This window comes from Diospyros lotus, chromosome 8 (genome assembly GCF_014633365.1).
Source record: "Diospyros lotus cultivar Yz01 chromosome 8, ASM1463336v1, whole genome shotgun sequence".
Classification (NCBI taxonomy): Eukaryota; Viridiplantae; Streptophyta; class Magnoliopsida; order Ericales; family Ebenaceae; genus Diospyros; species Diospyros lotus.
Window position 1 is genome coordinate 21341083 of NC_068345.1, and position 144179 is coordinate 21485261.

The 144179-nt window shown below is 38.9% G+C and overlaps 1 protein-coding gene across 1 annotated transcript; it reads right to left on the minus strand.

The window, feature by feature from the left end:
* Positions 1–16007: 16007 nt before the first annotated feature.
* Positions 16008–18901, minus strand: LOC127807198 (abscisic acid 8'-hydroxylase CYP707A1-like). The gene is made up of 9 exons (XM_052344869.1): positions 18537–18901; positions 18120–18441; positions 17885–18034; positions 17515–17763; positions 17266–17355; positions 17064–17142; positions 16861–16967; positions 16631–16749; positions 16008–16369 (listed from the first exon to the last, which is right to left on the minus strand). The coding sequence occupies exons 1-9, from the start codon at positions 18773–18775 to the stop codon at positions 16270–16272; spliced, it is 1455 nt and encodes a 484-aa protein (XP_052200829.1). The 5' UTR covers positions 18776–18901; the 3' UTR covers positions 16008–16269.
* Between the last annotated feature and the right edge of the window lie 125278 nt (positions 18902–144179).

Below are 144179 nucleotides of genomic sequence, written 5' to 3' on the forward strand. Positions count from 1 at the left end.
AATGCCTCGACCCATTCCCTAGGGTTTTTGAACCATATGTCCTTATCTTTGAAGCAATCGAATCAATCTCACATTGCAACCTCGAAATCAAAAACCAACTGTTCCCAACCCCAACTCAACAGTTATGACATTCCAACTTACATCCAAATCATGCAAGACATCCTCGACTCCAAACTCTGGAAATCGCTCACATCAAACACTTAACCGACCATACCTAACACCACTAACACGCTAGCTTGCCCCACTCATATTGCTAGCCATGCTTTGATACCAACTGTAACGACTCGCTCCCACTTTCGGGCGCCACTGGTGAATAATCAATCGGCATACTCACACGATAAATCAACAACTGAAAGGTTGGACTATGTTTCATCATGAAACGCCCTAGGTGGGCACTAGACTTCATCCTTCCCTTCGCTCCACTTGAGGAATCTGTCCCCAAACAAAGAAGAAAACATAGCGGACCAGGATCTGAAACCCAATTGAGTTTCACCTTTCTTCAACTTGCCCCCAGTAAGACAAAGGTGACCCAGGCACAAAACTAGTGCATCAAACATTCACTGAGTATTGAGAATTTATGGGAACATACCTTCCCTATCCTTACCTAATCTGAATCCAGCTCCACCAACTAAAGCCATAAATAGCAAGTAATCTCACAATCACCTATCACTTTATGATAATTATAACAACTAGATACATCTAGCGCTCAACAACATATTCATTCGCACACAAGGGTATATATACATACCACCACATGAATACATACAACAGATAATAAAATATACAACTCGAGCAACATTGCTAGTTGCCACAACAACCTCTCAGCACCATCCCTGCTTGCATCTAGACTTGCACATCTACAACACGAGGTAAAACCTCATGAGTCATAAAGACTCAGTAAGGGTGCAATGCATAAGTAAATGAAGTATGAGAGAGCATGTAATGAAAAAATGCAACGCAAATAGGTAGTTTTCCCTGCCCTCATAACCTCCTTAGGTTAAGGCATCAACCAACCCTTCCCATAACACTAGTCCTCCATTTGGCCATAGGAACACTAGAACTCATATCATGCAAGTGTTAACCACTATATGCAACTCATAAGAAAAATATTTACAAATGCATGCAAGACCACCGTCCTTGGGGTCATCCCTTACCTAGCTCGAAGCCTCTCTTAACCATGAGTGAGAATGCCTGCCTGGTCGAACCTAGATGCAATCATACCAAAAATCCCACTGCATCAAAGTTTAAACTAAGGCCTTTGATTTTGCCATACACCGTAAAGATCACCCATCAACCAATTCCAACCAACCCCAAGTAAGGGTTTAATCAAACCAACAATTATTTTACATTAACTCGCTTAATGCAAATAACTTAAAAAGAAAATATAAATTTACCTTAAACAATTTGGTAAAGAAAATTGACTAATCGCCCACACCGGCGCCGCCTCTTAGGATGCTGCCTTGTGCTCAAAACCCCATTTTCGAGCCTTCGACACACTGCTCGAGTCTCAAATTAGTTTTCAGAACTTTTCCCCATTTTTCTGAGACTTTCTGGCATTTTCTCCGAATTTTTCCAGATTTTCCTTTACATGTTTTATTTTATTTTATTTTATTTTATTTTTCTTTTTTTCTTTTTTCCTTCTTCCTGCCTCTCCCGCGCACGCACAGTGCCTACGCGCACCGCCTGCCTCCGACAGCCGCCGTTTATGGCCATGCCGCAGTCACTGACCGCTACTGGTCGCACCTCGACCACCGTCGATGCCAGCCTCCACCGCGAATAGCTTTCCTCGCGCACGCCTCCAGCCTGCGCATTACCATCCACCGCTGAAGCTTCCAGTGCCACCGCTAGAGCTTCTATAAGCTGTCGGAATTACCACTCCATGTTGCTATTGCATCGCCAGCCTCCATTGCGGCGCCTCGTCGAGAGCCATTGCAGCCGCTGTTGCCTCCTTAATGCGTCGGCCATAGCTGATCAGTCATCTTCCTCGATCTCTTTTCTCTCGACCTCACGCCCAACTCTAAGCTTGCTCTCATTCTCTCTGCTTCCCTTCATCTCGGCCAGCTCTCTCATTTCAAATATCAGAGGCAAACACTTAGGAAGCTTCAAGGGAAGCTTCCTCACGCGTACACACACATATATATACATATATAATTTACATATTAACCCCACTAACTTCTCATTAATCCCACTTAAGCATCACCTTAATTCCACTTAGGAATTTTAATAAATACACTTGGACCCTCCAAGCCAATAATTAAATCCCTCATACTACACAAAAATCTTAATTCTCCTAAATTAATAACTGACTTGTACTTGAAAAGGTCAATTTCGTCCTTGTGCCTGCATGGGACTTTTATTCCACAGAAAACACCTAAGGGTTGCCTTACTCCCAAAACCAAACCATCCCTAGGGTCCCCTCAACTTCCCGGAGGACCCTACGACCATTTGGTATTGGCACCCATTCAGGCTTATACAAAATTTATTCTGAAAATTATTCCCGATCTGACTGCTTCCAGCGTCCCAGGATATTCCCTATCGTCGATTAGATAATTTTTTTTTAATTTACTTCTCGAAATCGATTTTTGGGCTTCTTGGACCACTCGAGGTCCTTTCAAAATCACTAGAAATTATTTATTTTCCAATTCCATGTAATATGGGTATTACACCATATGTCACAACAATACCATGATATGCACAAAAACAAGGCACCAATGGCAGTACCAGCTTCCTTGGCCCATCTATAGTTTATCGTAATAGCTGATAATTGGCACTCATACATCCAGCCAACAACTACAACGATCTAGTGGTTGACAATCATTAGCTTTATACCCCACACCCTGAAACACACATAGATAATGTTAGACTTATATACTTTAGACTTAGCATTTCATAAGCTTTCTCCATGACTCTTCATGCACTTGGTACTATAGACCTCAGTATACCATTCTTGTTCTCATCTCTTCTTATACATAGGAAACTGTCTCTATAAACATACAGCGTCATCATCCCTTTCAACAACCATCCATCCCGCCTTAAAAAAACATGTGTTGTTCATTAAATCTTATAACAAAACTGGACCCCCTTTGGCCAACATATTTATCTCATCCTGGTGGTCCTTTACCAATGAATCAATATCCGACTAGTCGCATCTCGCACTACTTATTAGCTCGGTGTGCCAATATTGCAATGATCTCCAACATCTTGTGGCGGAGTGACTACTAACCACCTAGTCTCAAAATCATCTATTTTTTTGAGGTTCAGCCTTGGATAACTTAAACTTAATCGATGTCCTTGGAAGGGATACAAACTCTTTCTCCCCTTTTATAATGCGAGAACAATAAAAGCAACGCAATAAGGAAATGGTGGGTTCTACCTCCTGTTCCTTTCACAAAAGAAAAAATCTAACTAGGATGACCTGATCATTCAGATGCAACTAGGCCAGTACTAATATTTCCTCCCTTAAAAACTGCATCCCAAAAGGGTGTAATGGAATCCTAAGTCTTACTTGTAAACAATCTAAATGGATTACTATCGATCCTCCCCTAATACTTGCCTTGAGTTCCCTTTCTGTAAGGCCCCTTGGATTCTAGGACTCAGGAATACATTAGGATCACGTGAAATCTTTAGCATATTTACCTTTTAAAATCGAATGACTCATCCATGGTGAGATAGTAATATCAAAAAGAGGTTGTTCAGAATCCATTTTTACCTCAAGAGAGTTAAGATTTTTTAGTGAGCAGAGTCTTTTGCAGGATCAGAAACTCCAGGGGCTAAGAGCAGCAAAAGGTTATCCGAGACGATTAGGAGACTTCGTGTAATACCCCGAGAGCCCAAGGTTAGGTCCAAGAAGAGACTCTAGAGAAGCTAGTATATATCGAGGATAATAAGGAAGGAAAACAATACCAGTTGGATAACTTTTGGGATGAATGCGGATAAAGAGCTCCCGGGTTAAGCATGCTTGAGCTAAGGTTGTAACGCCCCGCTTTTCCAAGCGTTAAATAACCTAGAAATTTTGAGAATATTTTTTTTTCAATATAAATCATTTCCCGACAACCCCGTTTTACCTTCTCAGCATACTAAAATAAGAATCAATAAACTAAGATAGGTAATCGTCACATATGCGGAAGCTTAAAATTGAAACCTGATATGGTACATAACTGAATTCACTTAATCATAATATAAGAATCTATACCATCATATCATCAAATACTTAATTACATGGAGACTTAACATCAAGAGATAACAACTAAGTACCTCAAATGATACAATCTAATGATACCTCAAAAATACATTAAACCATAACAATTATACATGATCATCAATATAAAAATATATCCTGAATCCTCATGAGGAAGCAAATACCAGGACAACTCGCCAAATCCATCAGCCATGTCATCCCGTGCCATCATATCTCAACCTGCTCCTTACCTAAACTGCAAGTCTCGAATGGAACGTTGAATGTTCCAGGGGCATAACCCATTAGAAGATGAAACTTCTAGTGAGGGTTCAAAAACATATATATGGATGCATGATGCAATAACATAAACAACTATTTACCCTAGTGTAACTTCCCTGGCCCACAAGCCTAGCACGGAATCTTAGGCAGAATCTTGGCACCTCTGGTCAAGATAATCCTAACGTTATTCCATCAATTGCCCTTGGAGAATTACGGCTACATTATTGGGGTGACATCCTATTTCATGTATAAATATCAAATGTCAATAATATCGTGCCATGCAACATCACGACCTTCCACGCAATATGACAAAATAATCATAGCATTCATAAATATCATGCATATATAAGCAATCATATCATAAATATAAGTTCTTGGGATAAAACCACTCACCTTAGCATGAACTTTGGACTACCTCAAAAAACGTGCATAGCCTCGATTTGCATGTTAACCTTGAAAATAACGAAAATCATCAAGATCCTTGGTCAAATCACTTCCTGACCAATTATTTCCAAGGAAAATCGATAATATAATTTTTCTAGACTTTTTCTTATTTTTTCTCTATTTGTTTCTATTTTTCTTCTATTTTCCATAGTCATTAATTCTTCAAAAACTCAAAATAAATATCCAATCAAGAAATTTCTTCCATGTTTACTCATAAAAATTCCTAAAATAACATTTATAACCTCCATAAATTTTCTGGGAATTTTTTGAAATCTCTTCCTATTTTTTTCTAATTAACTTTCCTTTAACAAATTCTCAATAATTATTTTATCATGCAATTTTCAAAATAAAAATTCATAAACATAAACTATTCATTTTTCCTGTATTTTTAGATATTTTTTCATAATTTTATCCTTCTTATTTCTATTTTTACTATATTTTATTTTATTTTCAGTATTTAAAAATAATAAAAATTATCTCCGGTCATCTTCTCAGGCGCCGCTACACCGGAAAATTAAACCAACTATACCAAAAGATAGCTTACCTTGAGTGGATCACTCTGGCCAAATTTGAGTTTGAAACAACACCTGGAAGACCTCACTTCAAGCAAATATCAGTCCGTTTCCGACAAGATTCGATTTTTCCGGCGAAGCTCCGATCACCCCTCAAATGAACTCCAAAATTCCTCAAATTTTTCAGAAATGATCCTCATCTCATGGGAAAAAAAAGTCCTATGGTTTGGTGCGTCAATTTGTTCAAAAACAAGGTCGATTTGAAGCTCAAATCTTGTAAAACTTTCGGCCACTATATCCTCTATTTATAGCCAAATTCGAACCCCAAAACGACAGATCTCGAGCAACCCAAGGCCTCTGATGTCTCCTCTTGCATTTAATGAGTCCAAATCCCATTGAAAGTTGCCTCAAAAATTGATTTTCAGTAGGTAAAAATCTAGTTTCTTTCTGCCGAAAGTTTGGCCAATTTTAACTAAGCCAAGGCCAATTGTTGGCCTAGACTGGACCCAAGAGCATCCTAGATTACTTTTATTGAGTCTTTTCCACCAAATTTGGTGATGGGAAGTGGTGGAGGAAGCTTGGTCGGCCATGGCAGAATTACTCTTTGTGCAATTTTGCAAAATTGCACTTTGACCCCAACTTCTTCCCATTTTGAACTTTTGGTCCTTTCCTTGAATCCTCTAAGCTTCCCAATAATGCTATTGCAACCTAAAAGTTCTATAATTTCCATTGCATCCTTGAAGATTTTGAAAAAATGTCATTTCGACCTCTCTCCGGCAATTTTAAAAAACTGCACTTAGGCCCGAATCTTCGTTTTGGCCCTAAACCTCTTTGTTTCTTCCTAAAACCACTGAAGGGTTGTTACTTATGAAAAAATGAAGCCCTCTCAAGCTTCTATTGACTTCCTGGAAGTCGTCTATAACAATTCGGTATTGCAACCTAATTGGCAGTTACATTTTAGCTGTATCGAAAACTGTTCCCAATCTCATTTCTTTCGATGTCATAAATCATGCCTCGAAATACACATCACGGTCATATCATTTTTCTTAGGCATCTCGGCTCCAAGGCACTCCCTGTAGTCGATTTGGTCAATTTTTCAGGCTATTTAGATAACAATCTTCCCCAAAATTTTATTTTTCTAATAAAATGCTTACTTTCAAATAATCCTAATTTCTTGGGTATTAAAAGGTTAGGTCAAGGATGGGTGACCTCTGAGAAGTTCGCGTAGGCCCATCAGGGTAAGTTGATCTGGTCCTTCCTATCGCTTGATGTGGGATGTTACACTTCGGGAGCTCTAGATAACTCTAACTCTTGTGGGGAAAATGTGGCCCATAGGGGACCACTTCATATTTATAGTCAAAGTCATGCAGACCAAGTGTCGCTAGTCTCCTGGAGACTCTCCCCGAATGAGTCATCCGGCACCCACCTTTTTATTATATTCTTCTCTTTGCCTTTCAGCCCAAGGCAAAAGTAGGGAGCTATTATTGTGGGGTGCCCTAAAAATTTTCTAACTCTTAAGTATCTCCTCAATGAATCATGATTCCCCGGACAATCTCCAGAGCCCCCCAATAGGGTCCCCCGGGAATGGTCTAACCTATTTATTTTGCATGAGTCTAAAGACACCCTTTGGGTCTCTTGGACCAAAGCCTCCCAATGACTCGAAACCCTCTTCGAGGCCACTTGAAGATAGCCATTGGGGCTCTACTTCGAAGACATCTCTAGATCCTCAAGCCACATCGCATGAACTCACTAGAAAAGTCTGAAGACTTGATAGTGGGTCCTACTTATTTGTTTATAAATATTTACTACCTCCAAGGAAAATGGATCTCTCTGGAGACTTCTTGGAACCATTTACACCCGACCATTTCCCTCTCTAAAAATCATCCAGAATATCCTCTTTGGGACATACAGAAGACACCACATACATACATACATACATTAGACACTTACATATTTGTACATTCCTCATACTTCTCAGACTATTTTTTGACTAAGGCATCAAAGGGCCTGTATGGGGAAGTCTCTCGTGTGCCTTTCTGATGTCCTTTATGCTCGTAGGCTAAGGAAAAGCCTTATTCCCTAAAGACCCTGAAGGTTCCCTGGAGACCCATCAGGGCCCTTCATCCGTCATTTGCCCGAAGACCCTTTTGAGCGTATAGTCTTAAAGGCCCCCATCCCAGTCCCCAAAGATTTGACCTTCTAGGACTTCGACTCTAATTTGGTCCTGACTCGATTAACCTTGCTAGTGACATCTTAGGCCTTCAACTGTAATGAAGGACTCTACTTTGGTTGATCCCAAGAAAAATAAATGTAATTATTATATTTTTGGCAACAATGATCACAACATTTATAAATCTAATAAACCCAATATTCCAACCATTCTTCAACAAGTTTGTGATCATTTTCATTGATAATATTCCTATTCACTTCTCTAGAGAGGCAAAGCATTGAGAAAACTTGCGAGTTGTGGTTAGGACACTTAGGGAGCACTTGTTATATGCTAAGTTCTCCGAGTGTGAATTATGGTTAAAGCAACTGGTTTTTTTAAGTCATGTTTGTTAATGTTAATGCCCTAATGCTATATTTAGATGGCATCTAGCAATTATAGTTATGGGACTAATGATGTAATTCTTGTAAATATAATAAAATATATTTTCATATTTTAAGGTCATATCTTCATTCATACTTCTCAAATCAATCATATGAATGAGCCCTTAGATTTCCTGTCGAAGTCTTATTCTTAAATGTTAAGCATATGTGATTAAGACTTTTAGATTAAGGATTTCTTAATATAATTCTTGGTCCTTAGATTTCTCAAAAAAAGGCTATGAGTAATCAATTTATGGATTGGCACATAGGTTACTACCTTTGATTAGTATGAGATAATAATGATAAAAGATGTTGAGTTACATACCATAATCCATGAGATGGATATAATAGACATGTGGGTAAAAGTTAGTTGAACATCTATCGAATGTGACGCACGTGATAAATCACATGACTGAAAGGATCTTTGCCACTAGCTTCGATTGTGTTACTGGTCCTTATACCAGAGGCAACACAATTGTCTTGTATGTTGATGCCAAGAATTTTTCGTTGCTAAGAACCATCTGGTTACCGGGTGGGAGATGCATTATGTGGTCTTTATGTAGTGGTGTATGGAGGTAGATGATTGCTAATGGGATCCATTGACCTCCAGTGTGAGGTGAATATTCTATGTGATCAATGATGGTTTTGATTAAAGAAACCCCTGGCAAGGCACACTTGATTGGAAAGTGTTTCCAATGTCGAAAGGAGTTCCGATGTGTCATCTATATCACACCACACTGATCTTGGCATAGCTATCGAGTTAGTGAGTTTGATCACTCCATGACTCTCACTCAATTAGGATGTTATTCGATAAAAGGATTATAATACATGGGAATCAAAAACCCAAATAGGTTTTCTTTATAGTATGACTTCATTACTGGTAAGATCGCCTTGACATAATACTAGTTGTAACTTAGGGTCTTTTGAGGTATATCGAGGAGATGAAGAGATTCTCGTTGTAGACTAAAATGTTTGGTCTACGTCAAAGAGTTTAACGTGTCCTGATTGCTACTTAGTAGTGAACCTAGAAGGTTGCACACATATCTAGGTGTAGTGGTTGACTAAGCGATTAAAATTATAATCATTATCAAGAGTTACTAATGTCATCGTTAAAGAGTTAACGAATTAGGTTCAAAGGTTTAAATTAATTAGAGCAACTATCAAGAGTTGATAGGTATGTTGTTAAGAGTTAACAGGGGACTCCATTTCATCATGAGATGATGAAAGGGTCATTAAGAGTTAATTGTGAGCCTAGATGCAATTTTTGAAAAATATGAACAAAAGGGATAAAAACGGTCGATAGGCTTTGGAGGCCGTTGACAAGATAAAAGGCCAGAACCAGTCGACATGTTCAAAAATGGTCGACAGTTCCTTATAACAATTGATCATTTTTGTTGTAGATGATTGCAATTCGGCGTTATCTTTTGTCATTTCTACATGGAACACCGAACAACACTTGGCTGGGAAGGACGAATGGAGGAATTGGCGTGTGTCCAGCACGGCTCTGCCTTTTCTCTCTTTGTCTCTTTTCTCTCTCCTAGCTGGTTTGTGTTAGTACCCTAGATGCTTGATTTACATTACATGGGATGTATATGAATGACATTATTTGTAACGCCCCACTTTTTAAATATATAATAAGGCTGTGTGATATTCATTATACACTAATAACAACCTCAGGTGTTATTGAAAATCCTTTATCAATGAAAGCAATGATCGAATCTGAGTATGCTAAATAGCTAGGATTTCCATAAGTTTAATAAAAATCTATCACGCACTAACTTGTCATGCACCAACATATCAGAAACTATAACAGTCTCATGAATACATGAATTTGGGGTACAACCATAGAATCGAACACACATACCATGCATCCTTAAGTAACTTAGCTGTTATTTACAATACAATATTGGGAATACAAGTACTATGTTTGGGTTACAAGTATAAACAACAATTCTGTAAACAAAAGATCCAAATACTTTAAAGCTAGCCAAGCACCACCTCCTTACCTTTACACGAACTGGAACCTAGGATACCCGTCGCATCTAACATACTTGGAACGTTGAATGTTCCAGGGGCATGAAACACCCAAGTTAGATTGTTACATCCAAGTGAGATGGGTCATAAAAAGGAAAGTTTGTGTATGCTAAAAGCAATATACAATATGCAGTATAAGTATGCAATCTCCTTTGTAAAAACCATAACCAGGGCATTATCATGTTCAACTCCTAGGCCCCATGCGGGCATATGGTCTCCATCACACATGATAATCCACCAATCAGTCACAACACGTTGATGCATGATAAATCAAGGTAAAGCAGAAGGAACATGTTCAATCAAGGAAAAATAGGGAAATCACGAGATGTAAAGCATAAATACCCACAAAATGAACAAATAATCAAGATGAAGGAAAGCACATGCAAGAACAAGTACAAAATTGTTCCTCGTGGTAATGATGTTAAGATGTTGCAATCATCCCTGCAAACCATCATATTCAAACTCCCTACCCCTCTCCCCCTTGCTGGCCAATGGGATCTACTGCCATCACACATGGTAACCTCCCTACCCCTCTCCCCCTTGCTGGCCAACGGGAGCCTCACACATGATGACCACTAGCCACAAATACCATAACATGTGCAAAATGGAAAGGATATGCTCATTTTATGGAAAACATGATATGTAAAGCCAAAAATCCCACAAGATGATATAAAGAATGTTCAAGAGGTAGAAAAACATATGCAAGAACAGTTTTCATGCATAAGAACCACTCACCTTGATTGTTTACCTTTCGGAACCACTGTTTAAGCTTGTCAGGTTAGGTTTTCTACAGAAATCACATATTTCAATTAACTAAACATTAAATATTTTTATATAGGATTGAAAAGCATTAAAAGATAGTCCAATTTGTGAAATTTAAGGTAAAAAGGAGGTTCCAAGCACCCCCAAGAAGCTGGCACACGCGCCACTCTTATATTTTGTGACAACTTTGCGCAATTTTTGTATTCCAATCATAACTCTCTCATTTTAACTTCGATTCGATCTGTGTTTGAACCTACAGGTCCCTCTCTTCCCCCTATACAGGAATATTAAATTAGATAAAAGTTATCTCATGTTTTTTTTTTTAACTTTTTAGCATAAATTTTGAGGAAGGCCCGAAAACTCCGACGAGGCTCTATCTCCCTCGATTCTCCACCGATTTTCTTCCTTATTTTTGTAGAATTCTGCCCTATTTCTCAAGAACAAGACCCTTCCCTTTTCTTTCCTCAATTTGGCAGAGTTCTCTTTAGAAATGTTTGGAATGATTTGTGAACAAACCCATGGCTTTATTTATAGACTTCCCGGGCCAATCACACGTTGCCACCTTGTGAGGTCATCATGAGACTTCAAATCCTATCTCCAATTGACCAATGAATGCTTTCCAAATGTCCTTAAGGATAAGGTTTGGAGACTTTAGCAAACTTGGAGGCTAAGTAAGCTTTTCTAGCCAATCACGAGATGCCACCATAGGGGGTCATTATGAACCATCATGTGACATTATCTTATCTTCCAAGTGGCCAATGGTTGCTTGCCATATGTCCTTGAGGATAAGGGTTTGAGACTTTGGAGGCTAAGTCTTGGATTTCAAAATGATCCAAAGGTGGATTTAAATGTTGTTTGAATTGAAATGTAAACTCACGTACGCACCTTCTCAGCTATTTACAGCTTTGCCCCTGCCACCTCATGCTTTGATTTGTGTGCCTCATCATGACTTATAATGGTTAGTTGGCCCAATTCATTACTCCAATGATCTAACTACAGGTTTCAAGAACTACACATTGGCCTGAACTTTTTGGGTAATTTTCATTTAGGCCCTTGCAACTTGGTCCTTGTGCCATTTTTAATTGCACTTTTTTGGCCCCTAAAAAATGGATAAATTATGCTAATACCCTATGGTTTTAGGTAAATTACACTTTTACTCGAACTTTAATATTTACGATTTTACCACTGGCTCATAAACTGAACCTTTGTTTCAAGGGTTATGTAATCCCTTGAAATGACCTATTTCCTAAAGTATTAGAACATAATAATCTCAAGTATTATATCATATTTGAGTTTGAAAATCTGGGGTATTACACTATTGATTATCTTGATATTAATATAAGGTCATATCTTCATTCATATCTCTCTCTTTTATCTTATGAATGAGTCCCCATACTTCTTGATAGACTCCCTACTCTCAAGTTGTTGAGATTATATGACTTGGATTTCTAGTCCAGGATTTCTTAAAAGTATTCCCAGTCTTTAGACTTATCAGAAGTGGACTATGACCTATCAATTAGTGGACTAGCACATAGGTTACTACCATTGTTTAGCATGTAGATGCTAATGAGATTGGGAGGTGAGTCATATGCCATATTACATGAATTACATATAGTAGACATATGGGCGGGTGTTAAAAGAACATCCACTGAATGTGATGTCTATGACAAATCACATGGTTTGTGGATTAATGATCTGTCACTGTATCTCGATTGTGTATTTGGTCCTTTGACTAGAGACAACATAGTGTCTTGTGTACTAGTGTCAGTGATTTGTTGTTGAGCAGAACCATCCAATGTAAGAGATGGGGATGCTTTCTGTGCAATCTCTGTGCAGTAGTGTATAAAGGCAGATATTCGTTGATGGGATGCATTGACCTCCATTCATTGGGGGCGAACATCCTATGTAATCCATGTAGGTGATTGTGATTGGAAATCCCCTAGCCAAGGTGAGCATGAGATTGGAAAGAGTTCCAATGTCAAATTGGTTCTAACATGCTACCTTAATCACCCCATACTGGATTTGTTATAGCTACCAAGTCCTGTGAGTTTAATTAGTCAACGACTCTCACTTGGTTGAGATGTTAGTTAGTGAAAAGAAAAGACTATAGTGCACGGTAATCAAGGAGCCTTAATATGTTCATATGAAGTTGGACTCCGCTACCATTAGGATCATCCTGAGTCCTAACTAGAGGATATTCAAGATCTTTCAAGGTGCTCTGGGGATTTGGAGAGATCATCTTAGTAGACCGATGGGATTGGTTGACGTCAAGGAGTTGACGTGACTTGATTGCTACATGTATATGAACCTAAAAAGTCACACGCATATCGAGTAATATAGCAGATTAGTGATCCATTATTATTAGTGTGTTCCTTGTTGCTATTGGATAGTGATGTCGGTTACTATATTTTCTGTATGGGAGATTACTATTGGATAGCAGGGCCTTAGAGGTTATTGGATGAAGCTAGTGCTGATAGATGGAATCGGTTGATAGGTTCATGGAGAGACTGTTTGGAAATGGTCAACCAGTGCTTGCATGCTGTTGACTATTTGTGCTCTGTTGACTAGTGCTCGGGATAATGTCGATCGTCTTGAAATGGTCAATCGATTTCCTTAAGTTATCAATTGTTTCTGCCATTACATGCAACGTAGCTTTGTCACATCAAAGCATTTAATGCTCTAGTGAAAATCATGAGAGTAGGAATGAGAGGGGAAAGGCTTGAGTGGCTGGTTAATAGAATGGAAGGGGATTTGAAGGGGTTTGGTGGATTGGAGAAGTGGAACCTGATCGCGTGAGCTACTCTCCATCTTCTTTCTTCTATTTTCTTATTCCTTTGTTATGTTTCTGCTTCCTACTTGTTGTCTGTCTCTTTCTTCTTCCTCTAGAGCTACGAATTCTTCTTATTCTTGCTCCAAGACAAGCTAGTGCAGCTCCTTTCATCATCTTCTCCCTATAGAGTGGTTGTTAGACACCCAAGAGGTAACCAAGAAAGGACCGCGCATAGCTCCAGATCATCTTCATCGAGAGGGTCCTAGCACAATTCCATTTGAGGGTTCTATGGCAACTTGGGCATGGACTGACAAGGTCCTCTATGTTTGTGGAGGAGGGTTGGTCACCTAAGTGCTTGCAGGGATGGTGGAGCTAGCTAGACAAAAACAAAGGAGAGAAATGCGTAGGCAACCAACACCAATCTTCATTTGAAAGGTATACCGAAAAATCCCCTATGGCATGGGCTATTTCTGTTTTGCATGTGGATGATAGAAATCGAGTCTTGCAAGCTTGATTTTGATTTTCACTGTGTATGTTTTATGCTTTCACTATCCTATTTCTTGCGAAAAATGCTTTGAAAATATAACCCTTGCATAGATCCACACCAGATTGGTGTTTTTGGCGCACCTTTGGCTGTTGCCTTTCAATTTGTCCAATTAGAGGCGTCTAGGGTTTTATTGGGTTCAATATATAAGCTTTGATGAAGAAGAACGAAATATGGCTTTTGTGTGCGCAATTCTCTCTCGGCCTAGCTTGTTTTTCTTCTTCTTCCAAAGCCTAAAAACCCCTCTCCATTGCTCTATTTTTGCTTCATTGTTCCTCCCATTGCTAGAGTAGCAACTTTATATAATAGTGAGACTATTAAGATTAAGAGCCCCTTTGTTTTGAACCCAATTTTTGTTTAATCACTAACAAGAAGCCTGATTAACACATAGGCATTCTTGTTGGTCTCACCCACTACTTGGAGCATGGATCGATTAGTCCCCTAGTGTTTTTAAGGGTCAAGTTAGTCACCCGAAGTGCTGTTCGAAAGCTATTAACGTGCAACCATTGCTGCCTCGGATGAGATTTCAGCATTTTCATCAAACTTCAAACCATTTTGAGATATAAATGCTATAGCATGGCTTGAATTTGTTTTGCATATGGTCATTGGAGATTAAGTCTTACAAAGTGATTCTTGAATTTTTCTACTGTGCCTGTATGATTTTTAAAAAAAAAAAAAATTTAAAAACCAATTAGACCCTTGCATTTGATATACCACGTTGCTCTTCAATATTATCTCTATGGAAGGCCTAATAATGGACCCAATTGACACGTATCACAATTTTATGGTCACCTTACTTCTGGCAAAGTTAGCATTAGCAATTTTAGTGGACTCGACATGTTCAAATTATATTCCCTTGGGATACCACAACCCTAAAACTTTTGTGAATTGTTGGATAGTGTGAATCTTTAGGTTTTAGTTGAAATCTTGTTCCTGCACTCGCACACAAATGTTTAGTTAGAGAAAATATTTTAAAATTTCAACTCTAATTCTTTCTCAATTTTTAATTTTTTTTAATTTTATACTATGAATTAGAAAATATATAAAAAAAAAAAAACATGTTTTCTAAATTTTCAAAAGTGAATGTTATTGCCTCTTGAAATATAAAATATTAAAGCATATTTAATTATAAAATTAGAGTTAAAAATTAAAAAAAATGAACAAAAAATATTTACAAAAGGCCCTTTTACCCATTTTTATTCCATCGATCTTCCCCACCCCTCAGGCTCCTCCAACAGACCCTAATGAACATTTAAGTTGGCGTGAACAAGGTCTTTCTGCTGGTGTACCCAATCTTAAAGTGGGTTTATATTTATTTTTCAAACTATTTGAAGTGAGCTCATACCTTGTTTAAGTGTGCATTATAATGATTAACATTACCTACATATGGGTTTGGTGAATAAAGTGACATTCCTGTGAAGGTGCTCTCCAGCTGAGGAGCAGCACCCGCTTTCAGTTGGCCAATCGCAGCGCCAAACGTGGCGCCGTACCAACAACAAATTGACTGGATTGGGCATGCAGTGCTGCATGGACAAAGACACGCCGATTCCTGCGATTGGATGTGAACGCGACCCCATCCAACTAAACGTGGGGCTGCGCCGGATGCCGTTTTTACTTTTTCCAGCCAAATCTAGCAATGATTTTTCCAGCCAACGAAGCCTAACACATCATCATTGAAGAATAAATAATAATAATTCAACCCCAAAGTGAAAATGAGCATTGATATCACAATAATTATGTTTCTTCCCTTAAACCTCGTATATGTAATTCTTTTTTAAAACAAAAAAGTAAATAATATATTACTTAAATTCATGAATTGTGCAGGTATTATTCGTTTTATGTTCGAATTCTCTTAAATTCTAATTTAAAGATAAAATAATAGAGAATACGAGAAGAAAAGACATATTTGTGAAGAGAGACATCGAGAATTCTTAATTCAAGTTGATGCATATAATAATATCTTAGAGGAGAAAAAAGAGGAGAGGAAAAAAAAACAAAAATCAAAAGAAGGCATCTTCTATCCCCACATGTATGAGCTTGAAGGGGATGGTTAAAAATAAAAGGAAAGAAAAAAGGAAAAGGAAAATAAAAGGTAAGTTTGGGTGAGTGGCATTACATGCACTACTCATATGATATGAATCTGCCTTTAATTTATTGTTCAGGCTGCAGATTCTCTCCAAAATCTGGCTGGGAGCCCATTCAAAGGCATTGCGAATGGCCCATACTGAATCCCACTTTGAGATCCTACCAATTCCCACCTGCATCCACACCCAAACAAACACGCCCTTATTAAAATTCAAAGCACTAATTCTTCTCATTTCCAGAGAAACATGAATTCGTGGAAACACACAGGTTTTTATTGCATCAAAATGAAGATATTTTGAAAACTGTCATGAATGTTGATAAGGAAAGGGGAGGTCTCCTTAGGGAGTGTGTGGCAGACATTATATATATATATCGCTGTGATTTTTGACACATGAGGATGAGCAATTAATTTAATAGCAACAAACAGTTGTTACCTGAACTTGGTGACTAGATGGTGGGTCATTATGAGCATCTCCAGCTTGGCAAGCTCATTCCCGGGACAGGCATGGACCCCACTGCCAAATGGCATAAATGTATAGGGTTTTGGAGCAACCTAAATGACACCCACAAACAAAATCAAATAAAAAAAAAAAAAACCCAGAAAATTTAAGATTAAAAAAAAAAAAGAAAATAAAGCAACAAAATTCATCTGCACTGGTCATACCTCAAATCTTGAGGGATCAAAGGTCTGAGGGTTGCTAAAGAATTTTGGGTCGTGATGAATGTTTCTGAACAAAGGCATCACTTTCCAACCTTTGGGAATTAGGTACCCTGTTCAATTAAGAATAACAGTATAAAGATAAATTGTATATAAATTAATGTTTTTATGTAAAATATAAGCTAGAAATTGCACAGTTTGTATGTTACCCTTGTATTCTACATCAGCTACTGCTTCTCTGAAAGTGAAAGATATGATGGTTGCCATTCTCAGACTCTCCAATATAGTCTGTGGAAATTGGATATCATGGAATTAATTAAAAATATATATATATATATATATATAGAACCAATGAAAGCTGAGTTTTTTAAAGAGTCAATGTGTGTATATATATGTTATATATAAATATACCTTGTGAGTAGTTGGCATCTTTCTTGTTTGAGTCCATGTCAATGAATGATTACCTTGTTCATTTGATTGGTATATTGCCTGGTGTTCAGCCTGCAATGCCAACATCATCATTAATTCCTGAGTCCGTATAAAAGTATTAAATTTGGATGTCAAGACACCAGATGTGGACGATTCTTGATTCCATTTTCTGGGAAAATAGAAAAAGAAAAATGGATTGTGTTGAACTTGGTGGCTTCTTCTGGATCTTACCTTGACAGCCTCTAGAAGCTTGGGGTTCTCATGGAGGTACTTGAGAATCCATGTCATGGCGGTGGCGGTGGTGTCCTGGGCGGCGAAAAGCACTCCAATAATGTTATCGGCGATTTGTTCGTCTCTTAGAACCTCTCCCTTTTGGTCTTTAGAATTCAAGAGGCAGCCCAACAGATCCTTCTCTATTGACTTCTTTTCCTTCCTCTCGCCAATTATTCTACTCAGAATCTCGCTCAGCCTCTTCCTTGCCTTGAAATGGACACATTTTTTGTTTTTGTTTTAGTCAGTTGTGAGGCCATTTATTTATTTATTTATTTTTTGGTTCTTTTTACAAGGGAAAAGTGATCTAATGACCAAATGTTTAGCGTACCGATAATGCCTTTTTATATGGCGTTCCGGCGATGTTCGTGGGGAAAGAATTGTACCCTTTTTCTACTATTCCGTAATTCTGCTTCAGCTCTTCTCTATAGTGAGCCTCCAAATGGCCAAATATGGCAAGTATACCCACTTCAAACGAGAACTGCAACACATGTAAAGCTAAGAAACAGAGCCAAATTAACGACTCAATAGAACTAGTTTCCAACTGAATTAATCAACAAGCCAACCTTCTTCATCTCTTGGAAAGTGTTAATGACATGGCCGCCAGACCAGGAATTCAAGGCGGATACAGCAATGGCTTCGATATCAGAAACCAAGTTTCGAATGGCTTCCGGGGACAAGGAGCCTTGTATCAGCTTCCTCAGCCGAATATGGTAGTCGCCTTGGTGGAAAAACAGTCCAGAGGGCCCAACTAACCTCTCCTTGCTTTTCGGGAAAGTTGGCTTGAACAAGTGAGCTTGGGTCACTAGCACAAACCTGGCCGCCTCGGGGCTCGCCAGCATCACGCAAGAGCAGCCTAGAATATGGGTCTTGAAGATCTCGCCGTACCTGAAAACAGATCAAAATTCGGAGCCGGAGAATCAGACGATGGATGAAAGGGAAGACAAATTTGAGAGAGAGACCGAAAGACCTAGCTAGTTTACCTTCTTTGTTTGGCAGCGAAGAAAAGATTGGGGTCTTGGGAGTAGAGTTGGAGAGTTTCTCCAATGTAAGGCCAGCCCATTGAGCCAGGGGGAAGCTTGAGAACTCTTCTGTGAGGAGCTGGGTCTGCCTTGTTTCTTCTGAAGAAGATGAACAAGAGTAGACCAAGGAAGAAACTAACAAAACTACAAGCAATTAGAACAAGCTTCTCCGATACCGACATCGATATCGATCTCTCCATCTTCTTCTACAAGTTTGTTCTCTGTAACAGATAAGAGGATTATATATGTGAGCAGATGCTGATGAGTTAAAAAGTCCAATCCAGGATATATATATATATAGATATATATATATATATGTCAGTAAGCTGCGGAGGTTTAGACACTGAGAGAGAAGGATGGAGGGGGTGGTTTATATAGAGGTGGAGGTCCGGATACAGACAAATGACCAAACAGAACTATATATATATATATATATATATATTATATATAAGAAAAGACGAATAGGAATCCAACCATTTTGTCCCAAGTTTAGATGCCTAGTTAAGATTCATAACAAATGCTCCCAACTTTAATTTATCATAGATAAGTTTCCCTTTTCCTACTGATCCAATCCATCCATCCCTTTTGCCTTTACCAATTTTTTTTTTTCTTTTTTAATGGGGTTTTCAGAAACAGTAAGTTTTCTACTTGATTTTACATTTCCAGCACTGCAGATTGAAGAACAATGTAGAGGGGACATAATATAATATATATATATATATATGCGCGACGGATACATGTTGACCATAAGTTTTCTACTTGATTTTACATTTCCAGCACTGAAGATTGAAGAACAATGTAGAGGGAACATAATATAATATATATATATATATATGCGCGACGGATGCATGTTGACCATAATTTGAATGCTAAATCTGTACAAATCACATCAATATGGAAATTAGAAGAGGAAGGATTTTTCTAGGATTTGCAATTAAGTTAAGAGTGATGTAATATCTAAGGTCAAACTTCATTAGGTAGTTAGGACTGATTGGCATGCATATATGTAGAAAGGCGTCACCGCCCCAATGGAATGGATATGGATTCGCTGCAAAGAAACAACTAGTTGTTTCCATTGACTCTGACCCCTGATCAAATTTCACAGAGAACATTTCTGCAACAAATTCAAGGGATAAGATTAGATTTGTATCTTCTTGAGTAGAGAACATCACTCTCTCTGCTGCTACAAATTCAAAGAATGGGATTGAAAAGAAACGCCCGAGCTGCAAGGCATGTGAACATTAAGACTGTGACAATCTTACACATTATTTTTCTTTTCTTTTCTTTTAAACTACTTCCATACATGTACAAGTATTAGGGGTGGGCAACTGCTATACACTGCAACTGATAAATGATTGTGTAATGCAAATAAATGTTTCTTTTGTTTTTGTTTCGTTTGTTTTAATATTCTTGTGATACAAACAATTTTGTATAGATGGCTTTGCATAGTTATTAATGGAAATTTAGGGTTGTGTTACTAGACAACCCTTCGAATGATCAACCTTTGGGTTTGGAAAATTTCACCTAACATTCCATGCGAGCTTGACGTGCCACCAACATCTAGAGTCCATGCAGGGGAGAGTTTTCTCCTTCTTATCCTTCGGGCTTGTCATTCGAGGATTGTCGTGGCCCAGTCAATTTAGATACATAAAGTCATTGACTACATGTGCTTTTAAAGTTGGTGTGGGCTTATATCGAATATCAAACTTGCACACTCTATCATCCAAGATAACACCCTCCTTACCAAATCTAATTTTTCCAAGACTTTCTTCGGGGGTTCATTCATGGGGATCACAATGGTGTGGGCTTGGATATAGTGCCAAAGTTTCCAAACCATAATTAGTAGCACCAACATGAACTTTATAATATGGAATACCTAGACTCAACTCCTTGGAAGACTTTATATATTGATATAATAAACAAGCTTCTAGCTTTAACATTCTTCTTTAGTAAGTACTACTTTGAGGGCATGCTGACTAGTGGATAGGTACATGAAGAGTTTGACATCTTCTAGTTTCATTAGTGAAGGTGGGGATGTAGGTAGTGGTTCAACTCATCAATTGCTTATTGGCACTCCTCACTCCACTAGAAACTTCTTGCTTGCTTAGGAACTTGAGAAAACGACAAGCACTTGTTAGCGAACCTTGATATAAATCTATCGAGGGTGTTTATGTGGTTATTAAAACTATGTTGGATGTTTCTCAATTGAGGCATGTTCAACATTGCTCTTATCTTCATCAAGTTAGCTTTAAGGCCTCTATGGGTGATCATGTGGCCTAAGAATTTTCCTAAATTTACATTGAAGGCACACATCTTCAAGTTTAACTTGATCTCATATCATTAGAGGCTGCTAAAGGTCTCTTTGGTATCTCGAATCCAACCTTCATCTTTGATGCTTCAGGTGAAAAGGCCATTCACATACACCTCTTTATTCTTACCAATTTACAATTCGAAGATAGTGCTCACTAGACACTGGTATGTAACCCTATCATCCTTAGCCCCGAATGACTTGACCTTGTAGGAATATAGGCCTTAATTTGTGATGGTCATATTCTCTTCATGTAGGGCCGGCATCTTTACCTAGTTATACCCTAATTATGAATCCATAAACCTCATCAACTTTTTGCTCGTAGTTATATCGCCTAGTTGGTTAACCTTGGGAAAAAGAAAAGGATCCTTTAGAGAAGCCTTGTTCAAATTTGTGAAATCAATACACAATCTTTAGTCTCCATTATCCTTCTTGACCATCACGATATTCGATACCCATCATAGAGAATGCACCTCTAGGATGAATTTGTTAATGTTAACTTGATGACTTCCTCTGCGATTGCTTTATGTTTGTCAAAGAGAATGTGTCTCTTCTAAACCACGAGCTTTACGTGGGGATCAAGATTCAACTAATGGACAATAATGTCAAGGGATGTTATTGGCATGTCGAATGCTTGTCACTCAAAAGCATTTGTATGTCTCCAAATAAGGCTAATGAGATCCTTATTTAGGTCTTCAAGCAAGGTCACCCCACTCCTAGTTGCCTTCTCTACTTATTCGTTGAATAATGGGACTAAGACAGGTTACACAATTAGCTCGTGAAGACAAGTAATATTCATTCGATACATTGATCCCCTTTTTGCTTACTCTTTCCTAGACTACAATCATGTGTCATGTTTTAATCTTTGGCTTGACTCTAACTTTGCCCTTTGTTGGAAACTTAACCTTCAGGTGAAAGGTTGAAATGTTGGAAATGTATGCCCTAAAGACACGTTTTGTTTAATTTATGGTAATGATGTTTCTTTTATTCAGTTTATGGCACATATATTAATTGCATTTAATTGTTGGAAAGGTGTCCATGCTATTAAGTAAGTGATTCATGTGATGGGTCGTTCTTCACAGTTAGGCATGAATCATGGATACTTAATAAGCAAGAAAATATAACTCTTGATCTTTTGATAGAACTGGGCATTCTATCATGATAAGATCATTGTGCAATAGATCCTAATGGAGGATGGCTTGCCTTAGCCAGTAAACAGTCCGTTTACTCTAATTGTACAAGCGCATTTGGAATGCGTAGAGTGAACCTGTGATAGAAGCTAATGACAAAGTACTAATTATCATGGAGCTAGTCTATCACTGCTACTACGTGGACGAGTACTCTAATACTTGAGTATTAGTTGGTGGTCTAGTGAACCTAGAGTTATATTCTTAGATTCATTGTAGGTGAGGTCTATCAAAGATCAATATCCTTTTGAGTTGGGAGTATGGTTTCTAATTAGCTAAGACAGACTAATACAAGATAGTTTCTGTGATTCACCCCCTTGTGATTGTCCAAGAATAATCGAATAATCCAGGGCCCTGGGAACGTGACTTAAGAGTGTGTGCTTCTGGGTAGCTCCCAGTGATAAGCAAGTACATTCGAGTAGTCACGAATTATTGGACTAGTGATCTAAGGATGGTAGAAGTCATTTAGAAAGGTGTTAGTACATTATTCCTTTCTAAATGATGGGTGTTACGCAGAGGGGTATTTTCGTCATTACACTAGTAGGTCAAAGACATGGCATATGCAAAATTATTCGTGGGGTCAGTGTTACCATATGGTGATAGTTGGAACACTTAGAATGACAAAATATAGCTACTAGGTAGCAGGGATATTTTGGTCATTTTAGTAGCCGTGAATAATTTGTCTTTCGGTCCCCGGGGCAGCTCGATGTAACTCATGTATTTTTTAATACATTTGGCTTGTTGGATGAATCACATTGAGAGAGAATTATTTTATTCAGAATGGTCCATAATTAATTGGACTAGAATAAAATAATAGTATATTAGGGTTTTTAATTAATTAATTGGGCTAACCCAATTAGAAAATTAATTAAATGATCTAGGCCCATTAGGGTTTGGCCCACTAGGGTTTTAACCCTAGGGTTCTCCCTATATATATCTCTCTTTAGTTGTTTTTTCATCCAAGTCGTTTTTCATTCTTCTTCACCGAAGAGAGGCCACGAGTTCGAGTCATACTCCGGAAGATCGAAAGGGTGCGTTTGAGTTTCTGATGCGACGAAGCCGAAGGCTAGCAGGACAGCCGTCGTCTCCACAACGCGAAGAAGCTCCCATCGCTCCATTCCGTCCGGTAATCCGCCGCAAAAGTAAGTCTCCTAGATTCTTAACAATACGAGGAACGTTTTTTGATTTTAAAACGCTTCCGCTGCATGCTTTGTTTCCTCGTTCATGATCCTTCAAGTGGTATCAGAGCCACGGTTTTGTTGGTTTGAATCTAGGAGCATGCCTAGGATTAAAATCGGAAAAAGGGTGGTTCCTTTTACTGTTTAAATGCTGTTTTTCTGCGTTTATGGATCCCTCCAAGAATGGTTTTAGATGCCTTGTAAACCTCATGAGTGGAGGTATAGGATGTTGTAATCTGTTTTGTGTTTATTCAAATAGATTCGATGTAAACCTCGCGGTTGGGGTATAGGTGGATGTACAACCAGTTTTGATGGTTGATTTTTCCAGCTTTATTTTTCTGTAATGCTGATCATCCGAACAGAACAAGAGGCCCGTTTTTCCCTATTCGGTTGGTGCTGTTCGTGATGCAAAACAGGATGTGTTTTCGGCCAGATTGGGCAGCGCTGTTTTGGAACAGATTGCGGTTTCAAAAGCCAGCATTCAGCCATCGGTTGGATGGGCTGAACGTGATGGAAGAATCGGCCAGATCTGGCTTCGCCCGCCCCAACCTCAAAGTTAGCATCTAAGTGTTTTATTTGAAAACCATTCTTGGAGGTTAAATTATTTGCAATTAGATTATCTTTGTGATATGTTGCATGAAAATAATTAGTAAAAGGATGGAACCACCTTAGGATTAAACAAGACCACATTTAATGTTTATTTCATGTGATGTTTAATCAATTATATGGTCACTTAGGAATAATGAATAGAAAAGCATGTAACTTGTTTATTGTGCTTTTTCAATTGTGATCATATGTGGAGTTAATTCACAAAAACGTTTTATTAAACCAAATGATGAAATTAGTTTACAAGTTTACTTTTTCAAAGGATTCATCCCTTGGTATAGAAAGTAAATGTAGACTTAGATATTTCATAATAAGGTTTAAATTTGGGTTAATTAATCAAGAGAAAAAATTAACTTATGGTTTACTCTCTCAAAGTTTTTATCCTTGGATTAGAGAGTGTTTTCAAGTTTAGATATTTTTCTAAGTATTAATGGAATCCAAAAGGAAAAACGTTTTTAATCAAAACCCTTATTTTAAAAGATTAAGTGGGAGAGGGGTTCCAACGACCCCATGGCTTCCTCCACACCTTTAATTAGAGATCGTGGATGCCCTCGTGTCATTCTGAGCATGACCCCCTATAGGATGGGTATTCCATAAGGATCTAGATCTAATGGTAAAGGTATAACTAAAACCTAGGATATGTGTTGTTATCGGCCGGCCTATCGTTGGAGGTAATAATGCAAGATTATCCGTAGGGAATGTGAGATAGTGGCCGCCCTATCGACGGAACTATTCTCTAGATCATCTCCTATTCAGGAAGTTTAGTTTGTGGTGGTTATACACTTAACTTAGAGAATTATCAACCTCCCTATCGGAGCTCTGTTAGTTCTTCTAAGAGCCAAATGACATATTATTGATAATAGTTTAAGGGAAATCTATTTTCAAGACATAATATGAGCTTATGTGCAAAAATATTTGTTTTATATGTGCCTTGTCTAAACGTCTTATTTTTCCATAAATTGTACAGGAATGTCTGGTGGAGGTTCTTTCAGTCCCCTTGCTATGATCCTCAAGGATTCTAAGCTGGATGGGGGTAATTATGTTGACTGGAAGAGGAAGTTGAACATAGTACTCACAGCTGAGGGGTACAAGTATGTTCTGACTGACCCCTGTCCTGTAATTGGGAGAAACTCCACTGACGAGGAGCGCCAGGCAGAGGCGGAATGGAAGAATGCCGACGAGATGGCACGATGCTACATGTTGGCTTCCATGTCCGATGTGCTTCAATCGAAGCATGAGCATACGCCCACTGCTTATGATATTGATCTGTCATTGCGCACCATGTTCGCTGATAAGAGCCGGCCCGCAAGGCAGGAAGCTCTTAAGGCGATCATGACTACCAGGATGGCTGAGGGGGCATCAGTTCGAGAGCACATGCTCAAGATGATTGCTCACTTCGAGGAAGCTGAGGTCTTGGGAGCGACGATAGATGCTGAGAGTCAGGTAGACATGGTCTTGGAGACTTTGCCAGATTCATACTCGCAGTTCAAATTGAACTATAACATGAATAAATTAGAGATGAATCTAGTGGAGCTTATGAAAGAGCTCCAGGCGGCAGGGAAGATCATGAAGCCTACCTCAAAGGCTCTAGCTATTCATTCTGCATCTTCTCCTAGAGTTGGCCCTAAAGCCAAGAACTTCAAGAAGAAGAAGGGTCAGAACAAAGCAGGGGGCAAGCCCAAACCGCCCGGAGCTAGTCAGGCCGATGCCAAGCCTAAAGGCAAGTGCTTCAAATGTGGGCAGAAAGGACACTGGAAAAAGGATTGTCCTGCCCTCAAGGTGAAAGCACCAGGTATTGCTCTTTACTTAGAATCCATCAGTTTGGTAGGATCTTCATCCTCTTGGATAGTTGATTCAGGATCCACTGATCATGTCTGTAACTCTTTGCAGGGGTTCAGAAAGACAAGGACTCTACTTGAAGGAGAGCATGGAATGCTGGTAGCTAGTGGAGCTCGAGTATGGGCTGAAGTAGTGGGAGTTTTACATTTGTTTTTTGATTCTAATAGGATTTTAATTTTGAAAGATGTTTTATACGTTCCTGCCTTGAGACAGAATTTAATTTCAGTTTCTAAATTGATTTCTTATGGTTATTCTGTTTCGTTCCATTCTGGTGTCACTATCAATAGAAATGGACAGGTTATTTGTTCAGGCAACGTATTTGGGAATCTTTATTATATTAATCCTATTAAAAGTCAAATAAACAACTCTGAGACTGAACCAGTTAATAAGAAGAGAACATTATCATCTAATGACTCTTATCTATGGCACTTGAGATTAGGGCACATCAATCCTAATCGGATTCAGAGGCTAATCCATGATGGGCCCTTGGGCTCATTGAGATTGGAAGAATGGCCTCAGTGTGAATCATGCCTAATGGGAAAAATGACCAAAAGGCCATTTACTCAGAAGGCAGGTAGAGCCAAAGACATATTAGAGTTAGTTCATAGTGATGTTTGTGGTCCAATGACTACACCTGCTAGAGGAGGTTATGAGTACTTCATCACATTTACGGATGACCACACTCGTTTTGGTTATATTTATCTGATGAGGCGCAAGTCTGATTCTTTTGATAAATTCAAAGAGTTTAAGGCTGAAGTGGAGCGCCAAACAGGTAAATTGATCAAAATTTTGAGGTCAGACCGTGGTGGAGAGTACCTTCTTGGAGAGTTTAAGGACTACTTAGTACATCACGGTATAGTTTCTCAATTGACTGCGCCTGGGACCCCCCAGCAGAACGGAGTCAGTGAGAGAAGGAACAGGACTCTAATGGAGATGGTCAGAAGCATGATGAGCCATGCATCTCTTCCTATTTCCTTTTGGGGATATGCCTTAGAAACGGCAGCATACATTCTGAACTTGGTACCTTCCAAGTCTGTACCTAGGACACCCTATGAGATGTGGACGGGACGAAAGCCCAGTCTAAACCATCTCAAGATATGGGGTTGTCCAGCTTATGTATTGACTAAGGGGAGTAAGTTGGAACCAAGGTCAGAATTATGCTACTTCATAGGATATCCAAAAGGCACTCGTGGTGGATATTTCTAATATCCTAAGGAGCAGAAAGTACTAATCAGTACTCATGCTAGATACTTGGAGGATGATCAGAGTATGTCCACTAAGGGTTCAAGCAGAGTAGAACTAGATGAGAAGTTATCTTTTGAACAGACTTCAGGTACATCTAGTGTCCCAATTGAGGAACCAAAAGAGACACAACCGAGTGTTTCTATACGCACGGAGCCTCGTCGTAGTGGGAGGGAAACTAAAGTTCCTGATAGATGGACAGGAGAAGCTTTCGAGCTAGTCTCTGACAATCAGGAACAAGATCCCATTAGATACGAGGAGGCTGTCCTTGATGTCGATGTAGACAAGTGGCGCCTTGCAATGGATGCCGAGATTGAGTCTATGCATCTCAATCAGGTTTGGGATCTTGTAGCTACACCTGAAGGGGTAAAACCCATAGGGTGTAAGTGGGTATACAAGAGGAAAAGGGGAGCGGATGGAAAGGTGCAAACCTTTAAAGCAAGGTTGGTTGCAAAAGGATTTACTCAGAAAGAAGGGATCGATTATGAGGAAACCTTTTCACCGGTAGCCATGCTTAAGTCCATTCGCATACTCCTTGCCATAGCATGTCATTATGACTATGAGATATGGCAAATGGATGTTAAGACGGCCTTTCTTAATGGCCATCTTAGTGAAGACATCTATATGTCCCAACCAGAAGGCTATGTTGTGAAAGGCCAAGATCACATGGTCTGCAAGCTTAAGAAGTCCATTTATGGACTTAAGCAGGCATCAAGGGCATGGAACAAACGTTTTGATGAGTCTATAAAGTCCTATGGATTTATTCCAAACGTAGATGAACCATGCGTGTATAAGAAAACAAATGGTGAAAAGGTGTCTTTTCTGGTGCTATATGTTGATGACATTCTCATCATAGGAAATGATGTAGGGATGTTGTCATCAATAAAGATTTGGCTATCAAGTCAATTTAGCATGAAAGATATGGGAGAAGCTAGTTACATTCTCGGTATAAAGCTTCTTAGAGATAGGAAGCAGAGAATGTTAGGTTTATCCCAATCTTCTTATATTGACAAGATATTGGTCAGGTTCAGTATGGATCAGTGTAAAGGGGCATTAATTCCTTTTAGACACGGATTGGGCTTATCTTCCAGGGACTGTCCCAAGACAGAGGAAGAAAAGGCGCGCATGAGTAGGATTCCTTATGCTTCTGCTGTAGGAAGTCTCATGTATGCCATGCTGTGTACCAGGCCAGATATCTGCTTTGCTGTAGGCATGATAAGCAGATTTCAGTCAAATCCAGGGGAAGCACATTGGCAGGCTGTAAAGCATATACTCAAGTACCTTAAGGCTACTAAGGATTATATGCTAGTCTACAGAGCTGATGACTTAGTTCCAGTAGGCTACACAGACTCAGATTTCCAGACTAGGGTTTTAACCCTAGGGTTCTCCCTATATATATCTCTCTTTAGTTGTTTTTTCATCCAAGTCGTTTTTCATTCTTCTTCACCGAAGAGAGGCCACGAGTTCGAGTCATACTCCGGAAGATTGAAAGGGTGCGTTTGAGTTTCTGATGCGACGAAGCCGAAGGCTAGCAGGACAGCCGTCGTCTCCACAACGCGAAGAAGCTCCCATCGCTCCATTCCGTCCGGTAATCCGCCGCAAAAGTAAGTCTCCTAGATTCTTAACAATACGAGGAACGTTTTTTGATTTTAAAACGCTTCCGCTGCATGCTTTGTTTCCTCGTTCATGATCCTTCATGAAACAACTTTGTTTTGGGCATTAACTACTACAAAATCTACCATAATAACCTTGCGATAAGGCTACTAACCCTCAAGAGTAAAGAAATCATTTATCATGGCATAAATTGAATGTCCATTAAATCAATTGGCTTGTAAGTTCAAGGAGATGGGTCCCCAAATTTAGATGCTCAAAATCTTTAGAAAATATTATATTAATTTACAAAACTATCGCAATATCTACAAGGATACAAAGTACCTCATGGTTTGCAATCATTGTCTTGTGAAAGATGATATCATCACGGGGAAGTACATAATTCTTTTGAGATCTTTTTCTAAGAAGGTGATGACTAAACCCCACTTTGTTCAAGGCCTTTTGCTACTAGAAAAACTTCCTTGGCAAGGGAGTTGATGTAACACCCCGCCTCTCCAAGGTGTTAAAATTTATGATAGGATTTTTTTTTTATACATACACGAATTACACTAAAATCCTCAACATACCTAAATAAGATTAACCTTCCCAAACATGACTGAGAAATGTTTGTTCATCATAACATTACAAATACCAAAAATAAAGCAAGCCAATCTAACTGGATAACTTGTCCTAGCCTTGGTTTAGGACCTATGACAACCTCCATCATGTTCATGCCTCGATCATTCCCTTACCTTTTAGGCCTCTCGTTTCACCTGAAACGTGGAATATTCTATGGACAGATGGCCAACAATAGAAGATGAATCTTCTAAGAGAGAGTTAAAATAACGTGAATGTATGATGCATGGACTTACATAAACAGATAATCTAGTGTAACTTCCCTGTCAAACAACCCAGAATGAAACCCTAGAGAGTAATCCCGTCTTGCACACAAGATAACAGATTACTCCTATACGTTGTTCCGGCAATACCCTTGGAGAATTATAGCTACACTATTAGGGCAACATCCTATCCCATGCACAAATATCAACATGCCAACAATATCATGTTATGTGAAGAAATCACGTCTATCGATGCAACAATATATGTACATATATGAAAACATGCTCACAAATTACATAGTACTTAGCAATTCTCAGGAATAGCATGCAAAGTAAAGAAAATTTCATTACGTATAAGCCTTTGGGGTAAAAACCACTCACCTCAAACAAATATAGATTTTTCTTGAAAAGCGTATATTGCCTCGATTTTTGTGATGACCTCCAAAATTGCACAATCACTCAACCTCGAGTCTCAAGGCATCCTGTCCATCATATTTATTCAAATAAACATCAACACCTATTTTTTCATAATTTCTTCACATTTTTTCTTTATTTTCTTCTTATTTTTCTCTCTAATATTCCAAAAAAAAAATACCTTTTTAAATATTTTCTCAAATATTTTTTCACAATAATTCATAAAATAATTTTCTATTAATTTAAAAAAAATAAAAAATTACCTATTGGCCACGCATCCTGCGCGAGTACTACTCGTGAAGACTGGTGTGTGCACCTCACGCGCTAGTTGTCTTCTTTGACTACACTGACAATGTTGGTTTTTGCTTCAACCTTGTTTTACGAACATGACCACACATTATGAAATAGGGATTTTCAAAGGGAAGCGGGATTTTGTCTATCTTTTGAAACAAAAGATGAAAATGATACAACCTTGAGTGAGGTGGAGTCATTCAATCGATCACCCTAAGTGGGAGGATGTGGTAGATCCTAACCTAAGTGGTAGGATGAGAGAAATCCTAAGCTAAGTGGTTGGATGAGGTAGATCCTAACCTAAGTGGGAGGATGAGAGAAATCCTAACCTAAGTGGTAGGATGAGGTAGATCCTAACCTAAGTGGTAGGATGAATGAGATCCTAGCTTAAGTGGTAGGATGAGTGAGAAATCATAGCCTAAGTGGGAGGATTAGGGAGATCCTAGCCTAAGTGGGAGGATTAGAAAAATCCTTAACCTAAGTGGGAGGATTAGAGAGACACTTAGCCTAAGTGAGAGGATGAGTCAATGGATAAGGATTGTATGTCCGTCATTTCGTTTTAGAGAAGGGTTGAGTATCCTTATTTCCACCATTTTGAGCAAGGTGGAGAGTCAATCCTAACCTAAATGGGAGGATGATGTAGATCCTACCCTAAGTGGGAGAATGAATCCTAACCTAAGTGGGAGGATGAGAGAAATCCTACCCTAAGTGGGAGGATTAGTGAGATCCGAACCTAAGGGGGATGGAGAGGGAGCTAGCTCATGTTTATGCATTCTTTGCAAGTTTGTGCATTTGTTGCATGTTTATGAATCTATTTCCTATGTGGATGAATGCATTTGTTGCATGTTTTTGCATTTGTTACAAGATTTTGCATTTTTTGCATTTGTTGCAAGATTTTGCATTTGTTGCATGTGCTTGTTTGCCTGTGTGTGTTGGCTTCATTAAGAATCAATGTGGAGATTGTTGGGTTTGTGTTTCCTAATGAAGCCTAAGGCAATGACAATGTTTCGGGTTAGCTTTATAGTTCGGCCCCAGATTGAAGCGACGATTCAATGCCCTTATTGGTAGCCCATTTAGAAGTCAAGCCATAAGCCCTTAGTTAGGCCTTTAGAGGAGAAATGGGCTAAGCCCATTTACTCAAGGCTTAAGGAAGCCTAATAAGCCCAAGTCCATTCCCTTGTTGCCTTGCCCTAGGGTTGTCATATAAAAAGGCCTCTTTTCCTTCTCTGTTGCCCTGATTGATGACCAATCCTTTTATTCCCTTAGTTCGGCCATTTGTTTCCTTTGATGGAAAATTTTTGTGAGTCTCTCATTCCTTTCTCGGTCTGATCCCTCTTTCCATGGCGATGGTCTTGCTCTCTTTTGTGAATCCCTTGGTCGATCCGTTGGTGATCCTTATTTATATTATTCGTGGGCATTCTCTAAGGTAAGCTCTCGATCTACGATTGGTTATTCCATCTTCTTTGTGAGGGGTTCTCTCTGTTCCTTGGTGGATCATTAGGAAGAGAGTTCTCGGTCATTGCTGAACCCATATCTTTATGATTACTCTCCATTCCTTGGTGGATACTACTGTGTGTGGAAACTTGTGTGGCTTGAGCAAAGGGTGTCGATCAACCGAGAGGCTTGGGGGTTTGAGGGTTTCGGTTCTTAAGGGTTTGGGCTCATTTGTGGCTTGGTGTCCCTATTCATAGTATTGCCTAAGTGGTGGTTCTATAGCCCATATCTGAGCCTTGATCCATTGTCTTCGTGACTATCATTCGTTGGTTGAAATAGAGAGTTTACTTCGTATTCTTCTTGTTGTTATTATCGGTTTACTCTTTTGGTTTTGGTTATTGTGCACTAACCGTGTTTTTTAGGTGCTTTCGCCCCAACAAGCTCCAATTTGAAAATATTTTTTGGTTCAAATCTCATAGCCCACCACAAGCACTTTTTTATTCCTTACCCAAAAAAAAAAAAAAAAAAAGAGAAAAAAGAGATGGCTTCTCTATTTTCTTAATTATTGAACTTCTTATAATAAATATAAACTATTACAAATGGGTAAATTATTGCCTAGACACTTATATAAAAGAAGGTATATTTATACTATTAAAAATAAAGTTATTTTATAATGGTTCTAAAATATGAGATTGAATATTATAGATATGTATTATTTTATAGTTTTATTTTTAATTATTTATTTCTTTAAAAACTTTTATTAGTATATTTTGCCTTCACTAATTTTCTGGATTCATCATTGTTAATATATATATATATATATATATAAATTCTATTCAATTTACTCAATCTAATGATATGTTTTGAAACTAAAATAAAAAAAATAAAGGTAAATTGCCCAAATGACATCTAAGGTTTTACATAATCGTAAGGAATATCCATCTTGTTTTGAAAATAATATAAAGTACCCTTCTATTAGTCCATTGTTATGAAAGATGATGAAATGATAATTTTACTCTCATAATAAAAAAATATTTTTTTTATTTTAGCAAAGAATTAAAAAAAGAAAAAAGAAAACTAGCTGTGACTGATTGTTAGTCGTCAACCACTACTGGTGTCAATCTTGCATCTCTAAAAACAGAGAGATGACAATTTTACCCCTCATAATAAAAATTGATTTCTAATTTAACAAAGAATTAAAAGAAAAAGAAAAACAGCGGTGACTAGTTGCTGCCCACTAGTTGTAGGTCATTGACCATCACTAATGCCAACAAGACATATCTAAAAACAAAGGGTTATATATATATATATATAGAGAAAGAGAGAGAGAGAGAGAGAGATAAAAAAGAAAAAAAAGAAATCAGTGAAGATCTAAAACGCTGATTTGGAACCCTAATCTGGCTTTCGACTAGAACCTTGATTGAAACTTAGATCTAAGTTTCGATCTAGAACTTAGATGACCTAAAACACACAAAATGAAGAGAGAGAGAGAAAGATGAGGGGAACTAAAACCCTTCGTAGCAAACCTATCATTGATGAGGTTTTGGCATTTGAGTTTTATCAAATCCAAAAAAGGTTTGCAAACACTAAAAATCCATTACTAATGAGGTTTTAATGCTTTAAAACCTCTATGGTTCCAACAAACCCAAGTGCATTTGGGTTTTCTCCAACCCAAAACACACACACAGATGATTTGAGAAAAAATTTACGTACTAAAATGGTGATGAGCGATAGTAATGAAAGGAGGAATATAACAATCAGTGGTGTAGGAAGATTGGCGATGAAATAAGGAATAGTGAAAACAAAAAAAAAGAGGGGAAAAAGAAAGGGAAATGAATATGCAGAGAGAAAAAAGAGGGTAGAGAAAAAGATTTTTACATATAAGAGTAATTTAATCATTTTTATAATATTTAACAAGGTTAACTAATGACATGAAAAAACTTATAACATAACATTAAATTTTAAGGGTACTTATTACATTTTCTCAAACATTAAGAGTAACTTTCGTAATTATTTCAAATATTAGTAGTACTGTGTATTTTTTAAAAAAATAAATAAATAATCTATCATAGAAAATCAAAAGTAAATGAGTAATTATAATGTAAATAATATTATTTTTTTGTTTGTTTAAAGGACGAGAATCGACCTTAAGAGATAAAAATAATATAGTTAAGTGTGTACAAACGTTTAATTTTAGAAGTAAATGTATCGTCGAACGAAAAACATTTCATAATTATTTAAATTATTGTCTAATCACTTATATAAAAGAAGAATCGAAACATTTATATAAAGAGAGAGAGAGAGAGAAGAAGAAAAAGAAGAAGAAGAATAAGAAGAAGAAATAAGTGAAGATCTACAACCCCAATTTGGAACCTTGATTGAAACCTAGAATCTAGAACTTAGATGACTTGAAACACACCAAAGAGAGAGAGAAAGATGAGGCGAGCTAAAGCCCTTCTTAGCAAACTAGTCCTTGAGGAGGTTTTGGCTTGGGTTTTGTCAAATCCAAAAAAGGGTTTAAAAACACTAAAAATCCATCACTAATGGGGTTTTTATGCTTTAAAACCTCTATGGTTTCGACAAACCCAAGTGTATTTGGATTTTGTTGAACACAAAACACACACACATACACAAATGATGGGAGAAGAAACTTACGTGCTAAAATGGTGATGAACGATGATGAAAGAAGGATCATAACACTTCGTGGTGAAAGAAGGAATAATGAGAAAGAGATAGATGGAAAAGATAAAGAGAAATGAGGGTGAAGAGAGGAAAAAGAAGATAGAGAAAAAGTTTTTACATATAAGGGTAATTTAGTTATTTTATAATATTTAATAGGTTAACTAATGATAGAAAAAAACTTGTAATATAAGATTAAATTTTAAAGGTACTTATTACATTTTTGAAACGTTAGCAGTAACTTTCACAATTATTTTAAATCTTAATTAGTAGTACTATGTATAATTTTTTTTAAAAATAAATAAATAAACTATCATAAAAAATCAAAAGTAAATGAGTAATTATAATACAAATTAATAATATTGCTTTTTTGTTTGTTTAAAGGACGTGAATTGGCCCTAAGAGATAAAATAATATAGTTAAGTGTGTACAAATGTTTAATTTTCGAAGTAAGTGTATCATCACATTGAAACATTTCATAATTATTTAAATTATTTGTCTCTATTAGATTTTCAGATCAAATATAATGATTAAAAGAACTACAAAATCAAATGTTTTGAAATTTTTTGATGTGACGTCTTAAGGTTAAGTTTAAATTTATTAATATTTTTTAAAAATAAACATTTTTTTCAAGTGTTACTAAAAATCTAAATAATAAGTTGATTAAAAAAAGATAATTATGAGAAATTAAAAGGGGGTAAAAGAAGGTGGAATCTTTTAATTGGGTTGCGGCGGTGCAATACAGCTCACCACGTTGGCAATCTTAGGATCTTTGACAATTCCAGATCGGATTTGACCGTTCCCCGCCTACGTGGTCCCTACAATTGTGTGCACCGATTCGAGTGGGCCTCCCACGTAAGATCGTGTACGGATATTAGGGCACACGTGTAACCTGTTGGACCACCCATCATCGCTTCTTTTTCTCCTTTTCCCTCCTAACCCTATTTCTACATAAACTTTTCACTGTATTGTTATTTTTAATCTCTCTATATATATAATAATAAATATTCTTGTACATTTAGGTGTGATTTAAAAATATTGTCAAAAATTTCTATTTACTGTGAGGTAAAAGTAAAAATTGAAAACAATAATTAATTTCTTATATCTGTATTCATCATTAAATTCATACCATAAAGTATAGGTATTTAAACTCTTCTCGACATAAATATATATAAACTCAATGTCAAAGGAAACCTTGATTAACTTAGTAAAATACACAATAAGTGAAACTAAGTTGATAATAGAATGTACAAACTCTGAATTTTTATTTTTCTTTCATAAATTAATTTATAAATAGAGCTAGGCATGCATGATGCCCCCCCCTGATCAAAGATCAGATAGTAACTACCCCAAATGTATGCGTATCTACCAATTCAAACCTTTAATGGGTGAATTGGACACTGAAGATCGAGAAACTCTCGTACTAGGAGGTAGCATCTTTTTGCTCATTCAATACTAGTTTTAATTATTTGATCGAATTTTTATTGGTCCCTACGTAATATTGTGTTGTAGCCTCACAGAGAGTGCAACAACCACTCATTTATTTACTGATCCATTGTGGGTCTTTAACACTATCACGAATAGCCCCCTCTCATGGATTTTGATCCATATTATTTGGTCCAGTTGTTCCATAGTCATAGGATTAATGTTGAATGGAAGAGTTGGATTGTTCTTGTTGGGATAGCTCCACCTATATATATATATATATATATATATTTCTAGGATATATGCATTTTATTAGTGAATCATGACTACTTTCTTTTTATTAGCCTTTTCAAGGTATATATAGTTAGTTGGTTTTGTTGCATCTGCACGTTGTTACTATTATAAATTTTTTATTAGTCTTATTTTGTATTTTTAACTTTAACTTTTTATTAAATAATTGAATCTTAGTTTCCTAATTCTTTAACTTTATACTATAAATTAGAAAATATCTCTTTTGTATCGTCTCTAAATTTTTTGAAAATAAATGTTACAACTTTTCAACATTTAGAAAACAAAAGAGGGGGCGGGGGTGGGTGTCGCAATCAAAGCAAGCTGGATGACACCAGATGTGGTGATCAGCTGCTGGTCCAATTCCAGACCCTTCACTTATCTCTCTCTCTCTCTCTCTCTCTCTTCTCATTATACCAGAAGGCCGGCCCCCGATTACTTCCCCGCATCATTTATTAATACTATTATACTTCCCTTCATCATTGTGGATTGTGGAATGTGGATTATTATTATATGAATTGAGAGACTTTGTCGAGTAAGAAATTTGAGCCAGTGAAATTAAATTAAAGCTGGTAATTGTGTTTTACATATAGAACTAAATTTAGCTATTTAATTATTTAATCTCTGATGATCAGCTGCAAAAGGAATGGGAAACAAAGAAAAGAAAACGAAGAAAGAAAGAAAGAAAGAAAGAAGCTTTGGCAATCCATCTGATTCATGCAAATTTATGGTACAGGTTCCACTCCCAGTACCCAGCTGAAGTTGCGTGTCTGGTAAATTGAATTAAAAGTTGAAATGATTTCATCTACCAAAGTTGATATGTCACACAGAGAGAGAGAGAGAGAGAGAGAGTGAAAAAAAAAAAGTGGAAAAGCAAAAACGATCCAATTAGGGTGATCGGGTGATCTCATCTCATCTCATCTCTCTCTCATCATGTAAATATCTAAACTTTGACGCAGCTGCATTACTGTATGGATCGAGCATTCATCAACTTTATGGATTAGTTTATGTGGATTATATTGATTCCACATTAAGTGGCTCAGTAGAAGCAGAACAGATGACGATGATCAGACCAAGAAATGATGAGGAGAAGAACAAGCTGCAGCAGTCGCAATGCTGTCTTTTTTTTTTCTTTGAAAAAATTAAAAGAGGAAAGACCGAATCATTATTGAACATCGTTTCAGCATATATACATACATACGTACAAACATATGAGTGGATTCCAGAGACGCAGAGACACGATACAAATGTGGGTTCGATTTTGTTCAAAGAAAATTCCCAGAGGAACATAATTAACTATTTATGAAAATTCCATCCCCCAAGAAAAGATATTCCAAACTGCATGATCCATCGATCGATCTTTGAATCCATTAATTGTTTCCTCTTCCAAAGGTTTCCTATGCCCTAATCATGAAACATTGGAAAACACTCGTTCGTTCGTTCGTTCGTTGTTCTTCTTCCCGCGCGCATGCCACATTAATGATCAGATTCTCTGACTATTCCCTAGATTTTGCCCTAGCTGATAACAGAAAAAGGGCCAGTGCAACGAACCACATATCTTAGGAAAAATTAATTTTCAACATTCTGTCACACCCATCTGATTGTTGTCTAGATTTTGCCCTTGAAAGAAAGAAACAGTGCTTTATAATATATTGCAAAGCATCGATATATGTTACGTACATAGGAGACCCATCTCTGTGTGTGTGTTTATATACAGGTTTATGAAAATGACATCAAAGATGGATAAATAAAACTACATACTGAAACGGACGAAAAAAATAATAATATTCTTGTTCCCTTGTAAGAACGACAGCTTAAGAACAAAAGTTAATATGGTCTATCTCTTTCTAGCTCTCGTAGTAAATCATTGCCTTGCGATTGTTGGTATTGGTCCTCGTCATTCTTTCACATGAGAAGATCGAATTGGGTGTGGAGAAAAGCCGCAGAAACATTACGAATTCCCCCGGTTTAGTGTGCCCATTTTAGGAAAAACTTTAATCATGCATGGCGAGAACTAAAAGTCTGTGCCAAATGCTTCACATACGTGTCGTTCTCTGGGGATTCAGCCCTTGCTGGGCTTCGGACGCGTGGACTGGCAGTGATTTGATTTCTTCATCACCATGTGGGAAGAAGATCTGGAGAAGATACTCCTAGCTTTTGTCAATTATTGTTGGAGCTGAAGCTGGGCAGGTGTCCAGTGTTGGTGAGAAGCTTCCCAGATTGATACTATGTTAATGTATGATTAATCAACCGCTGCACTTGCTGTTGTCGTTCGGGTTGGTGGGTGCAATTGGATATTAGGGTTATGTGCTTGTGTCGTGGGTGAATATAATTTGTTGGATTTGTTAATGCAAGTACAAGGAGGATGTGCAATGGGATGCTTTTGCTCATTCTCATATCCACATGTTTATTCTTGATCTTACCTGACTACCTATATTTTCTTATTTTCTTTAACCCCCCGCCCTACTTTAAGAATTTTATTTTTTAGCGGCAAGTAATTAGAGTTAAATAAAGATAAATATTAATAAATGACTCTAAATCTTTTATTATGTATCTAAATTATTTAATATGTGCCTCTAATAATAATAATAACTGTCACTAAAGATATAATTAGAGACACAAGTAAACAGGAAATATATATATATATATATATATGCTGTAAAGAGGACACACACACACACATGTATATATATATCTGTCTTGTTTGTTTGTTTGTTTTACTAATTATACCTTTGGCAATAATTTATTATTATGAAAGACACATAATATTACATACAGAGGCATTTATCAAATTTTGCCTTCAATAATTGAATTTGACTCTAATTATCTACCTTTGAATGACAAATTTATGGCAATGCCCATACCCCTAGGGTAATGGTTAATTACTTATATAGCTAATATATTTTACTCTAATAAATTTATATTTACAGTTTAAATAGCTTTACTTTTTGTGATAAAAGATAAAAAAATTTATTAACCAAAATCAGCTAAAGCTAAAGAAATAGCCTCGTAAGGAAAATGATCCTTCTGCATAACAAAGTTAGCTAATTGAGAACCCAAGTTGGCAAACAATATGCGACCTTATTCCTGGCACAAGCCATGAGATAGATCACTACTTTACATGACCATAAAGAAAAGCCAGAATAGTTTGGATAAAATGGTCATAGGACACAGAAATTATTCCTCCATTGTAATGACAAAATCATTGAGATCGATTCCCCTTCAACACGTAGTTGCTGAGCACCAAGTTTACCTACCAATTGAATCCCATTAGATAGAGCTTGCGCCTTAACACAAGCCACGTCATGGATATAATCTATTAGGCTAGAGAATGGCACTACTAGCTCGCAATGTGATTTGCAAATGACTTCACCCACCCTTGCCACTCGATGATTGTTGTGAACTGTCACATCCACATTCAACTTCAGCTAGTGCAGTGGTGGAGGTTTTCATCCAGACTAGAGAGAAGACGAAGCTGGACTTTGTGTGTCGGTCATCCAATGTACGTAGTCTCATAAGCTACAACACACTGTCAAGAAAAATTAGCCACTAGTTCAAAAACTAAACTTGGAGTCGATTGAATTTGGAGATTTAGAATGTATCAAACCTACCAATGCATGAATATGTACAATGTGACGTGCTAAAATGGAAGAGGAGAGAACAATCCCTCTATCAAATCCAAAAAAGAAGAGCGAACCTAACAATCAACACGTAAGATTATATTACTTTCTTTACAGGTGTCCTAAACCACATAACAATCATGAAAAATATGAAACAAGAAGTTGGAACAATCACAACCCAATCCACAACTTATGTTTGGCACCTATAATAATTTAACTAAATTAGTTTGCATGGGAAGAGCATTATTAGAGGCTAATTTCCAAGCAAACATTTTAATCTTCCATGGAAGCTTAAGCAATCATACAATTTTCAAAACAATTCATAATGGTAGAGCTTCCTTATGACAATACTAGCCACGGCATTGCTATTGTAAATGATACTTTTGACTGTGTAGCCATCACTAGTTTAGGTATAATGCCACACCACTTGGTCACAAGACAAAGGGGGATTGTAAGGATCTAATCAACAACGATAACATGGAAATGAGCATATATAAATTCCCTTCACCACTGACAAAGCTAAAGGTTAATTAAGTCCCTAACTTGGGAATTCTCTAGCAAATTAGAAGATGGTAAAAGCACCTTAAAAGATTGTGGGCGAAGCAACCAACAAGCTTGAACAATGGACATATATCAATCGTCACCAATACGCCACCACCACATTCCAAGCTCCAAGATATCATGGGCATGCCAAATAATGCGACACGTAAAAAGAGAGGAAGAGTCAACAAAGGCCTCCATATAAAAGAATATTTCCTTTCCAAAATTTGAGCCAACAGAGAATCTGGGTAATGAATTATCTGCCAACCTTTTTTAGCAAGCAAGGCCCTGTTCTAAATTCATAGAGAATCCTAAACCACCTAAAGGCTTCCCATTAGTAAGAATCACCCAACTTTTCTAATAAATGTGCTTTGATCACCCCAAAAAACAAGGTAGACCCAAATATTTACTAGAAGGGTCTCTGTCCTGCTCTTGAATCAACAGAGATCTATTAATACTAAAAAAAGATTGCGGACTAAAGTATCACAATAATCCTTGAGAATAATTTTCAAATTATGATTAATCTGTTATTTGCATAAAAAAAAGAAAGTTGTCATCTGCAAAGAATAAACGGGAAATAACCAGAGATTACTTGGTTAGCCAAAGACCAAATAACCTGTCCACAACTTGAAATTTACTCAACCTGGAAAACAAAGCTTCTACGCACAAAATAAAAAGATAAAGGGACAAAGGACATATTTGTCAAAGCCTCTCTCGAAAGTAAAGTAGGTTGAGGAATGACCATTGATCTAAACACAATAATAAAATTAATGAACCACTCTCCATAATTCGATTAATAAATCCCCTATCAAAACGCAAATTTGTCATCACCCCATAAGGAAGCCCCTACTCAATTTGATCATAATTCTTACTCATATCAATATGAAATGCCAAAGTAGAAAGGGTTCCTCAAAACACCACCAAATAGTGTTTTCATAATCTAAACATTTAAGAGAAAAATCACTATAGAAAGGAGAGAGAATATTTGGAAGCACCACTTAAAGGCGATTAGCTAATACCTTTGCCATCAATTTATAAATAACATTACAAACATTGATTGAACAGAAATCAAATGTATCATGAACAGGATTAGGCTTCTTTGGTATTCGAACAATAAAATTCTCATTGAAACAACTAAAAGATCGATGGTTGTTCAAAATATCCAAAAGAATACGAGAGACATCATTATCGATAATTATCGATAATTGGCCAAAACTTCTAATAAAATAACATAGAAAAGCCATTAGGGCTCAGTGTCATGGACTTTCGATAACAAAGAAATCTAGCATTAACTTCAAAAATAATTTGATAACAAATAAATCTAACTATTATTACCAAGAAATAACAATAAATTTTTTGTGCGAGAAAGTGTATCAGGTGTAGTCTATGGGAGACCTGTAAGAAAGAAATCGGTTAGTGGCACAGGTGAGGTCACTCGTAGACCTCTGATGCTTAAGTGAGTCTAGTGCTCAAAGTGTAATTATAGTCTTAATAGGGTTGTGAGCATACCTTAGCTTGGAAGAGAGTTCTCATAGAAATGGAGGTGACTGATAGGTGGAGAGAGACCCGCAATCAATACTCGGCGGGCATTTAGGGCTATTTTTTAAATTTGTAAGCAAGGATATCAGAATAGCTAGCCCACGAGAGTCTTCCAAAATAACAATTGCCAAGTGACTCATAAATTCTTGTAAGGGTCTCTCGAAGGCATCGAGAGAGGCTTTCGGGTGAGGACATATTAATGTTGGTTCCTTAATGCTAGATTTAGATAACATCTGTATTAGGACTAAATGATAATATTGCATATATTATTAATATGGTCATATCTTCATTCATAAATCTCTAATTGTATATGAATGAGTCCTTAGATATTTTGATGACCTTATTTTTAAGTTGTTAAGAATATGTGACAGATCTATAACACAGGATTGGTTAAAGTGATTCCTAGTCCTAAGATTTCTCAGAAGAGGACTATGATTAATTGATTATAGACTATCACATGGGTTATTACCTTTGATTAGTATATGAGATACTGACAATAAAGGATAGTGAATCATATGCCATATTGCATGAGATGTAAATAGTAGACATGTAGGGAGGTGTTGGTTGAACATTTACTCAATGTGACACGCATGTAACATATCACATGGTTGAGAGGAGTAATGATTTGTTACCAGCTTTCAATTGTGTATTTGGTTCTCAAATTGGAGGCAACATAGTTGTCTTATATGTTGGTGTAAGAGATTTGTCGTTGTATGAAACCATCTGGTGTGAGAGGTGGGAATACACTTTGTGTGGTCTCTGTTCAGTGGTGTATAGAGATGGGTGATTGCTAATAGGATCCATTGACCTCTGGCATGAGGTGAAAACCCTACATGATCTCAGTTATGCGATGATTATAGAAATCCTTAGCCAAGGCATGCACGATCAGAAAGGAGTTTTCGATGTCAAAATGTAATACCCTGTTTTAGCATAAGGTTGTCACGTAATTTAGATGAGTTTAAAATATTGAAAATTGGCTTGATAGTAAACATAAGTCGCCGAATCAACCGCAAAGAGTGCCCTGAAACATTGATGTCTAAGGAAAATGATATGATATTGACGAGCATTCCAAGATAGGATTTATGGTATTAAAAGAAATCATAATCGAGACTGTTTTCGGTATAGCTGTGATTCAGGCTGAAAAACTGAATCGTCGTAAAGAACTTCCAGAAAGTTAACGGAACCCTAAGGAGGCTCCGATTTTGAGTAAGGAATAACTCTGAAGTGGTTTCAGAATGAAGTAAAAGTCTTGTGAGGGAGCAAAGATAAAATCGTCCTTATCAAGTAATCTTGAAATTATTAATTGTGAATTTTTAGTATTTGAATTTGAATGTAATTTACGTCCGAGGGTGTAATTATAATTGTGAAATGCTCAAAGTGAGATTTAGAATTAATTGAGGGATTTATATTTAATTTCCATAATTTTAATAAATTATATGTATATATGTGTGTTGAGTGTGTGCGTGGTGGGCAAGAATTCTACAAGAAATATAATATAATATATATATATATATATATATATGGGAGCATTGAAGCAATATGTGGGTGTGCACATTGGAACCTTCCAAGGAAACAAAATTTAAATTGGATTTGAAGAAGCTATGTGGTGCACAAGTTGAGTTGAAGTGGAAGGCAAGCATCTAATAAATATAATGTAGTACATATAATACTTAGAGTCCAAGATTCAGATAGTATAAATAGACTTGGGCGCAAGGGGAAGAAGGTAGGGAAGAGAAGAGAAAAGGAGGAGGAGAGAGAAGAAAGGAAAAAAAAGAAAAGAAAAGAAAAAAAAGGAATGGAAAAATAGAAAAAATAAGTAAAATAATTCTGAGAAATTATAGAATATTATAGGAATTAATTTGGGGCTAGAGGAGCATGCTTGGAGTCAAGAAAATTGATCAGACACGTGTTTCGAGATAAGAGCACGCATACCAAGGAAGCCTAAAAGGCTAAGTTAAGGTGAGTAAAATTTCTTAGAAAATTTTTAAAAATTAGAAAAATTATTTTATGAATTGTTATAAATAAATATTTTAAAAAATATTTGAGAAATATTTAGTTTGGATTTATTGAGAAAAAATAAAAAGAAAAAGAGAAAAATTATGAAAAATTTAGGAAAAATAAAATATTGATATTTTTGAATGAATATGATGTCTAGGGACCGTTGAGGCTTGAGGTTGAGTATTAGTACGATTACTTGAGAATTGGTGCGAAAATTGAGGCCGGACACATTATTCGAGGTATTCTAAATTACGTTTGAGGTAAGTAGTTTATTACCAAAACTTGGTTTGTTTATACAAATAGTTTGATTTGTGAGTGGTTCTTAACCCAAACTTGATTTATTGTGAGTGTTTTTACTTAAAAACTTGGTTTATTTTGGGTGATTCGACCCTATACTTGATTTGTTTTATACAAATAATTTGACCTAGCGATGGGTTGGTTTCATGTGAGAGGTTTGTTCCAAATTATTTTATGCATGTGCATCGAATTTCGTGTGTTACAAATTCATGCTTTGAAATATTGAGTTTATATGATGCATGTTTTGTGTTGCGGCATTGGCATGTTTATGTGTGGTCCATGTGGGTTGTCAACTTGTGTGGCATTTGAGTGATAACACTAGGGATGCTGTAATATCCCAAATTTTCAAACTCAAATATGATGTAATATCTGAGGTTATTAAGTTCTAATACTGAAGGAAATAGGTCATTTCAAGGGATTATAGAAGCCTTGAGACAAAGGTTCAGTTTTTAAGCCAGTGGCAAAATTGTAAATACTGAAGTTCGGGTAAAAGTGTAATTTATCTAAAAATTTTGGGGTATTAGTGTAATTTATCCATTTTCTGGGGATCAAAAAGTGCAATTAAAAATGGCTCGGGGACCAAGTTGCAAGGGCCTAAGTGCAAATTACCCGAAAAGTTTGGGTCAAGGTGTAGTTCTTGAAACCTGTAGCTTGATCATTGGAATAATGAACTAGGCCAACTAAACCATTTGGGAGTAATGATTGCAGATTTCAAACTTATTCCAATATAGTTAAGTCATGATTGCGGATCTCAAATGACATTTAATCCATTGTTGAATCATTTTGAAATCTAAGACTTAGCCTCCAAAAGTCTCCAAACCTTATCGTTAAGAACACATGGCAATCAACCATTGGCTACTTGGAAGATAAGATAAGGTCACATGATGGCTCATAATGACCCCCTGAGATGGCATCGCATGATTGGCCAAGAAAAGCTTACTTAGCCTCCAAGTTTGCTAAAGTTTCAAAATCTTATCCTTAAGGACATGTGGCAAGCATTCATTGGCCACTTGGAGATAGGATTTGAAGTCTTATGATGAGAAATGTGAAAAATGCAATTAACCATGTGGGATATAGTTGTTAATTAAAGGTGTAATGATGGGAAATGTAGAAAATGTAATTTACCATGTGGGATGTAATGATAGGGAATCTTGAAAATCTAATTAAACATGTGATGACACATATCTCAATGGACACTTGTCTTATGAAATGGCACAAATCTCTAGGGACACGTGGCGCGATCCTACGAAAGCAATGATTTCCTAACTTATCTAAGCGACACATGGCACACCCGGATTAGTCAAGGATGCCTATAAATATTAAGCCTTTAGAAGGGACATTCTCACCATTAAACAAGAGGAAAAAAAGGTGAGTTTGAGAGGAGAAACTTTACCAAAAAAGGAGGTGGAAAAACACTTCGCCGAAAAATTTGGACCACCACCGTAAAAGGAGTGAAATAGCATCAAAACAGCAAGGTAAGTCCAATTTCTTTCCATGGTTCGATAGAGAATTGAATAAGGGTCGTGTGGGATCAAACGAGGGTCAAATCAAAGTCCGGACGAGGGAAAACAGGTCGAAAGACATCAAGTAGTCAAAACAGGAAGGGCGACGCATACAGCTCAAGCGCCACCTGCCTACTGCAAGTGCAGTGTGTGTGGGCATGTGTGGGGCCCCCCTGGCCCACAATTTTACAGATTTGGTCTCTATTTTATCCCTAGGACCCTATATAAAAATATTCTAAGTTTGAATTACAAAAATATGTAATTTTTACAGAAAACCATTCCTGAACCCTATGAATAGTAGTACCCTAACGCATCCAAACTAGCAAGGTGAGTGCTTCTTGCATCCTTATGTTACATACCGAACATTTTGTCTTCACATAGGTAAGGATGATTACTTGCATAAGCATAACTTTCTTTTATACCGAACATTTTCTCTTTCTTTGTCATGCATCACTTGGTGTGTGTGACTAGCTGAAGTCAGGATCTCATGTTAGACTGGTGAAAAGTCATGGAGATGTGAGAACATGATAGATCAACGGGAGTGATTGCAACACCTTGGCATCACTACCACACGGGCGGTTTCATATCATTTGCATAACTCATTTACATGCACGCTTTCCTTCTTTGATGCACTTACTTAGATGTCAATATCTAACTTGGGTTGATGCCCCTGGGACATTCAATGTCCCAGGTATATTAGCATGCCAGGTACCCCGGAGACAAGCAGGAGAAAAGGCTACGAGGAGGCTGATGTTTAGTTTAACTTCATGTTATTCATGTGCTATGGATCTTATGTAACCTTTGGATTTATTTAAGACTTGTGTATCACAATTGTATAAATAGGGGTTATGTAAGGCTTGTATTCACCTTTTATGCTGTTGAGGGTGTGAGTCGGGGTTACTATGTACTATGAACATGGTAAGAGTTGTTTGTTGGATTTAGGAAGTTTTCAAATGATGCATTGTGAATAGCAGCTAGGATTACTCAAGGTTGTAAGAAGTGTGTGTGAGTGTCCAATTGTACCTACAGCGATGTGTTGTCATTTGGAGAATTGGAGGTCGTGAGCATTTATTGTACAAACCCCCTTTATTTAGCTTTGGTTAAGCTTTCAATTTCGATCCAACGCTTCTGTTGGTAAGGGTTTCCAAAATGCCCATAGGTGACGTCTGCTTATATTTCATATGGTTGTGTATTTGGAAAAGTGGGGCATTATAGATGTGTGCCAAGGATTAATGCTATGTGACCCATTTTGGGACGAGGCTGAGATGAACTTCACCCTACGATACTCAAGTGGCGGGGCTGAGAGTGGACACCACCCCGGTTGTTGGGTCTAGTGGCAGGGGTTGAGAGTGAACACCACCCCAAGTGTCTTTGAGAAATAACATTATTGCCTAGGTGGACGTTGATTCCAGGGATAGTGTTGATCATCTTGTGGCCAGGGTTGTGTTGAGATCCTGAATGCTTTTTGTGTGGGAGCATAATGCCTAACATGATATAGGGGTGATACCCGGGTTCATGCATTGAGGTTGTCCCTCTTAAGCAGGATTGTGTTATGCCAATGTGTCGATGAGGTTATGTTGCCTTTAGAGAGATTGCATTTTTCCCAATTAGGGTTAAGTGCTATGTGAGATTTTCTTGGTGTGACACCCTGCTCCCATTTACGGGTGCCACATGTGAACAATTATCTGAACTGCTCACATGCCCAACCATTTGTGAAGGGCGTATTATGTTTTAACACAAAACGCACTAGGTGGGAACTAGGTTTCGTCATTCCCTTCCCTTAATCCTAAGTTCAACTAGCAGATTTGGGTTTTAATCATACCACACTTGGTTAATTAATTTCCATTAAGTTTGCCCAATCATTATTTTTAATTCTTCTTCTTCCAAGAATCCCACCGGGCTCCATAAAATTCAAAATTCCAATCAACCATTGGGTTTTTTACCAATTTCAAGGAAAAACTCATATAATTTAAATTTTCAAAAATTTTGGCATTTCCTCTAAAAATACCCAAAATCCCTTTACTTTTGAAAATTCCTCCGGGGCCCATAATCAATTAAGAAATGCCCCAAAATTTCAAAATTTCCCAATTTTTAAAATAAATTGGTCGGCAAGGCTTGCTAGCGCACTCGGGGCTAGCACGGGCCCCTGCGGTGCTCTGGCTGCATAGGCCGTTTGCGCCTGCCTCGCGCTGGCCTCGCATGCTGCTTGTGCCTGTGCGCATGCTGCCCACTGTGGCCTCTTGAGGGCCACCTAATGGCCCTAACTGCTGCCACTGCTATTCTTTTTCTTTTTCTTTTTTCTTCCCTTGGGCTTTCTAACCCAAATTTTTCAAAATTACTCACCAATAAAATGCATCAAAAATCTACATTTTCACTCCACTTTGACTCTTTGGCCTTCAAGCCTTAAAAATCAATTTTTAGACAAATCTTTCATTTGAGCCCCACTATGAATCATGAAGGTCCAACCCAATACACAGGCAACAACACCATATATTTACAACATTCATAATTTTTTTTTTTCAATATATGCTTTAGGCTTCCACAAGCCATGAACCAACAAAATAAATATACATCACAAAGCTTCCAATCTCCAGCTTGCAACTTTCCCAACCTCTTGCCATAAGAACAACCTACAAGGGGAGGATAAAAATCTCATGAGCTATTAAGCTTAGTAAGGGTGCAACGACAATAACCATGAACATGAATATAAAATGTGATGCCAATGCATGCAATGCAACAAAGTTAGGGCTTCCACATCATCACAACCACCTTGGTTTGAGGCTTCAACCTACCCTACCCCACACAACCTCATGGCCATAGGTCATTGAACACAAACAACATGCCAATGCACACATAAAAATTCATGAACCATACTTACAACCTTGCTAGCCACCATCCCATGGGACTATCCCTTACCTCTTTGCATTCTTCGAATCTTGAAGAACTTCTCAGCTTCATTTCCATCTTTTCTCCTTAAGAGATCCTTGAATAATCAAGATCCTATATTCAACAAAAAGGTTATGCGAATGAAAAACTAGCCTTAAAATGGCTAATAGGCACACTTTCTTACCTTTCTTTCTTTCTCTCTCTCCATTGGAAGACTTCTCCTTCCAAGCTCTTCAAATGGGAAAAATTTGAGCATAAAGCTTTCTTTCTTTTTTTATACTTCTCTTGTCTTGATATCTCAATTTCAAGACTTCATCTTAGCCCTTGATTTCCCTTTACTTTTAGAGAGAAAATCCCAACCACACGAGAAAACACAATCCATGTGCTTTTGCCTTCTTTAATCTCATCCATTAGATTTCATTTACTTTCCAAGAGAAGATCTCAACCATTGGAACAAGCACAATCCAAGTGCTTTGCTAGGATTTAATCCTAGCCTTCCATCTTCTTAACCCATGATCTCCACCATCCAAAATCAATTTAAAATAAAACTTCTTAAATGAGTTGGCAATCCATGCCAACTTGAAGGATTTTATCTCATCCCTTAGATCACTTCCCATTTTCAAGAATAATCCTCCACCCTTGGATCATCTTGAATATCCATTTCCTTTCTCATTTAATTTATTGGAACCATTTTCCATAATTAATGCTTGACCATTTTCCATTTCTTTTTGGATTTTCTTTTCATCCAACACAATTATGGCTCTCATTAAATGCAAGAATGATCATTTATCATTTCTTTTGCATTTATTTAATTATCTCTTTTATCTTGGACCACATATTGCCATGTGTTATTCTAAGACACCATACTTGGCTTCCAAGATTTAATCTAAGCCATCCATGTGGCATCACTATATTAATTCACCAATTTAGGGAAAAATTAATTATTTCTCTCATAATTGAATATTCACTATTTTTCCTATTTTCTATAATTTAATTCCTTTATGGAATTCCACTCCAAATTACTAAAATTCCCTTCATGAATTATTAATCCCATATATCTCCACATAAATTCAAAAATGTGAAATTAATTCACTTCCATACTTAATTTCACCCAGGAATTATTTTTAATTTACCAAATTACCCTTTATTGGACTTCACTATCCAAATTACCAAAATGCCTCTCTCATAGGGCACCATTATTCTCAAATATCCATCACCTTCTCAAATGCATTTTTGAAAGTTTCTCACTTACTTTTTCATTCTCTTAACACTAGCAACACCGGCTATTACATTCCACCCCTTTAAAAGAATTTCGTCCTTGAATTTCACTTTACCTTACGCTTTTACCCAAGACAATCACATTCTTGAGCTGCTCACCAAATTCCCATGCTCAAGAATCTCAAAACCTAACCATTTCTCACCTTTACCTCAGGCTATTCCCATCTCAAGGCTTCGCTTAGGCTTTTTGTAACAACCGAGATTTTTAGACTAAAATATGATATAATACTCGAGATTTTTAGATTTAGATACCTGAAGAAATAGGACATTTCAAGGGATTGCGGAAATCTTGAGAAAAAAAATTCAGTTTCTGAGCCAGGGGAAAAATCATAAATATTGAAGTTTGGGTAAAAGTGTAATTTACCTAAAATCTTGGAGTATTAGTGTAATTTATCCTTTCTTCGGGGCCTAAAATGCAATTAAAAAAATATCTCGGGGACCAAGTTGCAAGGGCCTAAGTGAAAATTATTCGAAAAGTTCGGGCCAAGGTGCAGTTCTTGAAACCTTAAAATATCTCATCAAAATATCTCAAACTAAGTGGTTAAGGTAACCAAATATAGCTAACTAGTTAAAGGTGTAATGATGGGAAATGTAGAAAATCAATTGACCATGTGGGAGTAATGATGAGAAATGTAGAAAATCAATTAACCATATGGGAGTAATGATGGAAATGTAGAAAAATGAATTAAACAATGTGAGATGTAATGATGGAAGTGTTGAACATCTAATTAAGCATGTGAGGCTCAAAATATCAAGGACACATGACAGGCTTCCATTGGTCATTTGGAAGATAAGATAAGATCGCTTGATAGCTCATAATGACCCCCTTGAGATGGCATCGCATGATTAGCCAGGGAAAAGCTTACTTAGCCTCCAAGTTTGTAAAAGTCTTCAAATCTTATCATTAAAGACATGTGGCAAGCATTTATTGGCCACACATGGAAGGTAATAATGAGGCCTCATGATGATATGGCATGTGGCAAAACATGATTGGTCGAAAATGTCTATAAATAGGCCTTAAGGTAGTTCACAAGTTTTAGGTAGAATTTGGGCAAGGTTGAGAGAATCAGAAGAGAGGATTTTGAGATAAAGAGTAAGGGAAAAATTCTACAAAAGCAAGGAGCAAAATAGTCTCGCCAGAAAATTTGGGTCATTTCCAACCAATTTGAGGTAAGTACACTATGAACTATCTCCGATGTTTAGGCACGCTCATGAATCATGTTTATGTGGTCCCTCATGTTATGTTTCAAGCAAGTTTCATGTTCTCAAGCAAGTTACGGGACCGGGGTTTAGTAGCGCTATGCACAGAGGTTCTTACCCTTGTAAGTTGGTAGAACCTATCGTGTCCCCTTATGTTATATGTTCATGTTGCAAGTTCATGTCATGTTTAAATACGTTTGATAGTTCTCTTGTACTTACTAAGATTTACGTAATCTCACCCCTTATGTTCCCCCCCCCCCAGGTGATCATGAATGAGGAGATCGGGATGTGGACGTGGAGCGTGATGGCTCATTGAAAAAGAATTTTCAAGAATTTAAGTTTTAGTTTCCTTTTGAAACAAAGTTCTTGGGGTTGAACTTTGATATTTTCCTATATGTATGCCATAAAGCATGTCTTGCATTTTTATCTAATTTAAAGGAAGTATGAGTTTGGCTTTAAGCTTTGGATGTTTTTATATATGCTATTGCTATAAAGCATTTTCTTTAAGTCTTCCTTTCTTCTGTTGAAACCATGTTTCCATGTCAAACTTTATATTTACACAAAACATGCTTTGAATTTTATTATGTTCGAAACTTTACTTGAATTTATAAAAGTTTGGTTTCTCCAATTTTTCTATGCTAAACCTTAAAGTTCATTCGAATATTATTATTATTGTTAAGCATGTAAGTAAGTTACGGGTGTCACATGGTGGTATCAGAGCAGAGTTTTACTTTCCTATAGACTCAATTTTTTTTTTTTTTTTTAAAGAGAGATTTGTAAGGAAATTCTTTTAAGGAAAATTAAAGTCCACCACATCTTGTACAAGCTTCCAATCTCTGGGTAAGTTATAAGAATTGCTATGCTTGTTTCTTATGGATACCATGCTTATACCTCATAGTTATTCTCATGCAAGCCACATCCCCCTTAACTATGCAGTTATTCTCTCAAGCTATATTGATGAGCATATGTTGTTATATGTATGTACATGTATGAAGCTCACGTTGGAATAAGTATGTGAGAGATATGATTCTTATTTGCCATTAATTAGTATGCGTTTTTCGCGAGTGATATTGCTTCAAACACAAGAGTTCATGATTATAGCGAAAATACTTGTTTAGGAAGGGCTTTTTAGAACGAAAGCAATTAGGAATCAAGTCCAACAAGAAGAGCTTGCATAATGAATCAAAATTAAATACGAATCTGTTGTTGAGTTTATCGATATGTGTGATCGCGCTAAGGGCTTTGTCACAAAGACCTAAACTGTCTAAGGCGAGCTTGGGACTTAAGTGGTCCACGTGACCTCCCTCCTTACTTGGAAGCTCTTTAGTTGCGTGTTATACATATTGGTAGATGAAACGATGGACTAACAAATCATAGTTAACACGTAGTTCCACAATAGTACTCTTTATCCTTCAGGACCCTACATTCATGAATTAATTATTATTTTTCACATAAGGTTATGGAAACCCATGCAAGAAGTGCCAATAGTAGGGGCAGGCAGCCACAAAATGAGGCTAACAAAACCAATAATCTCAACGAGCAATTCATGCAATTCATTGACGCCATTCGCAACATAACACCACCTGTCCCACCACCAGTTGCACCTCCCTAAGGAAACTCAGGAAACAATGCTACCCTGGTTGAGCAGTTTTGGAAGCTTCAACCTCCAACTTTTGAGGGTGACTTGGACCCTCTGGTAGCTAAAGATTGGATAGCAACAAATGAACGGATCTTTAACCTCATAGATTGTCCAAACTCTAGGAAGGTAACTTGCGCTACATAAATGTTACAACATGGAGCAAGGCATTGGTGGGATTCTATTGCCAGATCCCGACCCTAGGGACATGTGTGGACCTGGGATCAATTCAAGGAACTTTTTCTTAAGAAGTATTACCCCGCTAACATTCATAACCAGAAGGAAGCATAGTTCCTCATGTTAAAACAAGGTAGCATGACCTTGATTGAATACGAAAGGAAGTTTGATGAGCTATCACGTTTTGCCCTAGCCTTAGTGGATACAGAACAAAAACGGGTGAGGTACTTTGAACAAGGGTTGAGAGATGAATTACGGCAGGCAGTCGTAACTTTTGAGCTAGGCACGTATCATGAGGTGGTAGCTAAGGCCTGACTGGTGAACTATAGAGAAATCTCCAGTAGCAATAGCAAGCTATTGCAGTCTGGATCACCAGAAAAGCGTAAGTGGGAGGATAAAGGTAAAGGGAAGCAGGATTATTTGAAGAAGAATAAAGGAGGAGGTCCAACATCGAGAAATTATCAACTGAACCCAGTGTGTGGCAAGTGTCAAAAACGTCATACTGGACTTTGTCTCATGGGACCGGTGCATGTTACAATTGTGGTGAAATAGGTCATGTGGCCAGATTTTGTCCCAAGGGTCAACTAAAGAAACAACAGCAACAACCATATCAAAAGAAGCTAGGACATCCCCTTAAGGGTCAAGCTAGGGTGTATGCACTCACAGGACAAGAGGAGGATAAGGACTGCAATGTGTTGGCAGGTAACATCCTCATCTCTAGAATACCTGCTTATACTTTGTTTGATTCTGGTTCCACCCATTCTTTTATATCCCCTAAGTTTGCAAGCAAACTAAATGCATATGTGGAACATGTATGTACTCCCTTAGGAGTAGCGATACCCTCAGGAGGTATAATAAGCACGAATCATGTAGTAAGAACAACTAAGATGGAGGTCGAGGGAAAGTTTTTAGAAACAACCTTATATGTCTTAGATATGCAAGAATTCGACGTGATTTTGGGAATGGATTGGCTTTCCAAGAACCATGCGACCATTCTATGCTTCAAAAAGAAAATAGTTTGTAAGTATCCTGAAGGGATAGAACTTTGCCTTTCAGTGGCTGAGACAAAACACCTCCCCGTGTCATTTAAGCATTAAAAGCTAAGAAACTATTGTAGTCAGAAGGATGTATTGGATTCTTAATGTCAATGGTGGCTAAGGGAGGAAAAGAATTAATAGTGAATGTAGTAAAGGACTTTTTAGAGGTTTTCCCTGATGACCTGACTAAAATGCCACCAGAACGAGAAGTAGAGTTCACTATTAATCTAGTGCCTAGTTCCACACCTATTTCTAAAGCTCCTTCTATGATGGCGCCAGAGGAATTACATGAGTTGAAAATTCAGTAAGAGGAACTGTTAGGGAAAGGATTTATTCGACATAGTGTATCCCCCTGGGGAGCATAGATATTGTTTGTTAAGAAGAAAGATGGATCAATGAGGATGTTCATTGATTACTGAGAATTAAATAAAATCACTATCAAGAACAAGTATCCTCTTCCCAAAATTGAGGACTTGTTTGATCAGTTACGGGGTGCACGAGTATTCTCAAAGATTGATCTAAGGTCAGGATATCCTCAGTTGAGGATCAAATCTAGTGACATCTCGAAGACAACTTTTAGAACTCGGTATGGTCATTATGAGTTTTTAGTCATGCCTTTTCGTTTAACTAATGCACCTGAAGTTTTTATGGATCTAATGAATCGAGTTTTCTATGAGTACTTGGATAAATTTGTCATTGTTTTTATCGATGATATCTTGGTGTACTCTTAAAATGAAGAAGAACATGAAAAGCATTTGAGGATTGTTTTAGGGATCTTGAAGGAAAATAAGCTATTTACGAAGTTCAAGAAGTGCGAGTTTTGGTTGGAGTGGGTGGTATTCCTTGGGCATGTCATCACAACTCAAGGAATAGAAGTGGACTAATTATTTGAGTACATCAAGGATGAGGTTAATACTGAGAAGCGGAAAGACTTCACAATAGCTGATAATGACACGCTCTACTACCAATGGCAACTGTGTGTGCCAAATTTTGAGGAACTAAGGCAAGAAATTCTAGAAGAAGCATACTCCACTCCTTATTCTGTACATCCTGGAAGTACAAAGATGTATCGTGACCTAAAGGAAGTGTTTTGGTGGAGAAATATGAAGGAAGACATAGCTAAATTTGTTGAAAAATGTTTGATATGTTAGCAGGTGAAAGCTGAGCACCAACGACCAACAGGGTTATTGCAATCGTTGGAGGTTCCAGAGTGGAAATGGGAACATGTGATGATGCACTTTGTTGTAGGATTTCCAAAATCAATAGCAAAACATGAGGCTATTTGGGTGATCGTGGATTGACTTACCAAATCAGCTCACTTCTTACCTGTTCGGATGACATTTACAATGGATCAGCTTGCACGACTGTATGTTAAGGAAATAGTAAGACTACATGGTGTTCTAGTTTCCATTGTATCGGATAGGGACCCGAGGTTCACATCCAACTTTTGGAATAGCTTACACAGAGCCATGGGAACCAAATTGAGTTTTAGTACAGCTTTTCATCCTCAGACAGATGGACAATCTAAAAGAACAATACAAACTTTAGAGGATATGCTTCATATTTGTACCCTGGAATTTGGTGAACATTGGGAGAAACATGTACCATTAATTGAATTCGCATACAACAATAGTCACCATGTATCTATTGGCATGGCACCCTATGAGGCGCTATATGGAAGGAAATGCAGATCACTTATTCATTAGACTGAAGTTGGAGAGCGGAAGATTTTGGGTTTAGAGATTGTGGAACAAACTATGCAAGCCATTAAAAAGATCAAAGACAGTATGAAGAAGGCTCAAGGCAGACAGAAAAACTATGTAGATAAAAGAAGAAGGGATTTGGAGTTCTCCATTGGTGATAAAGTATTCTTAAAAGTTACACCCATAAAAGGAGTTTTACGGTTTGGGAAGAAAGGAAAGCTTAGATCTCGATTTATAGGCCCGTTTGAGATCTTAAAGCGGGTTGGGAACGTTGCTTATCAGCTAGCCTTACCACCGGATCTCTCAGTAGTACATGATGTTTTCCACGTATCGAGGCTCAGAAAGTATGTCCTCGACCCAACCCATGTAATAAAGCATCAACCATTAGAAATCCAGCAAGACTTGAAATATGAGGTGGCACCAATAAGCATTGTTACTCGGGAGGTACGAAGGCTTCGCAATAAAGATATACCATTGGTTAAGGTGTTATGGCAACATCATTCAGTCAAAGAAGCAACTTGGGAGCGTGAGGATGAGATGCTATCCAAATATCCCAAACTATTTCATGACGAGAAGTAAGGTAAATTTTCGAGGACGAAAATTGTTTTTAGGAGGGTAGATTGTAACACCCGAGATTTTTAGATTTGGATACCTGAAGAAATAAGACATTTCAAGGGATTGTGGAAGTCTTGAGACAAAAATTCAATTTCTGAGCCAGGGTGTAACACCCAATAATCCTAGTGTTATGAGAATGAGAAAGGAAGTAAGAAAACTTTCAAAAATGCCCTTGAGGCGGTATTAGATCCTTGAGAATATGGGTACCCTATGAGAGGGGCATTTTGATAATTTGGATAGTGAAATCCAATAAAAAGGGTATTTTGGTAAATTGAAAATAATTCCTATGTGGAATTAGATGAGTAAGTGAATTAAATCCCAATTTTGTAGTTATGTGGAGATATATGGGATTAATAAATTCACAAATGGTATTTTGGGAATTTTGAAATTAATTCCATAGAGGAATTTAATTATGAAAAATAGGGAAAATGGAGAATATGCAATTATTTGAGAAAATAATTATTTTCCCCTAAATTGGTGAATAAATGTGGTAATGCCACATGGATGGTGGAGATGGAAACTTGGAGCCAAGTATGGGTTTAAAAGGTGACACTTGGCAAAGTCTTGTTCAAGTATAAATGGGGTGATTTAATTAAATGCAAAAGAATTGAAATTAGTCTTTCAAGCATTTAAAGAGAGGCATGATGGTTTGGATTAAAAGAAAATCCAAAAAGAAATTAAATTAGTCATGCATTAATACTTTGGAAATTATGGGATTTATTTAAATACATAAGAAAGTATTTATGTCTCTCAAATGTGATGGATATGAAAATAGTCCCATTAATTTAAATGAGAAAGAAATAAAAATTCAAGGGATGAGATTAATTCTTGGATTTGGAAAGTGATCAAAGGGCCACCATTAAATCTTAGAAGTTGGCATGGATTGCCAAATGGGTGGAGAGATTTTAAAGAGAGATGATTGGAAGGTGGAGATTTAATCTCCAAATTAAATCAAAGGCTAGGATTAAAACCTAGCAAAGCACATGGATTGTGCTTCCTTTGGATGGCTAAGATTTTGTCTTGTAAAGTGAGAAAAGATCCAATGGTGGATTTTAAGCAAGACTTAATGCCATGGATTGTGTTAGTTTGGAGGGTGAGGATTTATTCTCACCAAATAAATCCAAGGGCTAGGATTTATTCTTGAAATATGGAAAACTAGTATATAATGGCAAGTGAGGAAGTCTTGGTTTCCTTTGGCCATTTGGAGAAAGAAATGAAGAAGGAAAGAAAGAAAGAAAAAGAGATAAGGAAGTCTCCCATGGAAGAAAAGTGAAGAAGAGGAAGTAAGGGATTCAAGGTAAGATTTGTTCCTTCTTCTCTTTATTTTAGTATGCTTGAATGTAAAGTGAGTTCTAGTTTGAATGCGATCTTAGATGGGAGAAGATGAAGATGGAAGCTCTCTTGAAAAGAGGATTTAAAGATTCAAAGAGAAGAATGAGGTAAGAGATGGCCCCATGGGAGGGTGGCCTTGCAATGTGTTGTAAGTATGTTTCATAAATGTATATGTTGCATTTGGCATGTCTTTTAGTTTGGGAACATGGTTGAAATGGTGGGTTGATGTCTCTAACCTTGGAGGGTTGTGAGGGCAAAGAAACCTAGCCACACTTGCATGCATATGGCATCATATAATCTTGTTATGTTCATATTTATTTTGCATTGCATCCTTATTGAACTTAATAGCTCATGAGGTTTTTACCCTCACATTTAGGTTGTGAAAGCATGGTAAAGTAAAGGCAATGGTGGAATGGCATGTGGAAGCATGGAAAGAAGGTCTAAGAATAGTGTGTAGCATATGAAAGGCCTATGTTGTTGTGATTAGTTCATGTCTTGTAAATTATTTGATTGGTGATGGCTTGTTAAAGCCTAAGTTTATGAATGTAGTTTCTTTGGAGTGTTGATTTTAAATTGAAATGAGATAGTGGCTTATGGCATGTTGAAGCTTAGGTTAAATCTCACTTTGGTATGAGTTGTTGTGGAAGCATCAAGAGTATTGTTTAAGCCTTAATGATAGAGAAATTGAGGCAAAAATTAAATGAAAGTGAAGTATTTTTATTTAATTTATTTTCTGGAAAGTTTGGGTTAGGAAGGCCCAAGAAAAAAGAAAACAAAAAAAAAGTTGGAAGTTGCAGGCAACAGCCCCGTGCATGTAGGCAGGGCCGTGTGGGCCACCGGGTGCGCGCGGGCGGGCGCACGGCCTTGCGAGGCATGGTCAGCTAGCGCCCAGCGGGGCCTCGCCTGTCGAAATGTTTTTTAAAATTCGTAAATTTGGGAATTTTTGGGGCATTTCTAAATTGATTTTGGGCCCCAGAGGAATTTTTCAAATAAAGGGATTTCTCGGGCATTTTTGGAGAAAATGCCGAAATTTTGGAAAATTGAAAATTTGAGTTTTTCCTCCAAAATTGGTAATCAATCAATGGATTGATTTTAATAGTAATTTATGGAGCCCGATAAAATTCTTGGATGGAAAAGAACTAAATATAAATAAGAAAATGATGGTTGGGCATCTTCACGAGTTTTCTTTTTAACTGAATGCGGTGTGGTTGAAGCCTAATTCTACTATGAATCCTGGGGTTGAGGGAAGGGAAGGACGAACGTAGTTCCCACCTAAGGCGTTTCGTCTTGAAACATGGTCCACTCTTCACCAAAGGCCGGGTAGGTGGACAATTTGGGTAATTGTTCATGAGTAACACCTATAAGTGGGAGAGGTACATTACACAGGGGTAAAATCCTAAATATTGAAGTTCGGGTAAAAGTGTAATTTACCTAAAATCTTGGGGTATTAGTGTAATTCATCCTTTCTTCAGGGGCTAAAATGCAATTAAAAAAAATAGCCCGGGGACCAAGTTGCAAGGGCCTAAGTGCAAATTATCCAAAAAGTTCAGGCCAAGGTGTAACGCCCCACTTTTCCAAATACTCAACAATATGGAATATAAGCAGACATCATCTATGGGCGTTATGGAAACCCTTACCAACGGAAGCGTTGGATCGAACCTGAAAGCTTATCCAAAGCTAAATAAAATGGGTTTCCACTATATTTTCCTTTATATGTGCAAGAAATGCATACGACCTTCAATACTCCATAAAACATAACACAACACATCATAGCAGGTACAATTGTAGAATACCCACATACACCCTTTACAACCTTGAGCATCCTAGCTGCTATTCACAATGCAACATTCGAAGACTTCCGAAATCCAACAAACAACCCTTACCATGTTCATAGTACATAGTAATCCCCGACTTACACCCTTAACAGCATAAAAGGTAAATCCAAGCCTTACATAAGCCCTGTTTATACAATTGTAGTACATAATGCTCAAACAAAACCAAAGGTTACATAGGATCCATAGTACATGAAGTTAAACTAAACATCGGCCTCCTCGTAGCCTTTTCTCCTGCTCGTTTTCAGGGTACCTGTCATGCTAATATACCTGGGACATAGAATGTCCCAGGGGCATCAACCCAAGTTAGATATGACATCTAAGTGAGTGACTCAGAGAATGAGAGTACATGCGTGCAAATGCAATAATGCCATTATGAAATCCACCCCTGTGGTAGCAATGCCAAGGTGTTGCAATCACCTCCGCGATCATCATAGTCACTCCTGGCTCATCACCAGAGCACGAGGTCTTCCATGATGTCCCAACAACTAGCCACAGTATATGACAAAGCAGAAGGAATATGCATAAACAAGGGAAACTATGACATGTAAGCCTCAAAGGCATGATGTGCAAGCCAACACACAAGTGAAGCAACAAATGCTCAAAATGCCACAAAACATGCAGGAATCACTCACCTTGATCGGTTACCTTAGGAAGCACGGTTTACAACGAGCGAATGGGTTTTCTCGTAGTTTTTCTTACTGCTTGGCACGAACTTCGAGAAAGACCCAAAAATTCTGTCAAGGCTTATTCTCCATCGACTTTCTCCCTTCTTTTGGTAGTATTTCCTCTCACAAACTCCCTTCATTTTCCTCCTTTCTTGGTGCCAAAATGAATAACCCCAAAGCCCTTATTTATAGGAAACTTAGGCGAACCAAATCGCACCATGTGTCGCGTCATCATTCCAACCATGTGCATCCAACCAAAGTGTGCCATGTGTCCCTGATATTTTGAACCTTCACATGTTTAATTTGATTTTCCAATATTCCCATCATTACATCCCACATGGTTTAATTCATTTTCTACATTTCCCATCATTACACATTTAATTAATAACTACATCCCACATGGTTAATTGCATTTTCCACATTTCTCATCATTACACTTCAAATCCTATCTTCAAATGGCCAATGAATGCTTGCCACATGTCCTTAGAGATAATGTTTGGAGACTTTTGCAAACTTGGAAGATAAGTAAGTTTTTTCCTAACCAATCATGCAATGCCACCTCAAAGTGTCATTATGAGCCATCATGTGACCTTATCCTAACTTCCAAGTAACCCAATGGTTGATTGCCATGTGTCATTGAAGATAAGGCTTCATCATTTCTCCCATGTGCATCCAACCCAAATGCACCTCTCGTCTCTTAATTGAATTTAATAGAGTTTAGAATCCAAAGCTCATTTGTTTTGAGTGTTCACACTATGCTCATCATTACACCCATAATTATAAGATTTCAACCAATCCAATTGTGACACCTAGGGGGGACACTTGGTCATTCATGATTTGCCCATGGATGATATTTTTAAGGTTTCAAGAACTACACATTAGCCCGAACTTTTTAGATAATTTGCACTTAGGCCCTTGCAACTTGGTCCCCGGGTCATTTTTAATTGCACTTTTTGGTCCCCAGAGAATGGATAAATTACACTTAGCACCCCAAGATTTTAGGTAAATTACACTTTTACCCGACTTCAATATTTACGATTTTGCCACTGATTCAGAAACTAAATTTTTCCCTCAAGGCTTCCTCAATTCCTTGAAATGGCCTATTTCCTTAAGTATTAGAACCTAACAATCTCAGGTATTACCTCATTTTTGATTTTGAAAATCTGGGGTGTTACACAAGGTGTAGTTCTTGAAACCTTAAAATATCTCATCAAAATATCTCAAACTAAGTGGTTAAGGTAACCAAATATAGTTAACTAGTTAAAGGTGTAATGATGGGAAATGTAGAAAACCAATTAACCATGTGGGAGTAATGATGGAAATATAGAAAAATGAATTAAACCATGTGAGATGTAATGATGGAAATGTTGAAAATCTAATTAAGCATGTGAGGCTCAAAATATCAATGACACATGGCAAGCTTCCATTGGTCATTTGGAAGATAAGATCACATGATGGCTCATAATGACCCTCCTGATGTGGCATCGCATGATTGGCCAGGGAAAAGCTTACTTAGCCTCCAAGTTTACAAAAGTCTCCAAATCTTTTCATTAAGGACATGTGGCAAGCATTTATTGGCCACACATGAAAGGTAATAATGAGGCCTCATGATGATAGGACATGTGGCAAAACATGATTGGCCAAAAATGTCTATAAATAGACCTTAAGGTAGTTCACAAGTTTTAGGTAGAATTTGGGCAATGTTGAGAGAATCAGAAGAGAGGATTTTGAGATAGAGAGTAAAGGGAAAATTCTGCAAAAGGAAAGAGCAAATTTGGTGTAGAAACAAGGGCAAAATAGTCTCGCCAGAAAATTTGGGTCATTTCCAACCAAGTTGAGGTAAGTACACTATGAACTATCTATGATGTTTAGGCACGCTCATGAATCATGTTTATGTGGTCCCTCATGTTATGTTTCAAGCAAGTTTCATGTTCTCAAGAAAGTTATGGGACCGGGGTTTAGTAGCGCTACGCACAGAGGTTCTTACCCCTGCAAGTTGGTAGAATCTATCGTGTCCCTTTATGTTATATGTTCATGTTGCAAGTTCATGTCATGTTTAAATATGTTTGATAGTTCTCTTGTACTTACTGAGATTTACGTAATCTCACCCTTTATGTTTCCCCCCCCAGGTGATCATGAATGAGGAGATTAGGACGTGGATGTGGAGCGTGGTGGCTCATTGAAAAAGAATTTTCAAGAATTTAAGTTTTAGTTTCCTTTTGAAACAAAGTTCTTGGGGTTGAACTCTGATCTTTTCCTATATGTATGCCATAAAGCATGTCTTGGATTTTTATCTAATTTAAAGGAAGTATGAATTGGGCTTTAAGCTTTGGATGTTTTTATATATGCTATTGCTATAAAGCATCTTCGCGAAGTCTTCATTTCTTCTGTTGAAACCATGTTTCCATGTCAAACTTTATATTTACACAAAACATGCTTTGAATTTTATTATGTTCGAAACTTTACTTAACTTTATAAAACTCTAGTTTTTCTGTGCTAAACGTTAAAGTTCATTCGAATATTATTATTATTGTTAAGCATGTAAGTAAGTTACGGGTGTCACACTTTTGGTCCTTTAACTCTTGAGGACATTCATCAACTAATGCCATTTTGGCCTTCCTCTAAATTGCCTCACTGGTTGCTGGTCACACCTACTGCAATGATGTCCATCTCTTGATGGATTTCCTTGCCTCAAAGCGTTGATTGCAGTTCACTTCCCATATTCCTATCAACCAAAACCAACACGCACTAACATTGCATCACTGATCAGTTTATCACATTTTTACACCGATCACACACGGCAACGTTTCCTACTACCAATCACATATGGCCATGATTTTATGCTGGTCCAACGTAGCAGCATCTTGGCACTGATCATTCACAGCAATGTCACTTCTAGTGCCCATAAGATACTCTAACACCCATTCCACCATGGCATACTGCCATTAATCACATGCATGCATAGCTTGAGTCGATCCTTATGGCAACTTCTCATTACCGATCAACTAACGATGCTAGCACTACATGGGAAGCAACTCTGACCCATCTAGCCAAATTCGACCATTTCATACATGATCTACTACCTTGACCAACCGACTTTCATTTATCGATATGATTAAACATAATCGACATACCCAACACCATGCTAGACAATTTCACATTTCAACCATACGTGCACTACCCGAGTCAACCTCGAGTTTGGCGATGCATGCACCATTACATTCTCACCTCGAGCTTAACCATGCATGGGCCACAACCTTCTCCCAACCAGGAGTTCTTCGCATAAGCACACAGAGATACTTAGGCCTTTCTTATTGGTCGATACTACTTGCTAGTAGGGGTCTCATACCCATACTAAGGACCTCTTCATGGAGCAACCCCCATTTAATTTTTCACCCAATTTCAGCTTTCACAATCATGACCCATGCTAGGCCTTACCTTGGTTGTTCAACCCTACCACGAGTCAGGGATCCTACCATTGCGCTTATGGGTGTGGAACCATTAACCGACCCTCATCATCACCCATGGTACTGGCATAAGTGATCGGCTCTTTACCATCTGCACAATCACTTATTGCATCGCACTTGTAGGATGACCCGTGCCTTTGGTCCCATACCATAACAAGCTAACATGGTTACACCCCCACCCTTGTAGCAGTCTTCTAGCCAAATCCACTTTCCTAGCTTCAATTTCATTGGGAGTTTTCAAATCCCACCATTTCTCGATAGAGGCTCTTACTCTAAAGGCATGAAAATTTTTGGCCATCTTAAATTAGGTTCATTCTCAATTCGCAATAGACACCTGACTTAAACCATGCATAATGGTTCCCCTTGTCCTCCTCGTCAAGGAAAATACCATGACAACAACGAATTTCCTTCCACGATCATTGCATCTCAACTCTCACAGGTCAACTTAACCCACACAACTTTAATCTTGGATTAGCTTTTCCCTACCACTTTGCCATTTCTTGGATAGCTTACTAATCCCCTGAAAAACTCTGGCTTCTCTTGGATTCTTCTTATACCTTTTTGCTTCAATTAGCTCACATCACTTGGTGAGCGACCACATTGGCTCTAATGCCACAACAGCTCCACTAGCTGATTTCTTTTCACAACCATTAACTTTTAGCCACGAGGTTAATTTCCCATCAATTGCCCATGCACCAGGCATCCCCCTAGTTGTATCAATCATAGCTATCAGGTGATTTCATCACCTAAACACTATTCTTAGGAACCAATCTTGTCCCATAAGCTCTTCTTTCGAGCTCTCATCACCCATTGACGACATCTCAAATTTGCCCTCAACTTTCATCTAACCAACTCGATTAGCTTTAGCCGGATCACCCGGTTCACAACCAACACAACCTTCCTCCAGGCACTACACTTGCAATCATCGACTATCGCTTCGACTTAAACTCCACCCAATGGAAATCACCCTTGCCACTCCTATGGAACTCACACTTCCACTCAATGCCGTAGGACTCACCTTCCTACTCAGGTACTTGCCATCACGCTGGCTTTCCCCAGGTGATCCATCCTGTTAGAGTTGCAGTGCATTAGGAAGTTCATCCAGCATTGTTGCCCCATGTTCAACTTTTCTTGGGAGAACATCTCAAGTTCTACCCCAGCCACATTTCAACACTACCATTTATAACCCTCGTTTCGGAGTAACACTTCTTCAAGTAGCACAATTCTGCCCCATCCAACCATCTTTCATAACTTTGGATCTCTTTCTCAAAATCCATCTGGTTTAGCCACTAGGACTCGCTGAACCTTTATATTAAAGGCATACACGACAATCAACAAGGCATCACAGTCCTCGAGCCTCACGCTCCCATCATTGCCATCAGGTGCTACTACCTAGCAACTAATCCTGTGTCATCAACTAGAAACCCATCCAGTGCTACGTAAGGATACTTTCTCATTTTCACATCGACACATTCAGGACTAACACTAGACTGAGCAATTGCGAGCCTTCACAAATTCCAATCCATGCCTTAGCCACGTGTTCAGCCTGCCAAACTAATATCATAGGATTAGAGATCCCTTTACTTGAAACCTTCGCATGCTTCGGTATTCCCATCTCATGGTTGGCTTTCATCTCATAAGTCTCGCCCTCCACGACACTTACTTAACATTCTAGAGCCATTTACCAACTCCACCAATCAACCCATTTTCGTGCATTATCACAAGGTTACACTGGTCCATGATCCCAATTTACTAGATCAATTTCGATCAAATTTAACCACAATTGCGTTAGCATCCTTTAGCAAGGAGCATCGCCACTCATCTTGTTATCACACTGCAAGATATCACCCAATCAATTCACAAACCTTCTAACTGCCATGACAAACTAAAGGCATTACCACGATACTCAACACTCATGAAAATTTAGGTCTAGCCCAGACATAACCTATAGCACACCCCAGATCTTCAGCGTCTAATCATCTCCATCGCAGATAGGTTACTCCACATAGAGGGCCGTAGCCCCTCTTGTGAACTAACCATCTATATCCAGTGGTCCCTAGCATTAAACCTGTCACTGGTAGGCATCAACCGTAGTGTTATTCCCACGCTAGACTCGTTTCTTTTCCACTGGTTTCTTTCTCAAAAATCTCGAGACGCTACAACACCTGAACATTCGCCAAACCTTTTCGTCACTACTTTACCAAAATAAAGGGCTTAACACCCCACTTGGGTGTAACTTCCCAACAACTCTTATTACTCGCTGCTGAGTTGTGGGACTGACCACAGCTTTCGTCACCCCTATTGTGCATCTCACAGACCTTCAGCCCCTGACCATCTGCATAATCATTGGTTGGCCTATACTTTAGGCGAACCAACACCTAGTCATCATTACCGTATCACTTCCATACACTGGCCCAACACTGGTTTCCCATCGTGTTGCCCCATGCTTTGAAGAGTCAACACCTAGTCATTAATACCGTGTTGCTACATTACACTGGCCCAACAACAGTTCCCAACAACATGGCTCAAGTCCATCACTGATTTGTTTCACACCAGTAGTATGACTCCAGGCCTTCCGGTCCCACCTCTAATACCGAACCCGATGTGGCTACCCCACCATGCTCGCAACCATTATCCCCACTAAGCTTCCTACTCAGCTACTAATCCATCGAAACATTATCGCATTTCGCGATTCCTCCATAGGACTACTATAAATGTCCTATCCCTTGCAGGAGACTATCGGTCTCACCTGACAAAATTTCCTAAGGTGCTGCTCCAAATCTTCGGCATCTGATCATCACCTGCAGTTCACTAAGTTGCTCCGACCCATGTGCGACCTGCCCTCATCGCGAGCCAACTCATTAGTCCTCTGCCACTTGGTTCATAACATAAGATCCGTCACTGCGAGACTTGCACCCGTAGCATTCCTCGACCAAAAACAACCTCAAGCTCACACCATAACCTCGCTCCTCAAGAGTCTACATCTCTTACCACCTAAGAGAATCTCAAACCACTCCAACTCTACGGCCTCATGATCTTACCCCACAAGATCATACCTCACGGCTTCCAACCAACATTTGAAAGTTTCAAATTTTCGTAACAATGGATCCAAGTCCTTCATGATTCATTTCACCACCCAGTTCATCCAGAGCTTGACTATCAACATGTTAAGCTCATGTTAAGCCTACCTTAAGTTCCAGAACCCATAACCTAAGGCACCCACCATTACTCTCTAGGTGAATCGAGACCTCCTGTCTCTCCTTGCACACCCACGAATTCATTCAATCACTATGCCTGGCCTAGCCTTCTAGCACGCTTTGGGCTTCCATGACTTAGAATTACAAACTCGAGGCCTCTACATTGCTCGTCATGCCCCTAGCACGCTCAACATTTGAAGTTGGCATTTCCTGTGATCGCATAGCTTATGGATGTCCAGTTGCCACAAACTCATTGCCCTCGGCCCACACACCCATTCATACCCCTCATTGGGTGACCTCCTCGTCTCCCCAACAAGGATCTCGTGACCTTAGGCGTCATCCCCAACCCCAAGCATCACAATGAGGTCTATTCTCTTCTCATCTCTTGACCTTAGGTGTCCCACTTGACCCCAGGCGTCACCACGAGAGTTTATTTGGCCCCTCATCCATCAATCACATGAACGGTTACTTGGCCCATCACAACTAGGACTTCTAATCCGGTGGCTCTCACACCCATATCAACGCATGCCCAACTCCTTTATCCCCAATCTGGATTCCCTGGATTCCAACTTGACTCACTAGGGATTTTCCATCTCATACCAATACCCTCTAGGGTTCATTTACCACACACCTATCATTTCTTAGGATAAATCTTGTTTCATCATGAAACCAACTAGGGTCCACCCATACCTTAGGCACATACCCTCCGGAATCGCCATAAAAATATGATCACCTTGTACCATATACATTTAGCATGCACCTTACACACGGCTCCCCTCAGAGTCCTTCCGAAAGCTACTAATGTCATGCCTACCCTGGCCATAACATGCATTTGCTTCACCTACTAGTTGCACCTAGAGCCTTACTGCAAGCAACATTATCTTACTCCATTCCTGGAGCTCGTCATATAACCCATCGATGACTCATTTCCTTGAGCTTCGAGCTAATTTCCACCTTAGCTCACTCTATCTCAAGCATACAACCCATATCACACCACCTCTAAGGGAATAACTCTATTCCTTCATATATGCTTGACCATCTCCCCAACATAGGGATGCTGCACTAATCCCTTCCCGGATTAGTTACACCTCGGGCTCTCCTTGCCCCATCACAATTCTTATCATAACTCAGCTTCGTGTCCCCCCCACAAATCCTCAACACTTCACTCACAAGGAACTCTCATCCTTAAGATGCTTCATATTCCCGTAAATATCCACATTCGGGTTCTTGACACTAACACCCATACTTGGGCTTTTGATTCTTCTTTGCTCGGCCCGTATACCTCCTACGGAATATCATCTCAACCCATGATACTTTCTTATTCCTATAATAGAAATATCCGAGAACACCATTCACATCATCACAGACCTCAATGCCTTGACCTAACTCTTAGGGTCCTTGGACATGTGGTCCTACTTTCAAGGTCATCAAATTAACCTTACATCCAAATCTCACATTCAATTCTGACTTACATCCAAATTATGCCGGACATCCTCAACTCATAACTCTAACTATCGCGCTCTAATACCAACTATGATGCCCCGCTCCCACTTACGGGTGTCACATGTGAACAATTATCTGAACTATTCACATGCCCAGCCATTTGTGAAGGGCGGACTATGTTTCAACACGAAATGCCCTAGGTGGGAACTAGGCTTTGTCCCTCCATTCCCTCAATCACAGGATCAACTAGCAGATTTGGGCTTTAACCATACCACACTTGGTTAATTAATTTCCATTAAGTTTGCCCAATCATTATTTTTAATTCTTCTTCTTACAAGAATTCCACCAGGCTGCATAAAATTCAAAATTCCAATAAATCCATTGGTTTTTTTTTTTTTTTTTTACCAATTTTGAGGAAAAACTCATATAATTTAAATTTCCAAAAATTTTGGCATTTTCTCTAAAAATACCCAAAATCTTGAAAATTCCTTCAGGACTCATAATCAACACCAAAATTTCCCAGTTTTTAAAAACAATTGGTCGACGGGGCCTGCTAGCGCACCCGGGGCCCCGTGGTGCATTGGTTGTGCGGGCTGGCTGTGGGTCGCATGCCCCCTGCACCCGGGCCCGCGGGCCTGCCTGCATGCCCCAGTCGCGCCTGTTGCCCACTATGGCCCTTTGAGGGCCACCTGGTGGCCCCATCTGCTGCCACTGCCATCATTTTTCTTTTTTTTTTTTTCTTCCTTTGGGCTTTCTAAACCAAATTTTCCAGAATTACTCACCATTAAAAATCAATTTTTACACAAATCTTTCATTTGAGCCCCATTATGAATCATGAAGGTCCAACCCAATACACATGGAAACAACACCATATATTTACAACATTCATAAATTTTTTTAGAATATATACTTTAGGCTTCCACAAGCTATGGACCAACAAAATAAATATACATCACAAAGCTTCCAACCTCGAGCTTGCAACTTTCCCAATGTCAAGCTTGTAAGAACAACCTACAAGGGGAGGATAAAACCCTCATGAGCTATTAAGCTTAGTAAGGGTGTAATGACAATAACCATGAACATGAATATAAAATGTGATGCTAATGCATGTAATGCAACAAAGTTAGGGCTTCGACATCCTCACAATCACCTTGGTTTGAGGCTTTACCTACCCTACCCTACCCCACACAACTCATGGCCATAGGTCATTGAACACAAACAACATGCTAATGCACAGATAAAAATTCATGAACCATACTTACAACCTTGCTAGCCACCATCCCATGGGGCTATCCCTTACCTCTTTGCATTCTTTGAATCTTGAAGAACTTCCTAGCTTCATTTCCATCTCTTCTCCTTAAGAGATCCTTGAATAATTAAGATCCTAGATTCAACAAAAAGATTAAAAGAATGAAAAACTAGCCTTAAAATGGCTAATAGGCATACTTTCTTACCTTTCTTTCTTTCTTTCTTTCTTTCTTTCTCTCCATTGAAAGAATTCTCCTTCCAAGCTCTTCAAATGGGAAAAATTTGAGCATAAAGCTCTCTTTCCCTTTTTATACTCCTCTTGTCTTGATATCTCAATTTCAAGACTTCATCTTAGCTCTTGATTTCCCTTTACTTTTAGAGAAGAAATCTCAACCACACAAGAAAGCACAATCCATGTGCTTTTTCCTTCTTTAATCTCATCCATTAGATTTCATTTACTTTCCAAGAGAAGATCTCAACCATTGGAACAAGCACAATCCAAGTTCTTTGCTAGGATTTAATCATAGCCTTCCATCTTCTTAACCCATGATCTCCACCATCCAAAATCAATTTAAAAAAGACTTCTTAAATGAGTGGGCAATCCATGCCAACTTGAAGGATTTTATCTCATCCCTCATATCACTTCCCATTTTCAAGAATAATCATCCACCCTTGGATCATCTTGAATATCCATTTCCTTTCTCATTTAATTTAATGAAACCATTTTCCATCATTAATGCTTGACCATTTTTCATTTCTTTTTGGATTTTCTTTTGATCCAACACAATTATGCCTCTTATTAAATGCAAGAATGATCATCTATCATTTCTTTTGTATTTATTTAATTCTCTCTTTTATTTTTGACCACATATTGCCATGTGTCACTCTAAGACATCATACTTGGCTTCCAAGATTTAATCTAAGCCATCCATGTGGCATAACCATATTAATTCACCAATTTAGAAAAAAATCAATTATTTCTCTCATAATTGAATATTCACTATTTTCCCTATTTTTCATAATTTAATTCCTTTATGGAATTCCACTCCAAATTACTAAAATGCCTTTTGTGAATTATTAATCCCATCTCCACATAAATTCAAAATTGCGAAATTAATTCACTTCCATACTTAATTCCACCTAGGAATTATTTTTAATTTACAAAATTACCCTTTATTGGACTTTACTATCCAAATTACCAAAATGCCCCTCTCATAGGGAACCATTATTCTCAAAGATCCATCACTTTCTCAAGGGAATTTTTGGAAGTTTCTCACTTCCTTTCTCATTCTCTTAACACCAGCAACACCGGGTGTTACACTTGGGTTGGGATATGTCAGGATGTGTTGGTTTGTTTTCATGGTCTTGCATATATTCATGAAAATATTTTTGAACTCTCACTTAGATGATTCAGCATCTAATTTGGAGTATGTCCCTGGAATATTCAAACGTTCTAGGTGAAAGCGGCGGCGCTAATGGAAAGGACGTTATCGGGATGTAGTTGATAGTGACATAATAGATCTTTTGTAGTTTTTATTATGTATTTAGCTGTAGACTTATTATTTTGGGTATGTCATGTTAAATGTAATACCCCGAGAGCCCAAAGAAAGTTAGAATATATCGAGGATAGTGTAAGAAAGGAAACAACACCATCTGGATACCTTTTGGGCTGAATGTTGGCAAAGAACTCCCAAGTTAAGCGTGCTTGACCTGGGGTAATCCAAGGATGGGTGACCCCCTGGGAAGTTCGTGTAGGCCCATCAGGGTAAGTTGTTCTGGTTCTTCCTATCGCTCGAGCGGGATGTTACAGATTGGTATCAGAGCGTGGTTGGAGCATCAAGTGGAAGATGGTTGGGGGAAATGTGGTCAAAGGTTGATATGAAGGCCTTGGAAGTAGAACCACAAGTGACCGAGGACCCTAGGGGTTGGGCCGAGAAATGAAGGTCTACAGTGATGGAAGTGGAGTGCTCGGATATTCCTGCTATAGGAAAGGGAAATATCATGTTTGAGATGACATACCGTAAGAGATATACGGGTCGAGCAATGAAGAGTCAAGTGCCCAAGTGTGGGTATTGGTATCAAGAACCCGAATGTGGAAATTTGGGGGTTCATGAGGCATTCTAAGGATAAGAGTTCCTTGCGATTGAAGTGTTGAGGCTTGTGTGGGGACACAAAGCTGAGTCATGATAAGGATCATGATGGGACAAGGAGAGCCCGAGGTATAGCTAATCCAAGAAGGGATTAGTGGACCAACCTATGTTGGGGAGATGTACAAGCCCGTATGAGGGAATGGAGTGGTTCCCGTAGAGGTGACGCGCTAAGGGTTGCGTGCTTAAACTAGGGTGAGCTGAGGTTGAAATTAGCTCGAAACCCAAAGAAAGAAGTCGTCAACAGGTTGTGTGACAAACTCCGGGAATGGAGCAAGCTAAAGTTGCTTGTAGAGAGGCTCTAGGTGGAGCGAGCATGTGAAGCATATGCCAGTCATGACCAGGGTAGGCGTGACGTTGGTAGTTTATTGAAAGACTCCAAGGGGAGTCAGGTGTGAGACATGCATGAGGGATGCATACGGTGCCATATGATTATATCGTTATGACGATCTTGGAGGGGACGTGCCTAAGGTATGAGTGGACCCTAGTTGATTTCATGATGAAACGGGATATATCCTAAGAAAGAATAGGTATGTGGCAAATGGACCCTGGAGGGTACTTGTGTGAGATGAAAATCCCAAGTGAGTCGAGCTGGAATCCAAGGGGATTCAAATTTGGGATAAAGGAGTTGGGCAAGTGTAGATATGCGCGTGAGAGCCATGGGATTGGAAGTCCTGGTTGAGAAAGGCCAAGTGACCGTTCCTATGAATGATGGATGAGGGGCCAATTTAAACTCTCATTGACGCTTAGGGTCAGGCAAGACGCCTAAGGTCAGGAGATGAGAGGTGAATAAACCCTCATTATGATGCCTGGGGTCGAGATGACGCCTAAGGTTATGAAACCCTTGACGGGAGACGCCGAGGTCACCCAATGAAGGGTATGAGCGGTATGTGGACCGAGGGTAGTGAATAGTGGCAACAGGACATCCCTGGGCTATGCACGTGGAGGAAATGCCAATTGTGGATGCCTTTGTGGGTGAGGCGTAACGGGTAATGTGAATGCCCGAGTTATGGACATAAAGTCAAGGAAGCCCGAGCGAGGCATGCAAGAAGGCCAGGCCGAGCGTAGTGACTGAATGTGTTCATGAGTGTGCAAGGGGAGACGAGAGGTCTCAATTTACCTAGAAGGTACTGGTTGACGCTCCATGGTTATGGGTGTCGGAGCCTGAGATGGGCTCAACATGTTGATTGTGGGTTGCGTGATCTATGATAATTAAGCTCTAGGATGAGCTGGGTGGCGAATGAATTATGATGGATAGGGATCCATTGTCATGGAAAGTTGGAACTTTCAAATGTTGAGTGAGAGCCATGATGTATGATCTTATGGGGTAAGATCATGAGGCCTCAAGATGTGAAGTGGGTTGAGAGTCTCTTAAGTGATAAGAGATGTAGGATCCTGAGGAGCGGGACTCATGGTACGAGCTTGAGGTTATCACGGCAAGGATAACCAAGTGAGATGGCTCGGGTAAGGTGGTAGCGGAACCATCGTAGCTCGGGAGGCTTTAAATAGCGTTGATGCTATGGGTGCAAGGCTCGCTGTGATGGATCTGATACTATGGACCGTATGGCAGAGGACTAATTAGTTGGCTCGTGTTGAGCGCAAGTGGCCCGTGAGCCTGAGCGATTTAGTGAACTGCAGGTGACGGTCGGATGTTGAAGATTCGGAGTAGCACCTTAGGAAATTTGGTCAGGTGAGACCGAGAACCTCTTGTAAAGGATACGACATATAGAGTAGTCCTAAGGAGGAATCGTGGAGTGTGTTAGGGAATCCGATACATTGCTGTAGAGTAGGACGCCTGGTAGGAATAGTGGCTGCGAACGTGGCGAGGTAGTCATGCCGAGTTCGATAGCAGAGGTGTGACTGGAAGGTAAAAGTCACGATACGAGGTGCGAAACAGATCAGAATCGGACCTGAGCCATGCTGTAGGAAACTGTTGTTGGGCCAGTGTAAGGGATAACACAGTAAAGGTGATGGGGTGTTGACTCTCCGAAGCATAGGGCAACACGATGGGGAGCCAGTGTTGGGCCAGTGTATGGGAGTGACACGATGATGGTGACAAGGTGTTGGTGCGCCTAAAGCACAGGGCAACACAGTGACTATGCAGATGGTCAGGGACTGAAGATCGGTGAGATGTTTGAGAAAGAAACCCGGGGAAAAGAAACGAGTCTAGCGTGGGAATAATACTATGGTTGACGCCTACCAGTGACGGGTCTAATGCTATGGACCACTGGATGCAGACGGTTAGTCCACAGGAGGGACTGCAGCCCTCCACGTGGAGTAACCTGTCTGTTGTGGAGACGATTAGACACCGAAGATCTGGGGTATGCTGTATGTTATTCCTGAGTCAGACCTAAAAATTCTGTAAGGGTTGAAGTATGGTGGTAGTGCTGTGGGTGTCAAGGCAGCAAGAAAGTTTGTGAATCGAGGGAGTGATATCTTGTGGTGTGATAACAAGAGGTGTGGCGATGCTCCTTGCTAAAGGATGCTAATATAGCTGTGGTTAAATCGATCGTAGTGATCTGGTAAATTGAGATGATGTATCCAGTGTGATCTTGCAGTAATGTATGAAGATGGGACTGATTGGTAGAGTTGGTGAATGGCTCGAGAAGGGTACGTAAGTGCCGTGGAGGGCGAGACTTACGAAATGGAAGCCAACCATCAGATAGGGAAATTGAAGCGTGTGGAGGTTTCAAATAAAGCAATCTCTAATCCAGTGATGTGAGTTGTGGTAGGCTGAACGTGTGGCTAAGGCACGGTTTGAAATCTGTGAAGGTGTGCGATTGCACAGTCTAGTGTTAGCCTTTGTTGTGTTAATGCGAAATGAGAAAGTGTCCTCATGTGGCACTGGAAGGGTTTCCAGTTGATGACACACGAGAAATCGCCAGGTGGTAGCACCGGATGGCAATAATGGAACATGATGCTCGAGGGAAGTGAGGTAAAGCCTTGTTGGTACCGTGCATGCCATTACTAGAAAGGTTCAGTGGGTCCTAGTGGTTAGACCATGTAAATTGTGAGAAAGAGATGCAAGGTGATGAAAGATGGTTGATCAGAGAAGAAATGTGCCACTCAGAGGAGTGTGGCTTTGGATTTAGAGCTATCAATGGTAGTGGAATTGTGGTTAGGGTAGAACTTGAGATGTTCTCCCAAGAAAAGTTGCACACGAGGCAACAATGTGAGATAAACTTCCTAAGGCGCTACAACTCGATCAGGAAAAGCCACTCGGGGAAAGGCTAGCGTAATGGTAAGTGCTTGAGTAGGAAGGTGAGTCCTACGGCATCCAGTGAAAGTGTGAATTCCACAGCAGTGGCATGGGTGATTTCCAGTGACTGGAGTTTAAATCGAAGCGGTAATCGATGATTGCAAGTACGGTACCTAGAGGAAGGTTATGTGGGTTGTGAGCCAAGCGATCTGGCTAGAGTTAATCGAGTTGGTTAGATGGAAGTTGTGGCGAATTTAAGATGTCGTCAATGGGTAAAGAGAGCTCAAGGAAAGAGCTTATGGGACGAGATGGGTTTCCAATAATGGTGTTGAGGTGATGAAATCACCTAATGGCTGTGAGTGGCGCAGTTGAAGGGATGCCTTGGAGTGTGAGCAATTGATAAAAATTAACCTCGCGTCCAAGGTTAATGGTTGTGAAAAGAAATCGGCTAGTGAAGCTATTGTGATGCTAGAGCCATGTGGTTGCTCACCGGAAGGTGTGAGTTGGTTGTAGCAAAGTGTATAAGGAATCCGGGAGAAGCAAAGGTCTCTAAGGGATTTAGCTGGATGCTAGATGTATAAAAGGTGATGTGAGGAAGATGACCTAAAATTAGGGTTGTGCTGGTTGTGGTGACCAGTGAGATTCAAAGAGCAGCAAGTCTTTGGCGATGGCATGGTGGTGTCGTCATCGCGGTTAAGGAAAAGAAGTTGTCAGGAAGGTCAAAGGTAACCATCGTGCTTGGTAAGACCTTGAAGCCGAGTGCGAATGGCCATGAAGGCTGGTATCGGTGAATTTTGAAATGTAACAATCGTGGGGAGAAAATTCGTTGCTGTCATGGTAATGTCCTTGCCAAGGAGGACAAGAGGAACCATTATGCATGGTTTAAATCAGGTGTCTATTACGGGTTGAGAATGAACCTGATGTGTGATGGCTGGAAGTTCGTGCCTCAAGAGTAAGAGGCTTTGTTGAGAAATGGGGTGAAGAATTGAAGAGGGGTTGCTCAGTGAAGAGTTCCCTGGTATGGGTATGAGACCTTACTAGCATGTGATATCGGCTAGTAAGTATGGTTGTGTGCTTAATGCGAAGAACTCTTGGTTGGGAAAAGGTTGTGACCCGAGCATACTTAGGCTCGAGGTGAGATTGAAATGGTGCATATGTCGCCAAGCTCGATGTGAACTCGGGCAGTACACAGGGTTGAAATGTGTGATAACCTAGCACGGTGTTAGGTAAGTCAACTTTGCGTAATCGTACCGATAAATGAGGGTCGGCTCGTCAAGGTAGAAGACTATGTATGAAATGGTCGAAGTTGGCCAGGTGGGCCAAATGGGTGCTTCCTAGGTAGTGCTAGCATGATAAGTTGATCGGTAATGAGAGGTTACCATGAGGATCAACTCAAGCTATGCAGGCGTGTGATTTATGGCGGTACGCCATGGTGAAATGGGTGTCCGAGTATCTAATGGGCACTGGAATGTGACATTGGGGTGAATGATCACTGCTAAGACGTTGCTGGTTGGACCAGCGTAAAATCGTGGCCATGTGTGTTTGGCAGTGGGAAACGTTGCCGTGTATGATCGGCGTAAAATCGTGATAGACTGATCAGTGATGCAATGTTAGCGTATGTGGTTTCACTGAAGGGAAAAATGGAAGTGGACTGCAAAGTGATGCTTGATAGCGTTGCGGTAAGCGTGATCAGCAACCAGTTGTGCAATTTGGCAAGAGGCCAAAGCAGTGTTCGATTGTTGAATATTCTCGAGAGTTGGAAGATTGAAGGCCTAAAGTGAAGCCTTGAGGTAGGTGTAACCCGAGGTAAATGTGAAGAATGGATAGGCTATGGGATTTTCGAGTAGGAGAATTTGGCCAGTAACCCGAGAATGTGATTGTCTTGGGTAGGAGAAGATGGTAAAACGAATTTTGAGGACGAAATTCTTTTAAGGGGGGAGGAATGTAACACCCGGTGTTACAGGTGTTAAAAGAATGAGACAGAAAGTGAAAAAATTCCAAAATTGCCCTTGAGAAGGTGTTGGATCCTTGAGATTGAGGGTGCCCTATGAGAGGGGTATTTTGGTAAATTGAAAATAATTCCTATGTGGAATTAGGTATGTAAGTGAATAAAATCCTAATTTGGTGTTATGTGGAGATATATGGGATTAATAAATTCACAAGGGGTAATTGGGAATTTAGAATTTAATTCCATAAAGGAAATTTAATTTTGGAGATAGGAAAAATGGTGGCTATTAAATTATTGGAGGAGAATAATTATATTTTCCCTAAGTTATGAATTAATGTGGTAATGCCACTTGGAGAGATGAGATTAAACTTGGAAGCCAAGGTTAGTGTCTTGTGGTGACACTTGGCATTTTGTAGTTCAAGTATAATTGGGGTGATTTAATTAAATACAAAAGAAATGATAAATGGTCTTTCAAGCATTTAATGAGAGGCATGATAATTTGGATTAAAGAAAATCCAAAACAAAATGGTAAATGGTCACCATTAATGCCTTGAAAAATATGAGATTTATTTAAATGCATAAGAAAGTATTTATGTCTTTCAAAATTGGTCTCTCATGTGATGGTTGGAGAGTGACCAAGTTAAATAAATAGAAAAGAAATCCTATTTTGAGATTTAAAGACAAGATCAAGGGTGGAGAAATGGTCTTGAATTTCCAAGGGTTGAGATTAAAAGTCAAGGAGCACATGGATTGTGTTTTCTTGAATGGTAGGGATTTAGTCTTGAAAAAGGGAAAAGAAATCTAAGGGTGGAGATTTAAGAAGACCAAATGGCATGGATTGTGCTTGTAATTGAAGGTTGAGATCTTCTCTTGAAAAGTAATTAAAATCCAATGGATGGGATTAAAGAAGACAAAAAGCACTTGGATTGTGCTTCTTTGGAGGGATGAGATTTTCTCTCATAAAGTGGGAAAGATCCAATGATGAGGATTTATTCTTGAAATGTTAGAAATGAGTATAAAAAGAGAAAGATGGCTTTATGCTCAAACTTTTCTCCATTTGTAGAGCTTGGAAGGAGAAGCCTTCTAATGAGTAAAGAAAAGAGAAGAAGAAGAAGGAGGAGGAAAGAAAGAGAGAGAAAGAAATCTCCCATGGAGGAAAAAGTGAAGAAGAAGAAGTAAGGGGTCAAGGTAAGATCCAATTTTCTTCTCTTTATTTTGGTTTTCTTTGTATGCAAAGTAAGTTCTTGTTGGAATGTCATCTTAGATGGGAGAAGATGATGATGGGAGCTCTCTTGAAATGAAGATTGGAAGATTCAAGAATAAGGTAAGGGATAGCCCCATGGGATGGTGGCTTGCAAGTTGTAAGTATGATGCATGATTTCTATGTGTGCATTGGCATGTGTTTGTGCTAGGACCTATGGCCATTAGGTTGAGTGGGATAGGGTAGATTAAAGCCTCAAACCAAGGTGGTTGTGAGGATGTGGAAGCCCTAACCATGTTGCATACATGCATTGGCATCACATTTATTTTCATGTTCATACTATTGTCATTGCACCCTTATTGAGCTTAATAGCTCATGAGGTTTTTATCCTCACCATGTAGGTATCTCATGTGCAAGAAGGAAGGGATCTTAGAAGGTTAAGCATACTTGATGAAATGAAGACCCTAAGGAACTCATATAATTTAGCTTGGGTTTTGGAAGCCTAAGCATGTTGTAAATTACTTTTATTTTTTTGATGTATGATGTAGCAAATATATTGTAAAGCTACATTCTTAATAAAAGGGGATTTAAGCATCAAGGGGTTGTGTAAGCTTTGTTGCAAATTAGTGAATGGTTGATGTGTGTTGTGGAAGCATCAAGAATTTTGTTTAAGCCTTATTTGTGGAGAAATAAAGGTAAATTTGAAGAAAAGTGAGGTATTTTATTCATTTTAATTTCTGAAAAAAAAAAAGAGAAATTGGGTTTGGAAGCCCCAAGAGAAAAAAAAAAGGAAGAAGAAAAAAAAAAAGGGGGCAGCAGTGGGCTGCTGCATCAGCAGCAGGCCGCAGGCGGCCAGCCGGGCGCGGCAGGAGCACAGGGGCGCGCGCAGCAGGCACGCGGGCGTGCGCGCGCGGTAGGCGCGCGGGGGCGCGCGTGCGCGCGGCCAGCCCGCGCGGCCGCCCCAGGCAGCGCGCGGCCGGGCCCAGGGAGGGCCCAGCCGGCCGTGGGGCCCGCGCGCGGAAAAAAAAAAAAAGGGGGAAAAAATTTCAAAAATTAGGGGAATAAAAGGGGAAATAATAGGGCCCAATTTTGGGAGATTTTGGGCTATAGAAGAAATTATAAAATCCCCGAAGGAGTCCCCGAGCGATGAAATGTTGGAAAAATTGGAGGATTTTTTCCGAGTATGAGTTTTCCCCTTAGTTTAGCCCGGCGTTAAGAAGCATCTTGAAGCCCTTGGGTGGTGTAGCGGGTTATTTCTTCATTCATAAGAAACTCGCGAGGTCCTAGGGTGTTTATGGATCCTGGGTAAGCGAAGGGCCAGACGAAGCCTAGTTCCCACCTAGGGCGTTTCTTCTTGAAACATAGTCTGCCCTTCATCTCAGACCGGGCAGGTGAACAGTTCTGGTAATTGTTCACAAGTAACTCCCATAAGTGGGAGCGGGGCGTTACAGGTGATATCAGAGCTGACCCCCGAGCCTCTGAGCGCGGTGGTGGGGCAAACCTCAGCGAGGAGGCTGAGTCCCGAGGGGGGTGTGAGGCCCCTACGGGGGGTGCGTGTAGGCACCTTAGGCGAATCCCACATCGGCCATGCACGGGGGGAGATCTGGGACCGGTTGTAAGGTCGCATGACGAGGACGTCATGTGCTTAAGGGGGGGAGAATGTAATACCCCGAGAACCCAAAGAAAGTTAGAATATATCGAGGATAGTGTAAGAAAGGAAACAACACCAGCTGGATACCTTTTGGGCTGAATGTTGGCAAAGAACTCCCAAGTTAAGCGTGCTTGACCTGGGGTAATCCAGGGATGGATGACCCCCTGGGAAGTTCGTGTAGGCCCATTAGGGTAAGTTGTTCCGGTTCTTCCTATCGCTCGAGCGGGATGTTACATTAAACATCGATGGTATGAAATTCTATATTATGAATAAAGGAATTACGGTTATGTATTATCGAGGTTTCGATTATGCTTCCATCGATGTGATGATATTACTAGTCTTAGCTTATTCTTTTAAGTTAATATGTTGAGATGGTAGATCGGGATTATCGGGGTTTAATTTACACTGAGTGTATATTGAATGGTTGTTGAAAAAAAATATCCTCGAAATCTCGACTTAACGCATATTTGGAAAAAATTGGATGTTACACAAAAGGTTTTTTGATGTGTCATCTTAGTCATCCTAAACTAGATCTTGGCATAGTTATCAAGTCCTATGAGTTTAGCCAGTCTATGGCTCTCACTCAACCAGAATGTTAGTTAGTGGAAGGATTGTAGTACACGAAATCGAACTCCCAAATAGGTTTACTTGAAGTTTGACTTCATTGCCATTAGAATTGTCCTGAATCTATACTAGATGACATATGAATTTTTAGGGTGTTTTAAGGAAATTGAGAGTTTTTATTAGTAGATTAAAGTGTTTAATCGGTGCTAAAGAGTATGATGTGTCCTGATTGTTACTTGGTTGTGAACCTAAAAGGTCACAAACAAACTAGGCATAACATTGGATTAGTGATTCACCATTACATGTGTTCTTAATCATTAATAAGAGTACTTAATAATGATAGATGTTGTTAAGAGTTAACAAATGGATCAACAGTGTAACACGCTATTTTTCCCAAGCATGCGTTAACCCAGGATTTCGAGAATAATTTTTTGTTTTCAATCACTCAACATAAATCATTCCCAACAATCTCGTTCCACCTTCTCAACATATCAAACTTAATAATCAATAAGCTAAGACATGTAATATCATCATAAATGCAAAAGCAAGATCGAAACTTTAAATGATACATAACTGTAATTCCTTTATTCATAATATAGAAACCGTACCATTATTTGACATGACATTTTGACTCAAATACATAGTGATTAATCTTTCAGCAACACAACTAAACACAATCAAAATATATGCTAAAGGTCTCCAATGTAATCAACGGTTACATCTCGATAACCTCATTTCCCTTGACGCCATTTCTTTTGCTTGGAACGTTTGAATATTCTAGGGACATAGTCCAAATTAGATGCTGAATCATCTAAGTAAGAATTCAAAACATTTTCATAAATATATGCAAAACCATGAACAAACTGACATATCCCGACATATTCGCCCAAGAGAATCCCATACAACGCTTAACCCATATCATGGGAAAAGAGCAATCTCTCTAAAGGTAACATAATCACATTGATGCATTGGCATAACACAATCTTAGCTTAAGAGGGGCAACATCAATGCATTTTTCCGACACCTTGGGAACAATCGTTATCACTTTTACACAGGAGGGTCAACATCAATGCAGGAACTCGACACACCACAATCATGTTAGAGATTATGTTCCCACTCAAAAGCATCTTAGAAACACTACCCATTTCCAACACATATGCCAATGCCATAACCATAACATGTAATGATGCATTACATAAAATGATATTTTAATGCACGTATTTTAATGCATACGTAAATAAACATTTTAGATGAACCATCCACATGAAATCAACTATTCACATGCCAAAACAATTGCATGAAACAAAATCAAGTATAGGGTTGAATCACCCATAAAAAATCAAGTTTGAAGTAGAAACTCTCATATGCAGCAAACCATTTTTTTAGTAGAACTACTTACCGTGAACGTACTTAGAATACCTCATTTTTTTGTGCCAGGCCTCAATAATCATACTATTTCTCAATTTTGAGCCTCAACAGTCCCTAGGCATCATATTTATTCAAAAGAATATCAACGTCTATTTTTTCATAATTTCTCATTTTCTCCCTATTTTCTCCTCAAAAATTCCAAAATAAATACTTCCTCAAGGTTTTTCCAAAATTTTTCTGCACCATAATTCATAAAATATTTTTTCTTAAAATATTAAAAAAATTCCAGAAAATACCTCATCCTCACGCGCCCTACGCGTGAGGACCTGCGCTTGTACTACATGTGCTAGTTGTCTTCTCTGGCAAGCCCTTCGCCGCCAGTGATCGAAATTTTTCCCGACCACACCACCTTGTAGGCCTCTTCAAGTTGATCCAAGTGGCACCTTCCTTTGCCCGAAAAACCAATTAGAAGGCCCCCAATCGGCCGGTTTAATGTTAAGCTCCGACAACTTACCTGATTTTTCGACGACCTTTGAAACCCACTTAAACCACCATGAAAACACTCCAAAATTTCTAAAATTGATCCTTTTGACACAATGAATGAAAGCCCTCTATCCATACCTTTAAACACACTCCCAAACTCGAGCAATTTATGTGCTAAATCTCGGCTAAGAACTAGTCATCCCTCGGTTAATCACCAGCCATAACTTCTTCCCCACGCTTCCTAGGCCCATGCTAGACATGCCCTGACAAGATCTAGCCTTCCCATGGCTAGATTTGGGCTCCACGTGCGGTGGCAAGTTGGCCATGGTACTACAACAGTTTGGAAAATTGCATTTTTTACCCTAAGCTTCTTCCAAATGCCATTTTGGCCTTTTCCTTGAAGTCCCTGAGTTATCCAACAATTCCACTAAGCCCCATAAGTTCCAAACTCTTCATTTCATCCCCAAATATTTAGAAATAACATCCTTTCAACCTCCCTCGGGCAAGATTAAGAAATTACACTTAGGCCCAAATGTATGTTTTGATCACAAACTTTTGTTTCATCTCGAAACCACTTAAGGGTTGTTCCTTATGTTAAATATGAACCCTCTCAAGGTTCTGTTGACTTCCCGAAAGTCCCTTACCATTATTCAGTCTTTCAGGCTATAGTTTAGCTATATCGGGAACTATCTTCGTTTCGATTTCTTTAAATGCTATAAATCTTGTCTCGAGACACTCGTCAATGACATGCCTTTTTCTTAAGATATTCACATTCTGAAGTATTGCCTTCCATTGATTCGATAATTAATTAATTACATTTTCAAAACAATTTCCAATTCCTTGAATTTGCTCAACACTACACAATACAGGGTATTACAAATAGACTGTTAAGAGTTAATAGTGGGAGAACATTAAGTGTTAATGGGGATTGTTAAGAGTTAATGAATATTCCCTTAAGAGTTAATGAGAGGTCTTGCTTCCATTAAAAGTTAATGAAAGGGCCATTAGAGTTAATAGCTAGTCTCTATGCAATTAGTTAAAAGTTGTAAATGGAAAAAGTAAAATGATAGTCTAGTTTTTGAAATAGTTAATATCGATTTGGAAAAAAATCTGAAATGGTTGGTTGATTCCCTTAAACGATCAATAGTTTCATAGGATAGGTTTTCTGCTCGAGTGTCAGTCTTTCATCACTTTTGATGACACAGCATTTAATGCTCAGCAAAGCATTTATGAGAAGAGAGAGAACATGGACGTTGGGGGGAAGAAGAAAAATGAGAAATGTTCTCCTACTACATGGGGGTTTGTCTGCCTTGCTTGAGCCTGCAAGAGCTTTTCTCAACCTCTACTTTTTGCATTGTTCTTCTTCTTCCTTTCATTTACAAATTGTTGTTCTCTTTCTCCTCTTGCCCTTGTTATCTTTTTCTTGATCCCACGACCATGAGACGGTCACCATCCTCGTTGAGAGTCAAGGCTGATAGAATTGAAATGCTATGGCATGCACAAAGAGGGGGGGTGAATTGCTATAATAAAAATAATTCATTTTTGAAACAGATATGTCGTCTATGAAGACCACAGATTCGTTAAACCTTAAGACCTTAAAATGGCATGATAAGGTATCAATCGTGTAAAGACAATCTCGTTTTGAGAAAAATGAATATGAAATCTTATGGATGGAAAAACAAATTAAGTAGGGGTAAAAAATGCAAACAAGAACAACCAAAACTAAAAGCACAAGAGACAATGATTTATAGTGGTTCGGCTTTCCAAGCCTAATCCACTACCTTAGCTACCCACTAAGGATTTTGAAGTAAGTTCACTATCAACCCCTTACTCAACCTGAGTAGGTCCTCTAGTTCGTGACTAGGAAAACTTACAAATCTCCCAATACAATGGGCCCTCTAGCTTACGCTAGGAAAATTACAGTAATCATGAGAATGAGAGTCTAAGAGTACAACTCTTAGTCACAAGCTCTCTCCAACTAATAAATTTAGGCTTATAATGAATGTAATAGTGTATACAAAGCCTTAGAAATGTAAATACACACAGAGAGAGAGAGAGAAGAAATTAATCGCTCGATGAAAAAATGAAAGCTCGGTAGTTGAAGATATTAAATGTTTCCAACAGCCTTCAATCGATTCTCTCAACCCATTTATAGTTGATGGTAGATAAATACAAAAATTCGACCATTGTGGTGGTTAGGCGAGCATTAAATGTGCCAAAAACTAGCCATTATACCTTTCTAAGAAACAAACTGTCGACAGATAAAAGAGGTTAGTCGACTATATTTTCAAATAAAACTAAGGCATAGTCGACATACAAGAAGACATAGTTGACAGTTGTCTTACCAAATCTACTGATAGTTGACAAACATTTTCACATAGTCGACACATCCAAAAATATGAAAAAATTTTATAACATCATACACATACATAGTTGATAGGAGAAATTTCATAGTCGACAGAACCTGCACAATAGTCAACAGAACAGAACATAGTCGACAGAAGCTTAGGCATATTTGACAGATCATAGACCCATAGTCGATTATCCACAGGCACAGTCGACAGAGCATAAACCCATAGTTGACTATTCATAGGCATAGTCGATAGATCATAGGCACATAGTCTACTATCCATTTAGAAAAACTGAACACTAAACATTTCCTAACTTTGTTTCTTTGAAAGCAAGTTGAGATTATAAAAAAATATTAATTTTGAATTTAAACACTCAACCTTACTCTTATAGAATTCAAGATTGATTTTCATAACTTTGCTTCAAACTCATTCATATAGATTTAAAGATTGATTTTCATATAGTCATCATCAAAACTATTTTATTTTGCAAGAGTAAAATATCAATCTCTCCCTTTTTTATGATGACAAAACAAATATAAAAATCAATTCGTTCATTTTATCTCCCCCTTTTTGTCAAAATAAAAAAGATTCATACTCCTCCTTTTTGGAACATACTAAAAGCATATAAAAAGAGGCTCCCCCTTAAACCAAATCCTCATAGAAATCATTCAGCTATTGAAGCATGCAGTCATATCCAAACATTCTTTGACATGAGTAAAATGTCAATACATAACCATATTTTAGAACATGATAAGCAGTCATCCACAAAATGATAATGAGGTTCAACAAAAACACAAGATAAAGATAACGTTCATACATATATCAAAAATAAAGTAGAATGTATGATGAGGGCAACATCTAGACATCAGTAGAAATGGATGATGGAGAGGACTGAGTTGATGAAGGAGAAGAAGCTGATGGTAGAGATGGAGATGGAGATGAAACAGGAGGAGGATGCTGAGAAGATATCATTTGAATCAGTCGTCCCATCTGAGATGAAAGATCTTCTTGCTGCCTATGAAGATTCTACAAATCTAATCTGACCTCTTCTCTGAACTCAGTCAAGCTTGCTTCCACCCTTGATATATTTAATTTTAAATCTGCCATCCCTTGAACCACTAACTCATCGTGAGACTCAGGTTGAGATGAAGATGATCCTTCTGATCTTATCTTTTTCCTAGAATTCTCAGGCTTATCAACCTTGACCCATTCCCCATCCTTACATGCATAGCCAATCCTAATGGATGTTTTATCATTAATGAGCTAAGAGGGGCTAAGATAGACTTTCCTGGCACTTTCCGTTTGGCCCACTAAATTGTCTAATAATTCATTGATTGCCATGCCATAGGGAAGTGACCTAGTTTTTGCTGAGCATAATTCTATCATCAGGTTGATCATTAGTAGACATAGATTTGGCCTTCTAAGGCCTTAATACATTGAAGTAGCCATAAATCAAGTCTAGTAACCAAAGAAAAACTGCCACTCCTTGGATAGATCATCTGACAACAAATGAGATGGAGAATTCTAGTGTTCAAGTCCATACTTGTTTTGTAAGTGATTTTAGAGGTGGTAGAGTCATCTCATATGAATTCTTTACTAGCCTGAACATAATCTTGGGTCCAAGAGGCATAATCCTCACCATCTAAAGGAATTCTAAAATGATTGTTAATCAAAGTCAAAGTAACTTCTATGTGAGAATCTCCAACGTTGGTTTTAAATTTTTTATCCGACTTTCTCTTGTGATAGGTGTTGCCTGCATTTGAGTAAAAAGCCCTAACAACACCTTCATATATACATCTATGAATCGTTAAGAAATCCCACCAGCCAAAGTCTTTAAACGTTCGAATATAGGGAAAATCAGTGGATTCTAGAAACGTTAAGTCCAATTAACGACCTTCTAGGACTTCTCGAGATTCAAATAGAATGGAATACCTTTCTTGTTGACCCTCAGAGTTGAAAAATTGAATTTGAGGCCTTGGTTGAGATGGTGGATGACTTGGAGAGGCCAGTTCCTTCCCTTTGCCTTTATCCTTGCCCGAGTTCTTCATTCTAGCCATAGGGTAGACTTCGATTGAAGGAGATGTGACCGAGAAAAGGATAGAGCCGAGAGAGAACGGAGGGACTATTAAGAGATATCGGCGCTTAGAGAACACAAAAACAAAATTTTAGGGCTATGATGAATTTGCAAACTGACCGAATGCAAAAAGGATATATATATAGGGCTTTTAAGAAAATCAACAGTCGCCTGGGCTTTGCGTATTTTATCCTAGATAGTCGATAGGGATGAAAGGCTTTATCGACTATTACAATGAAAATCAAGGGTTTAGTCGACAGATGCTATGTTGCTGTCTACCGATATAATTAAAAAAGAATAGCATAGTCGACAAAGGTTCGGCCTACTGTCGACTATCTTGGCAACGAAATGACTCCTTAGTTGACAAAAGCATGATTTTTATTGTCAAAGATGTACCCAACATCACCTATAAATTTTGGCCGAGACTCATTCTATCAATAGATTATTTCATTTATTTGAAAGATTTAAATGCTTGGCCTTATCACAATTATATTAAAAGAAATTAACAAAAATTTAAATAACACATGGTTTTGTCATGTAATAATTAACCCTAGCTCACTCCTAAAATATTCAAACTTCTCTCTATCAAGAGGCTTTGTAAAGATATCTGGTATTTGATGATTAGTATCTATGAATTCAAGATTTATGTCTCCTTTTTGAACATGGTCTCTAATGAAGTGATGTTTTACTTCTATGTGTTTAGTTCTTGCATGAAACATTGGATTTTTTGTTAAAGCTATAACACTGGTATTATCACATTTTATTGGGATGTTTTGAAGTCTTATGCCATAATCTTCTACCTGATACTTCATCCATAATATTTGAGCACAACATTTACCAGCTGCAACATATTCAGCCTCAGTAGATGATAGAGCTACTGTGTTTTGCTTCCTACTTGACCAAGATACTAAGCAATTTCCTAAGAATTGACATAAACCACTTGTACTTTTTTTTTATCTATTTTACATCCATCATAATCAGCATTGGTATAGGCTATTAGATCAAAGTTGTTTGATTTTGCATAAAATAGTTCTAGATTTGTAGTTCCTTTTAGGTATCTCAAGATCATTTTAATTGCTTTTTAAGTGTGATTCTTTGGGATTAGATTGAAACCTAGCACACAAGCACACACTAAACATAATGTAAGGTCTACTGGCTGTTAAATAAAGCAAAGAGCCAATCATACTTCTATAAAGCTTGTTATCTATAGCTTTCCCTAACTCATCTTTATCTAGGCTTTGAGAACTACTCATAGGTGTAGCCATAGATTTACAATCTTGAACATCAAACATCTTAAGAAGATCTCTTATGTATTTTTGTTGAGAAATATATATACCCTCATCTTCTTGTTTTATTTGTAATCCTAGAAAGTATTTAAGCTCACCCATCATGCTCATCTCAAATTCTCCTTGCATAAGATTTGCAAATTGATCACATAGAGATTTACTTGTGGATCCAAATATGATGTCATCCACATAAATTTGAGCTAATAGTATATCCTTATCATGGCTTCTTATCAATAAGGTTGTATCTATTTGACCTCTTTTGAACCCTTTATCTAAGAGAAATTTACTATGCTTTTCATACCATGCCCTAGGGGCTTATTTTAGACCATATAAGGCTTTGGACAATTTGAACATATGGTCTTCATATTTATGATTTTCAAAACCAGGAGGTTGTTCTACATAGACTTCTTCATTGATATATCCATTCAAGAAGGCACTCTTAACATCCATTTGATACAGCTTGAAGTTTTTATAACAAGCAAAAGCTAATAACATCCTTATGGCCTCTAATCTAGCAACAGGGGCATAGGTTTCATCATAGTCAATATCCTTTTCTTGGCTATAACCTTAAGCCACTAGCTTTGCTTTATTTCTAGTCACTACACCATTTTCATCCATCTTATTTCTAAATACCCATTTTGTGCCTATAACTGGATAATCTTTTGGTCTTGGTACTAGTTTCCAAACTCCACTTCTTTCAAATTGATTTAATTCTTCTTGCATGGCAATAATCCAATTTTCATCTTCTAAAGCTTCTTTGACATTTTTAGGTTCTACTTGAGATAAGAAGGCAACATATTGACATTCATTCCTAATGGATGATCTAGTTCTAATGTCTTTGGATGGATCTCCTATGATTTCATTTTCTTTGACCTATTTCCTTTCTCTTGGAAATGTTGGTTCTTTTTTTACTTGATGCTCTTGTTCTCCTTCAAAAGGATAATTTTCTTGAGTATTGGATTCATTTTCTCTATTGAAAGTCTTTCAAGATTTTGGGTTACTTCATTTTCACCATATTCTCTAGGTTTTGGAACCTCAATGCTTATATCATCAACTATTACTTGAATTGTTTCTTCTACTACTAGGGTTCTTTTGTTGAATACCCTATGTCCTTTACTTTGAGATGAGTAACCTAAAAACATACCTTCATCACTTTTGGCATCAAATTTACCTAGAGATTCTTTTCCATTATTGAGAATATAGCAAGTGCTACCAAAAATATGAAAATGACTTATGTTAGGCTTTCTTCCTTTGAATAGTTCATAGGGAGTCTTTTTTAATATTGGTCTTATTGAGACTCTATTTAGTATGTGATAAGCAGTGTGAACAACCTCTAGCCAAAAGTACTTAGAAAGATTTTTATCACAAAGCATTGTTCTAGCCATTTCTTGTAAGGATCTATTATTTCTTTCTACTACACCATTTTGTTGAGGACTCATAGCATAAGAGAAGTTATGACCTATTCCATTTTCTTTACAAAATAGCTTGAAAGATTCATTTTCAAATTCTCCTCCATGATCACTTCTTATTTTCGAAATACAAAAGCCTTTTTCTCTTTGAATTCTTTTACTAAATATTTCAAATGACTTAAAAGTTTCATTTTTGGATGCGAGGAAGATTACTTATGTGAATCTAGAATAATCATTTACTATTACCAAAACATATTGTTTACCTCCTAAGCTTAGAGTTCTCATTGGACCAAACAAGTCTAAGTGGAGTAGTGTTAGAGGTCTAGATGTTCATACTTCATTAGTTGGTTTGAATGATACACTAATTTGCTTACCTTTCGTGTAAGTGCCACAAATGTGATCTCTTTCAAATTTAAGCTTGGGCAACCCATTAACAAGATCATGCTTTACTAACTTGTTAATTAAGTTCATACTAGCATGCCCTAACCTATTATGCCACAACCAAGTGTTTTGAGAGGAATTTGTAACTAAGTAGTTTTCCATCTTAGATGATTCTAGAAATGTGAGATATATGTTTCCACTCTATTTCCTTTTAATTTCATTTCTTTTGTCTTGGAGCATAAAACTTTACAAGAACTAGCATCAAAGCAAACTTCATAATTTAAATCACACAATTGACTAATACTAATCAAATTATGTTTAAGTCCATCAACAAGAAATACAATTTCTAATGTAAGATTTTCAAAAGAGATGGAACCCATACCTATGATCTTACCTTGAGAGTTGTCACCATAGACGACCTTACCTCCTTCTTTGAAGATGACATTGTTGAGAAGCTCTTGATCTCCCGTCATGAGCTTAGAGCATCCACTATCAAGGAAGAACTTGCTCCTTGAATTACTTGATACCAACGCAACCTACAAAATGATTACTCACATTGTACCCTTTGGTACCCACATCATTTCGGGTCCATTTTTGTTAGTTGACACTACTCCCTTAGGAACCCATACTTGTTTGAATTTATGTGGATTGTTTCTCACAAAGCACTTATTAATTGAATGTCCATTCCTTCCACAGTAGTGACATGAAATTTCTTTCTTTGAAAATTTTTGTTTGTAGAATGGTTTTCTTTGAATAAGATTTTGATTTGAAGCTCTTATGAAAACTGTTTTACTAGAACTTGCATTGCATGGATCAAAACCAACTCCTTGCTTATGTCCAAAATATCTTTGAGTTCCAAGGATCATCTCTAACTTTTTCTTTCCTCCAACTAATTTTTCTAGGGATTCCTTTATGTCTTTGTTCTCTTTTAGGAGACTTTCTTCATCATTAGCTATATTGTTTCTCTCATTCTCTAGGCATTCTTTTTCATATTTCAAGATTTTAACTTCACCTTCCAACAAACAGATCTTCTTTTTAAATCAAGATTTTTTAAATTCATTTGTTCACATTCTTCTAATAATTCATTAAATGCATCATGTAGCTCTTCAAATGTAAATTTAGAAATTAAATTTGAAAGTTTGGAAGTTACCTCATCATCAAGCTTTGTTATGAAGCATACGTTTGCCACTTCTTCATCTTGAGAATCCTCTCTTGAGGACAGCTCCTCTTCACTCCAAGCAGCTAATGCCTTTTTCTTTACTTTCTTTTCCTTGTGGTCCTTTCTTTTCAATTGAAGGCAGTCAATTCTAATGTGACCTTGCTTCTTACATTCAAAACATTAAAGCTCATTAGATGGGTTAGATTCTTTTTGATCTTTCTCTTTCCGAAAGTTTCTCCTTTGATTAAATCTACCTTTCTTCATAAATTTCCTAAATCTTCTAGCTAACAGTGCAAAATCATCCTCTTCACTTTGAGAGTCTTTATCTTCATCCTCAATTTTAAATGCTATATTTTTGTTTTTTTTTTTTTTTTGGAGTCATCTACTTAATTTGTTTTCATCATAATTTCATGTGTCATTAATGAACCTAGCAAGTTGTCAAATGGATGTGTATCTAAATCTTTAGCCTCTGTTATGGCAGTGACCTTGGATTCCCATGATCTAGGTAAACTTCTTAGAATTTTTCTAACTCTTTCTCCATTTGTAAATGTCTTACCTAAAGCTTCTAAGGTAGTAAAAATATCATTGAATCTAGTATACATATCTTTTATAGACTCGTCTTCCTTCATTGAAAATAATTCATAATCATGTACAAGAAGATTGATTTTCGTTTCCTTTACCTGATTGGTTCCTTCATGTGTTACCTTTAGTTGTCCCAAATCTCCTTAGTTATCTTGCATGTTGACACTTGGTTGAATTCCTCTAAGCTCAGTGCACATATTAGTGTATTTATGGCTTTTGCATTTATCTCCATGTTTCTTCTTTCTTCTGCTATCCAGGTCTCAATTTTCTCCATGTCAGCTAGCTTGATACCTTTATAAATTGCTTACAGTAAGCCTGAGTCCTACATCAAATAAATCTGCATTCTTGTTTTCTAGTAGTTATAATTAGTTCCATCAAATAATGGGGGACGAGTGGTGCTTAGACCCTCGAATTGGGATGAGGAACCAAAATGTGCCATCTAACAAGATCATTTTCCCTAGGTTGTTAGACAGACAAAAATAAGGGAACTTGGCTTTGACACCAATTGATAGAATTGAAATGCTATGGCACGCACCAAGAGGGGGGGTGAATTGGTATAATAAAAATAATTTCTTTTTGAAACAGAGATGTCATCTGTGAAGACCATGGATTCGTTAAACCTCAAGACCTTAAAATGGCATGATAAGGTATCAACCATGTAAAGACAATCTCGTTTTGAGAAAAATGAATATGAAATCTTATGGATGGAAAAACAAATTAAGTAAGGGTAAAAATGCAAACAAGAACAAACAAAACTGAAAGCATAGGAGACAATGATTTATAGTGGTTCGGCTTTCCAAGCCTAATCCACTACCATAGCTACCCATTAAGGATTTTGAAGCAAGTTCACTATCAACCCCATACTCAACTTGAGTAGGCCCTCTAGTCCGTGACTAGGAAAACTTACAAACCTCCCAATACAATAGGCCCTCTAGCTTACACTAGGACAATTACAGTAATCGTGAGAATGAGAGTCTAAGAGTACAACTCTTAGTTACAAGCTCTCTCCAACTAACAAATTTAGGCTTACAATGAATGTAATAGTGTATACAAAGCCTCAGAAATGTAAATACAAAGAGAGAGAAGAAATTAATCGCTCGATGAAAAAATGAAAGCTCAATAGTTGATGATATTAAATGTTTCCAATAGCCTTCAATCGATTCTCTCAACCCATTTATAGTTGATGGTAGATAAATACAAAAATCCGACCATTATGGTGGTTGGGCGAGCATTAAATGTGCCAAAAACTAGCCGTTATACGTTTTTGAGAAACAATTTGTCGACAGACAAAAGAGGTTAGTCGACTATATTTTCAAATAAAATTAAGGCATAGTCGACAATTGTCCTACCAAATCTACTAATAGTTGACAAACACTTTCACATAGTCGACATATCCAAAAATATGAAGAAAAATTATAACATCATACCCATACATAGTTGAGAGAACTTGCACAATAGTCAACAAAATAGAACATAGTCGACAGATCATAGACCCATAGTCGATTATCCACAAGCATAGTCAGTAGAACATAAACCCATAGTCGACTATTCATAGGCATAATCAACAGATCATAGGCACATAATTGACTATCCATTTAGAAAAACTGAACACTTAATATTTCCTAACTTTGTTTCTTTTGAAAGCAAGTTGAGATTATAAAAAAAGATATTAATTTTAAATTTAAACACTCAACCTTACTCCTATAGAATTCAAGATTGATTTTCATAACTTTGCTTCAAACTCATTCATATAGATTTAAAAATTGATTTTCATATAATCATTATCAAAACTATTTTATTTTTCAAGAGTAAAATATAAAAGGCCTAGCCTTGTGACACCTTCATTTAGAATTGTCTAGCACCTAGGTTCAGCGAAGGGTTTTAGTAGCTACTAAGGCGTGAATCGGCTTGGTCCCTATGCTTGTGGGGGTGGCTTGGTCAACCAAGGATAAGAAGGAAGCCGGTTTATGAGTTGTTTGGAGGCTATTTGGGAGCTGGTCCATGGTTGCTTGTGAATGGTCCACAGGAGTGTGACAGAAGACCAAAAGAGTTCGGGTCGTGAGGCACAATAGAAGCAACCGACATCATCCTCAATTGGAGGTAATAGTTATGGTTCATTACCTTTCCAAATTGTATGGTTTTATATGCATATGCCTGTCGTTAAGGAGTCTTGCAAGAGGGATAACGATCTATTTTCGCTGTGCTTTCTGTTGGCTTTTGAAAAAGTTTTGAAAACTAGTCTCAGCTCTTATATGATCTGCTAAGTGTAGCACATTCTTTCAGTGGTATCAAAGACTCAACTAAGTGATTTCAGCCCATGCGTGTGTTTGTCTAATGGTTTGCATGTTTTGGACATGGTTGTTGCTATCTGTTTTTGTAGCATTTGCATTAACTGTTGACCATTTTGTCTAAATGGTCGATTGTTTCTGGTCTTTGCATTGAAAATAGCAATATTAGAAATTGTCAACTGTTTCTAGCAAACCCAGAAAAGAAGTTGATTGGTTTTGGAAACTATTGACCAGTTTTGTCAAACCCACTAAAACAATTTACATTTCTTCAAAAATAGTCAACTGATTGGTTTCAGTAGGATAAAGCTCAACAACCTTGTGAAGACTGTTAACCATTTCTATATACACTAAAAACAATCGACTATTTTGAAGCATTGTTCGTTTTTCCAATTTCTTTCTTTCAGTAGGTGACATAATGCAATGAGATTGCATTAGATTGCAAAACTGGAAGAGGTATGACATGAGATGTCAATAGTTTCAAAAGTGGCATACATTACATAGACATGGTTTATTTATTTATTATTTTTGTTGCGCTAATCAAATGGGTGATCATGGGCTAGATTCAATGTGGTTGAATGGATGGTTGAATGAATGAATGTTACAGGTATTTAATGAGATTAAATTGTAACTTATTCTTTCACTCGGTATTTAATTAAGAGAGACATAAGTCTTCATTTTCATTTTCATTTTTAGATCCAAATGTATTGTACATTAGTCTATGTAAAATGAAGAAGAAGCATCAAGAGTTGGTGACTCAAAGGAACAAGATGGCCGAGAGATCTAGCACTTGTGATATGCTTGTGTGTATGCTTTTGTTAATGCTTCCTTAATTAAATCCAGAGGCTTGGATTTAATTAATAGTGAAAGTCGATGATCATCCAATTTTTATATATGTGCATTCATTTTATGATGTATGTGATACATAGTGAAAACTTATACATGTGCAAAGTAAGACCTTAAAATAAAGACCATAAATCTTCCCAAATTGTGCAAAATTAAATATTAGAATAAAGTGATAAATGTGAATTATTGTGGCCTTCCATCATCTTAAGGATTCGTCACTCAATTGGGTGTACTATGGCTGCCCAAAGATAGGAGGGTGCATTTTCATGAGAGTTGATTAAGATCTGTATCTAAAGTATGTGATGTTGTTAGTGTCCCCATACAGATATGGCCAAGAAACCACCAAAATGTTGAGGTCATAGACATTCAAATGGATCATTGGTTGAGGCGATAAGTCAAATTTAATTGTGTCATCGGCCAATAAACCACCAAAGTGTTGAGGATTTGATTGCATAGGGATCGAAGATTGAACTTGATATGAGATGTGGAAGGCAAGAGTTGCCTACTGATTGATGCTCAAAAATGTCAAAATTTTATTATACTTTTACCCCTATTGTGACCTTGAAATTGGATTTAATTGAATATTTATATGCCTTTCATGATTATATATTGATTTCTCAAATATATATAATAATAATAAAATAAAATAAATATAATATTTATAGTACATATATATTCAATACATGCGTGACAAGTACATACAAATATATATTATAATACATGATATTAAATTGGACATGTTATATATATATATATATTAAAATATACTAATACAATTGAATTTGAATTGAAGATGGGTGAAGCAATGGACTATTTGGGTTATTATCAAATTGGGGGCCCACGTGCATTAAAGTTAAAATTGAAGCCCAAATGCAATTGGAGAATTGAAGAAGCCCAGCTCGTGGAATAGCAGGCGCACAACAGTTAAGGTGTGATCACATACACAAGAAATTGCACTAAGCAGATCACGTGCCTGCATGCCTCATAAAGCCATTTCAAGACAGCACGCGAAATTTGACAGGGAACGGACAAAAGCAATATGCAGAATGTCTCAGAAGATTGTCAGGAGATTTGAAAAGTTTTTTTGCCAGTGGCTTATAAATAGACTAGCGTATCAAGAAGAAAAAAAAGCCCCATCAGCCATTTTAACTAGAATAAGGGGAAAAGCACACTATTCTATTCCTTTCTTTTTGTTCTTAAATTCCAGTAGTTTTTTTTTTTGTTTCTTCATGTTGTTCCAGTGTTCTTCATTTCAGTTACTTACATTCGGCAGTTTTCCTTTCTGTTCTTTTCATTCTGTAACTTTAATTCATTGTTCATCTACATTTCTCTAATTTCAATTTCAGTATTTACATTCTAGAACTTTAATTCTTGTCTCTTTAATTTTTTCTTTGGAGATGCGTGGCTAAGCTTAAACTTGGGCCAAGGTGAGGACAGTGTCTAATGCCATAGATTTCCCAAGATAGCCGAACATCAAATGCATTACCAGAAACCTGATTTAATTTGAGTATTGCGCGTTCATTGAATCTTTGAATTTGGAGTGGAGCATAAGCCAAACTTAGAGTGTCCATGCCATGTATGGAGGTTACTTAAACTGGAGATGCTATCATATCCAAATCCAAATGGGTTATCTGATTACTGCATATTAACTGTATTTTAATTTATGGTAGTTGCTTAACGTAGAATCTCTCATGCCATGTATGGAGATTGCTAGACCAAGAACTACCATCATCTTGAGATGCATTTTAATATCAAAATCTCAAATTAATTCAGACATATGTTTTTGGTACCTATCTATGTAATACCCTGAGAGCCCAGAGAAGTTAGTATATATCGAGGATAGTGTAAGAAAGGAAACAACACTAACTGGATACTTTTTGGGCTGAATGTTGGAAAAGAACTCCCAAGTTAAGCATGCTTAACCTGGGGTAATCTAGGGATGGGTGACCCCCTGGGAAGTTCGCGTAGGCCCATCAGGGTAAGTTGTTCCGGTCCTTCCTATCACTCGAACGAGATGTTACAATCTATCTGTTGGGAAGCTACGGAATTGGCACTGAACATTGCCTTGACTCAAGACTTCTTACAGTTACAGTACTTCATTTTTGTTCACTTAAAATCAAATGAATTGGCCTGACAACCCAATTTATATCGTGGCTCTATTTTCATTTTATTAATGATCTCCCAGTGAATCGACCTTGACTTTCCCAGAAAATTAAATTGTGCTACAGCGCACACTCGTACACTGGCGAGTATAAACGCCTTGTGCCTGCATGCTTGTTTCTTCTTTGTTTATTTTTGTATGTGTTTGTTTGAAATAAATGCACAAGGTTAAGCGCAGCCACCTACTCAAACATATGGGTATCTCAAGAAACCACCATAGGTTGAGGGGTATTCATGTAAGAGAGAACTCGATCACTCACTACGAGTCCTTCTAGAATCGCGTTTTCAACTTGGGAAGTGTGAGTTTTGAAAAGTTTAGTGGGGGCATCATGTGGTTTGAGACCAAAACTGAATTGTTAAGCAAGATAAAATCAACTAATGATCTTTAATTAAGTTTTTGCAAATTCTCTCAAAATGGAAAACTCATCAAACCCCGATTCTTGAGTATAGGATAAAATCATTTTAATTGGACCAAACTTTAGTGAATAGCTTCAAAATTTGAGAATTGTTCTCATTAAGGAGAAATTATATCATGTTTTGTCAAAGAGTTATCCTAGTTTATTACCCGAGGGTACTAAGTGAGGAATAGCATGTTAAGTGGGAGGAGATGAAGGGGCATGACATAAGAGATCAAAACATTATACTTGCATCCATGAGTAACCATTTGCGGTGTCAGCATGTTCACATGGTCGATGCTGTTAGTATGATTGTGAATCTACGAAGGCTATATGGAGTGTAATGTATAACTGCGAGATATGAGATACTAAAGCGGTTGTTTAAGGTAAAATTGGCAGAAGGATCGAACATTGGGGATCGTGTCATTAACATGATCAATTTGATTGGTTAATTAGAAATGCTTGATTTCTATATTAACAGTGAACTCAAGGTTGATCTTGTTTTATAGTAATTTCCATATTCCTTATCTCAATTTGTTAAGAACTTCCACCTGCATAGGATTTAGTGCACGCTTCCTAAGTTGTTAAGTTTGTTAACAACAGAACAACATATATAAAAGGTAAGGGAAAAAACGTTCTTATCATTACCTCTTCTTCTAACTCTTATAAAAAGAAAAGTTCTAATAAGAAGAAGAAGTTGGGGTCCAAAAGGGACATTATCAAGACTAAGTCTAAGAAAAGAACAGCTAAATGAAAATGTTTCCATTGCAAGCGGGACATACATTGGAAGAGGAACTGCTCTGAATATATTTAGAGCTTGAGAGTCAAGGAGATGGAGTCTCATATTTCTTATTGAGATGATTAATGTGATTGGTCATTCTCTCATTTCCTAGATACTTGATTTGTGTGATACATCTCACATATGTGTTTGCATGGAGGATCATGAAGGAAGTAAGCTGCTTGAGAAGTGGGAGGTCATCCCTATAGTGGAACATGGAGCAAGAGTTAATCCATTAGCTATAGGGATTACTTCCGTACTTTTCTTATCCAGGAATGTAATGAACTTTAAGGACTATTTGTATATATGTACCTAATGCCATTTGGAATAAAGTGTATTCCAAGTTTCGAAAAAGATAGTGGTGAATTTTCTTTTACAAAGAGTATGTGCAATATTCATTTGAGTAATGAATGTGTTGGATTAGGTGTACTTGTGAATGGTCTTTATGTTCGAGAATTACATGAAATTATGTGAGATAGAAATGTAAATGTCATAGCTATTATGAGCAAGAAGTGTTCTTGAGGTGAAGGTGTTAATTTGAAACAATTATGGCACTTAAGACTAAGTCACATCCGTAGGGGGAGGATATGTGAGTTAGCTTGTTTTAGATCTCTAATTGAATTGGTTCTAAACTTAGGCCAAATTGTGAGTCCAGCCTTGTCAAGAAAATGTCCAAGTCACCCTTTGTTAGATAAAATGGAGAGCCAATGAAATGTTAGGATTAATCTGCATAGTTGTTTTTGGACTATTTGGTGTTATAGCACTAGGCGGTTATAGCTACTTCATAACCATTACTGAAGAGTTATCTAGGTATGGTTATGTGTACTTGATGAAGTACAAGTTTAAAGCCCTTGAAAAGTTCAAAGAGTTTAAGACTGAAGTAGAAAACTAGAAAGGAAAGAGTATTAAGATCCTTCAATTAGATCGAGAAGGTAAATACTTGAGTACTGAGTTTAATGATTACCTTAGGCCAGTGGCATTGTAGGACCCCCACCCGCATCCCCTAATTTGGTCGAAGAATCTGAGCAAGTGCCCTCGAAGGAAAAAGTAACCAAAGGGGATGACAGACCTGCCATGTATGCACACTTGGTTCACATGTACCTGAACATGAATCTGACAACGGAAACATAAACCACAACCTAAGCATGCATCTCAACACACAACTGACCCACAGGGCTACAGGGTTTATATATATACATGCCAACCCAAAAACTCAAAAGAAACAACAACCCTGCCATACAACTCTGCCCTTATGGTGAGATCAGCAAGGACTGCCTTATACACCATCTACTTAGGTAGGTCCGGCACCACTAGAGTCACCCCCATCTTTGCCCTTGCCCTTACTTGGAATAAAGAGAAGCAAGAGCGAGTCATAAGACTTAGCAAGAATATAAGAGAAGCTAAATAATAACCCGCACCTAAGTGCAAAATGCATGCAAAGCATGACAACCAACCACATAAAAAATAACAAGTACCAACATCATAACCAAGATGTGCACATACTTGATCTTAGGGCCCAAATAAAATGTACTAGCACCCAAGTCCATATCACAAACCTGCTGCTACCCTGAAGACAAGTTGTACCTGTAACTTGAGTCGAACTCACTCAGGTGGGAGCAACTAACACCCATCTCGGCACGCCAAAACATCCGTGAACATAAACTCGGTTCGGATTAGCTAACACCATACAATTGTAATACTAGAATTGGTGCTAAGAGCCATGCAAATGCATAACGAATAAGGGTGGTGACGTAGTAAACCATAGCGTGATACAAATCCCCCATAAGCCATGTATTATGCCAAGCCTCACCCATATAGGCAATCACATACTGAATGTAATGCTCATATCCAGCAACATAAATATTTTAAATAACTATCATACTCGTGAGCAAGCATAAACTCACATGTAGACCCCCAAATGTAATAGCCCAAACCCTAGCATTCATTTGACATGCACTAAAATACAAAAGACTAAGCCAAGCTGCACAAGCAATAACCCACAACCAACAATGCATCAACACCATCACTCGAACCTACCCCATAAACACACCTAGCTTCATCCCACAAGGAACCAAAGGGGAAATCAAACCCTTCCTAGCTAATGGATAATACTTGGGTAATGTACAGGGGTTATCTCATTCTAACTCACAACAGCCACAGAGAAGAGAAACCAACCTACAGTACACCTGAGGGTCTGTCATATGTTCCAAACATCATCTCTCGTAGCCAAGCTAGACACTAATATAAGGATAGTTAATAGAAGACTCATATATATAAAATCAACCATGCAATCCATAAAAACCAAATAGAACACCTCATAGACCTATTCCCCAGTCTCAGCCACTCCTCACCTTTGAGCAAAGAGACAACATAGGAAGATACTACCGTCAACAAGGAAGGGTTTTCGAGAACTAGGAGCTTGCAAGAAACAAGGGAATACTAAAGAGGCTTGCATTGAGGAGTAGAAAAGAGGAAGAACTTTCCTGATTGTCACCAAGCTACGAACCATCTTCTTCTCTGCTTCTTCTTCATGCCTTTCACTTTCTTGACCTTTTCCTCAACCCAACACACAAAAATCCCTCTTCTGCACTTTCTCTCGGTTAATATAAGCTAGCGACAAAGATTAATGGGTTAATACGTGTGTCACACTGGCTATAAACGTCTCCACCATTGCCTGAAAGTTGATTTAGTGGATGTTATCCCGATAAGAAACAAGGCATTCGAATGATAGGAGCATATCCGGATGCTAAGGCTTCTTAATGAGAGCATATCTGAATATTAGAGAGGAAATTGGGAAGAAATATCCAAATATGAAGCAAGCCATCCGAATACAAGAGACAACACCATGAGGGGTATCCAAATACCTCATATGCTATCTGAATAAGGCCTAAAAATCACACATACCCGAATACCTAGGTCCTCATTCAAATACCCTAGCCTATACTCAGATATCTAAGCTACAATTCTCACATACATTCGGATATCTAACCACACTTTGCTTACACACTTAATCATTATCCAATAACAACCATACACCAACCATTAATCATAATATCAACTTAACAAGATCAAATTAGCACCAAAGCATGCAAAATCATACCGGAATCCCAACAATGAGTCATTACAGGCATAATATCTTAGCTAATTCCACTCATTACACCACGACTTAATGGAGTTTCTAAGTGTTAAACCATACGCTGTTGGACATGGTATGCTTTATGATTGGTTATATTGATCTGCCCATTTCATTGTGGGTTATGCTCTTTCTAATGCTATATTTCTCTAGTATAGGGCACCGACCAAATCTGTTAAGATGACTCTATATGAGATGCGAGTTGGGTGACGACCTAGTCTTAAGTTTTTTAAGGTTTGGGTTTATCCCGCTTTTGTTAAAAAAACTCAAGATAGATAAGTTGGAGTTCCAATATGATAAGGATAGGTTTGTGGGGTACCCTAAAGTTTGTTTAGGGTTCTATTTCTATTTTCTAGTGATCAAAGAGTATTGATTAGTAAAGATACCATATTCCTGGAAAAAAAAAGTTTTATCAGGAAGGTGGTGTCGGTAAGAAAGTAGAACTATGAGGAGGTGTCCTCAAAGCCACAATTTGTAATACCCTAAGTCTTTGTGAACTATTGTTGTTAGAGAAATAAAGTATCTTCTAAGAATTTAAAGGTCTTGGGATGCATATGTAATTCTTTGAAAAGAAATTTTGAGAAAGTAATTTTTTAAGGTCACATTACTTTTGGTGAAAGTAATGATTAAGTCCACATCTCAAGGGACACATGGCGTCAAGGGGTGAAACTCATAATGAAGGCACAAATCTCAATGGCACGTGACACAGTCCAATTTACTCAAGAGTTAGCTATCACAAGAACTTTTAGAGGAAGTCATGATTTGGCCCAAATCCTAAGAGACACTTGGCGCCATGGGTAAAATTAATGATGGTGGCTCAAATCACAACAACACATGGCATGAAACTATTCAATCGAGAAGTCTAGATAAGTCATGATTAGGCCCAAATCCCAGGAGACACTTGGCGACATGGGGTAAAGCTAATGATGGCGGCTTAAATGCAAACAACACGTGGCATGAAACTATTTGTCACAAAAGTCTATATATACAAGCTTATGGGGACAATTTTAGACACTCCACGAGGGGGGGTAAGTGAATGTTTTGTAGGGGGAAACTCTACCACAAAGTAGGAAGAAATTACGTCCATGTTGAAGGATAAACAAGTTCACCAAAGTTTTTGTACACTTCTCAAAGTTCATGCTAAAAACATTCACAAAACTCCAAGGTAAGTCCGATTTCTTTCCATAATCGAGTAGGGGGATGGAAAAGGAGATCCTAGGTTCAAATGGAGGTCAAAACAGAGCAAAAATGAGCAAGACATGGCCATTTTAATTTTTTTAGGTGAAAATCAGGTGGGGAAGACAAGTGGCACGTGTGTGACACACGCCAGCCAGGCCTGCACATCCAAGCGCGTGGCTACCTCTTTTGGCAACTCATAAGGGTGTGTTCAACATCCCCTGGTCCTAAAATTTTGTGGTTCCCTTCCTTATTTTATGCTTTACAATCCTATCAAAAAACATTTTAATTTAGTTCACAAAAAAGTTATGTTTTCTGCAGAAACAACCTCGGTGAAAAGTGTTCACACCATAAATGGTTCATCCAAAGGGTAGGAAGATAAGGTGAGTGGTTCTTGTACATATTTTGCTACATCTTGAACAAGCTTAGCTTCATGGGTGTGAAGTTTGTTGTTGCAACTCACACGTTCTTCACTTAAAGCATACTTATTTACTTTGTTTACCATGCATCATAACATATGTGGCTATGGAAAGCTTGTGGGCCGACATGTGTGGTCGAGGAACATGTGATGAGATTGGGGTATGTAGACATGTTGGCGCAGGGGTGATTGCAACACCCTGGCTAGGGCTTCCACAAAGGGGAAGGACTTTATTAAAAGTAAAGCAAGATCGCTACGGGGTAAACAACGTAGTTCAAAATTTTGAACTTACCCCGATCCCGGTGATTGGATCAACGTCGAAATTAAATCATTCACAAACAAATAAATAAATCTAACCTATAGATTATCAAGTCGTTCGCGGATTCGAGCCGTTCAAGCGTCCGACCTCTAACTCGTGATACGTGGCACGCGCCGTTGGCAAGGAGAGCGGAATATGAGTGCTAGCTCCTTCTCCTTTGCGCGGCTTGAGTATGGATGGTAAAAGAACGTCCACGTTTCAAATCGATGCCAAAAGAAATGGGGAAGAGTGAACGGCAATGCATTTTTCAACTCTTGAAAAACAACACCAAAAACCCCTTAATTTTGGGCAACCCATAAAGGGATATTTATAAGGAAATATTCTAGGGTTTCTAAAACCTTAATGGATTGGGCTAACCCATTAATTCTAATTTAATTAGAATCTTAAGTGGGCTTATTCTAGTCCAACTAGAAATATAATTAAATGGCCCAATCCTTTTATAGGTTAAATAAAATATTATGGCTCAAATCTAATTCAAGCCCAAATATATTTTATTTTATATTTGGCCCAAATCTAATTTGGTCAAAATATAATACTTAATATTTAATATTTGGTCCAAATCTAATTTAGTCCAAATATAATATTTATTTTAATATTTGGCCCAAATTCAATTTAGTCCAAATATTAACTTAAGCCCAAATATATTTTATTTCTTATTTGCCACTCCAACAAATAGAAAATTATTAAATTAGAAACTACTTCCTAATTTAATCAATTGCCATTTTAGGAAACTCTTTCCATTATGACGACTCCTCATCATATCGACGTCATTACGTCTATTTGTTCTTTTTCCGTGAGAACCTACGACGGCAAAACTTCTTGCCGAAGTGTCCCACTTAACCATACGTCCATTCTCCTGGTTTAAGACAGGGACCATGCCTATTGCGTATGACTCATTAGGTTTCCGAATATGTTGGCAATGTGTCAGTACGAACACATAACACAAGATTGGCCTCTAGCAAGGCATCATGCCTACCCAATTATTCAGAAGGATTCATAATCCGCAAATAACCTTTCACGAGCATGGTTACCGTGTAATTCGATCCTCTCGTCAATGTATCTTATGTGATCTCAAGTATGGCGATGTGTTGCTTGATAACAATCACATGAGTTTTCTTCGGTCTTCCTGATATCTTCACTTAATTAGAAAGTAAATCAATAACTCCTTATCAATCTCTTTCACCATGGCCATGGATTTAAAGTGAATATCCACCGAAGGCGCCTTACATACATCATCCTCTATCAGGGGATAGACGAGTCTCATCTTGGTTATACACCCATCTCCATAAGCCTCACGATATACCCAATGATCGCCCACATGCAGCCTTTTTCTAGGCCCATCGAAACGATGTTAAAGCATACTGGTCTTCTTATCAGATGACCGTGACAACCTCAAGTCCAAGGATTAGTTACACCCATCTCGTATGAGAATTCCATCAACATATAACCAAAATGAATTCTCATGGCGAGTCATGTCCAGTGACACATTCTACAACATTGGTCACCTATGTACTTGTCTAGGCATCCCCATGCCTATGGGTGTGAGACCCCCATTGCTATCACATAGCAAAAACATAGCACATACAAGTCTTACCGTAATTGTCAATGTCCATTCTTGACATTGCTACGACTTGGGATGTTTAATGATGTCTAGAAACTGTGATGCATCATCTCACATCTTTATAGATTATTCACAGTATACATCATATGAACTTCTATCTAGTTTCATTCGGTTATTACAATAATAACAAGAAACTAATAGAATGACTTCTTGTGAATTTGAACAACTCCTTATTCAAATAATAAACATGATTACAATTGTCAGTGTACAACATGCCCAATCTAATTGGGTATAGAGCACCTACACTAACATTCTCCCACTTGCACTAGATCCAATCACTCATGTATCTTATACCTGATGATCGAACATGAATTTCATGTTTCTCCTGGGATAGAGCTTTAGTTAAGGGATCTACGAAGTTGTCATCCATCGACACTTTCTCTATATATGTCACCTTAGCTGATAATCTCCATTATCATATGGTGATGTCGCAATACAAATTTGATCTGTTAATGAGACTGTGGTTCCTTCGCTTACGCGATGGCTCCATTGTTGTCCCAATAACTGTTATTGGATCAATAATGTTGGACACCACTTTAAGTTCATCAATGAACTTACGGATCCATACAACCTCCTTAGCTGCTTCGAAGGTTGTTATGTATTCGACTTCAGTTGTTGAATCTGCCACTATCTCTTGTTGGAACTCTTCCAACTCATGGCCCAGCCATATAGGCAGAATATGAATTTCTACTATACGTGATTTAAAATCATCATGGTCGAATTGAAAACTGGCATCCATGAACCCCTTCATGGTATGCTCTCATTCTTCATTATGGCAAAAAAAATCTCTTTAGTGATTCACAAGTACTTAAGAATATTTTTCACAGCAATCCAGTGTTTCTCACCTGGATCAGCTTGATATCTACTATATATGCTCATAGTATATGCGATATCAGGCCTTGTACATAACATGGCATACATAATCGAGCCAATAGCCAAGGCATATTGTGCTCGACTCATCCTATCTCTCTCATCTTGTGTCTTCAAACACATACCCTTGGAGAGATGTATTCCATGTGACATGGGAAGACTTCTCCTCCTAGAATCTTCCATGCTAAACCTCTTTAGCACCCTGTCAATGTATGTGCTATGGGAGAGTGCTGGCAACCTCCTGGATCTATCTATATAGATCCTTATTCCCAGAATATAGGCTACTTCTCCCAAATCCTTCATGGAGAAAATATTTTGAAAGTCATATTTTAACTAATTGCATCATGGGAACACCATTCCCTATGAGCAATATATTATCCACATATAGGACTAAAAGGACTACCACGCTCCCACTAACCTTCTTGTAAACACAAGGATCAACTTCCCTTTTGTGAAAAATCAAACTTTTTGATCTTTTCATCAAAATATTGATTCTAACTTCGGGATGCTTACCTTAGTCCATAAATGGACCTTTGTAAGTTGCAAATCTTTTTTGCATGTTTATGAGTAACAAAACCGTCAGGTTGTGTCATATACACATCCTCGACCAGGTTTCCTTTAAGGAAAGCTGTTTTGTCATTCATCTTCCATAACCCAGAGTCAATGTCAGACATTGCCTCATCATAGGTAGTAGGCTCATCGTTCTCAGCTAGAAGCACATCTCTATGTGCCGAGATGAGAAATCCATATCTCTCTTGCTCGCGACAAACCCTCATCGACCTACGAGGTTCTTGTGTAGAAGGTTGGGGAGTTGACACAACATCTTGTGTCTGATCTTTCTCGAGTTCCTAGAGAGGAGTATTTGTTTGTGGTTCGCCTCGAATCTTATTCGAGCTTAACATTCCTCCCACTAGTCGCAGCATCTAAGAATTCCTTCTCAAGGAATATCACATGCTTGGCAACAAAACACCTTTTGTTCATATGGGTGGTAAAAGTAATATTCATTTGGATATCCCACAAACAAATATCTTGTCGATTTGGGTTGTAGCTTATTACTGTCAACACATTTAATATAAATTTGACAACCCTAAATCTTAAGGAAAGACAAATTTGTCTTTTTTCCTTTCCATATCTCATATGGAGTCTGAGTAACTGACTTACTTGGAACCCTGTTCAAAACAAAGATCGCGGTGAGGAGTGCGTATCCCCAAAATGAAATAGGAAGTTCAGCGCAACTCATCATGGACCAGACTATGTCCAACAAGGTCCAATTCCCCTTTAGACACACCATTCATCTCTGATGTTTCAGGTGGAGTCCATTGTGAGAGAATCACATTCTGCTTCAGATGATCTAGAAACTCACTGTTCAAGTATTCACCACCTCAATCTGATCGAAGTACTTTGATACTTTTCTCAGTTTGTTTCTCTACTTCAAATCTGAATTATTTGAACTTTTCAAAAAACCTCAGATTTGTGTCCCATAAGATACACATAACCAAAACATGATCTAACCATCAGTAAAGGTTATGAAGTAGACATATCCACCTCTAGCTTGGGTGGACGTGGGTCCACACACATCAATGTGCACAAACCCTAACACATATGTAGCCTCTCTTTACTTTAAAAAGAGACTTAGTCATTTTTGCCAAGTAAACAAGATTCGCAAGTACCATATGATTCATAATCAAATGTGCCGAGATATCCATCTTTATACAAGTTGGATGTGTGAATCTCATTTATATGGCCAAGGTGACAATGCCATAAATAAGTGCTATATAAATCACCTGATTTAAGTCACTAAATATTTATGTTATTGATAGGAGTATCAACATCAAGGACATACAAACCATTACGTACTGTTGCTTTACCATAAAACAACTCATTTTTATAAAATGAACAACTATTGTCTTTAAATAAAAATGAAAATCCATCCTTGTCAAACAAGAATTAGAAAGTATATTCCTAGTCAAACTAGAATTGTAGTAATAGTTATGTAACTCCAATACAAGCCCTGTGGGCAATGTCAATAAATAGGTCCCTACAACTAATGGAACAACTTTTGATCCATTTACCATGTGTAGGTACACTTCTCCTATTATTAATCTCCTCGTACTCCTAAGCCCATACACGAAAGTGTAAATATGAGCACTAGATCCAGTATCTAATACCCATGTGGACTGATCAGAAGTAGATAGATTAATTCCAATAACATAAATACCTGAAGTGTCTTAAGTAGAACTCTTCTTACTCTACACCTCTTGGTTTATCATAGTGGAGATAAATTGCATCCTCTTTGCCCTTTCGGGTTTTGGTCTTCTAGACTTTTCCAGATTACGCTATGGAAGAACTCTTCTTCCTTTTAGCTTTCTTACTCTTGGGCTTACCCCTATGTGCCTTGGGCCCTTCAACTATGAGAACACTTCCCTTGGCCTATAATCAATTTTAGGCTCGGTCTCCCTTAGTATGGACAACCACTCTCCAAGAGTCTTATCCACAACTTTTAGGGAGGGACTATAGCAGCAAATCTAAGGTAGGTTTCAACATCCATACCCAAGTTCAACTCTAGCAACCTATTGATAAAACATACCATCTCCATGACATGCTTCTCAACAGATGATCCTTGAGCCTAGCCATGATCTCATAGGCATCATAACTCTTATGTGGCGACCTATGTTTCGGGGTCATGGCAGCCAAGATGATATACCAAGCGATGATCATATCACCCTTATGCATCGCCTAGGCCTTATGTGCTACTATTTCCTTAACTGGTGGCTTCATAAGAAGATATCTCTCTATCGCATAGAGAATCTTATCATACATGAGGACTATCCTCAAGATGATCTCTCAGTCATAGAAATTAGTCTCATTGAAGGTATTATTGCCCTCAAGTATCGATCTTATCGACATGTTTCCAGACATTCTGGATCAACAACTGAATAGAGATATTATTATAATCATATTGAATTACAAAATCATAAATTACAAGAAGTAACATTTTATGATTGCTCCCACTATTTTCTACAAGTTTGCCACCCTCAAGACATAACTCGGGAAATCCCGTTGGAAGATTTCCTAGTAGGCTAGGATCCCATCTCCCCTCGCACAACCTTGAGTGACTCAACAAATTGTGCTAGGATTGATTAGGTAGGTACTTGCTACCAATTGCATCTCCATGCAACTCCTAGATTCATTGGGTTGACAACTCCTTGTCAAGCACATCATATGTGACTCCCAATCTTTGCCTCTATACTCAGTAAGGCCTTGAGTGACTCAACAAACCCCACCTTTATAATTAAGTCGGACCCATCATTCAGGGACATCTCATGGCCCATGAAGCATAGGAATCATAGGTGACGCATGACCTTGAGTGACTCAACAAATCAAGTGTCAGCTAGAAACCTAATGCTTCATAATGATGGAAAGCAAGTTGGCTTAATATTAATGAGGGATTTATTATTTATTTACTTAGGTCTCATCACATGCAATTAATCAAATTAATAATGCATAATAAACGACTCAAACCGATGTATGGTATGGATAACTACGGCTAGTCCCCTCGGGCCATAGAAGGGAAGCTAGCGAGTCAAACCTAGGTAAAGAATCACATCTTGCTTCACAAGCACATTCTTCAAGCCTTCATTGGTCTTCGAATCTTGTCTTCAATTTGGCTCTATCTCTTGCTCTTCATACAGACTACAACTATCACTACTCTATTATATTCTACATACATTACATAGAATCAGAAACCCCGAGTTACATTCGGGGGGAGTGAGATGAGAAGAGAATGTACATTAGAGTATAAGAGAGGCAGGACACGCAGGCCCTATTTCAAAACCAAATTTACAAGCATTCATTCCCAGCATAAAATAAATGGTCGACTCGATCCATACCATACACCCATGCAATCAATCACATTGATTCATTTAGATTATGTTAATTAATTGTGCATCTATTTCAATCTTAATGAAACGCTTTCAATAAATTGAAAATTTGTATAATTTTGGAAAAACAAACTTGTTTTAATTGTGTTGGGCTTGGGCTCTATCCATTAGTCTAACTAACAAGGCTCAACAGGCCTTGGATCAGCCAATGTATGTCAAACATACACTAGCAGCCCAATAATTAAAAATAATCCAATTAACGGCCCTGACCCATTTTTAATCACGGCCCATAGGTGTCATACTGTAACGACCCATTAGAGGGTTTAGATTTTTATTTAGAAATTATTGAATTTCTTAATTAGTTTTGTTTGGAGAATTTTTGCCAATTAATTGTTAATGTGGCAATTTAGAGATTTAATTGAGAAAATGGCATTTAATTATATTTAATTATTGAGAAGATTAAATGCAAGGACGTGTTGGTCATTTAAGGATTTGATATTAGAGTTTAATTGTTAAACAGAATTAGTGTAATTAAAGGATTAATGAATCCATACGTGAGGAGGATTCGGATTGGAAGACTCCTAGTTGTATAAGGAGATTGTGAAGGCTTTTTAGGGTTGTTTTCTCTTTATAAATGTATAAACTTCCATAAGCCATATGTTTTTCACGCCGCAAGAACAGAGAGCCAAGAAGCAATCAGTGAGTTCAAGGATTTGCATAGAAGGCTCTCGGGAGATCATTGAGTCAATTAAGGAGGTCGTAAGGCAAGTTATTCTCCCTGTAAACTTTTCTTACGAGATCATATATTAGCATTCGATCATCAGTTCCAGCAGTTCTTCGTTTAAGTTTCAGATTTATGTTACAGTCAGTGTATATATATATATAGGCACGAGCAGTGAGTTCAAGCTTTGCATAGAAGGCTCTCGGGAGATTATTGAGCCAATTAAGAAGATCATAAGGCAAGTATCCTATCTGTAATTCCTTTCATTACAGATTTAAGTTAGTTCGTTCTCAGTTTATTCAAGTTCTTCATTGAGTTTCATATTTATATCAGTTCCAGTGCATGTATATATATATATATATATGTGCGTTACAGTGAGTTATATCAGTTCAGTGCATGTTTATATATGTAATTACATGCGTACAATGAGTACCAGCCAGTTCATGCATGTTCCTTGCAACGTTTTTTCATTAGTTATGATCAGTAAATCATCCCTCAAGTTGTTTATATATCAATTGGGATTGTTCTCCCAAGATTTCCTTTGGAATGGTGTAATAATGCTAAGTTTTGAATTCAAGATTTGGTCTCTGTTATCGTAAGCTTCGTTTGGTACAAGTTTCCAGTCATTCGAATGAGCCTCTTTGTCATTCGAATGAGTTCAGTGGTATCCGAATAAGTTTTAGTGTTATCGTAATGTTTTTTCCTTATAATGTATCAGTCATTCGAATGAGTCCTGAGATATCGTATCATTCGTATGAATTTTTGAGGTTTTTTGACTGTCATTCGAATGAGCCTTGTTGTCATTCGAATGAGCCCTTGAAGATGTGAGTAAGTTGTTGCTTTGTATAGCTTAGCATTCGAATGAGCCTTCTTGTCATTCGAATGACCTTCAAATTGATTCGAATAAGGTTACTGTTGCATTCGAATGAGTCGCTTTTTGCCAGTTCAAAAGTTGAAAATTTTCAAAATTCATTCGAATGAATTTGAGAGTCATTCGAATGAGTCCCAGATCAGATCCGAATAGCCTTTGAATATCATCTGTCATTCGAATGAGCCTTCTGTCATTCGAATGAGTCTCTGTCATTCGAATGAGTTTTCTGCCATTCGAATGAGCTTGCTGAAATCCTTTTCTTTCATTCAAATGGTTGCCTTTTCATTCAAATTGCTCCCTTAGACTTTCTCAATCATCCAAATGGTATCAAATGGCATCCAAATAGTTTCCAATAAATTCTTGATTCAAGTCTTAAATTTAATATAAATATTCAATTATTCAAATATTGAATTTTTATGCCAAGATATGATAAAATCCAATATGCCATGCCTATACTTAGAAATTTCAGAATATTTGAATCTCAATATTTCTAGTAAAAATCATATACCATGTTTAGTAGTTCATTATGACATGGTCAGCATTATTTTGTGAGATTATGTGCATACACATTGTATGAGCATTGAGCATGACTTTATATGGAGCACTACATATCGTGTGCCAGCATTTATATGAGCATTGCATTATGCGCGCCAGGCGGCTTGTCCGCGGGGATCCCACTAGTATCAGTACAATTATATCTCAGTTATGAGTTGCTCGCCTGATGTCGACCAGGGAGCTAGGGGCATATTGCCCAAAGTATGTGCTTACAGTTTTTATGTTTGCAGGACTCAAATCAGTCAGGTATGTGTTACAATTATGTGGGCCTATGGGCCAAAGTTGCATATCTGCATTTAGTTTACAGCTTATGTGCATTACATCTTATAAATGCCATCCAGTGATTATTATATCTCTCAGTACAAGTTCAGTAAGTACTTTTATCAGTATCGATATTCTTCGATTCAGCTTCAGTTATTCTTTCCAGTTTATTACTTGCTGAGCTTTGTAGCTCACCTTGTACTCTTCACCATTCCAGGTCCTAGTGGGGGAGTACCAGACGTGGGGCCTAGCAGCAGTGTCCAGTAGTGTGTGTACGTGGAGCCGCTCAAGACCAAAGATGTCTGGGAGTTATTAGTTGTTAGTTAGTGCTTGATCAGTTTAGATTCATTTTAATTTCCAGTTTAGGGAATTTCCCTTAGATGCAATTATGATTTCAGTTTTTGTTGACTCAGAGTCTTATTACAATTAATTGATATATACAGTATTGGTATCAAGATTCAGTTACCAGTTGATTTATTTTATCATCCCCAGTAACACCTCTTTTCGGGCAGTTCTAGGAGAGGGGGTGTTACACATACACTTATGGATTGGATAAAAATAAAAAATATAGCCAAACAATTTGGCCGAGCCCCACCTAAGAGAACGGAATGCACTGGGCCACCGAAGGGTCGGCTCGGGTGCTTCACGTGGACCCTGGGGAAGGGTCAAACCTAAGCCCGAGGGAGCGGGGGGGGCATGAGGCTGTTGGGCAGCCCAAAAGGCCAACTAGGCACGGCTGGGCCGTGCCTGGCGCACTGGCCTCAGCCGCGAGGGCAGCTGGGGGGCAAGCGCGGGCCACTGGGGCCACACGAGATGCGCAAGGGCCGCGCGGGTCGGCCTCGGCGCCGCGCGGGTCATCCGCGGGTGCGCGGGTCGCACCCGAGCCCGGCCAACCCACAGGCGGGCGCGACCACGCCTGGGCGAGCCATGCGCGCACGCGGTCGTGCCTGGCAGGGCCATGAGCACGTCCAAGCCGTGCCCAACGTGCGCGGGCCCTGCTCGACCGCGTCTTTCGACTCCCCGGAGCATCCGTATGCACCCCGAACCCCATTTCAACTTTTTTCGTGTCATACACGATCTTTTGCCCTTCACGCAAAAAAGTTTTGCAATCCAAAAAAATACAAATGCAACAATTAATTAATTATTTCACAAATAACAACATAACCGAATCCGCACGTAAGGAATTGAAATATTTCAACGATGGCTCTGATACCACTGAAAGTAAAGCAAGATCGCTACGGGGTAAACAGCGTAGTTCAAGATTTTGAACTTATTCCGATCCCGGCGATTGGATCAACGTCGAAATTAAATCATTCATAAATAAATAAATAAATCTAACCTTTAGATTATCGAGTCGTTCGCGGATTCGAGCCGTCCAAGCGTCCGGCCTCTAACTCGTGATACGCGGCACGCGTCCGTTGGCAAGGAGAGCGGAATAGGAGTGCTAGCTCCTTGTCCTTTGTGCGGCTTGAGTATGGATAGTAAAAGAACGTCCACATTTCAAATCGATGCCAAAAGAAACGGGAAAGAGTGAACGACAATGCATTTTTCAACTCTTGAAAAACGACACCAAAAATCCCTTAATTTTGGGCAACCCATAAAGGGATATTTATAAGAAAATATCCTAGGGTTTCTAAAACTCTAATGGATTGGGGTAGCCCATTAATTCTAATTTAATTAGAATCTTAAGTGGGCTTATTCTAGTCCAACTAGAAATATAATTAAATGGCCCAATCCTTTTATAGGTTAAATAAAATATTATGGCTCAAATCTAATTCAAGCCCAAATATATTTTATTTTATATTTAGCCCAAATCTAATTTGGTCCAAATATAATATTTAATATTTAATATTTGGTCTAAATCTAATTTAGTCCAAATATAATATTTATTTTAATATTTGGCCCAAATCCAATTTAGTCCAAATATTAACTTAAACCCAAATATATTTTATTTCCTATTTGCCACTCCAACAAATAGAAAATTATTAAATTGGAAACTACTTCCTAATTTAATCAATTGCCATTTTAGGAAACTCTTTCCATTATGACGACTCCTCGTCATATCAACGTCATTACGTCTATTTGTTCTTTTTTCGTGAGAACCTACGACGACAAAACTTCTTTCCGAAGTGTCCCACTTAACCATACGTCCACTCTCCTGGTTTAAGCCAGGGACCGTGCTGTTAGTGTAGGTGCTCTAGACCCAATCAGATTGGGCATATTATACACTGACAATTGTAATCATGTTTATTATTTGAATAAGGAGTTGTTCAAATTTACAAGAAGTCATTCTATTAGTTTCTTGTTATTATTGTAATAACCAAATGAAACTAGATAGAAGTCCATATGATGTATACTGTGATTAATCTATAAAGATATGAGATGATGCATCACAGTTTCTAGACATCATTAAACGTCCCAAGTTGTAGCAATGTCAAGAATGGACATTGACAATTGCGATAAGACTTGTATGTGCTATGTTTTTGCTATGTGATAGCAATGGGGGTCTCACACCCATAGGCATGGGGATGCCTAGACAAGTACATAGGTGACCAATGTTGGAGAACGTGTCACTGGACATGACTCGCCATGAGAATCCATCTTGGTTATATGTTGATGGAATTCTTATACGAGATGGGTGTAACTAATCCTTGGACTTGAGGTTGTCACGGTCATCTCATAAGAAGACCGATATGCTTTGATATCGTTTATGAGCCTAGATAAAGGCTGCACGTGGGCGATCGTTGGGCATATCGTGAGGTTTATGGAGATGGGTGCATAACCAAGATGGGACTCGTTTATCCCTTGATAGAGGATGATGTATCTAAGGCGCCTTCGGTGGATATTCACTTTAAATCCATGGCCATGGTAAAAGAGATCAATAAGGAGTTATTGATTTACTTTCTATTAAGTGAAGATATCCAGAAGACCAAAGAAAACTCATGTGATCATTATCAAGCAACACATCGCCATACTTGAGATCACATAAGATTCATTGACGAGAGGATCGAATTACACGGTAACCATGCTCGTGAAAGGTTATTTGCGGATTATGAATCCTTCTGAATAATTGGGTAGGCATGATGCCTTGCTAGAGGCCAATCTTGTCTTATGTGTTTGTACCGACACATTGCCAACATATTCAGAAGCCTAATGAGTCATACGCAATAGGCATGGTCCCTGGCTTAAACCAGGAGAGTGGACGTATGGTTAAGTGGGACACTTCGGCAAGAAGTTGTGCCATCGTAGGTTCTCACGAAAAAAGAACAAATAGACGTAATGACGTCGATATGGCGAGGGGTTGTCATAATGGAAAGAGTTTCCTAAAATGGCAATTGATTAAATTAGGAAGGAGTTTCTAATTTAATAATTTCCTATTTGTTGGAGTGGCAAATAGGAAATAAAATATATTTGGGTTTAAGTTAATATTTGGACTAAATTAGATTTGGATCAAATATTAAATTAAATATTATATTTGGACTAAATTGGATTTGGGCCAAATATTAAAATAAATATTATATTTGGACTAAATTAGATTTGCGCCAAATATTAAATATTATATTTGGACCAAATTAGATTTAGGCCAAATATTAAATAAAATATATTTGGGCTTGAATTAGATTTGGTCCATAATATTTTATTTAACCTATAAAAGGATTGGGCCATTTAATTATATTTCTAGTTGGAAGGAAGAAGGAAGAAGTCTTCCATTGTTTAGAGAAAAAGAAAGAAAGAAAGAAAGAGAGATAGGAAGAAGTCTCTCATGGGGGAAAGGATGAAGAAGAAGAAGAAGATAAAGGAATCAAGGTAAGTCATATTTTTTCTTCTCTTTATTTTTGGTATGCTTGGATGCAAAATAAGTTGCTTGTTGGAATGCCATCTTAGATGGGAGAAGATGATGATGGGAGCTTTCTTGAGATGAAGATTTCAAGATTTCAAGAATGAGGTAAGAGATGGCCCCATGGGAGGGTGGCCTTGTAATGTGTTGTAAGTATGGTTCATAAATGTGTATGTTGCATTTGACATGTTCTATTGGGTACATGAGACCTATGGCCATAGGATAGTTGGGAACATGGTGGGAATGGTGGGTTGATGCCTCTAACCTTGGTGGGTTGTGAGGGCAAAGAGACCTAGCCACACTTGTATGCATTTGGCATCATATAATCTTGTTATGTTCATATTACCTTTGCATTGCACCCTTATTGAGCTTAATAGCTCATGAGGTTTTATCTCACATATAGGTTGTCAAGGCATGGGAAAGTCAAGGCAAAGTGGAATGGCATGGGAAAGCATGGGAATGAAGATGCAAGAGCTTATTATGGCTTATGGAAGCCTATGTTGTTGTGTTTAATTTATGACATGTAAATTTATTTGGTTGGTAATGGCTTGTTAAAGCCTAAGACCATGGGTGTATTTTATTTTTGGAATGTTTGATTTTATTTTGAAATGAGATATTGGCTTATGGCATGTTGAAGCCTAAGTTTTGGTGAAAGTCTCATTTTTTTGTGTGTGTTATGGGAAGCACCAAAGAAGTAAAGTTATATGGATTTTGATTGGAAATGTAGAGATTGTCAATGCATTTATTGGGGGTGTAATTTCTGGAAATTATGGGTTTAAAAGCCCAAGAAAAAAAAAAAAAAAAGAAGTGGCAGCAGGAGGTAGGCAGGGTCGCGCGGGCGGGAGCGCGAGCAGCCCGCGGCCAGGCATGCTGCCAGTGCGCACCTAGGTCCTGCCAACCATATTTTTTTAAAATTTGAAAATTTTGGGGGATTTGGGGCATTTTCTATTTAATTTTGGGCCCCAGAGGAATTTTCAAAATAAAGGGATTTTTTGGATATTTTTGGAGATAAATGCCGAATTTTTGAAAAATGGAATTTTTTAGCTTTTCCTCTAAAGTTGGTGAACAATCAATGGGTTGATTGAAATGGTGAATTTGTATGGAGCCCGGTGAAAATTCTTGGAAAGAAGAAGAATTAAAATAAATAGAAATGGCGATTGGGCAATCTTAATAGAAATTAATTAGCCAAGTGTGGTAATGTTAAAGCCCAAATATGCTAGTGGATCCTGTAACACCCGGTATAATCGGTGTTAAGAGAATAGCAAAGAAAGTAAGAAAACTTCCAAAAATACCCTTGAGAATGTGATGGATCCTTGAGATTGAGAATGCCCATGAGAAAGGTATTTTGATAATTTGGATAGTAAAGTCCAATAAAGGGTATTTTGATAAATTAAAAATAATTCCTATGTGGAATTAGGTGTGTAAGTGAATAAAATCCCAATTTGGTATTTATGTGGAGATATATGGGATTAATAAATTCACAAGGGGTATTTTGGAAATTTTAGAATTTAATTCCATAGAGGAATTTAATTATGGAATGTTGGGAAAAAGGTGGATATTCTATTATTTATGAAAATAATTATATTTTTCCCTAAATTGGTGGATAATTGTGGTGATGCCACATGGATGGTGGAGATGGAAGCTTGGAAGCCAAGGTTAGTGTCTTGTTGTGACACTTGGCATTTTGTGGTTCAAGTATAAATGGGATGATTTAATTAAATACAAAAGAAATGTTAATTAGTCTTTCAAGCATTTAAAGAGAGGCATGATTATATGGATTAAGGAAAATCCAAAAAGAAAATGTGAAATTAGTCACCATTAATACTTGAAATTATGGTGAATTAAATAAATCTAAAGGAAAATGGGAAAATGGTCTCCCATTAATGCTTTGAAAAATATGAGATTTATTTAAAGGAGAAAGAAATGAATTATGTCACTCATTCTTGATGTGTGAAAATTGTCTCCATTTAGTAAATGTTGAGAAATTAATAAATCCAATGGTTGGGATTAATCTTTTAATGGGATAGTGATCCAATGGTGGGGGATGAAAGCTTGTGGTTGGCATGGATTGCCAACTCCTTAAAGGTGTGTTTTCTTTAAATGGTGGAGATTAAGTCTTGAAAAGGCCAAATGATCTAATGGATGAGATTAAAAGCCTCCAAAGCACATGGATTGTGCTTGTTATGGAAGGCTAGGATTTCCTCTCCAAAAGAGAAGAGAATTGAGGGTGGAGATGAAGTCTTGCATTTAAAATATCAAGACTAGGAAATTAATTCAAAAAGAAAGGAAAGGAAATAGAAGAAGTATATAAGGGGAAAGAGAGCAATTGTCTCAAATTTTAACATTTGAAAGAAAGAAAGTAAGAGAAAGTGAGAGGCTTTCTAGTGAGAGGAAAGGAGAAGAAAAGGGAAGAGAAGGAAGAAAGAAAATGAAGAAGTGCTAAGGTAAGGGTTCTTCCTAATCTAGTGATCTTTTATTTCTCTTAAATAGTAGCTAAGTCTCCTTAAAAAATTTTCTTTAAGGGTCTCTTGAGGAGAAGAGATGGTATTGAAGCTAGGAGGTTCTTGAAGCTTCAAATAATGAAAAGAGGTAAGGGATAACCCCAAGTGGTGGGGGTTTTGCTTGCATTTGTACATGTTTTGAATGAGTCACATGTAATGGTCTTTTGCATATTTTGTGTTCTAGTGGACCTATGGCCATATGGAGGACTAGTGATGAGTGAGGGGTTGGTTGGTCCCTTAACCTAAGTGGTTATGAGGGCATGGAGGACTACCCATTATATGCATTACATTTGCATTACATGTTTATATTCTCATGTTACATTTACATTTGCATAGCACCTGTTGTTGCCAAAATACAACAATCTATTTTTAATTGCGGATAGACGCAAGAGTCTTGATAGTCATGTCTTTGCTGATGAAGATGTTGACAAGTAATTGGATCTGCTAAAGGTCCAGATCTGGTAATCTGATAGGGCTGATGATCAGGTGATAAAAAATGATCAGGTGGCCTAAAATGATCGGGTGGCCTAAAATGACCGAGTGGCCCTGATGACGGGTGGCTCTGATGACGAGTGACCTCGGTGAAGAGTGGCCAAGATGACGAGTGACCTTGGTGACGAGTGGCCAAGATGACGAGTGACCTTGGTGACGAGTGGCCAAGATGACAAGTGGCTTGAAGATGACGAGTGACCTCGGTGACGAGTGACCTTGGTGACGAGTGGCCCTGATGACGAGTGGCCTTGGTGACGAGTGGCCAAGATGACGAGTGACCTTGGTGACGAGTGGCCAAGATGACGAGTGGCCTGAAGATGACGAGTGACCTCGGTGACGAGTGACCTTGGTGACGAGTGACCCTGATGACAAGTGGCCTGAAGATGATGAGTGACCTCGGTGACGAGTGGCCTACAAAACGAGAGCACCGTTAGGACGCGGGTGGGGGTCCCCGCGCAAACCCTCCGATGCTTAAGTCAGATCTCGAGAGAAAATGCAAAAAGTGTGCTTCAATTACTCAAAATTGCGTACCTTGACATGAAGGTGGAGTCTCATATTTATAGTGGAGGATATAAAGGGGCCTCGCGGTATTCTCAGCGAGATTTTCGTGGCCCATCCCGGGAATTTCGGGGCCCATTCGACTAGCGAGACGAGGGGCACTCGTCTAGATCATCAACTTCGAAGGGTCACTCGGCATGGCCGAGTGACCTCCACTCGATTAGGCCGAGTTTGGCGAGGGGCCACTCGGCATGACCGAGTGACCCCCCCACTCGGTTGGGCTGAGGGGGGACCCCCACTCGGCAATGCCGAGTGGGGGGCTTAGCCACTCGGCCCAGCCGAGTGGTCCTAGCCACTCGATTGAGCCCAGTGGTCTTGGCCACTCGGCATAACTGAGTGGTCCTAGCCACCCGGTTGTGCCTAGTGGGCTCCCACCCGGCCCGACTGAGCGGGTCTTCTTTGGCCTTTGACTTTGCTCTATATTCTATTGGGGCCCACACTTGATCATATATCCGTTTTTCCTTCCCGGGTACATCAATTGCCCCCTGCTTTTTTAGCCGAAGGGTCGGGTAAAAGAGCATACAATCCCGGGAATATTGGCGTCGCTTTTACCGCATTTTACTCATCTTTCGGGAGATCATTTTTGCTCATTTGCTCTTCATTTTCTGTATTTGCTCCACAGCTTTCGACTTTTTTTCCTTTTGAGCCCCTATAAATAGGGCTTCAATTCTTTATTTAATTCTCACAAGGATCAGCCGCAGTGCTTCAAAACTCAAATTCTCTCAGGTCTCGACGCATTTTTTGGGCCACGTCTTCATTTTCACCACTCGGGCGAGCTCCCACTGGGCCACTCGGTCATGACCGAGTGGTCCTGGTGCCTCGATGTCCTTAAATGCCTTGAAATGCTTGACTCGGCCTTCGGTTGCTCTTTCTTTGCCTTGTACTGATTTTCTTTGTGTTTGTGTGCAGGTATTTTGCTCATTGTGATCATCCACTTTTCCTAACGTAACAAGGTAACGGCTTTGAACCTTTTAATATGTCGAGGAGAAGACCGGCATCACCCCCCGGCCCCGCGCACATTCCTACCACTTCGAGCTCTCGGCTTCGATACAGGGCCTTTGAGCAAGTTTACGATGACACCCCTTCTGGATTCATGGTGAGGTATCCTCGTCTCGACGAGCCAGACCCTTCCCAGGTAGATGAAGGCTCCGTTGGCATTCACTTTGCTTCTTTCAAGGTGGGACTTCGTTTTCCCCTTCCACCCTTTGCCATGGCGTGGCTGTGCCACTACAAGATCATTCTCGCTCAACTTCACCCTAATGGTTGGGCTCAAATGGTCGGTTTCTCTATACTTTGCTATCAGAGGGATGTCGTCCCTTCTTTGAGGCTCTTCAGTTGTTTCTATCGATTGTGAAAAGCCAGCAAGGATCGTGCCCTTTATACACTCCAAAAGGTATCGAGTTTAGAGCTGTTCAGCCCTCTTCCTAACAAGATTAATCGGTTTGAAGAACGATGGGTAGTGATAGAACCTCCGTCTCATTGGGAAGCTCCTTTATACTGGAACCATCAGGATGCCAGCCAAGGGTTTCCTCCCTGCAAGGAAGTTTGGGGCGTGCATCGTCATCTAGTAGAAATGTTAACGGCGCAAGGCCCCGTCGAGTTGATGAGCCTCCTGTCTTTGGAGAATTTCAGAATCGCGGGTTGGGGGGTCGTGACACCAACTGTTCCTCCTCACTCTTCCACGCTATCCAACCAAGAAATGGAAGGAGTCGGGGAGGAAGAGATGGAAATGCCTGGATCATCTTCCTTTCCTCCTATTAATCCTCAGGAGGAAAACACTCTTGGGGGTAGAACATCTTTCGCCATTTTCTTTTTTCATTATTGCATTATTTGTCCCCACTAAATGCTTTGTATTGATTTTTGCAGGAATGGTTGGGTTGGGTAGGCTGATGGAGTTGCGTAGACGCCACCGCGAGGAGGAGGCACGTGTTGCGACAGCGGCCAGGGTTTCTACACATGGAGCTGAGGGATCTACAAGCTCCTGCCCTCCTCGGTCACATAGACCTGCCGGCATTTCTCCCACTGGGGTGGAAAGGCAGCGGCGTCCAAGAAGTGACCACTCTAGTGCTGAAGGTCCCACTCATACAGAAAGTCCATCAATTCCTCTTTCTCATGAAAAGGCTGTAGACATCCCCTCTCATGTTCCCAATTCTCAAGGGGGGCGAAGTTCGTCTTCTCGGTTTGTTGGTGACATGGCACGGGTGGAAGAAGAATGTCACCATCCTGTAATTCCTAATAGGAAGGATCGCCGCCGTCGTGAAGGCAAGAAAGCATTGAGGCCTCCTCCTATACTTCCCATTCCAAGCAATGTGAGACATACCATGATTCTTGGAGACGGTACGAAGCTTAGTGGTCGAGACTTCGAAGTTTTCCCAGGGGTATTAGAGACAGACTCGGTTATCGAACCAGGGATTGGTGCTCGTCTCATTTATTCCACCATTCTCCCTCGAGAGGAACGACGATTTATTGGTGGTAATTATGCCCAGACTAGGGACGAAGCAGAGCAGCTCCTGGTGCAAGGGATCCAAGGAATTGTCACTTCCAACGCTAGGGACAGGGCCTATCGTGAACAAGTAGAGACCCAAATGTCAGACTGGAGGGAACGCCAATCTTTCTGGAACGATGAGCTTCAAGAGTTAAAGGGTCGTGCTCGTCGGGCGGAGCTTGGGAAGAAGAATGTAGAGGTAGAGATTAGGCGTATGCAGGATCAACTGTCCGAGGCTTCTGTTGGTACCTCGGGTCTTCACGAGGAAATTAAAGATTTACGCTCCCAGCTAGAAGCTGAAGAGCATAAGAATGTTGGATTGATGGCGCAACATGAGGCACTTTTACAGGAACACTCTCCACGCCTATCAGAATTGAAGATAAGTCGGAATGATGCTCGGGCTATTCGAGCTGAAGCAGTGAAGGAATATCGTCTCTCAGCCGACTGTCAAGATAGGAAGGGAAAGTATGTTTCCAGGTTTCTGAAATATGGGTTTTATCTGGCCCGTGCACATCTAGAATCTCAGCGTCCAGGAGAGACTTTTCCTGAACTTTTCCTTACTCCCGAGCTCGAGGAGTCTCATCAAGTAGATTGGTGTCAGTATGAGCCAGATAAGCCCATGAGTCCTTTTTCTTACTTGGACTCTTACTTAGTGGATGATTTGGAAAATTTGACGGGCCCCTGGAATCCGTTTCCTTTCAAAGAAGGCATGGCGGTCGATCCTAGAGCCATTGGAGAAGTTACTGGCGTGGCCGTTGAAGATATCCCTCAAATGGTTGAGGTTGAAGAAGGGGAATTCCCCATGGAGCCTCTTGAGATTCCTGTTGTGTCATTGGGATCTACTAAGCGTTCCTCTCGCAAGTCTCGCTCTCGCGAGTAGACCCTCATTGTAGTTTGCTTTGCGCTGTTGCTGGGCTAATGTGCTCCTGTAACACCCCAAATTTCTTGAGCGTGTTATAACTTAGGATTTCAGGAATATAAAAATTTTTCATATAACAATAGCTGTCATACATCACACAATATCCCAAAAACCCAAATTTACACCTTCTCAGCTTAACAAACCCAATAATCGAATAGCTCAGATAGGCGTTAAAATCTTGAATGCGGAAGATAGATCGAACCTGATATGGTTCACAACCATAATACTTTATTTATCATAAAATTGTTCAAGACGTTTACAAAATGAATTACATGAACATCATCTCTCGCAAGATATAACTAAACGTCTTAAACATATCCAAAATTACATAGATTCACGCATAAATAAAAATATGCTAAACATGCTACAAGCAGTAATTTAAGCTAATTCTTCAGCTACCTCCTTTCCCTTATAGCCGCTCGTCGAACTTGGAACGTTTGAATATTCCAGGGACATAGTCCAATTAGAAGATGAATCTTCTAGTGAGAAACTCCAAAAACAGTTTATATCGATGCATGATCAGGTATAAAATGTATGAGAAGACAACGAGAACTACTCTGAAGTGCCTCGTGAACACGTCAGCCTCCTCCAACGAGAGCTTTCTCAATGGCGCACGCATAGCGCCTCTCGGGAGGTCCCTAATCATGTCACTTCGGCCCAACTTCATAGAACTCATGCAAGCACCACATCTGTTGTGCCTTAGACTCACAGTCTTCCCCACGAGAGCTTTCTCGATGGCGCACGCACAGCGCCTCTCGGGGGATCTCCGACTTTTGCCCTCGGCCAACAATAAATAGGTACAACAGTATGGCCACACGAATTTTATAAATGCAACAGTTAAAAAGCCAATAGCATATAATTTTCAGAAAAATACATTTCGTATATGCATCATGATTTCACGTAAGAGAATAACAAGCGTTTATGTGTAAGAACTTCACGAAATACGTCTCATGCAATAGAAGTCTCCCATAAGAGAATAAAAATAGGACTTGGAGTATAGGAGTCTCACGGAGTCTCACCTTGTTGAGTTATCTCTTTGACGATATAATTTTACAGCAAACGGCCTAGGTTTCTGCAGAAAATATGTGTTTTGGTAAATCTAACCTCAAATATTTTTATATAAAGTTGAAGGGTATTAAATTAGGGGCATAACTAGAAAATTTCATGTAAAAAGGACCTTTCACGCACCCTCACGCGCCCCAAGAAGGATGGACACGCGCCCCCACGCGCAGCCATTATTTGGCGCGTGTAACTCACGCGCAGGCACCAGATTCCGAACAGCAATGTGTCGGTTTGGTATTTCGGCCATATCTCCCTCGTTTTAACTCCGATTCGACCCCCGCTTGAACCTACGCAACCCTATCTTCCCCCTCTACAAGATTATCAAAAAAAATTGGACTTACCTCGCCTTTTTGCTAACTGATTTTGGCAAATTCCGGCGAAGACCCGCAACTCCGACGAGGCTCGTTCTCCGCCGCTTCTTCGCCGCTTTCTTCCCGCCTTCTTGCTGAACCTCCTTCTCTCTCTCTAGAGTAAGCTCCTCCTCTTAGAGTGCTTAACTCCTCAAATTTGTTTGGAATGGTTTGAGAGCAACTCAAGGTGCCTATTTATAGAATCCTTCAACCAATGGTGTTATGCCACTTGTCACAATCTTAGCCATGGACTCCAAAGACTCAAAGCCATAATTGAGTGGCTTTTGAAATCCAAAACTAGAGTTAATCCATCTTTTGAAATCCAAGCTAAAACCCTAAACTTCTTTCAAATAACACTTTGGCCCATATTTCAAGTTTTCAACTTTAACATTTCACCACCTAAGCTCATAATTTCATCATTCTTTCGTTTGGATAATTTCTCTAATTAGAATTATACCCTCAAACATCAAATTTATTGAGAAACTTAAAATCCCAGAATTATTAACTCAAAATTACTCAATATATACGATTTTTCGGAAGCCCTTTACCATTATTCGGTATTTTTAGGTTATAACTTAGCTTAACCGAAAACCATTTCTGATTTCATTTCTTTCAGTGCAATAAGTCTCACCTCGAGACGCTCGTTAAAATTATACCTTTGTCCTTAGGTATCTAAACTCTAGGGCACTCCCTGCGACTGATTCGGTCACTTGTTGCCATTTCAAACATATTTTTTGGTATTTTAACTCACTTATAATACGTGGCATCTTCACAAAAATATGGGGTATTATAGCTCCTCTCATTGTAGTTTGTTTGTTTTATCAATGAATGTTTTTCCTTTGTCCTACCCAATGTGCTCCGCTCTTTATTGCTTGATTTATTCTTTTATTGCTGACTTTAGTGATACAAGGCCAAGACTTTTCTCTCGCTATTGAATCATGCACGATGTGCCGAGCTTGAGCGTATCTTTCCTTGTTACCGAGCTGTGAGCGGGGCAACGGGCGTGATTGCATTTCACCTCATTACCAGGCTATAGGAGGGGGAACGGGCTCGATCTTAGTTTACCCCGTTGTCGGGCTATAGGCGGGACAACGGGCTCGAATGTGCTTTACCTCGTTATCGGGCCATAGGCGGGACAACGGGCTCGATTAGGATTTACCTCGTTGCCGGGCCATAGGCGGGACAACGGGCTCGATCGTGGTTTACCTCGTTGCCGGGCCATAGGCGGGACAACGGGCTCGATCGTGGTTTACCTCGTTGCCGGGCCATAGGCGGGACAACGGGCTCGATCGTGGTTTACCTCGTTGCCGGGCCATAGGCGGGACAACGGGCTCGATCGTGGTTTACCTCGTTGCCGGGCCATAGGCGGGACAACGGGCTCGATCGTGGTTTACCTCGTTGCCCGGCCATAGGCGGGACAACGGGCTCGATCGTGGTTTACCTCGTTGCCGGGCCATAGGCGGGACAACGGGCTCGATCGTGGTTTACCTCGTTGCCGGGCCATAGGCGGGACAACGGGCTCGATCGTGGTTTACCTCGTTGCCGGGCCATAGGCGGGACAACGGGCTCGATCGTGGTTTACCTCGTTGCCGGGCCATAGGCGGGACAACGGGCTCGATCGTGGTTTACCTCGTTGCCAGGCCATAGGCGGGACAACGGGCTCGATCGTGGTTTACCTCGTTGCCGGGCCATAGGCGGGACAACGGGCTCGATCGTGGTTTACCTTGTTGCCGGGCCGTAGGCGGGACAACGGGCTCGATCGTGGGTTACCTCGTTGCCGGGCCGTAGGCGGGACAACGGGCTCGATCGTGGCTTACCTCGTTGTCGGGCCGTAGGCGGGACAACGGGCTTGATCGTGGATTATCTCGTTGTCGGGCCATAGGCAGGACAACGGGCTCGGTCGTGGTTTACCTCGTTGCCGGGCCGTAGAAGGGACAACGGGCTCGATCGTGGTTTACCTCGTTGCCAGGCCGTAGGCGGGACAACTGGCTCAATCGTGGTTTACCTCGTTGCCGGGCCGTAGGCAGGACAACGGGCTCGCAAGACAACGGGCTCGATCATGGTTTACCTTGTTACCGGGCCGTAGGCGGGACAACGGGCTGGATCGTGGTTTACCTCGTTGCCGGGCCGTAGGAGGGACAACGGGCTCGATCGTGGTTTACCTCGTTGCCGGGTCGTAGGCGGGACAACGGGCTCGATCGTAGCTTACCTCGTTGCCGGGTCGTAGGCGGGACAACGGGCTCGATCGTAGCTTACCTCGTTGCCGAGCCGTAGGTGGGACAACAGGCTTGATCGTGTGTGAGCTCCCTTTCCGTAGATGTAAACAAAATGACAACCATGCATAGACAAGCATTTTTACGTGGTTTGGCTAAATGTGCCTACGCCACGGTCCTATTTAGGACTTATGTTATTGCAGATATTTTCTCAAGTACATTGTTCGTATACAACTTCAGATAGTTCAAATTCCATGTTTTCCCCATAGTGTCTCCTGAAATAGTCTGTAGAATGCAAGTGTTGGGACCAATCAACTTTAGAATGCGGTACGGCCCTTCCTAATTTGCTCGTAACTTTCCATCATCCCTTAGCTCGTTGGTTACAACAGATCTTCGAAGTACTAGATCTCATTCTTTCATGGGTCTGTTCTTTACCCGAGAATTGAAATAGCTGGCTACTCTTCTTTGATATGCAGCTATCTTCATGGTAGTGTTATCCCTCTGCTCTTCAATCAAATCCAAATTTTCTCGCAACGCTTCAGAATTCCTCGAGCCGTCCTCTTCCTATATGCCATCAGTCTTGGGAACTTAGCTGAAACTTCAATGGGAATTAAAGCCTCTGTTCCATATACCAGATTGAATGGAGTTTCTCTAGTAGTGACCCGACTAGTTGTTCGATAAGCCCACAAAATGGTGGGTAGCTCGTCGGCCCATGTGCCTCTGGCTTCTTCAAGTCGGGTTTTTAAGCCATGTAATATGGTTCGATTACTGACCTTAGCTTGTCCATTAGCTTGGGGGTACGCCACTGAAGCGAATCTTAGTTGAATTCCTAGGTCGTCACAGAATTTTCTAAAAGAGTCACAGTCAAATTGCTTCCCATGATCCGTAACGATAATTCTTGGTATCCCAAACCAGCATACAATGTCTTTCCATACCATGGCCTCCATTTTTCATGCCGTAATGGTAGCCAATGCCTCTTCAATCCATTTAGTGAAATAGTCAATGGCCACTATTAAAAATTTTCTTTGCTCGGGTGCTTGAGGAAAAGGTCCTAGAATATCCAAACCCCATTGAGCGAATGGTATAGGCTAGAACACAGGTTGCAACTGAGATATCGGGGCAGATTGGACCGGAGCATGTCGTTGACATTTGTCACATGATTTGACTTTCTTTAATGCGTCTGACCTTAATGTGGGCCAAAAGAAACCGGCTCTCAAAATTTTGGTTGCCAGGGCTCTTGCTCCCAAGTGCTCTCCACAAATTCCGCTATGAGCTTCTGCCAAGACATATTCGGCCTCTCGAGGGCCTAAACATTTGAGAAGAGGTGTAGTGTAAGCTCGCTTATATAATATCTCGTCTATGATGGTAAATCTTGAAGCCCGTATCTTAAGTTTTCTTGCTTCTTGTGGATCATCTCTTTTTCTTCGATGCTCGGCTAATGAAGCATTTCAACAAATACTGTTCTTCCTGTTGTCGCTTTAGTAGACGCTAGTTTAGATAAAGCATCAGCATGTCCATTGAGCGATCTGTTTATTTGTGTTAACTGAAAACTCTGAAATGTCTGTGCTAGGTCTTTTACTTTGCTCAAGTATTGGGCCATTATCTGCTCTCTGGTTTCATATTGTCCCTGAAACTGCTACACAATCAACTGAGAATCACTATGAGCAACCAATTGTGCTACTTCCAATTTTCTTGCTATCCTCATTCCATTGATTAATGCTTCGTATTCAGCTACGTTGTTGGTACTAGGAAAAGCAAATCGTAGGGAATACTCTAACGTTTCTCCCTCAGGGGATACGAGTACTATCCCAGCGCCACTCCCCTGTGAACCAGATGCTCCATCAACAAACAACAACCATTCTGCCTGCATATTTTTTGTTGCATTACCGGAGTGTGTACATTCCACAATAAAGTCAGCCAGCGCTTGTCCTTTTATAGCTTGTCGAGGTTGATACTGGATATCATATTCACTTAACTCAATGGCCCATTTGGTAAGGCAACCAGAACATTCGGGCTTTTGTAAAATACTTCGCAAGGGCTGATCTGTAAGCACGATGATCGAATGAGCTTGGAAATATGGCCTTAACTTTCTGGATGCGTTTAACAGTGCTAATGCCATTTTTTCTACCAATGGATAACACATCTCGGGGCCCTGTAATACCTTGCTGACATAATATATCGGTCGATCCACCTGTCCTTCTTTCCTGATTAATACTACACTTATGGCTTCATCACTTATCCCCAAGTATAAGTACAATGTCTCTCCAGTTTTTGGTTGTGTTAATAGGGGAACTTCTTTCAAATACTCCTTTAACGCTTCGAATGACTTTTGGCATTGCTCTGTCCACTCAAACTTTTTTCCTGCTCTTAATGTTCGCAAGAAGGGTAACTCTCTTTCGGCTAACTTGGAGAGAAAGCGTTTAAGAGCTACCATTCGCCCTATCAATCGTTGAAATTCCTTAGTTGATGCCGGTGGTTCCATGTCCAATATTGCTTGTATTTTCTCAGGGTTTGCCTCGATTCCTCTTTGCGTGATCATGTATCCCAAGAATTTTCCAGACTGTACGCCAAAGGCACACTTTGTTGGATTTAACCGCATCTTGTACTGTCTAAAGACTCCCAGCACTTGCGCTAGTTTTTCTACATGGGATTCGTCCTCTCGACTTTTCACAATCATGTCATCAACATATGCTTCCATTGTGTCGCCCAGCAGTTTTTTAAAGACTATTCACCATGCGCTGATAAGTGGCTCCGGCATTCTTGAGTCCAAAAGGCATGACTTGGTAGCAATATGTCCCATTTTTAGTGATGAATGATGTCTTCTCCTGGTCTGGAGGGTACATCATTATTTGGTGGTACCCTGAGAAAGCATCCAGAAAGCTCAGAAACTGGTATCCAGACGTTTCGTCCACAAGACGGTCGATCCGTGGTAGCGGGTATGAGTCTTTCGGGCATGCCTTATTGAGATTGGTGAAATCTGTTGGAAATGTATGCCCTAAAGACACGTTTTGTTTAATTTATGGTAATGATGTTTCTTTTATTCAGTTTATGGCACATATATTATTTGCATTTAATTGTTGGAAAGGTGTCCATGCTATTAAGTAAGTGATTCATGTGATGGGTCGTTCTTCACAGTTAGGCATGAATCATGGGTACTTAATAAGCAAGAAAATATAACTCTTGATCTTTTGATAGAACTGGACATTCTATCATGATAAGATCATTGTGCAATAGATCCTAATGGAGGATGGCTTGCCTTAGCCAGTAAACAGTCCGTTTACTCTAATTGTACAAGCGCATTTGGAATGCGTAGAGTGGACCTGTGATAGAAGCTAATGACAAAGTACTAATTATCATGGAGCTAGTCTATCACTGCTACTACGTGGACGAGTACTCTAATACTTGAGTATTAGTTGGTGGTCTGGTGAACCTAGAGCTATATTCTTAGATTCATTGTAGGTGAGGTCTATCAAAGATCAATATCCTTTTGAGTTGGGAGTATGGTTTCTAATTAGCTAAGACAGACTAATACAAGATAGTTTCTGTGATTCACCCCCTTGTGATTGTCCAAGAATAATCGAATAATCCAGGGCCCTGGGAACGTGACTTATGAGTGTGTGCTTCTGGGTAGCTCCCAGTGATAAGCAAGTACATTCGAGTAGTCACGGATTATTGGACTAGTGATCTAAGGATGGTAGAAGTCATTTAGAAAGGTGTTAGTACATTATTCCTTTCTAAATGATGGGTGTTACACAGAGGGGTATTTTCGTCATTACACTAGTAGGTCAAAGACATGGCATATGCAAAATTATTCGTGGGGTCAGTGTTACCATATGGTGATAGTTGGAACACTTAGAATGACAAAATATAGCTACTAGGTAGCAGGGATATTTTGGTCATTTTAGTAGCCGTGAATAATTTGTCTTTTGGTCCCCGGGGTAGCTCGATGTAACTCATGTATTTTTAATACATTTGGCTTGTTGGATGAATTACATTAAGAGAGAATTATTTTATTTAGAATGGTCCATTGGGCTAAAATAAAATAATAATTCATAAGGGTTTTAATTAATTAATTGGGCTAACCCAATTAGGAAATTAATTAAAAGATTTGGCCCATTAGGGTTTGGCCCACTAGGGTTTTAACCCTAGGGTTCTCCCTATATATATCTCTCTTTAGTTGTTTTTTAATCCAAGTCGTTTTTCATTCTTCTTCACCGAAGAGAGGCCACGAGTTCGAGTCATACTCCGGAAGATCGAAAGGGGGCGTTTGTGTTCTGATGCGACGGAGCCGAAGGCTAGCAGGGCAGCCGTCGTCTCCTCCACACGAAGAAGCACCCATCGCTCCATTCCGTCCGGTAATCCGCCAAAAAAGTAAGTCTCCTAGACTTTAACCAATACGAGGATCGTTTTATTTTTAAAACGCTTCCGTTGCATGCTTTTGATCCTCGTTCATGATCCTACAAAATCCACACAGACACGCCATTTTCCATTAGGTTTTGGGACCATAACAACATTGGCCAACCACTCTGGATATAATACCTCTCTAATGAAGCCTACTTTTAGCAATTTGTCAACTTCCTCTTCTAATGCATGTAGTCTATTAGGGGCAATGTTTCGCTTCTTTTGTTGGACCGGCTTGAATTGGGGGTCCACATTCAAGTGGTGACATATTACTTCTGGACTGATTCCTGGCATATATTTTGGTTTCCAAGCAAATACGTCTGAATTTTCTCGCAGGCATCTTGCAATTTCTTCTTTCATATGCTCCGGAAGCTGGGACCCCACATACGCTACTTTCTCGGAATCTGATTCACTCAGACGTACTGCTTCCAATTCCTCAACAGGTTGAGGTTTACGTGTGGCTCCTTCTTCCAAGGATTTATGTATGGCTTTCTCGGCGATGGATAAAGTTTCTTCAGCTCTTTTCCCTTTTGTAGACGACACATAGCAAGTTCGGGCTTTCTTCTGATGTCCCCGAACTTGTCCCACTCCGACGGGTGTGGGGAATTTCATCAATAAGTAGCATAAGGATACTACGGCCCTTAGATCATTGAGTAACGGGCGTCCCAAGATCATATTATATGCTGCTGAGGAAGTTTTAACCACCATAAAATTTGCTTGTCGAGTTACGAGTTGGGGATCCACACCTAATGTGATAGGTAGCTGAATTGATCCTGCAATTGGAACCGCTTCTCCAGTGAAGCTATATAGAGGTGAGGATACTTTCTTCAGCCGGTCATGAGATAAATGCATTTGTTCAAAACAGTTCCAATAGATCAGATTGACAGAATTACCACTATCTACCAAAATTCTACTGATGGGGTGCTTGGCTACGACTGCTGAGATAACCATGGGATCATCATGTGGGAGTATTATATCACCTCGATCGGTTGGGGCGAAGGTGATTGGCTCTTCATCATCTCTGACCTCCATTACTGAGTTAACTTGGTAGGCTTGACGGGCATATGCTTTTTGGGAGGCTGATGTGTCCCCACCTAGGGTTTCCCCACCTGAAATAACGTGAATGGCCTGTTGAGTCGGCTCATTGTCTACATGAGTATCTTGCCGACGATCTCCTCCTCTCTCTTGTTGCCTCTGGTTTGGCCTTTCATGCCTATCACGCCTATCTCCCCTTTACCGGGGTTCCCTGTTTTCTTCTTCCTCGTGTCTCACATATCTTTGCAAGTGCCCCTCACGAATGAGCATCTCAATATGATTCTTCAATTCTCTGTAGTGATCAGTGTTGGAAATGTATGCCCTAAAGACACGTTTTGTTTAATTTATGGTAATGATGTTTCTTTTATTCAGTTTATGGCACATATATTATTTGCATTTAATTGTTGGAAAAGTGTCCATGCTATTAAGTAAGTGATTAATGTGATGGGTCGTTCTTCACAGTTAGGCATGAATCATGGGTACTTAATAAGCAAGAAAATATTACTCTTGATCTTTTGATAGAACTAGGCATTCTATCATGATAAGATCATTGTGCAATAGATCCTAATGGAGGATGGCTTGCCTTAGCCAGTAAATAGTCCGTTTACTCTAATTGTACAAGCGCATTCGGAATGCGTAGAGTGGACCTGTGATAGAAGCTAATGACAAAGTACTAATTATCATGGAGCTAGTCTATCACTGCTACTACGTGGACGAGTACTCTAATACTTGAGTATTAGTTGGTGGTCTAGTGAACCTAGAGCTATATTCTTAGATTCACTATAGGTGAGGTCTATCAAAGATCAATAACCTTTTGAGTTGGGAGTATGGTTTCTAATTAGCTAAGACAGACTAATACAAGATAGTTTCTGTGATTCACCCCCTTGTGATTGTCCAAGAATAATCAAATAATCTAGGGCCCTGGGAACGTGACTTAAGAGTGTGTGCTTCTGGGTAGCTCCTAGTGATAAGCAAGTACATTCGAGTAGTCACAGATTATTGGACTAGTGATCTAAGGATGGTAGAAATCATTTAGAGAGGTGTTAGTATATTATTCCTTTCCAAATGATGGGTGTTACGCAGAGGGGTATTTTCGTCATTACACTAGTAGGTCAAAGACATTGCATATGCAAAATTATTCGTGGGGTCAGTGTTACCATATGGTGATAGTTGGAACACTTAGAATGACAAAATATAGCTACTAGGTAGCAGGGATATTTTGGTCATTTTAGTAGCCGTGAATAATTTGTCTTTTGGTCCCCGGGGTAGCTCGATATAACTCATGTATTATTTAATACATTTGGCTTGTTGGGTGAATTACATTAAGAGAGAATTATTTTATTCAGAATGGTCCATAATTAATTGGGCTAGAATAAAATAATAGTTCATTAGCTTTTTAATTAATTAATTGGGCTAACCCAATTAGAAAATTAATTAAATGGACTTGGCCCACTAGGGTTTGGCCCACTAGGGTTTTAACCCTAGTATTCTCCCTATATATATTCTCTCTTTGCTTGTTTTTCACCCAGGGTTCTTTTACTCTTCTTCACCGAAAAAGAGGCCACGAGTTCGAGTCATACTTCGGAAGATCGAAAGAGAGCCTTCAAGTTCTGATGCGAAGGAGCCAAAGGATTGCAGGACAGCCGTCGTCTCCACTACGAGAAGAAGCTCCCGCCCATCCTCCGACTGTAGCATCTTTCCGTCCGGTAATCCGTAGGAGAAGTAAGTTTCCTAGACTCTAATCAATACGAGGAACGTTTTTTATTAAAAACCGCTTCCGTTGCATGCTATGTATCCTCATTTCTGGATCCTTCAATCAGTGGAATGCCCCCTGGTTCGATGGTATCTGCAATACTCTCCCTGATTTTTTCCCATGGGTCGGTTAACTCTGTGGGGTAGTTTAAGGAGTCCTTCTCCCTCTACTGCGGCTAATATAGTTGATTGGGGTTGTAAAAGCCGAGTATAATGATTAAAATGAGGTTTTGGTACATCTGATCTTCTATTCCTTTCCTGTCGTCAAATAGACTCTTCTTCCCCTTCACGTTCCTTTCTCTTCCTTTCTTTGTCTTCTTTCCCCGCCACGTTCCTCATAATCTCAGTGTGAAGGAGATATTGGTTCGCTCTGATAAATAGATCGTCCAGGGACGTTGGAGGGTCTAAAGAAAGTGATTCTTGAAGAGAGGCGAGACATGTCCCTTGGAGCATAGCAGATACTACCACTTGAGCCGGCAAGTCGGGGACTTCAAGAGTAGCATTGTGAAATCTATCCACAAATTGACACAAGGATTCCTTATTCCCTTGTCGTATGCTGAGCAAATATGTGGCATCCTTTTTTCTTCGACTATTAATCACGAAAGCCTTGGTAAATTCTGATCTAAGCTACCCAAATGATGAAATAGAGGCTTCTAGAAGCCTGTTAAACCATGTTCGAGCATGTCTTGATAGTGTTAAGGAAAATGCTCGGCACATTACGTCGTCGTCCCATCCGTGCAATATCATCAGTGACTCGTAATTCTGAACATGATCGTATGGGTCGTCTTTTCCTAAATAGAGGGTGATTTGCGGCATTTTGAATTTTCGAGGCAGAGGTCTTTCCAATATATCTGCAGTAAAAGGACATTTTCTACGCTGGTGTTCTTCTATTGCAGGGATTAATTTTTTCTTCTCAAGCACCTCTTCTACTACTCTTTTTATGTCATTACGCATACTAGCTGTTGTTTAGTTGTCATGTCTTGTTGGTGTACTGGCCACTGTTTCATGATACCTCCGCCGTTGAGGGCTTTTGGTTATGTTTTCCCCTCTTGGGTTTTCATTTTCCCGAGGCACGGAATGAGGGATCCTTCTTAGTGGTGGCGATCTGGGCCTACCCTCCCGTGAAGGCGTAGATCGGGAATGTGAGTTGGGAGTAGCCTCTTGATAGGAATCAGCTCCCGCCTCGGGCTGAGGTTCAAGAGGTGGCATAAACTTTTTCAGAGTATCCGGCAATGTCCCTCCAGGCATCATACTTTGGAGTACACCAGCCATGTCTCGTAGCACTTGCATGCCTTCAACGTGTTGTTGTCTCAATGCTTCATACTCTTCCCACGGGACCGTACGTGGTGGCTGTCGTGAGGTCCCAGCCTGATCTGACGTTAGGTGGCGGTGGGATTGGTTGGTTCCCCATCTGCTGGTTTGGAGAAGCGGGGCGATCGCCCCCTTGTGTTTGAGCATTATGAGGAGAAGGAGGAGCTCCTTGTTGTTGAGAGTTCCGTGGTGGCGGGCGTGTTTCAACGCCTTAAGAGAGAGTTCGTCGGTGCCCACGTGTGTTTGCCATTCTTAAGTTGACTTTTTGTCTTGCGTTTCCCATAGACGGTGCCAATTGTTGTTGTCAAAATACAACAATCTATTTTTAATTGCGGATAGACGCAAGAGTCTTAATAGTCGTGTCTTTGCTGATGAAGATGTTGACAAGCAATTGGATCTACTAAAGGTCCAGATCTGGTAATCTGATAGGGCTGATGATCTGGTGGGCTGATGATCAGGTGATAAAAAATGATCAGGTGGCCTAAAATGATCAAGTGGCCTAAAATGACTGAGTGGCCTAAAATGACCGAGTGGCCCATGACCGAGTGGCCCTGATGACGGGTGGCTCTGATGACGAGTGACCTCGATGACCAGTGACCTTAGTGACGAGTGGCCTGAAGATGACGAGTGACCTTGGTGATGAGTGGCCTGAAAATGACGAGTGACCTCGGTGACGAGTGACCTTGGTGATGAGTGGCCCTGATGACGAGTGGCCTGAAGATGACGAGTGACCTTCGTGACGAGTTGCCTGCAAAATGAGAGCACCATTAAGATGCGGGTGGGGGTCCCCGCGCAAACCCTCCGATGCTTGAGTCAGATCTCGAGAGAAAATGAGAAAAGTGTGCTTCAATTACTCAAAATTCCGTACCTTGACATGAAGGTGGAGTCTCATATTTATAGTGGAGGATATAGAAGGGCCTCGCGGTATTCTCGGCGAGATTTTCGTGGCCCATCCCGGGAATTTCGGGGCCCATTCGACTGGCGAGACGAGGGGCACTCGTCTAGATCATCAACTCCGAAGGGTCACTCGGCATGGCCGAGTGACCTCCACTCGGTTAGGCCGAGTTTGGGGAGGGGCCACTCGGCATGATCGAGTGACCCCCCACTCGACATTGCCGAGTGGACCCCCACTCGGTTGGGCCGAGGGGGGAAAACCACTCGACAATGCCGAGTGGGGGGGGGGCTTAGCCACTTGGCCCAGCCGAGTGGTCCTAGCCACCCGGTTGTGCCAAGTGGGCTCCCACCCGGCCCGACTGAGCGAGTCTTCTTTGGCCTTTGACTTTGCTCTATCTTCTATTGTGGTCCACACTTGATCATATATCCATTTCACCTTCCCGGATACATCAGCACCCTTACTGAGCATTGGCTGATAAGGTCCTTTGACCTCTATGTAGGTGGAGAATCATCTAAGGGAAGAGGAGTTTTGCAAGGTTGAAGGTAATGGAGCAAGGGAGGTGCATGTGTAGTTGTATGCATTTTGTGGGTTTAGTGAGTAATGTAATATTTATTTGTTAAATATGTAATGAATGCTTAATGTGAGTGATTAGTGGCAAACTTGGATGTTTTGGAGTCCATTTGAGGTGTAAAAGCATTCTGGAAATTTTGGTTTTAAAAGAAAATATATATATATATAAATTTTATTTTTCTTTGGTGGCAGGTCGGACTGGAGAGGCTGGGGCGCGCATGGCGCGCGGCTGGGGCGCGGAGGGCACGACCGCCCGCGCACGTGGCAGGCGGCCAGTGCGCGCGGCCACCCGCACGCGGCCCGTGTGCTGGGGGGCGCGGCTGGGGGCTGCCGCACCCCCTACTGCTGTTTGCAGTTTTATTTTTAATTTTATTTTATTTTCTGTTTATTTAAATATATTATGTTATTTTGGAAATTCTGAAATAATTTATGTTTAAATAAATAAATAAATAAGTACTTTAGCCTCCAAATTAATTATTAAATTAATATAAATTTGAGGAAATTGGGGAAAATTTTCTATATTTTGGGAATTAATTAATGGAGTATTTTCCATAAATTTTGAAATGGAAGAGGATGCCTTGAGGTTTGTATTTCAAAAATTAATTTCCTAATGGTTGGAAAATTATGGTATTTTGAAATAACTAAAGGGAAAATCAATGGAGATTTAATGAGCAAAATTTATTTAAATTTTTCCAAAGAAATATTAATCCAAATATTTTTCAAAGGAATTGGAAGTGAGATAAATGGGTTAATGGTTGGGGCAAAGAAAAGAAAAATTATTTTCTTATAATTAAGGCGTTATGCCATAATTTATTTGAAGCTAGTGAGTTAGCTTATTTCTTTCGATCCTGGGAAGTCATCCTTAGCTCTTCATTAAAGAGCTTGAGAAGGGGTGACACTTGTGAGGTTTCGGGTTTTATTTTCGCAGGGTCGTTTTGATAATTCCCGAACCCTTGAGTGGAGCGAAGAGAGGGCAAAGCCTAGTTCCCACCTAGGTCCTTTCCTGTTGAAACGTAGTCGTCTCTTCTTCTTTGCCCTAGCGTGTGAATAGTAAGTTGGCTATTCGTGAGTAACAACCGTAGGTAGGAGCGGGGCTTTACAGATCCTAGGGTTGAGGGAAGGGAATGACGAAGTCTAGTTCCCACCTAGAGTGTTTCATTCTGAAACATGGTCTGCCCTTCACAAATGGCCGAGCATGAGAGCAGTTTGGATAATTGTTCTCGAGTGACATCCCCAACTGGGAGCGGGGCGTCACAAAAGCCGATGGTGTTTAGCGTGATAGCTATTGTTTTATTTTGAAGTTGTAATACTTATTTTGACATATGTATGAACGATCATGGTAGTCCACAGTATTGCTATGTTATTACTTTTCGCTGTGTAATATTATGACTCATTTAGTTTAAGATTATTGATCTTGTTGGTTAAACGGGCAAGACTTGGGTTTTCGAGATCTTGTAAGCATGTTAATATTGTTTTTGGATTCATCGTGGTTGCTAACTTATGTGGACATGTATTGTGTGTGTCAGGCAAGTTAAAGCATGTGAAGATTGTTCTTAATGCACCACGTGTGATGAACTTGAAAAAAAAAAAAAAAGATTCCTCGGAATTCCCTTATAATGACATGCCTGGCGAGATGGGTTGTTACATTCCGGGTGCCCCAGGCCCAAGCACCGATAAAGGTAAGGAGGTAGTCGACGCATAATTCGGTTTTACTTACAGTTGTTATTGTAAATTGCTTGTCGTGTTGATAAGAATAGTAGGTTCTTGTATTAAAATATGTACTGAGTAGACATGTTATGTTTCTATTTCATACTAGATGTAAATAAGGCTTTAAGGCTTTCAAAGAATGTTTGGTTCGTGTATTGGTTGCACGGCTCAGGTATGTGTTTCAGTATACTCATAGCAATCCTAAATACTTCAAGTTCAATCCTAGCTTCCGCTATCTCGGGATTCCTCTAACACCTTGCATGTGTTATAATGTTCCTTGCTAAATGAAAAAAAGGGTGTTACATAGTCGATCCTAATCAATAAGCCAATCTTGAACCAATTAGTCCATGTAATGTCATCACACAAGGACCTCGTACATTCGATAGAGTTTCTCGTCCTCCAAAACGATCTTGATCTGTTATGGAAAATATATAGGAATCGATTTTGTATGGAGATAGTGATTAGTTTGAATGATCTACTAGCTATGAGGAGGCAATATATGATATTAATTCCAAGATATGGTAAGTAGCTATCCAACCAAATCTAGACTCTAGTCAATCCACCTAAAGGAATAGTGCCTAAAGGTATATGGATCTACAAGAGGAATATTGGTACTGATGGAAAGATGCAGACCTTTAAGGTATGATTGGTGGCGAAAAGATATCATCGTAGACAAGGACTTGTCCATGAAAAAACCTTATCATAGGTTGAAATCCATTAGGGTGATGCTAGCTATTGCCATGCATTATAATTATAAGATTTGGAAAATGGATGTTAAGATTGCATTCTTAAAGGGATCATGGAATAGACGCGAACTTTGAATCCATAGATAATAATTAAAGTGTGTAAGCTTAAGAGATCCATTTATGATCTTAAGAAAAATCTTGGAATATTCACTTTGATAGTGAGATTAAAGAGTTTGATTTCATTAGAAATTCGGACAAGCCTTGTCTATATAAAATGGTAAGTGGGAGTGCACGAGCATTTCTTATCTTGTATGTGGATGACATTAGCGTGTTGACATCAAACTAGATTGTGTTTGTCCAATACATTCTCCATGAAAGATTTAGGAAAGATGACTTATATCATGGAATTTGAGCATCTATCAAGATAAACCGAGGAGATTAATAGGTTGTTCCCAAAGCCTATACATAGAAAGAGGCTAAATGAGGTTAGCATAGCGAATTCTTAGAAGGTCCTCATGCCCATTCGGGATTAAATTCATCTCTATAAGGGATGTCTCCCAAGACTCCAAAATTGAGTATTCTATGTACTTGGCCTGATATCGTATATGCTATAACAGTTACTAGTAGATATTAGTCTAATCCAAGTTTGGAACAATGAATTGTAGTGATATATATCCTAAGGTACTTGTGAAGCACTAAGGATGTGATTATGACATATGGAGAAGGTAAGCTTTGTGTTGACGAGTTCACAAATCTAGAGTTTAGTTTGTTGCAGATGATAAAGAGTCTACATCTGGGTTTGTTTGTCATGGTGGAGCAGTTAGTTAGAAGAGTTCCAAAAAGGTTATTGTAATACCCGAGATTTTTAGATTCAAATGTTTGAGGAAAAAATGATATTTTAAAGGATTATGAAAGTCTTGAGATAAAAGTTCAATTTTAGAGCTAGTGGCAAAATCATAATTATTGAGCTTAGGTAAAAGTGCAATTTCTAAAAAGTTCGGGCACAAGTATAATTTACTAAAATCTTGGGGTATTAATTAATTAAACTCTTGGTCCATGTAAAATCAATTAATTAACGACCCATTAAGTTTTGTGAAATTCACTAACTCAAATTACTAATTCAAGCAAATTCAAGTTACCGCAAAGATCAATATTCATACTTGGTCCGTTTCAATATCCAATCCAAGTTATGTAATATACAAAGCTTAACACAGAATTACTTGGTTTGTATCATCTATGTTCATAAAATCATTTAACAGGTGATCAGGCTGTCAAAGTAGTAATAGCTATATCATATAATCACATGAAATAAATATCAATCAAATTAACTGATAATAGTATTAATCACAACATTATCTCGTGACTATCTCGTTACCTTAACTAACAAGAAATTCAGCTAACCATGATAACAAAAATCATCATAATTAAACTCCAGAAAAACATAATTAAAATTCAAGAATTAATTCAAGAACAAAAGAATTAAAAAAATTAATTCAGAATTAAAATCTCCAATCTTCTTTACTATTTAATTGGTCGCAGCTTCTTGGTGTGCGCTGCTTCCAATTCCTCCAATTGTTTTGTCTGCTGCTTCACCAATGTGCCGCAAGCCTCTGTTATCAAACTCATTAATTTCCTTCAACTCGTGCCCCACCCAGCCTTCTCCAATCTCTGTGCGCCGCTGCCCAACTCCCTTCTTACCATTTCATCACATTATTATATATATATATATATATAAATGTATGTGCAACTCCACCCTAACCCGCACATTCATGCCACCTTCATCCATAAATTAATATAATATATATATATATATATCACACACAGCCCACACAACCTATGTTCACGTTATATAAATAGTATAATATATAATATATCATATATATATAAATAATATAATATTTAATATACTACTAATTATATTAACTTTAATTATATTATTATAATACTTATTAGTTATAATATTTCTTTTTATTTAAATTATAATATTAATTTATAGTATTAATTTTAAAATTACCTTATAATTTTTTTCTTTCTTTTTATTTTTATTTTCTTTTAAACCAAACACTAAGCAGTATTTTTAAGGAAAAATAAAAGAAAAATTAGAGAAAATAGATATTGATATTCATTTTAATAAATATGATGGTTAGGGACCATTGAGGCTCAAGGTAGAGTAATAGTACGCCTAGCACAAGATTCCAGGTTGGACACAAATTTCAAGAAATCCTTAATTAAGTTCAAGGTAGGACTCCGGTGCCCATACACTTATTTTGTGTGAGGGTCCTATTCTCCAAATCTTATTTTTCTCTTACGTGAAACTTCTATTGCATGAAACGTGTTTTGTGGGACTCTTGTATGCAAACTCTTGTTGTTCTCTTGCATGAAATCATGGTGCATATTTGAAATGCATTTTCCTGGAAAATATATGTTGTTGGCTTTCAAACTGTTGCATCCATAAAGTCCGCGTGGTCATACTATTGTACCTATCTATTATTGCCCGAAGGTAAAAATCTAGATATCCCCCGAGAAGCGCTATGCATGCGCCGTGAGAAAGCTCTCGTGAGAAAGATCGTGAGCCTAAGGGACAACAGATGTGGAGTTTGCATGAGTTCTATGAGGTTTAACCAAGGTGACATGGTCATAGACCTCTCGAGAGGCTCTAGAATGTGCCATTGAGAAAGCTCTCGTTGGAGTTGACCTGTTCATGAGGCATTTCAGAATAGTCCTCTTTGTTTCCTCATACATTTTATACATGTTCATGCATATATATAAACTGTTTGGAGTTCTTACTAGAAGGTTCATCTTCTAATTGAACTGCGTCCCTGGAATATTCAAACGTTTCAGATTCGACAAGCGGCTCTAAGGGAAAGGAAATAGTTGAAGAATAAGCTTATTTTGTCGTACGTAGCATGTTTAGCATGTCTTTAATTATGTACAAGGAATTCAGTTGATGACTAGAACCTATGTGAACCTTAGTATGTTTTTTATCATGTTTGAGACGTTTAGTTAATGATTACGGGAGATGATGTCCATGTAATAAGATTTGTAGACATCTTGAATAGTTTCTTATATGATAAATAAAGTGTTATGGTTATGTACCATATCAGTTTCGATATGGCTTTCACATTTGTAATAATATCACTTGTTTTAGCTATTTGATTATTGGGTTTGATAGGTTGAGAAGATGAAATTAGGAACCTGGGAATTGAATGTATATTAGTGGTTGTGGAGTGAGGAAAAAAAAAAAGAAATTCTCAAAATCCTAAGTTATAACACGCCCGAAAAATTTGGGGTGTTACAGTAGAGGTGGTCCTACAAGCCTTGACAGTAGAAAGCAACCTCCATCGAATGGACGCCCTCAGAGCGAAATTTTGGGAATCCAAGAGTAGGAAATTTGGGAAGGGACACGACCTAGGGGTCCAAGGGAGAAATTTCAAGCCAAAAGGTAACTGTCCCAAATGTCAGAAGTCTCACCTCGAAAAACCCTATGAAAAAAGAAACCGAGGATGCCATACCTACGGAAGGAATGACCACATGGGCCGAGACTACCCTAGGGGACCCACGTGCTTTAATTGCTAAAGGACTGGCCATCTTTCTAAGGACTGCCCGAAAATAAAAGAAGTCAATCAATCCTGGACAAAGAAAAGAAGTTAAGAATCGCAGCGGGGTTGTGTGTTCAATCTAACGGGAGAAGATGCAAATGCCAGCCCGACGCTCATACAAGGTACATAGATTTTGCTTCCAGTACGAGTATTGATAGACCTTGGGACTACTCATCGATTTACATCACATGCATCGACATGATATCTAGGATTGGAATTAGGAGAACCAGGATGCCCGATGATAGTAGCTACCCCTCTTGGAAAATAAGCAAAAGACCTACACGGGCTATAAAGATGAGAAAATCCATATTAGGAAATGGTGAATTGGGATGATTAGTTTATTTTACTTGTGGATACGTGTGGAACTACAAAAGGAATATGTGGTAGTTCATTTATGATGGTTTTCATGAAATTATCATGTTCGAGATGGTTTATTGTATTTGCGAACGAAGAGATGTCTAGAAATATTCAGAAGGTTTGAGGATTTACTAATTCTTGGGATTATGATAACTTATGGTTTGTGAAATTGAGGAAATACATTATAATTTATGGATCATTGGGGTTTTGAGGAATTTTACTGGCCAAAGTGTATATAATATATAATTAAAGTGAAGGCATGATTGGCGGATTATGGAAATATTAAGGTAATGGAAAGTGGAGTCCTGTAACACCTGGTGTTACAAGAGTTGTAAAATAAATAAGAAGAAACAAAGAAATTGAGATTTATGAGAATTTCCAAAAATGCCCTTGAGGAGAAGAAGGGATGAATGGAACTGAAGGTGCCTTAAAAAGGGGCAATTTAGTAAAATAGATAATATTTTCATTAAGAGTAACTAGGTAATTTGGAAAATAATTTTATTATGGGATTTTTATGTGTGGAATTTTCTCTTGAATTTATGGAGAAATTAGAGAATTGATGGATGGTTTGGATTGAAGCTTAGAGGCTAAGTTAGTGTCTAAGAGTGACACTTGGCAGGCTCTTGTCCAAGAGAATTAGAGTTAAATTAATTCAAAAAGAAAAGGAAAAATGGTTATTCTAGCATTTATGAGAGTCATCATTATGGGGATTAAAAGAAATCCAAAATGAAATTAAATTAAATTAGTCTCTCGTTAATGGGTGAAAATGGGAGAATTGTTTAAATGCAGAATATAATGATTTATGTCTCTCAAGTGATGGGTTGTGAAAATAGTCAAATTAAATTAATCTTGGGAAATTAATTATTTTGGCTAGAAGACAAAAATAGATCTAATGGTTGAGATTAAGACTTGGAGAAAAGGCAAGATCAACGGCTAGGATCAAGTAAGTTGGGAATGATCCAAGGGCCAATATTTAGTCTTGCATGGATTGAAATCAAGGTCCAAGATGGGTTAAGATAAAGAAGATCCAATGGCCAAAAATTGAATCTTAAAGTTGGCATGGATTGTGTTTCTTTGTATGGTGGAAATTTGATCTCCATTTTTAATCAAAGGTTGATATTCAATGCTTTAATGGCACATGGATTGTGCTAGTTTGGAAGGTTGGGATTATCTTTCATAAAGATAAATCAAAGGCTAGGATTAGATCTTTCCAAAGCACATTCTCGACATTACAAGCAACCATTCCCGACCCCAACTCAGTAACTAAGACATTCCAACTTATATCCAAATCATGACAGACAACCTCGACTCAAAATTATGGCAATCGCTTACATCAATCACTTAACCAACCATACATAACACCACTAACACGCTAGCTTTTCCCACTCATATTGCTAGCCATGCTTTGATACCAACTGTAATGACCCCTCCCATTTATGGGCGCTACCGGTGAATAATCGACCGGATTACTCACATGAAAAACCAACAACTGAAGGGTTGGACTATGTTTCAATAGGAAACGCCCTAGATGGGTACTAGGCTTTGTCCTTCCCTTCGCTTCACTCAAGGAATCGGTCCCAAACACAGACAATGGGACCCGAAACCCAAGTGAGCTTTAGCTTTCTCCAGCTCACCTCATAGCAGGCCAAAGGTGACCCAGGCACAAAGCTAGCATAACAAATACTTCGCTGAGTATTGGGGATTTATGGAAACATACCTTTTTAACCTTACCTAATCCGAGACTCGGCTCCACCAACTAAAGCCATATACTTCAGGTAATCTCACAAACACTTATCACACTATGGTGATTACAACAACTAGAAACCTCTAGCTCCCAACAACATTTACATTCACAATCAAGATTACATATATACATGATAAATGCATAGCATACAACTCAGGCAACATCACTAGTTGCCACAACAGCCTCCCGGCACCATCCCTGCTTGCATTTGAACTTGCATCATCTATAACATAAGGTAAAACCTTATGAGTCATAAAGACTCAGCAAGGGTGCAATGCATAAGTAAATAAAACATGAGAGAGCTTGTAATGCAAAATGCAATGCAAATGGGTAGTCTTCTATGCTCTCATAACCTCCATAGGTTAAGGCATCGACCAATCCTTCCCATCACTAATACTCCATATGGCCATAGGTACACTAGAAAACATAGCATGCACATGTTGACCACTACATGCAACTCATAGAGAAACACTTACAAGGTAAGCAAGACCACCACCACTT

Bases quoted from the DNA above. Each gene is read 5' to 3' on its own strand.
- LOC127807198 (XM_052344869.1), bottom strand. From the start codon at position 18,775: ATGGAGAGATCGATATCGATGTCGGTATCGGAGAAGCTTGTTCTAATT. The intron at 17,764-17,884 runs GTACGCTAAACA...GTCCATTTCAAG, and splicing joins CATATAAAAAGGCATTATCG to GCAAGGAAGAGGCTGAGCGA. The intron at 17,356-17,514 runs GTAAGATCCAGA...TTGGCATTGCAG, and splicing joins AGCTTCTAGAGGCTGTCAAG to GCTGAACACCAGGCAATATA.